This window comes from Vidua macroura, chromosome 11, assembly GCF_024509145.1.
Source record: "Vidua macroura isolate BioBank_ID:100142 chromosome 11, ASM2450914v1, whole genome shotgun sequence".
Taxonomy (NCBI): domain Eukaryota; kingdom Metazoa; phylum Chordata; class Aves; order Passeriformes; family Viduidae; genus Vidua; species Vidua macroura.
Window position 1 is genome coordinate 9,256,113 of NC_071581.1, and position 116,507 is coordinate 9,372,619.

The 116,507-nt window shown below is 40.6% G+C and overlaps 4 protein-coding genes and 1 long non-coding RNA gene across 5 annotated transcripts; 3 read left to right on the forward strand and 2 right to left on the reverse strand.

Moving 5' to 3' along the window:
- Nucleotides 1-24,284: 24,284 nt before the first annotated feature.
- On the reverse strand, nt 24,285-36,662 carry C11H16orf87 (chromosome 11 C16orf87 homolog). Its single transcript, XM_053987687.1, has 4 exons — nt 36,220-36,662; nt 32,589-32,685; nt 30,312-30,494; nt 24,285-24,839 (listed from the first exon to the last, which is right to left on the reverse strand). The coding sequence occupies exons 1-4, from the start codon at nt 36,283-36,285 to the stop codon at nt 24,721-24,723; spliced, it is 465 nt and encodes a 154-aa protein (XP_053843662.1). The 5' UTR covers nt 36,286-36,662; the 3' UTR covers nt 24,285-24,720.
- A 4,927-nt stretch (nt 36,663-41,589) lies between these two features.
- On the forward strand, nt 41,590-65,939 carry GPT2 (glutamic--pyruvic transaminase 2). Its single transcript, XM_053987579.1, has 11 exons — nt 41,590-42,404; nt 52,479-52,568; nt 54,044-54,152; nt 57,711-57,844; nt 59,760-60,003; nt 60,747-60,826; nt 61,374-61,510; nt 62,195-62,369; nt 63,134-63,289; nt 64,307-64,419; nt 65,672-65,939. The coding sequence occupies exons 1-11, from the start codon at nt 42,078-42,080 to the stop codon at nt 65,760-65,762; spliced, it is 1,656 nt and encodes a 551-aa protein (XP_053843554.1). The 5' UTR covers nt 41,590-42,077; the 3' UTR covers nt 65,763-65,939.
- Nucleotides 65,940-70,211: 4,272 nt separating this feature from the next.
- Nucleotides 70,212-76,917, forward strand: LOC128812699 (borealin-2-like). The gene is made up of 10 exons (XM_053987257.1): nt 70,212-70,475; nt 70,709-70,837; nt 71,808-71,848; nt 72,205-72,265; nt 72,915-72,982; nt 73,729-73,796; nt 74,463-74,501; nt 75,573-75,705; nt 75,922-76,008; nt 76,770-76,917. The coding sequence occupies exons 1-10, from the start codon at nt 70,316-70,318 to the stop codon at nt 76,815-76,817; spliced, it is 834 nt and encodes a 277-aa protein (XP_053843232.1). The 5' UTR covers nt 70,212-70,315; the 3' UTR covers nt 76,818-76,917.
- A 742-nt stretch (nt 76,918-77,659) lies between these two features.
- On the reverse strand, nt 77,660-88,882 carry DNAJA2 (DnaJ heat shock protein family (Hsp40) member A2). Its single transcript, XM_053987255.1, has 9 exons — nt 88,712-88,882; nt 85,956-86,015; nt 84,775-84,995; nt 83,399-83,479; nt 82,943-83,076; nt 81,543-81,739; nt 80,013-80,157; nt 79,709-79,836; nt 77,660-79,268 (listed from the first exon to the last, which is right to left on the reverse strand). The coding sequence occupies exons 1-9, from the start codon at nt 88,787-88,789 to the stop codon at nt 79,080-79,082; spliced, it is 1,233 nt and encodes a 410-aa protein (XP_053843230.1). The 5' UTR covers nt 88,790-88,882; the 3' UTR covers nt 77,660-79,079.
- A 158-nt stretch (nt 88,883-89,040) lies between these two features.
- Nucleotides 89,041-98,624, forward strand: LOC128812867 (uncharacterized). The gene is made up of 3 exons (XR_008438857.1): nt 89,041-89,177; nt 94,533-94,642; nt 98,277-98,624. It is a non-coding gene; the product is annotated as an uncharacterized LOC128812867 (long non-coding RNA).
- The last annotated feature ends 17,883 nt before the right edge of the window (nt 98,625-116,507 follow it).

The window sequence follows — 116,507 nt, forward strand, 5'->3', positions numbered from 1 at the left end:
CTATACAAATTACAGTCACTAGAGAACAGAAAAAGTCACTTCACACTGCACAGGCTCCACTGCCACAGCTCTGAACGCTTTAGAAGCATTAATGAATGTACCCTTACAATACCACACAGAAGGGGAGTCAGTTCTCTGCCACAGAGGATGAACTGTGGCATCAGGAGAGAGCAGTTTGTCCCATGCCAGATGTGACACTGTCACACGACTGTGTCTGGTTCTCCTGGGTCCCTTTTGCACTGCTGAGTGTAGAGCAGGGAGGAGAAACAATGGAACCACAGCAAAGCCTTTGGGATACCCAGCACCCCTCGGCCTCCAGGCCCTTTCCTCATCTTATGTAAAGGGCATATGGAAAGAAAACGTCACTCAAAGTGAATTTCCTGTATGACATAGGACATTCTAGACATTAAAACCCTTCCCACAGAGTAGTAGCAGCATTAAAGTTACCCTCTCGAGACAATGTTGAATCCTTGCCACTTCTGTAAGATGAGAAGTTTTATACTTTAAAAAAAGTGTTACATCTACCAAGGCCATCATGTAATTATAGCCAACCTGGTGGTTCTGTGACATTTAGAGGCAAATAACCAGCTTTACCAAACAGAGCCAAAGCTGTGAGACTTGGACTGTTCATCACCTTCACAGAAGAGTTTGAATACCAAGCAATGACTTTAGAAGAAAACCTGGCACTTTGTGCCATGTCACTTCTCCTGACCAAAAAGGTATTTTAAAGTGACTGGTGTTTTCACAGTGGTCTGGGATAGAATGGTGTAAGTTTTGTGATATCCCATACAACACAGTAAAATATACAGCTCTATCTTGCAGGTGTAGGACATGGGCAATAAATGCCTTGCAACTCTGCTACTGCAGCTAAAGAATCAAGAGTTTTTAGCCAAATGCCTCCAAGGAATTAATTCTTCCAATTCTTCCATGCTTGATGACAGAAGATAAAAACAACCAACATAATTCTCTAAATCAAGAGTACCTGCTGAATGCTGTCCTGTTAGGAACAAGAAGAAAGTGGTAGAGTCATTAGTGTTGTATTTAAAGTCAGACAAACTGCAGCAAATACTTCAACAAGGAAGCTTAGCCACAGAAAGTCATCCCCAGCTGCACACGCAGAACTCAAGCTGCCACCAGCAGTGTGCTATTCCAGGCACAGCACAGGGCCAGGAACAATGCAAGAACAACCAGGAGCACAACTGGGTGTGCCTGGGGGCAAACAGGAGTCCTGCAAAACCTTGAACTGCTGTCTTAGTTATTTAACAACTGAGAGCAAAAAGCATGATTGCTGCCCAGTTATTATTATCTAGTGTCATTATTCATGTAACTGCTGATTTAATCCTCCTCACCTACAATGGACTGTGGTAAATGCTGTGTAAAGCAAAAAGTGGGGCTTAAAAAAAAAAAAAAATCCCATCCCTTTCTCCTCTGGATTCAGCCACATGCACTGTGTATTCCAGCCACGTGGAACAGATTTCACCACCCAACTGCTCACACAGTGCACTGAGAGATGTTTGAAATAATGCTCTACGGAGAATTCTTGCTAAAAATACACAGCAAATATTCCTTGCCAGTGTTATCTGAGGAACAGGGAAGGTACAGCCATAACTGCCTCCTACTCTGATACAGCTGTTTGACTTATTATACTACTTACATCAAACTGTGCATCCATAAACAACTGCAAAATTACAGACAGGATGAAGGACAGGGAAGGAAACTTCATTTGCACCAAATTAAAAAGTTTTAAACATCTGTAACAAAGTTAAGGTCAGCTATTCTTTATTCTTTCCATTTTCTCCTCCACTCCCTCCCCTTTGGCACTGCTGACAAACACACAACCAGAAAAAAATGGCTCTGGCAAGTCTAATAGTTTGTCTTGCCTTCAGGATGATAATATGCTCAAATACTGGCAAAACCCCTTTTATTCCTTTTGCTTTGAATTACAAAAGCAGACAATTGTTCAGAACATTGATTCAGTGCCCAGTGTTCACATCTTGCTTGAGCAGCCTGCAGAGAGTATTTATTTCCATTGCTAGTCCCAAGCCTTTCAATAGTTACCAAAAAATAAGGGAAAAATCCTAAAACGCCTGATGTCACAAAAAAGCACAGCTGTTGTGACAAGTGCCACCGCCTATCAAAGTCACTCTTGCTTTGTGAGGAGCTGTTGCTTACAAGGACATTTTGCACTCAGATACCACAACACAGGGTGCTTCATCTTCAGCCCCCAAATTTACAGAGTGCTGTAAGAACAACAAATACCAGGGAATGCTGCAGCACTCCTGCAGAGAGCTCAGTCATGTCCAGTCACCCCTGCTGGCATTGCCAAAACTGGTGACCCACAAGACTCCAACACTGTCTGGATGTAACTTGAACAAACTTTCTGATGACAACTGGTCTCCAATTTCTTCCAGGAAACAAAAAAAATGAGCACTGGGATCTGGAGAGTGCAGGCAACTGCCTTGATTCCATTGTCTGCTGGACTGAAATGAACTTTCTGATCCCTTTAAAACACCTCCAAGGTATCAGGTATCTCAGGAATGCAGAGAAAAGGAACACACATGCTGGAGAAACACAACTACAAGTGACCTTGAACCAGTGATGCCAAAGAGACTTCTGTTCTCAAGGGGGAGAAGAGTTTATTCCTCTTTGGCTCACACCTCTCACACACTACCAGCTGTGTGAGAGAGATGTCAGAAAACAAGAGAAAAATTCAGATTCAACACAGAAAATTATCACATGGCAGTTTAGTTACAATTCCTCCTTGCTAGGTCTGACCCAAAGGAAGGAAAAAATCCTCAAAGATGGAGTGAACAGAAAACAAATTATTAAAATCTACACCATGTGCTGAAGTGACACCAGAGACTTATACTCCAAATGAGAAATGTCACAGAGGTTAAAACCAGCTGCTCAAACAGATCATCTCATTAGATTGTTGCATTGCTTCCAACAACATTGTAAAACTGGAGATGGCTGACAATACATAAGAAAATGAAAAAATAACTTTTTATATGGCCTATAAAAAGCCAAAGCTAAATATAGAACTTAAAGGCTTTGGGAGAAGTTTGCAGTGCAATAGAGTTCCAAGGAGCTGGAGAATGCAATGTGGCAAAACATCAGGAGATTACAAAAGGAAAAACCAAAGCAAATAAGCTCAAAGCAGTCTGGCTACCTCTGATAAACACTGCTCAGGCAAGAAAAAAAGTAAATTTTTTTACAAATATTTTTTTACCTATTTAGAAACCAGATGTCAGCTTTTTCAAGTTAAAATGAAAATCTACTTAATCTACATCTAATTGCTGCAGCTCATTTACATACATTTCTACTTTTCTCTCCAGCAAATTAAAGGGTAACTGAACCTTTTTAGGGTACCTAAGTTTTTGAAATACTAAACCTAGTTTCTCATGAACAGCACAGAAGGTAAATTTATTATATCCACAGGGTAATGCTGCAGCAACAGACCAATTCTAGCAACAGCAAGCACAAAGGAGATATTGGCTCTAATTCAGAGGAATAACTTCCAAAGGCATGATATGCCATAGAGCCTGGATAAATCCATCTAGTCCCATGGCTGGCTTTCCTGCTGGGACCAGATCACCCTGGGGACTGGACCACACCTGCTTTAGAACCCAAGAACCCCACATTTAATGCAGCACTCATGTCCTATTGGTTGAAATCCACCTGCCCAGTAAAAGGGTCTATGGAACACTGTTGGTATCCCCAGGTGACCCTGGCAAGGACACCTCAATATTGCCTCTGTCACAACATGACCCTGGTGCCAGGTACACCCAACAATCACTACAGAAACTTGGGGTTCCCATGTCTTTAATGAGAGAAAACTGCTAACACAGTTAGTTAGGAAATACCCTTGCAAGTCCTGACTTCCTTCCCCACTTCCATTTCATTATTTTCCAGAGAACTGAATCTAAGGATGTCTCCAGGCAGCAGCAGGGCTAAGGGTAGGTTACTGAGCCTGATATCATGTGCACTATTGTAATGCATCTCAGTCAGGCAGCTGACAGCAGAGAGCTGAACAGATCAATTATGACATTTCATTTACATCAAAGTGATGAGATTTCTAGATAACACTGTTTACCATTTGCCCACAATCCTTCCACCAGGTTATTCTGCCTCTCAGGATGCCAACAGGGCACCTGCTGTCTATCTACATTCACTCACTTGACCCCAGAGCTTATTCCTTACCACCAAGTCTGTTACTCATAGAAACTACATTTAAAAGCTTGTTACTTGAAATTTTCATCCTTTCAATGTATTTTCTTTTACAGCAGCTATTAAACTATTTAACTAACCTGGAGCAGGGGAGTGCTAACTGAGAATGTTTCCTCAGTGTGGTGGTAAGGATTCACCCTCCCACTCCTCCACACCCTCCAACAAAGTCCTCTCCACTGGAAACTGAACAAAGAAGTCATGTTGTTCCTGCTTCCCCTGAATTTCAGTGGTTTTATATCTAATGCAGTCAGTTCCTCATAAAGCCTGCTGATTTTAAGGGTCAGCCACAAAAGCTTCTCTCAGATTCAAGAAGCCTCTTACTTTCAAGATGCTCTCTTAGTACAACTGGGAGCTCAGCAGAGAGCCCTGATGCCCATTTGACACCTGCCAAAAGCTCTTGTGTCAATGGCAGTTTGCTCAGGTACAAGTAATTCTGTGTCAGTGGGGATCTGCCACAACAGCAGAGTGGCCCTGGCTGTGCAGTAATGCCAACAGGAATAAAACCAGGAAAAGCAAATTCTCCTCACTGAAGTGATGAGATAGGGCTCTCAGGATACACACACAGGGAACAGACCTGTTGCATAAGGGTTATTTCTAGACAGTCAACTTTTCTGAAAAACAAACTTACATAATCCAGACTTTGCTCCAAAACACATTAAAACCAGCACAATTGCTCTTGCTGACTTGAAATTTGACTGGCTTCAAATCAAATCCCTCAGAAAAGCCTCTACTTTGCCAGCAACATGCTTTTGTTTGAGAAGATGCAAATCCCCTAACTGCACTTTCTGCACTTCTGTTCCCTTCCTATTTTAGAAGATCTTTTTAGCTTCAAGTCTGAAAAGATACAACGAAAATGCACACTCAGAGCTGTAGTAACTTGTTAATTTGTAACCATCATTTCCACCTTCACCTTTCTCACCACCACGACTGACAATTGTTGTAAGAATACATCATGCTACTTTCTTTGCTTCTCCACTTACATTCCCAAGGTTGAAAGGCAAGACCTCTGTCCTCCAGCCCCCCCTTCATGGATACTGACTGAGGTATGAGCACCTCGAGCACAATTTTACATTGCAGTGGTTTAGGTGTTTGACAGGTAAAACACACAAGCACCTCAAATCACGCTGGATTGCACTGGAATGAAGAGACAGAAGTGTTCACAGGCAGCCTTGCAAGAGGCAGCCTCCAGCACCATCCAACTGGACTCCAGCATCCCTTGGCTACTGCCACACACCCTTGGAAACTCCTCCCAGGTGGAGTTTACAGAAGCAGCTCCTGCCATCATGTCAGGCCTTGTGTAAGCTGGGGTCTCAGTCCCTGATTTCTCTCTCTCACCCACGTTCCCACCTGCCAGCTCCCAGCTGTGGTACAACAAACACCAAGCACTGCATTCACTGCTCCTTGTTAATAATGCTCTTTACAGGAATTTAACAGTAGGGGGATTTTTTAAGTAAGAATTTTTTGACATTGCTATTTCTCACTAAAACCCAAAACACGATGTTAACAACATTTTAGATCAAGTAAATACTTATCTGCCCTATAATGAAGTCTGTTATGTGCTATATTCACCTGCTGATTTAAATCTCTGATATTTTGCTTTGACATCATTCACAAATACAGGAATAACCATCAGTTCAGGCTTAATAACCATCAGTCTCGACATAAACTGCTTTGAAAAAGATTCTGAATAAAAGAGTTTGTGTACAAAAAGCAGTGGTTTTGCAAACTCTTCTCAGTAATCAAAGCTCACATAAAAGCCACTTGCTGTCCTTTAGGTGAATGTTTCAATGGCTGGCAAAAAGCAGAGAAATTGCTGCATTCATCTCAGCTGTGAAAAACATCTCCAGCTAAACTTAAAATAGTTTTTATCAGGTTGGAAGAAGTATACAGGAAACAAACAAAAGAATGTGATCCACAGAAGAGCTTCCCTAAAGAAACATTATACCACATGCCAGTGGAATTGCAGAAAGCAACTAACAACAGGAATCAAGTTTTTCAGAGCAAGGAATGAGAAGGCAATTTTTCAAGTTCATCTCTCTAAAAAGTTGGGTGTGAATTAGAAGCCTTGAATTAGGGCTCCAGTGGTATGATTAAGCACAGTGATCCATCTTTCCATCAAGGGTTAGTATCTCAGCACAAATATCTAGTAAGAAGAGAGCACATTTGGTAAAGCCATTTCCACCCCCAAAACAGCAAGTACCCCCCAGTGCTTCTCTGCAGGGCTTCTATCAGGACTCAGGAAGTTTTGCTTCTGAACCACCTTGCCACCCTAAATCAGCAGTCAACAGACTCCAGAGCATTCATTTTCCTCAACCACACAGACATTTCTCTGCACTCATAGAAGGCTCCTGAATTAAAACAAATAAATCATTGATTATGGAATTCTGCTGTTAGATCAGTGACAAATTAATCTCCAGCTGCATTGCAGAGACAGCTGTAGTGTAAACAGACACACTGATTATCAGTGCTGGACTACAAAAACAACCCCAAGGCCTGGCACCACAAAGCCAAAATCACTCAGAGGAAAGCAAGCAAATAACAGTGCTGATAAAAGATCCAGGATATAAATGGTTTGGATTTCATATTAGCTGATACCAGGAGTACTTGTCACTAATGGGTAGTAGGGCAGTGCCAGCCAGAAATCCAGTAACAGTGCATCAAGATCTCCTCAGTGCAAGAAATTAGGAGAGGAGTTAAAACATGGGGCTGGATGCTGGAAATACTGCTGTCATGTTCTGCAGAGAGGTAAGCAAATTACAGCTGGCAAGAGGCCCTACATAACATCCCTGAAAATGGTGAAATACAGGGGTCTCATGCTCTTGTTCCACCACAAAAGGAGAAACAGGAAAATTCTGACAAAATTTCTGTAAACCGAAGAGTGGATTCTGCACTGACCATAAAACAGATAAAAGTGCCCCAAAAGCAGCTCAGTGTCCCACAGCAAGAACTGGCAGCTTTCTACCTGCCTTGCCAAGACAAGCCATCCCTGCTGGCCGTGGTGACAATTGCCTCACACAGAGGGATAACCCACAGCCATTTGGTAGCTTGTGACAATGTTTTCTGGCCCTAAACCTGACAATTCTGCATAAAGCAAACCCAGAAACAAGCAGGTCGGTCAGTCATCAAACCTGTAGCAAACTGTTTTCCTTTTGTAGCAAGACAGGTCAAGGAAGCTGCAAATCAAGCTGTGCTGATTCCTAAAGGGGCACTGAGAATTAACCAGAACCCTGAAGCTTCCCTCACTGGGGACTTCAGCTGGAACCCACCAAGAAAACATCCAGAACAGAGCTATTGATAGGAAAAGGGCATTTCTTTTCAACTCTGCCCAGCCCCACACCGTATGTATCATGCAATGACAGTGCTGGAAGGAATCAGGTCTCTGAAGGGAAGCATTCAGGACCTGGAAACAGAAATATGCCTAAGATAGGTGAGCCAGAAAGCACACGGGCTGCTCAAGCCTAAACAACAAAACAAGGACACAAATGAGAGAGTGAAAGGCGAGCCACAAATATAGAAGACAACAGCAGGAGGACCTGTTAGCTCCTGCTATCACAATTCAGCCATGGAGAAGGTGAAAACAAACCTGGTTTGTAATGTCAGAGACTATATATAGTTTACTACTTTAGTTTCTGGGATATGAACTGTCTGAAAGGATACTCAATAGAGTATATTTAGACTGCAGACCACTATGGTGCAAAATTTAAATTGGAACACATGACATCTTCCTCTTGAGATCCCACAAAGCCTGGGGAGACAGTGTTAACAATTGAGATGGTCAGAAATTCTTCAATCATGTATTTTTTCTAAAAATCCCAATCCTTCAGAATGGTTTACCAATTCCATTCATTCCTTTCAGTCTGTCTGTCTCTGTGAGCTCTCCACAGCAGTGTGCACACAGCCTGCCAAGAATCTGGACCCCAGGAGGGTGGTCTGGGCCCTGCAGTACATGGACTGCCCAGAGCTCTGCTGAGAAGAGTGACTCCCAGGTAAGCAGGAGCCCAGACTGCAGCTGCCAAGGCCTGATCTCCATCAGCAGCCCTGCAGTCCAAGCACCAACTCCACAAAACAGGAGACAACTGTTTAAAGAAATTAAAGGTAGTTGTGCAAGAACACGAAGCTCAAGATGTGAACCAACAGCATCTGAGGACGTCCAAATACCTCTACACAGGACTCAGAAAAATATCTCTGAGCAGCAAAAACAGCAAGATGTTAGCCCCTCCAGAAAAACCTCACAGAATGGGACACATTCCCCCAATCACAAACTTGAATGAGCAGAAAAGCATCAAGATTAACTTATGGGAATGACTAGGTGACTTCAAGTATCTCATTAAGTGGCTGTGTCCTAAAAGAGATAAAAAACAAATCAGGTCCAGCAAATCAGAAGAAAGACAGCAGCACCACTAAAGTTAAAAGGATTGATGTAGGTGAACATCAAAGCTGTTCAGCTCCAGAAAGGAAAAGCCTGAAGGAAGTACAGGTGCCTTGATCTTCAGGCACATGTTAGAATACTCCTGTCACTGCCTCTCCTAAGAGTCCAATTATTTTCAGAGAAAAAAAAAAAGCCTCATCTTATTGCTTGAGCACTAACTCCCCCCCTCACTGTACCTCTGAGCAATAATACATTTCCAATCAATCTGTAAAACATGCAGGGCACTGTTGCAGAGCTGCCTGGGGTTATGAGTCCTTACACAACAGCCCAGTCAGCTGAGCCAGCCCCTCGTTTGAGAGCAGCAGGCAGATCCCCAGGAACTGCACCAGCAGACTCCAGCCCAGAAACACACAGACAGATTCCTCCCTGCAACCACTGACATCAGAACTGTGCACACACCCACCAGACCCTGCTGGGACAGGCTCAAACCTGACCTGTAGGCTGACATTAGGAAAAGAGAGCTCTCCCTAGGGTTAATATTAAACTTATACATTAGAGCAGTTCTCACCAGCTTTAGTAAGAATTGCACATGTGGTCCAAGACTATTCATCCTTATGTGTTCTCTGCCAGTCCCATCCTCCAAAAGCATCCTTCCCTTTGCAGTGCTCCATGAATTTGAGTACTAGCTTTGTGAACAAAACAAAGGATGATTTTCCAAGAGATAAACATAATGAGTTTGGTAAACTGGCCAGAGTGATGTAATCCAATGCGAGACATCCAAAACAAACTTGGTTTTGATTGTTAGGCACTGAGGACAAGGAAAAACAATAAATCAAAATAAATCTAAGATAACTTTTACCTGTAGGCCTTAATGTGTTTCCAGAAGAGAAGCACCATTATCACTAATTTTACAGAAAAGGAAATTGAAGTAATGAATATGAAAGAATTACTCAGGCACCCAACAGATCAATTACAGAGAAACAAGATATTCTGAATCTCATTATAGTCTTCATTGCAAAACACTAACTCTGATCTGCACAGAGCCCAGCCACAGAATGCCATGGAGACAGATAACTGCAGTACTGACTTATTCGCCCCCAAGACATGACTAGTCAAAAAAACCCTGGCTCATTTGTTTTTATGGTTCTAGGGCCACCTTCTGTAGTCCTGAAAATATCTTTCATTTGCACTCCTACAGAAAAAAAGCAAGATAAAATCTCATGTATTTCAAGCTGTTTATTACCTTTAACAAAAAGCTGAACATGAACAATTTAAACACATCATTACCTCTTCAACAAGAACAACAGATGAATAGTATATTCAAATGAATAGACCAAAACATTTTTCTGCTATGTTGCCATAAATAGCCAAAAACATGCAGTCACTGAGATATGAACTGTGTCTGGTCAACTCAGCTTGTTTCTTATGTAATATATGATTTTAAAAAATCATCATACTCTTGGCTATTAAACCCACTACATGTTGTTACGTAAGAGGAATTTAAGGCTTTGAAACAATATCCTACTTTTTGAAATTAGTAAAAATTTTGTCCTTTCTTCAACTGAGGCAGAATTCAGTTTATTGCAGTTGATTTAGTTCATTTCTGCCATTGGGTCTTTAAAAAACAAAGATGATTATGAATACAAGCTCTTTAAGAAAGGCCATTACAGCTATTATTGAACAAAATACATGAGGAAATCCTTTCTTCAAAATTTTGAAAGAAACAGTTTCAAAAATCCCACAACAATCTGATCTATTCTAATTAAAATGCAACTCCTACAATTATTGTTTTTTTAATTTCTTGGACATTATTATATGTCCATGGAATTCTTTTTAAAGTTGCTGAAGTACATTTTCTGCTACTGGTCTTTTCAGCAGCTCAAAAAGTAGGTAAACGCAAACAGGCTGCTGAAAACAAATACTTTTCCTAGACTTTCTACCATGGTAGCAACTGAAACTGGACTTCACAGGCAGCTTGAAAACACAGTGGGTTTTAATGAGTAGCTTACAAAGGCAGAAAAGCAGATTCCCATTCTCCCCTCCACCAGTGGCGTCTGCACGGCTCTCTGCGCTTACAGGGTCTGTGCTCTGTCCATCAGGGCTCCAGCTTTGGGGAGAGCTCTCTTTTGCTTTGCTCCTCAGACCTGTGCACTGTGGGGTTCTGATCTCACAGCTTTCCAGGACTACCCCAGAGCACCCTTTGAGGCACTGAGTGCCACCACTCAAGGTGATTGCACTGCTTTTAGCAGGTCAGATGGGCTCAAGCAGAACTTGGCTGCTCATTAAATCACCTCAGGGTCAGCCTGCCTAACAGAGTCACTGTCCTAAAACTCACAGACATATGGCAAGCAAAGCAAAAAGCACTAACAACCAGCCTCTACATAATCTCAAAGTCAGTCTGCAGTCCTATACAACAAATACTCCAGTTAGAATAAAAGTTTTAATGTGCCAAGGCTCCCATGAAACGTAAATTTATTTACAAAGGCAAAGCTTGCAGTCATCATTTCAGAAACACCTCCTTGACGCTGGCAGGTGTTTTGCAAGCCAACAGGCTGCACAACCTGGCCAAGAATGTCAAACACACACAGCATGTTACAAAAGGCACAGAAACCAATTCTGTGCCATCCAGAGAGTTTTTGGTTTCAAACCAGGCTCCCAATAAAGCACTAAGGGGTCCCTTACCGTAAATCTCTTTATGTAATCTGAAACACAAAATCCTCCCATGCTCAAACGTAGGGATCTGTGCAGGGCAGATTCTTGATATAAAGTCCCCATTCTGTTTGTCTTGTCTGGTGGTCACCCTGGTAGCCTGCAGCCTTTGACTGAATAAAGCTGCACAGCCTCCCTGGATCTTGCTAGAATTCTGCTTGTGTGATAAACCAGGCATTTCATCTTATCTGACACTACACCAGGCATTTCAATCATTTCACTGCCTTATCAGCAGTACTAAGTTCTATCCATATCCCAGCAGTTCACTTCCTGAATCGCTGATAACAGATACTCCAGGGCACAGAAACAGTGCAAGATGACAGCCAGACCTCTGGAGTCACTGAGCAGTCCCTTCTTTGCATTTCTTCGTTCCTTCCCTTATTTTAATCCAGTTTTACTTTGCTTTAGCTGTAACTTAAGGACAGCACGTTGGCTTCAGCCAAGTGGTGACAAGACTGTAATTCATCCAAGTGCTATTCTATTTTTCAGTGACACTGATAACTGCTGCAGGATACTGGCTTCAACACAACATGAATGTAACACATGTGGGAATTTCTTGCATGTCCAATTTCTTAATCACAGGAATAGAGGGAACAATGAATGGACACAAAAATGACCATTCAGGAGGGCTCATCCTCCATCAGAATTCACATACCCATTATGCCTTAAGCACTGTTTCTCCATCTGATGCTATGCACACAGAGCCTCTAGAACACCTTACTTACTTGCACAAGTGTATGTTGTCATGAAGTCCATGCAGGCATATTTGTGAACCCCCTAGATCTAGGATCTTTTTCTACCTACACAGTTAAATATCCAGCCACAATGCACCCAAATGATGTTCCTTGTGCATTTGATTCTCAGCCAATGAATTCCTTTTTATTTTGCCCTGTGTAAGGTATTTTTTTTAAACAGAGTTCTTACCTGTAAGTTTGTGTCCATGGAGGACATCTACACAAACAGAACAGATACCAAGATGCTGGATTACCTAAGAAGGAAATTAGTTCTAGAGAAGTAGAAGCAAATCTGCTTTCAGTTTTAATCTGTGCCTTCTTCTCCCACTCAGCCAACAAGCTGTAATGGAAATATCTCTGATTACAAGTAATCTAGCATTCAGATGAATCCATCAGGCATGAGCATACAAAATGACAGCCTCTCACTACAGCCCTGCCTTTGAGCAGGTGGACAAGCACCTCAGGCAGCAGGAGCAGGGCCTGGCACATCTTCACTGCTGCAATCCCAACAGGAGTCTGTCCACCACAGGATGGGTGCACAGGCATCCCTGAAACAATCAGGCCAGTGATGGAGATAAGATACTGTACCTTTAGCATTATGATCTAAGAGATGTCAGGTCCAGATGTGGGGGTACAGAGATGGCTGCCCCTCTCACAGCAACAACAAGTGGTGTGTTTCCAGCTGGGTGTGTACAGCAAAATAACAAATATGCTGTTAAAAAATGAAATGAAACCAACGTAAGCACAGACAAAACGTGAAACAGGTGAGTGAGGAAGTCTTGCAGGGCAAAAGCCAGGGAAGAGATGTCCATGCTTGCTTTACTGCCTGGCAGGGAATGTTTTTTAGGCTATTTAACAAACAAGTACAGAACAGGGGTGGCCTGGGGTGACTTGAGCACAGCTCTAGAGGTGTTAGTAGTGTAACATCCTGCTAAAGGGATATAGGCAACCTGAGGCTGCCTCAGATGCTGGACTTAAACCTCCAGAGATGAGACCAGTCTCAACTGCCAGACCCCTGTGTAATTCCTAACTCAATCTCTGTGCCTTGGCTTTTCCACCTGTAAAACACAGTTAAACCTCCCCTAGCTTCTAGAATATTTTCACAGCTTTAAGATCTATTATTACCATTCTGTCCTTTTAAAGGGCAGGAGTAAACCATAAATTCTAGGTCAAAACTGACCCAGGATTTTTAAGACACATCAGCTTGGTGCATGCAGTGGCACAGGAATACAGTGGCTCATGGTGCCCTCTGAGCTGAAAGCCCTGCCCCTGCTGAGCCATTCCACATGGACAGGCCAGGGATGCTGCTGGCCTTGTGGCAGCACCTCCAGCAGCATTCCTGGCACTGGGAACAGCACCCAGCCTCTCTCAGTGGAACAGGAGACCAATCCACATGGGCACCGAGCTCTTGAACATTGCCTTCAGCTTTTTTATTACCATGTAACTGATTGTGGGAATTAAAGACCCCCACTCCAGCACCTAAGAAAAGAACAAATATTAGAACTGTTCAAGAGGTGCAGGGCTTAACAATGACCCTAGACCCAAGGGAGGGAAAGAAGTATTTTTATATATTTGTGACTTCTTCCAATAGCACAAATAACCATGCAGTTACTCTAGATTTAGTAAAGAGACACTATTACTTCATGTGGCAGCAGAGGCATGTACAGCATGCAAGCACCGTGCCACAGGGGAAAGCTTACATGACAAAGAGAATCCTTTAGAAACTTTGGCAAGAACTCTGGAATGAGCAATGCTCAGCCTGCAACCTTCCATTAGCAGATCTAAATACAGAACCATAGTGTAAAACAACACCTTCCTGCAGTATTTGCATTAATTAATATTAGGAATATAATTATTATGATGAGTTTCACTGACTGCTTTTTTTTTTCCATTTAGGTTCTGAAAAATAATTAATTTGGAGCCTCTCTCCCCCTCAGTTTAACTTCCAGTCTCACAGTGTCCGTTCTGGACTGTGTGATTCTGTGAGTATTAAAAGGCAACAATTTAGTAGTAACCATAAAGCTTTCAATTCCCAACACGGAAATACTCCACTTTTCACAAAGTTAAATGTATTTCTGTGACAATGGACACAGGACTATGTTATCTTTAGTACCTGGGTAAAGTCTAATGGATTTTACATATAAGGAAATCTAGATCTTGGTGCCTTGCCCTTGAGCTAGAGGCAAGGAAAGTGATCATTTTGAGTATAGGCTTTGTAGGTGTCACAAGATACCATTTACTTATAGAATAATTGTAGAACTTTACCAAAAGTCATGCACATAACATCCAACAAATGAAATCAAGATCAAGGTTCTTCATTAAAGGATCTTCAGCTTTTAGAGGAACTCTTCAAATCTGCTATACTTACACTCCAAAACTCCTCTCTCAAACTAGAGAAGTTAGCAGCAAATCAGTGCATTTGGAGCACAGACTAAGACAAGGAAAGAGGTAAAGAGGTTTATTATAACTGGCTTCTCCAGCCAGCTGACAGATTTGCCAATTCCTACCCTAACTACAGAGTAAAATGAAGGGGCTCAGCATTTTTGAGGTGACCTCTCTCATCTCCCAGCATCAGTTTCTGTCAATTAGGAGGAGGTGCACTGGTCCACCAACATCCCATTTTCAGGGAATTTATAATCTACGCATTACTTAGATCAAACGGTTAATACGAAATATCTTCCTTCCTGAAAATGAGGGGAAGCTTTACTCACTTGGCACATTTCTTTTACACACACTTAAGAGTTATGAAATCACTTAAGTATTTGAAAACCTTGTTGTCATTAATAATCAAGGGCAGGGAGCTTCTAACACTGATGTCACCCAGTCTAAGTCACCATGACTATGCCCTAAACATCAGCCTGAAGGGTCCCAGCTCTCTTCCAAACTCACTGGTAACTTACCCTTCCATTACGCTTCCATCCACACCGCGAGCTAGAGCTGAAAGCCAGCACAGGAGTGTCCCCAGGGAAATGCACACAGGATCAGCAGGCAGGGCACTGACACCAGAAATGTTCAGGTGCCTTTCTGTATCTGATCAGGACAAGTATTCAGGAGCCTGTGAAGACTTTGACTGATGAGGCATTTTCTAAGAGCAGTCAATTCCTGGTTGTCTCTGTGCCAGTATCAGCTCATTGCTAGAGCTGCTCCACTCACAATGGATTAGTATTAAAGGACAGGTCTGCAGCCCTCCCCACCTCATTAATATTCATTTCAGATTTTAAATTCCAGTTACACAAGGACTCATGCCCAAGGCTTGATGCCTCATAAATTATATTCCATTTTTAAACCTGCAGCATTCGGTCTCATTGTTTCAGAAGGAAAACACTAGCAGAGACAGTTTTAGGCAAGCTGCTTTTGTTGAAAAGAATACTGTCTAAAGCCCTGCTTTAACTTCATTAGCCCACAAAGATTTGCACTACAACGAATCCTGCCTGCAAAGCACAAATACAGCTGCCAGCAAATTTTAATTCTGTCAATATTCTGCTTTTGTTCCAGCTGCCAAAGTAAGTGCATATAATGTCTGCAACTGAATAAACTCACAAAAGGCAACTTACCAAGGGAAGACTTGAAAATAGCTACAACTACCATAAAAAAACCAAATTAAGAGACAAAGTGACTCTACGTGTACTTTGTCTCCTGGCAAACACGGGTGGGTGATGTAGGTGATTTTGCATTGAGAGCTACCACAGTACACAGCAAACTTGGCTTTGATGGTCAGAAGAAAGGTCCAAAGGAGAAGAGATTGAAGCCTTCTCTGTAAGGATGGGGGCCAATTTGGGTAGCAGACTCCTCCTCCTGTGAAACCCCAAGCCTTGTTACACAGGTCAACCTGACAGCACCTGTATCCTTCTAGTCTCCACTACTAAAGGAATGAACAGCAAAAGGAAAACCAAACTTTTCTCATTTTACCTCTACAGAAGGTAAAAGTTGCCGCAGCACAGATTTCATGTTCAACAGCCTGTTAGTTTAAAACATGGAGAGGTAACTGGAAACAAAATTATTTTACATCATTCTTCTACTTGCCTTCTAAAAAGCCTTCAGCAGGGAGAGGAGCAGACTCTCCCAGCATGGGATGAGTAGGCTGTCACTTGCATGGGATGAGAGATTTTTATCAAGCTCCTATTCTGCAGATGCACTATCCTGTCACTTTTATAAAGATTTAACACATATTCCCTTGCCCACTCTGAGGCAACCACAGAGGTGGTAACTACAGCCTCTCATTTAATGGTCCATTAACTAGAGCAGACATCATTTAAGTGAGTAAGCCCCATAAAGTACACATGAAGCACATGAATATACATGTTGAAATCAGAATTATAGAATCTTCTAGACTGAATTTGAAATTCAAAGGTAAATATTTTAGCTGGACTTTAACTTTGGCAGCCTGGATCGATGACTTTCTTCCCCTATCTTTTAAATCACTGTCCCCTAATCAGGTTCATTCTAGCCCTCAAAAACGTTCATCACAAGATCCCATTTTGACTCAGCTTTGGAAAAACAAGGATTAACACTCTCTCTCCCAGTGGTGGTGGGATCTTGTTCACCTTCCATATCATGTCTGAATCTGTTTCCCACAGAAAAGCCCACTAAACTCACAAATAAGAATACAGCTGGGGAAGACCAAACACTGGAACAAAAGGACACAGCCTCTGGAGAATTCCTTTTTCCAACCACTTAATTTCTAGGAAGGAAAAGGAACTGCTCAGCTCTGGGAGCAGCTGGAATAGCAGTATCCTTACTTCTCTGCAAATTCAGCACCTCTCCAGTCGCTCTCCTTGCTCTCCAATCTGCCCTGCTCCTCCTCCCAGCTCCCAAAGGCTGAAGCAGTGCACTGCTTCCTTCAGTGATATCCCTGCAGGTTTCCATGTCCCTCTCCCCAACAGCCTGAAAACACTCACTGTTAATTTCCATCTTCAGACCTTTCTCCATTCTCTAGCCAAATCCAGCCTTTTTCCTACCCTCTCCACTCCTGCCTTGCCCTCTCTGGTCCCTGCCTCCCCTCATGTCTGGAGCCAGCTGCAATCACCTTCCTGCCTTTGCTCTATAAGGAAACCCCACTGCAGCTCCAGTGCTGGCTAATAAGGAAAACTGCATGCCTGAAACCCCAGAAACTGAGATTACTGTAATCATAACACAATCCAAGAACAGTCTGACACTGGCCTTTTAAGTCACTGTGCTTTTGGGTATTACTGCAGTCACAGAGTGCAAGCTGTCAAAAACCCATTAAGATTTCACAGCTTGATCAGCTAAAAAAGCACTTGTGAACTGACAAGCAACAATCAACAATCAGTAGTAATTAATTTAATATCATCTCAACCCATCTGTTAGTTTCACAAAACATAATTTTTATTACTTCCTCAGATTCCCAATGTTCAAATAATGAATCGTCTTGTTTCCAAGGAATGCATTTTTAACACAGGCATTCAAAACAGAACATCCTCCTGGCTCTTTACCATTTGATGTATTTTTATTTTTGATCTTTCTGTAGTTGGTAGGAGTAGGTTTCTGTTCATTTTGATTTCAATTTTTTGCAACATGTTAACAGTCGAATAAAGATTTTAAAAGACAAAATATTTTGAGACTAATTTTCCTATGTCCTATTGCCATCAGTCTCAACCACTGAACAGTACAAATTGTTCAAGTATCTGTTTCCCCTTCCAAAGTCCTTTAACCTTTTATTTTTTTCCAGAACTACATTTAGATGCACACGCAGGAGCTGTAAGCAAACGTGAGCTTCCCTGTTGCTAAGAAACTGTGCCAGAGCCTGCCCTGCCACTGTCGTAAGCAACAGCACCACAGCTGCCACGTTTGGAATTCGCTCAGCGTCAAGAAATGTAAGCTAAATATTTTGGATGAGACTCTCAATCTTCTTAAAATGGGTGTGAGCAACAATGAAAGAGAAATAGATCTGGAGATGACCAGACTCATGAGTAATCCTAATGCTGTGGGACACTTCTCCCCATCAGAACACTCAGGCTGCATTTCAGAATGCAGCTATTAGTATTTATCTAAATTAGGCTTCTTGCTCAATTTCCACTCAGCCCATTATACACTGCTTTGAGGTACTATTTTCAAAACCTTCCTCTTTGTAAGTGTTAGAAATAGTAATTGTGATCATTCAGCTAAATAAAAAGTTTGTTTTAAAAGTGTCTTTTTGAAAACCTTTCATTGGATGTCAAGACCTGACACTGTAAAAAAAATCTTAAAAGTAAATTCTAATACTCATCTTCTAACCTTAAGATAGATTTGTCCACACAGTTTAGTAAGGAATTCTAGTTGTGCAATTAAAAAACACATTTTTTTATAGTTTCTAATTTACTTTCCTGTTTGCAACACAATCAGAGGTAAAACTACCTCAGGATCAGGCTCAGAATCAGTACTTGGCAAAGACTCAATATAAGCTCTTAAGCATTTCCTAACTTACTGCACCATTTTTCCTTCTTTGGAATTGCTCTGTCCTAAAGAACAGAGATCTTTGTTAATTTTCTAAGATGACAGGAAACAGTCTTTATCCTCCACCATTTCAGAAAGCTACAATGAAAGGCACTTTTACCTTAAGCCTCAGACCACAGTTCCTCGGTGAACTTAAAACAAATTGAGCCTTATTCTAACTTCATTCACCTGAGTTACACACCAATGTTTCACAGTTTTAATGGTCCCCAGCTGAGAGGCTCATGCAAAATAAACAGCTGTTCCTTTCCAGAGTTTCTTACACTCATGCCTTTCCTCTGTCTCTGTCTGTACAACAAAACCCATACCACCTCCAGGACACTGAGTGTGGTTTCACAGATTTCGTACCTACTGCACTCTCATGCAGGTTATGACAAGTCTTGAGTTAAATATCCCTGAACTCTGCTGTTAATAAACTCTACACCATCCTTAAAAATGTCCTTTATTTGCTGTAGAAGTAAACTCCACCAGCAAACACTACTTTCAAATACACTACACACTGCTGTGCTAGTAAAATCATTTATTCATTTTACTGAAAACCAGAACTCCTGGTCACCTCTTGCTCCAGTGAGTTCCCTGATCCTGAAACACTTCTTTGGTGCTGCAGAGAACCAGGAGCTGGGGCCCAGAGCAACTCCACAGCAGAGACTCCAACCTCCCACCACACCTGCTCACGTGGCCACACACACGTTTTGCTCCACAACTTCTCCAAATAAAGCAACACTGACCTCAGTCTGTAGATTTCTCTTTATTAGCATGGTATTTTCCATTAAATATTCATAAGTTGTTTGTTCCAAGACAACACAAACCACAGAAACTTGGTAAACTGCCAGACTATTAATATTTGTACTCCTGGTATCTGGAACACTCACTGCTCTTAATAGAATTTTATGGTATTCAATGCTGTCCAGGATTAAAAATAGTATTTAATTCTTAACTCTGATTAACAAAATTAGTAAGTTGTAACTGAGAGAAATAACACTTGGTAGAAGACCAAAGGCATTAAACTAAGACAGAGCTCAGGTTTGACGTACAAAGTTAAGAAGCACCAAAAAAAAGCAGCTTCTGAGGGAGACTGAGGGGAAGATGAAGAAGAGGTACCTGACCTTTTCCTGGGGAAGTGCTGCATGATGACACAACATGATTCCTGTGAACCATGTTCTGGGCTTGAAATTTTAAATAACATTGGTGAAAGCAGGTTTAGATTTTCTTCTGCAGAAAAAAAGAAATACAGAGATTTATCCAATTTCATTGCCTCCTGCCTAATCAATTCCTTGCCTCTTACTTAGATGGTACATCCCAACCAACAGCTGGCAGTACCAGAAACCATTTTAAAGTAATTGAAGGGAAAAAAAACCCGAAACACTTTAGTACATTGACTCACAGATATTTTCATTTCATGATGACCTCACAATATCTGTGGAAATCACACAGTGTCTGATCTGCCATAATGCAGAAAAACTGATCTTCATCTCAACCAAAAAACTTGCTTAATCATTTATAACGTTGGGACAACCAGACTTAAAATTCTGTAACCTGTTTTGAAAGTAGTAACCTAAAAAAAGAGGAAATAAAATTATTCTATTATATATTAGAGATGTCCTACCACCACTGCAATCAAAGTGGCAACCTCCTTAAAGCGTAGGCAAATAACTGGGGAAAGCAATGCCTTGGAATGCTGCTGTTAGATTTGCCAGAGGTTATTTGCCAGAACCCCCACAGTGAAATTAATGAGAAGCCTACTACAAAAACACTGGCAGCACTGTCAATACTTTGAAGGACAAATTTCTTTTAGACTCACCTGAAAGCGTTGGTTGTTAACACTGGCTTTATTTCCATAACAAGCAGGAAGCGAGGCACAGGAGATGTGTGGAGTGGAACAGTTGGTACTGAGAGCCCAGCACCTGCTACAAGTAGTCCAGGTCCTGCAGACCAAACACCCACTGAGAGCTGAACAACCTTCCAGGCCAATTCTCCTGCAAGAGTCCTGTCCATCCTGCTTCCCAAGACTAGTCCATGATGCCAATCTAAGCACTGGAGGTGCAGAGTACTGTGAGATTTGCTTGGAACACACACTCCAAACAAACAAACAAAAGCACATGCACAGAACACCCAGAGGTTACAGCACACCTGCAGCTGTTTATGCACACACAGGATCCTTCTCAAACAGGCCCAAACTCAACTGTGGCTTAACACAGCTTTCTGCTCACACTGTTTAATCACAGGTTGTCAATACCTTAAAAAATTATCAGAAGCCAAGCACCATGTCCAGTTAGGCAGTAAGATGCTGAACATCTTTCATAGTACAGTCCAAGATACAAGGAACAGACACAGAGCTGCTAATAGCCTACATGATCACTGTTTCACTCTAAAACACCCCAAAATCTAAAAAAACAACAGAAAAAAAAAAAAAAAATCAAAAAGCACTACATAAAACCAACCTAAAGACCTTCTTTGGGAACTGATATTCAAAGCCAGTATCTAATTTTCAGTCTCTTTCTCAATAAATCCTGCTCAGACACAGGACAATGATAATCTGCAAAGTATTCCCCAATATCTTGTCCCAATTTCAACTTTTTTTAATCAACCATAGCAGTATCACAACAGAAGTAACTGGACTGTTAAAAGATGTTTGTAAAATTTCACCAGAGAAAACTTTCAGGGGACTTCCAGGGGAGGTGAAGGGCTTTTTAAAACCATTTTCTATTTGACTGCCAATTTAAAGTTCAGAATTCTCTGGTCCTGACAAATTATCCAACTCCACCAATCCTCACACCTTCAGAACTGATGTCCCACACAAACTGATGAAGCAATGTTTCAGTGCAGACAGCCTGCAACACCCATTAGCAGGATCTTAATTTCCCCTGTTAGGTAGGAGTGATGTTCTAAAGAAAAATGATCTTTCAGGTTGCATTCACCGAAAACGAAACATTCCCTTTTCCTGGTCTCCATGGTGAGAATGCCTGAACACCAGTGAGCTGTTTAGAATACGGCTGCCATCTAGGAGCAGAGCAGAGGAAATGCAGCAAAATCTCAAGCCAAAATTTGAACTGTGAGACCACTTGATGGTCAGACATGCTATTACACAAAGCTATAAACACTGGAAGCACAGATCTTTGGGGAAAAAATGGCTAAGAAGTGTCAGAAAGCAGAACTTGTTAAAAGGTGGTTTATAAACAGATAATTCCCAATACAATCCCCAACTATTTGGTTCACAACAGTTTATCCACTCAGGCAAGTCAACATGTACAGAGATGCAGTGGTACTGCACTTTATCTTCTTTTTTTCATTAAAAAACTGCAGCCTAATTCCCTTTTTCTGAATGAGTATTTTTCCATGTGAGGTTGCAGGCTACAAAAATGCAGTGAAATAAATGAAGTCAGCCTGAACCACAATGACAGTCGAAGGCAGAGGCTAAAATCTTACACTGAAACTAGTCACAAGAAAACCTTCACATAAGCAACTTCCTGAAGCCTTACCATATTTATTCTTGCTTCTCAGAAACTATGCAGCTTCCAAGCAAGTCAGAGCTGCAGTACACAGAATTTTACTCTTTCATCATTGTGCTGTCACTGGCTTTATTTTACTTTCACAGACTGAGAAGAAATGCAATTTACAATTATAATCTACAGTGCTTTGCCAGTGTTTCATCCATGGATCATCTCTAGCACACAAAAGAAAGAGCTCTTGAGATTCATCATGTTGATGCCTATTTTGTACAAAGCAGACACTTTCCAGTTCAGTTACTGAATATGTTCCAAGAAATGTGTCTTGGCACACCAGTTACCAGGGCTTTTGGAAGACGCCAAAATGTCCTGTCTATACAGGAAAGAATGGCTTGTTTCTGGCTGGTGGGAAGAGAAAGTCAGGTTTTTTGCTTTGCCAGATCCCCTGGCAGAGACCCACTCCCTCCCTAGAGTGTTTTCAAGGCCACCTGCTTCCATCACAGCTTTCTCAAAGAAACGGGAAGCCATCAGGGGAAGAAAAGTAGCCTGAGGGTATGTGGGAAAGAGAAGACAGAAGAGACCTGGGGAATACAAAGAGAAGAAATACAGAAATAGAACTCAACCACTGTTTCAGGAGAACTTCCACCAATGAAGGAGACTAAATGGCCTTGCACATTTGAGAGGTACAAACGTGTTTTTCAGAAGTACTGATTAGAAAAGGCACCAATCTAAATGTAGAAATTAACTTACAGTTTTGTAACATCCAACATTAACTTTGGTCCTGTGATGGTAACCAATTCCATGTGCAGGAGCAGAAAGAGACAGACACCTGTAGGAAAGCAGGTCACAGCACCAAAGACACTACCTTGGCAGCTTCCTCTCTCCCTTCCTAACACAGCACATCGCATTTCAGCAACACCAGACTGACCACACCCTTAAGTCAGAACTTCCCTTTTGTCACTGGGACTTGTAACTTACCATGCAAATGTATTCTCTATCCTTAAGACTGACTCATCTGTCCTTACTACCTGGTATCTGTGACAGGCCACAGTTCTGGGAAGCACAAGTTCAATGATGCAGAGAAGTAAGTCTTGTATTTGCTATTTCTCATTTACTGGAATAAAGACAAATGTGTTTTAGTGCCTTAACCACATTTCCACACCATCTCTCTAGCCAGTGTTAACAAGGATGCAAATTATTCCTTAGGAGTTAAGAAGTGAAAAACCCTTTCCCCATGCTTCCTGCTTCCACTTACACAGTTTGCATTTGATCAGTGTCTTGTGGCTTAACTTGAAGCTATCACGGCTCCTTCTGTTAATTGGTAACTAATAAACAGCCAGTATTTGATAGTCCAGCTTTATTAATAAACATCTTGGCTTCCACCCAGAGATCAGTTCTGTAGCTGAACCTCATTAGGCAATTCTCATTACTCAATGTGATATGGAAAAACACCAGTAATACTGAAGAAAAAGACATTTAGTTGCATTCCCCCTCCTAGAATACAGCAAATGAAAGATGACTAAACCCCAGTGTGTCAGATTCTGTGAATGTAATTATCTCCTATACCTCCTTCCTCAGGATTTTACACAGCTTGAGGCTTTGGGGTTTTTTCTTGGTAAAATAAACTCCCCATATAGTTATTAAAGGAAGGATTTTGGCTGAAATTGCACTATACCACTTTAAGAAAGACTACTTTGTTGAATGTCTTCCCCAGAACTATTTATATCAAAACAGCTCATTTTTGCACACTCAGGTAGACTTTGCTTTGGTATTTACAGTCAGCAATCCAAACACAATACCAGTAAGAATTATAATTTTAAAAGACAGTCAAAAAAAGCTATGGGGAGTAAAAGGAATTACCACATCATGTTTCAGAAATACCAATGGATTATAATGGATATAATGGTTATAATGGATACCAAGGATGCCAACTGCAGATCTGTATTTCTGAAGTCTCCTTCTCTCCCTCTCCAGTAAATAATGGGCCAAGAAAAAGTATGGGACAAGAACTTACCAGCTAGACAAAGCAGATACTCAGCAAATAATTGTTACAAAACAATTAACAGCTTGGCTCTCAAACTTCAGGATTCTAACCCCCAAAGTATATGATTTTTAAAAAACAACCTATGGAGCAAGAAATTATTTTCTAGTGATAATTCTTAAAAAAAATATGAAGTTGTCTAACAAAATAATACTCCCAAATTAAACCACTTTTATTTTCTTCCTACCAGAAGTATATCACACCTATTAAAAAATGTAAAACTGAAGTAATACCTAGCATGAATACCAGACTTGTAAGAGGATTAAAACCAACACAGCCTGTTTATCACAAATGTACTTAATTCTCCATTCAATAAAATACTGGAATATCAATTTATTAAAAAGTTATGTGAACTGTACATATGTAAACTGCAATATAGCTGAAAAATCTGAAATATATAATTTTAAAGGAAAATCATTTATTTCTGAAAATATTTAAAATATTGCATTTCTGGCAGCAAATTCAAAAGAAGTGCTCTGGAATGGGTGCAGTCTCTCTGTGCATTTGTCTAGCATTTGTCTTCAAGGCATGAAACATATCTGCTTTCTGATTTTTCACAGCACAATCTTGTGACCACTTTATGATTTGTAGAGACAGAATTTGATTTCCGAGAACAGGAGTAGAATTTCTAACAGGAAATGCTATGGTCCTTGTTGGTGCAGACAACACACTTTCCGAGAGTCCATGGCACCTTGGAAATCTGCTAGCCATCCTGCATAAACTGCATCAGATTGTGCTCACAAGTTAGAGAATAAGTCTTTGATTGATAATTTTTCTGTTTATTTCCGCCAAGGCCACTGAAAATACGAAGGCCTTTTCATCTGAAAGGTTAGCATACATGTCAACTTCTTTTTCTTGTTTCTCTGTAGAAGAAAAAAAAGTCACTATTAGAAGCTTTTTCCATTATTTGAAGTTAATGCAAGTTACACAGAAATTAATAAATTATGTGAAGTAGTGGAATTGAAGTTAGACAAACTCCTATGCAGAGGGAGTGAAAAAGAGGAGGAAATAACAGACGCACACAAAGGTGCTGGAAGAGCCACAGAATGAGTCAGTCAAAAGCATGACTGGATTTCTCATCTTTAACAAAGAAGGAAGAATGAATCGTTAACATAAAGATAAACAAGTATTAAAGAGCTCCTTCAGGGTTTTTTTGGTTTTAGTGGTTTGGGTTTTTTTCTTTACATGACCACCTCCCATCCAAGAAAACAAAGTTATTTCACAATATCCTCATTAAACACAAGATCTGTCCCCTTATTTTACAGCTACATGAAAGAAACCCGAGAGTTTAATGACAGGGTCAAAGGCCAAAGAGCCTTGATACTTGGATGAAGTCAGGCTCCAAATTTATCATTGTGCACATTTCTGGACTTTCTACACTGCAGACTTTCCATCTTATCCCAGCTGTAGAACAATGCTAACACACCTCATTGTGTAAGGCAAGTAAAAGCCCATGAGTTCCCTGTGCTGATGTTGGCTTGCTTCAATGCCACAGACACACAACAGGAAGCCATCAAAAAGTTTCCATACTGCAGTGCTCAAATGAACTAAATTACACTACAAAAATTCATAAAATTTGAGTAATACCACTTGCATAAATACCACCTCCTCCAGATCCTGACTAGTTCTATCCCAGTTTAGCTAGCCACAGGTAGCTGACACAAATTGTTAAGAAAATAAAGCCAACAAAAAACCAGTTTTGTCAGCAGAAGACCAGGCTTGTAGGCAGAAGGAAGAGAAAAATACATTCGGAGCTTTCAGCTGTGGAACTCCATCTCTAATCCAGGTTCCATGTGGCCTGGACTCATTTCCAATCACAACAAAAGCTCACCTGAAAGACCCCTCTGTCTCACTAACACACAGTCACACATGTCCACACTCTGGCAACTGCTCCACCAAGACACCTAAACTAGCATGGAGAAGCCAAAGAAAAGGCAGCGCTGTAAACTAACAGAAAGCACAACCAGGAACAAAGATCCCAGCAGCTCCTATCTCCACCTACCCACAGTTACCCTTCAATGGGTTCACACTCACAACAATGGCTTTAGATTTGGCTTCACCTTTGTGTTACAGCTATGGAGAGAACTCCAGCAGACTACCTTCCATGTGAAATCAAATTGTTGAACAACTGAGTGGGAGAACCTCCAAAATCCTTTACCACTGTGTTGTGATTTAATACTGACACAGAAACAGCAGAAACCAGCTTTTTGCTGACTTCCTGGCTATGCAAGGCAATATCCTCTAGTGTATTGAGTTTGAAATGAGTTTGCAAGTGAGTTTTGCTACCAGTCCTACCCCACAATTAAAGACAAATCAGCTTCTGTATGTACACTTCCTCCCTCTCACCATTTAAAAATTAACAATGCTGGGAGTAGTTCTGAGTACAGACACTACACACACTGGTTATTCCACACTAACCTTTTCTATTTTCATATCTATGCCCCACCCTTGGTTTCATACTTCCTGATCCAAACGAATCCAGCCACAACTTGAACATATCAGCATCCAGCAAAATTAAAAATACTCTGCCTGCACCACACCCTGGTTGCTGTTAACAGACTGTGGACTTCTTAGTTTCCCTTCCTCCCCATCCTCCCAGATCAGCATCATTCTGAGACTTCAGCTTAGTGAAATCTTGATATCAAAGAGTATGAGGAATTAACACAAGTGTGCAGGCTTCATGCACTCTCAGGACAATTGTAGTTCTCATCAGTAATAACTGAAGAGCTCACACCTGCATGACATTTTATCATACACTACTCCTAGGATACCACAGCTTCCACACACACTCTGAAAACTTTCCACTTCAGTCTTATCTGAAAGTAGTTTTGACTCGTTTCTCTATTATGAGAAGAAAAATAGTATTGTGCTTGTACAAGACAGTAAGACATTAAAAACTGCTAGGGGGTTTGCTGTACAATTAAGAGGCTATTTAGGCAAAAACAGTTTTTCTGGATCATGTCTCTTGTATCCCCAGATCTCCTGCAATCCCCTTATACTGCAGTCCTTAAAACACTGATTATGTAAAACTCACATATGGACCTCCCCCTTCACAAATTTTGTATGGATTAATTTTTCAAGATATCAAGTTACTTCATATATGCACACTGGGCAAGCAAATGTGTGAGTAATGCAGCTGGAAATCATAGGAAAAAGAAAACTTGCATCATGGAAATGTACTCAGCTTAAGTTTTATCAGGATACTGAAATGTATGTATCTATCTTTATGAAGATTTGGCCTGCCAAGTAACAAGTCTGCTTTAGCAAGTCTACTACTCTTACTGAGACTTATTTGCTGGTAACCTTTTTCAGAACAACCAATACCACTTCCTCCAGGATATAAGGGTTTTTGTTTGCTTTAATACAATCAGGGTTTTTACCCAGATAACAAGGCAACCTGGGAACCAGTCTAGCTGTGTGTCACAACCCCACAGAGTAAAAGAAAGAACACGCTCTCACAACAAAATCACAGTCAAATTATTATGGAGTGTTTGTATTTTCAAAATACACTGTACTACATCTGACAAAGAAATTAAATTACAATTTTGACAAGCCAAGGCTGCAGGGAGGAGTTCCTATTTTCCAGGGTCATCACATGGCTCTGAAACATGTGATAGCATAATTTTCTGGGTCCCAGTACTGCTATATCCCCTCAATCTACATCTGCTTCCTCTTTCCTCCCCCTCCATTCCTTCTTGCTAAATCTGCAGGGAAAATAGCTTATTTTAAAAAGCCTTTTTGCTTATTCTATTCTTCTTAATTGCTGCAGCTCTTTGCTCTAATGTGAGCCAGTCACGAAGGACACAAAAGAACCAGTCAAAGGCACAGACATAACTGGGAACAAGCACACTGTGTATTTGCATGACAAGCAAGGAAGCAGAGCTACAGATGTCATCGGGGTCCTTAGGAAGGAAATTTTCACAGCTGGATGGTCTTCAAATGTACAGATAATCTGTTCTTCCATGTTAATACAACTGAGGTGTTTTCTGTCTGCCTGTTTTTCCATCTACAAATGCATCAGGAACCAAATATCTAAACCATGCAAGCAGTGGCTACTTTTCAAGTCTTTGGGGCAAAAGCGCAACCTCTAGTGGCAAGTAACACATGCCCAAAATATCCTCAAGACATAAAACAGGCAAGGAAATAAGATAATGACATCTTGCACTCCAGAGCTGACTTTCAACACACACAGACTGCTACAAGGACTAGCAACCACTCACACAAAAACCACCTTAACTGTAGTACAATTATAGTTGCTTAATATACACAAACAACACTATCAAGCAGCACATGTGGTAAAGGAATAATATTTCTAAAATTCCCACTAATTACTCCACACATAGTAGTTTCAATTTTGTAAGCAACTTGAAAAGGGAGCAGTCAATGTTAACTTGTGCTAGTAATTACTTAGAAAAGGATGAGCTCCCTGCTGAATTTATTTTTATAGCTATGACAGCCTTATATATCATTTTTTTTTAATCTGCCTGATAATCAGCACAGCGGTCTACACACACTACAATCTGACATAACCAGAAGTAAAAAAATATTCTAAGCCTACTTACTCCTGAACAATAAGATGAGCTGCACTGGGGCAAAGACAATGACAAATGGGTGTGAGCCAAATCCCTACACAGAATGCTGAGGAAGAAACAGCCGTCAAAACAAGAAAAAAGATCAAGGAAAAGGGATGGTAAAAACAGCACAAAAAGATGAAGGCAATCTTATCAAGTAAGATTCAATTTTAAGGAAACACCAAGAAAAGGCACACCACACACACTCTTATGCCAAGATCCCCCTATATCTAGATCTCATGTCTTCTACCTCCAAGCACCGCAGTATTGTCACACTTTGGAGGTTAGAAACATTCACCCTAGTTTTGGATAGGAAAACATGTTTTCTTAATATCCCTCCTGCTGTCAAATTCTTGCTTTTTGGAAACTAGAAAACATGTCTTAAGAAAATGGATCTTTTCCTTTGGTTGCTTAGGTTGCTTTCCTCTTTGTCAGGGGACAGAAAAGATTCACTTTTATAAGGCAACCCAACCAGCTCACTGGAATTTTAAAACCAAGGGTTTTTGTGAACTAGACTGGCAGTTAAATGCCTAGAAAGGATCCTAAAGCTACCAGACAATCCAGCTTGGGTCAGTAACAAATAGGGGAGCTACACACATTATCAATAAGTCATATGCAACAGTAAAGAGATTAGATACTACAAAGTGCATTTCTATTTCAGTAAAACAATTGCCATCTGGAAAATATACAGAAATTAAATTCCACCTCCTCTTCCCACATTGAAAGCACTAAAAAACCCAATAAAATCCAAATTTATACTTGGTTTTTACATGAAAGAAACATTAAGAAACAGATTTACATTAAACAGCAGAGATATCAAACTTGGTTTTGAGAAGTCAGAAATTGAAGGAATTTTCAACATGGATTAACACCCTATTTTTTTTTTTTTTTGTAAGGTGGAAAGGAAGAAATAATTGCATTTCTGAGTTATGCCACATGATATACTTCAAGATTTCAGGAGTTTTAGGAACAATATCTGCTGAATATTTGTATGAAGTCTTGTCATTCCCCTTTTATCTGCCTTCCAACCTTCTGAAGCCCATGCTAAGTTTTGGGTCATAACTCAGGTCTAAAATTACTATCTCACAAAACACAGCTAGAAAATGCACTGTCAATAGGCACTTAAAACAAGAGGAACCCTAAGTGACAGATACATTCTTCAGGAGTTCTAGAATTACTCTAGCTATGTAACAGCCTCATTACTGTATAATGGGTATTACTGTATACTGTGTTAACAGGTCACCAAGGAACCTTAACAGACAAGGAGTCATTCTTTCCTCCAGAAACATGGGACAAAAATTCAGGTCATAGTAGTGATTCAAGATGCCTTTTTTACTTTGGCCCTCCAAAAGGTTTCAATAAACTTTTTAAGTAATCCAGTCATCCTAATCCCCTCTCTATGGTTACTCCTTGTGATACAGAGCAGCAGCATCTCAGCCAAAAAAAACCCCAGAAAACCACACCCCGGAAAACCAAAACAACAACAAAAAAACCTACTTTACACTTTAGTCCAATGGCTTTCAACCTACATGTTGAAACTTGATACAGTGGCTAAAAATAGAGATTTAGATCTTTGTAGTTTCATCAGACAGTGAAACATAAACCCAGAGGTCTCTACACATGCAAATCAGTCCCTTCCCCACATTAAGGTATCAGGTACTGGCTGAACTACTCTACTTACATGGTTTGAATGGTATAAAGGTTTGCTAATTTAAAAAGGTACAAATAGAAAATCCAGCAAACAGATTTCTCCAGCTCTCATACCTCTTTCTTCCTCGTGTTTTTTCGCTGAGGCACTCTTAGGTCTTCCTCTTCCTCGTCTGCTATGGTCTGAATGGCTGTTAGACCTGGATCTTTTTCGGTTTTCTAAGTCTTTATTTACTGCAGAATTTATCTTCTCTCGTTTAACTCTCTCTGTCCGTCTCCTTTTGGCCTCACTCTTGTTTTCTGTGCAAATGAACAGAAATGGCATGATCCAGGGTTGTTTTCACCTTTGTTCTTAATTTACTCTTAATGCTTACCCCACCCAATAAACCTTTTCCTTTCAAGTGCTCAGATGCCTATACCTTTACAGAACCATAGCATCTGCACGATATCCATGCAGAAATGAAGATGCCAGATCCAGAAGGGTGCTTCACTTCTTGATTCCAAGGATCAACCTTTTAATTACTTCAAAAGCATTTTGCAGCCTGAGATGTTTACTGGTACACAAGAAGCTGTTTCTCAAATAAGATGGGAACACCAACTGCACACATCACCGTCTTTAAGACACCCCATTCTGTATCTGTTCCACTACAAAAGTTTACCATACAGCAAACACCACAGACACTAACAATGAAATCATTGCTGCTGCTCACACAAATCGAATGCTGAGTCAAGGGTGCTGGCAGTGAACGCCTCAGAACACAGTGTACGTGTCCCACCACATCCAACCTGTGACAAGGCCCCCTCATGCTCACTGCTGAACAGCTATTCCTCTCCTGTGCACCCAAGTCATTACAAGAAAGGAACATTTACGTGAGTTTTATCTGGAAATTAAGCATGAATGAATGAGCTTGAGTACCAAATATAGGACAGTCACCACAGCACACTCATGGATTAGCTACACATTTGTAAGGCTGCAGCACCACTCTACAGTAGCTGTACTGCTGAAAATACTGGAACAGCATTTACTAAAAGAAGTTGTGGTTACCTCAGGAGCACAATATAGACATACACAGTCTCCTACTGTATCTCTCTAGGGAACTGATTTCCTTTGGCTGCAGTTGTCCCATTAATGTTGTACAGACACAGGGTACAAGCTGGACGGCAGGCTCCAGTCACTGAAGCTCATACAGAGCCTGCACTACAGAGTGTCAGAGCCAGGGTGAAGTAGCAGAGGAACCTCTTCAGACCCTGTCATACAGGGCCACCAAGAGCCAGCTGCACCACACCATCTCCAGAAGGCTTTTGAGTCTCCAAGGATGGAGACTCCACAACCTCTTGGACAATCTTTGCCAGTGCTTGGTCACACAGTAAAAAGCACTTTCCAGAGCTGCAGGATGGCCCCCAGCATGTCTCCATTTTGCCTCCCCTGGTGCATTTCCTCTGTGCAAAGCTGAATTATACAATCAGATTATGGCCTTCAGCTTCATTTGGTAATTACTTTATCAAAAAAGCAGGAGGAGGAAAGAAAATTGATCAACATTTCCAATCTACCAGAGACATTTCTTAACCTCCAACACATTCAAAGTTCAGTTGTCAGCATAATGTCACCTAATTCCTACAAGTGGCAATCTACAGCTATCCTTCAAAACATTGATACAAAACATCAAATACCTGACTTCCATTTTATAGGTCTGGTAGATAATTTTAAAAAGTAGCTGTTATAGATCAGATATTTGTTGGGTTTGGGTCAGGTTTTTGGGGTTTTTTTTTTAATATATATCTTCCCTATCAGGCTCTTTTTCTGACTAATTCCTAGCACTGGAGGAAGCAATATAAACAGACACAAGAAGAATGCTATTCATGCCAGAAAGCACATTCAACTGACTCCTTACTGTGTCCATCAACAAAAGACACACAAGTCAGGCACAAAAAAAAGCACTATTTAATTTAATCATGGAGAGAGAATCAAGATCCACCCAGTTTTAGATAAAACATTATGACCAATTTTTTATTTTCAGAAAACCCAGCTTCAATCAGCCCGTGCTCTTAAATCAGATCCTTTTGGGACCTCTACATGTTTAGCTTCAAAACAGGATTAACACAAAGCATTCTGTAAGGGGTTATTTTGCATAGTGATCAATGTGTGCAGCTAGAACATACACAGAATAAATGCCAACATCATGAGTACAAAGGAAGACTGAAAACACCAGCTTTCCTCCTCTCCTCAAAATTCAAGAAAAATTAACATATTCGAAGTCTACCATGCACCGATTGAAGGGAAAGTGAACTGACAACAGTCAATTCACACAGAGAGGTAAAACCCACTATCTTTTGTCTCCAGGAAATAAGGGGAAATAACTGTTGCTCCCTTCTTCTCTCCTCTGCAAGTATTACCTGTGATGGGTGGTGATCTCTCAGCACGTTTAGCGTGCAAGAGTTTTCGACTGATAAATATGTAGCCACAGGGACATGATTTACATGCAACAGGAACCTGGGAAAACAAAAGACAAAATTTTCAGATAATTTCAAATTATGACAAAATTTCTGTCCCATGAAGAAAAAACACACTAACTCACATTTTGTCCTCAGAGACAACTCTTCAAACTCAGTCTGTACTGCAAACTGCAGCCTGTCCTGTTACTGTATTTAAACATAAAGACAGATTCTGCTGTAAATCACTCACCTTTCTTTAAGCCTTTTCTTTATGCAGCTGTTAAAAATCAAGCTTGAAATGTACAGCTGTTGTAATTGCTTTGCACTGCTTTTCCCCAGACTGACAGGAAGGGGGTGGGGGAAAGCAGAGAGCATTAAAGGAAGGCTGAATTAAAACAGAATAACAGTTTCTTTTCAGAGCTCTCAAATATCAGTAGTCAAATCAGTCAGACATTTCCAGTTTCGCTTCCTCTATATACTTGCAAAAAAAAAAAAAAATTATGAGTTAAAACCATCAGTACACTGTGAATGCATTCACTTTCAGCAGCATTTGAAAGCAGCTCCTCTAGAGAGGAGCAGCTTTAGAGGCACAATAGAGCCTGAAGCAAAACAGATGCATTTGTAGCAGCTCTGCTCCAGCGCTGCAGACAAGGCTGGGTGGGTACAGAAGGACCTCTTTAATTGAAAATGCAAATAACCCAGCCCAGGCAGGCAAGAACTGACTGCAGGCCCAGGAGTTTGAGAGAATACAGTGCCTCTGATCAGCTGAACGGACAGCAGCAGTATGCTCCCCCAGAAAATAACAATGTAAAACAAGAAATGCCACATTTAATATGAAAAATAACAAAAATCTACTCAGAGCAATTAAAAAAAAACCTGATAAACTACAAAACTCATTACCGCAGTGCCAAGATCTTTTAGAGTGGAAAGCAATACACCATGTTGCTTTGATTAGGTTTAAGACTGAAAACACAAATCAAAGCAAGTTTAGGCAGAGATCTGGAAGAGATTAAGTAACACACAGTAAAGTAAAATCATGCTGAAGCATGATAGTGGGGGGAAAAAAGCAGGAGGTAATTTCTCAAATGTAATTCTTTAAGACAGGTCACTACAAGTATGCCAATACCCACTGGAACAAACAGGAGCACAGAACCACAACTGCCCCCTCAATTTAACCAGACATGAGGAAGCACCAAGTACCAAAGTTCCACTGACTCAAAAACCCCTGCCAAAGTAGTACGTGAATTTATAAAGGGGAACTTAACTCAGAATAAACAATTATTTTGCTTTCTGTAGGACATCTGAACTCCTGCACTTCACCCTACAAAAAGCTTGCAGACACAGGTTTTGCAGAATTAGAAATTTTAACTCCCTTTATGGAGACACTGACGTAATAAAAATGAGTCCAACAGAGGTTTATTGAACTTTAAAGGCCAGAATTTAGCAGACTTGTGTGCATATTTGTCTCCCTGTTCATATGCCAATGTAAAAGTACTAAAGCCCCACTATCTCACCTACAGTGTGATCTTAATGTGTGTGTGTTATTAATGTGATACAGAATTCCAGCTAAATCCATTTCTGAACACTTGGGTCTCTCCAATAATTACCTTCCCAGGCTTGACCTGAAAAAAAAACCCACAAAACTTTGGCAAAGCCACCCAAGGGGATTGGAACAGAGTCAGTATTTTTCAACGAACTCAAGTGTGTTTAACAGAACAATATTGTTCTCGTGTTACAGGTTTAGCACGTAGGGGTGTGCAGCACTTGAGGGTGGGGGGCCTGGAGGAAGAGGTTTATCACTGAAACCTACCAGTTATCCTTTGAAGATCCACACTGATAACATCCTGCAACATAATTAAGGCAAGAGTCCTAAACACTATTTCACACTGTTTAGCATTTTCCTAATAAAAAGGGAATTTTTCTCATACAAGACACTTTACCTGATGCTAAATTAAGAAGTGATTATTATTTTCTCAGATTGACTGCAAGTACTTCAGGATTCCTAGTTTAATGGAACTGTGCTTTGATGGTGAAAATACTGAAATACATTATCTAAATTACAACAGAAAAATGTTTTGAAGTCTAAGAAGCGTTACTCAATATTTCTCTTCAAAAATTGTGGCTGTCTAAATATTTCCATGCATGTCACTTCTACTGAAAAAATCAGAAACAAATGCTAAGCCCTTGCTCATGGAAGAATTTAAGAAACACCAGCATAGGACACAGTCAGACAAGAATTATATGAGTTTCCTCAAAATCTGCAAAGGGTTGACTTGTACTGTAGGCCTTAGTTCCTTGCTCCCTCTCAAATATTTGGCAGTGGAAAACAAGGTCCTATGAGCAATGTGTGCCAGGGCAGGACATATCAGCACATAAAATCCATGGAAGCCCCAGAAGAGCTGCTAACAGAAAATCTCCATTGACAAAAACTAAAACACATGAGATGCATGTAAGTGCAGAACAAAGTGACCGTTTTCACGTCAGCTTAAAAATCCTACAGTGTTTCCTTACTTATTGTTGATAGTTTGATATTTACTACATTTATCAAAAAAAGAAAACAAAACAAAAACACCACCACCTCGTGATTTCTCCCTCATTTTCGTTTCTCCTTTCACCAACTGAATAACCAGAACTTGGCACACGATTTCTTTCTCAGAAATAGTATTTCAGTGACGTGCTTAACGTACATTTGCAGCGGTTGATCTGCTGGTTAAAACATGAAAGGACGCCCACACACAGCTCAGCACTCCCAACTGTGCCAGGATGAGCAGGAATACTGTAAAAACCATGCAAGTCAGAACAAAAATGCTGGTTTTTTCTAAAGCTGTGCAAGTAGAGAAAAATTACATGAGGCTATTAATTTTTTCCTAGGTATGGCTAAAGCAGTGAACAGGGGTGACTTTCCAGGGTCACGGAACCGCGCCGAGGTCCCCAGGAGTGCATGTGACAGGCGCTGCCCCTCGGCCGAGCCCCACGGCCGCCGCTGCAGCGCCGGGCCATTGTTCGGAGCTCCGCTGGAACGAACCGGCCTGCTTTTAGCACTCACATCGCTCCCAGTAAATGGAGACCAGCTCCTGAGACGGCAGCGGTGCAAAGCAGCTGCCGCTCTGTGTGAGCGCGAGCAGCTCCATTTTGTGCACGCCAGGGACCCGCAGTGGGACACACCAACAGCCCAGGCGGGCACTCGGGAACCGGGCAGCAACTGCACCAAAGGGCTCCATTCCGCTGCTTCCCGACCACCCCGAGAAAACAACACCTCTGAGCCCTCTCCCGCCCAGCCCCGGGCACATCAGTCATCCAAAGGGCAAACTGCATTATATAAATCACCCGGTCCATTGTCTTTTTAACAGATCACAGAGTTACTAAACAACACCAGCACATAAACAAGAGGTTCTGCAGTCGCGCAGATACCCCTCAGCACAATACAACTACTCCACTACCCTGCCAGAGGGACGCGGCGTTCAACCCGCATTCCATGCAGAAGCTGCAAAGGCAACAACCATTTGGTTCACACAAACACCGACCGGAGCCGCACGGAGCCCGTCTGCCCGCTCCGCCCTCCGCAGCCCGGCGTCCGCCGGCAGCCGCTCACCTGCTGGTCGCACTCGGGGCAGGACTTGGTGGCCATCTTCACTTTCTTGGCCCTACTGGAGGACATGCTCGCTGCTGCCGTGGCTGGGCTGACACGGCCGCGGCCGGAGCGCCCGCCCCGGGAGGAGCCGGCGGGAGGAGCGGGAGGAAGGAGGAGGAGTGAGGAGGAGCGGGAGGAGGCGGCCAGAGGAGGAGGTGGCGGGAGGAAGGAGGTGCAGTTGGAGTGAGGAGCCGGCGAGAGAAGAGAGAGGAGGTGGCGGGAGGAAGGAGGTGCAGTTGGAGTGAGGAGCCGGCGAGAGAAGAGACAGGAGGTGGCGGGAGGAAGGAGGTGCAGTTGGAGTGAGGAGCCGGCGAGAGAAGAGACAGGAGGTGGCGGGAGGAAGGAGGTGCAGTTGGAGTGAGGAGCCGGCCAGAGGAGCGGGAGGAGCCCCGCGCGCCCCCGACAGCAGACAAGCCCCGCCCACCTCCGCGCGCGCGAGCCGCCGGCCCCGCCCACGCCGCCGGGTTGGCTGCGCGCGGGCGGCGCTCGGAGCCCCCTGGCGGCCGCGCTGGGAACGGCCGGGGGCTGGGAATGGTGAGGGGAGCGGGAATGGCGGGGGGAGCGGGAATGAGGGAGCCTGACTGAAACGCCCCTGCCGTCAGGAAGCACCAAACACCACTTCTCCGGTCTCCGTCTCAATTCAGAAAAAGACAAGACCGCAGCAGAAGGGGACGTTTATCGCCTGCTGCAGTGGTGGGAGCCCGGTGGTCCAAGAGCGGGGTGTCTGGCCGTGCCTTTTAGGGGGGTTCCCCTCACAAACGGGATGTTTTCTAGTACAATGTCCTCAGACAACAGTGCGCTACTGCCAGACCACTATCAGGAGCAGGACCAGAGCAACTGGAACATCTATTCAGTGAATTTCTGACACATAAATTACATTTATGTCCTAGTGAGTATCCTCCAGATTGTCATGCCAGCCCTCTCTATCCTTACTACCAATACAGTATGATGAATAAAGAATCAAGCATTGTTTGCAATGTCCTTTCCTGTGCCAGGACAACCTGTTGATTTTTTTCTTCCTCTTCCACGAGTCTCTGCCCTGAGCCCGGTTCCCACAGAGGGCATGGGAACGTCCTGTTCTGTCCCTGTGAGCACTGGGGCTCCCCAGTGTCTCTTGGTTTCTGGCTGTGTACTCAGGTTCTAGGCTGCCTCATTTGCCCTTTTCCTTTCCTCCTCAGTATTTAAGTTATGACTCAGAGGGTGGATTTGTTTCCCTGTTCTCCCAGGATATTTTTTCCAGCCTATACCAGTCTATTGGCGCAGGTGTTTCTCCAGAGATACAAAAAGACAAACCAGGTTTATTTTCCATATAAACTGTGACTGCTGCCAAAATGCAAATATGTTCTATGTAGGCACAACATCCAGATTTCATTCCTGAATCCAGAGCAAACCCAAGCAACCAGGACCTTCAGCTTGCATTTGGATTTTTAATTTTTTTTCCTTAATTGATAAGGTCCAGACATAGCAAAACACAGAAAGGTATTTGAGGAGGATTTTTAACAGCAGGGGGCTCTGCTGAGTAGTAACAGTATCTAGTAAATAAATTAATGACTATACAAGAGAGCTCACAGACATCTATGACAATACCCTGATTTTCTTCATAGAGCAAATAGTCAGCTGTTCAACTACTCCATAAAAACAAAAATGTTTTCCTTACTGAATGCAAACAAGATGGTTCCTAGCTAGAAAACCGATTTACCATATGTGTATTTTTTTTAAAAAGAAGTTTTTCTTAAAATATCAATACTTTAAACTATCTAATAGCAGTAGCACCTACTGTTCCCTAAAAAAAGGCTTCCAACATTTTATTCTCACATATTAGGCCTTTTTTTGTGGAAAATTTTTATAAAAATCCATATGGCATTCAGAACAGTTTGGTTTCTACCAATTAATATAGTTTCACCAAAAGCTTACATTATTTTCATAGAGCATCTTTTCAATTAGTTCTTATGAAGAGAATTCAATAGATTAATTTACACATTCCATGTGACTTTTGGGTAGGAGGTTGGGCTTTTTTTTTCCCTCTTTATCATGAGATAATGAGTTGTTAAACATTAAGGTATGAAGTCACTTAACTTTTGCAGTGGACTGCATTGAGCTTTACACCAAATCTTAAAGTTTTATGTTTAGTTCGGAGAACAGTAGAAACAGTCATTTGTCTGAAGATGCTCCTTATATTCTGAACTGCTACCATGAGCAGGAGTCCACAGTAAAAAAAAAAAACCACCCTCCTTACTTGTACAACACAGAATACAGAAAACCTTGCTCTTTTTGTCTGAATAAATCTAGTTTTCATAATGTGGTTTCCATTTACTTAGTGAGCTCAAAGATTCCCAAATATCATTAAAAACACTTTGGCATTTTAAGCTATTGAGAGCAGTTTTCTATTCAGTCTTTATTTCAATGAAACAGCAGCAGCAGAATGAATGCGGAGTTACCACATGTCATTATTGTAATCATGGGGTTTAAACCATGCAACTATTCATGGCAAAGCAGCTTGTTGAAGGTCTGTCAGAATGGAAACATGTGACAGCTGCTGTTAATTCTGTTTATCGCCCTTATTTCTCCAAGTCTCGCCTACCTTTCCATGTATTTATGCATTTGCTGCTGTTCTGTATCTCTAGCTTGGCACCATCAACATGAAATTCATTATTTTAGCTTCTTACAACTGCAAGAAAAATAGCTTGTTTCTTTATGACTAGAGGTGGAACACAACATGGACATCAAAGAACCTTGGTAAGCAGCACCAAGTAAGCAGCAGTCCACTTTCAATATCTGGTTTGTCTGAAGATTTGCACATTCAGTTAGGAATAACTTTTCCTCAACATTGCAAGTTCATCCTACACTATTTACTTTCAGGAAAGCATCTGTATTAAAATAACCTTTGGAGATACATTTACCACGTGTAAAGAGAGAGATACTTTTCTCTAACACCATGCTGCATTTACCACGGAAAGGCTTTGTTTCATCCATTTATTTCCTGTGTGCATTTCTAAGAAATCACCCAGACTACTGAATTCCAGTTTTGCACATATTTATTCCAATGTTCTACTATAACCATTTTGGCTTGTGCCAAGTGCATTTGCAGGTGTTGAGCCTCAATCCAAGGCTGCCCTGTGTTACACACTAACCAGCAGCCTTACTGAATTTGCAAGCAAGGTCTCAGATTTGCTTGGATTGTCACCAGTGCAGAGACAGAGATGTCAGGGGATCTGTGCCTTTACTTGTGGGGGATCAGTGGGAGCCTCGGGGGCAGTGCTGCTGGACACTTTCTGCTATGCCAGCTCTTTCTGGGGGGAGGATTGGGGGTGGAACAGCAGCGTGTGGACCAAGAGCAAAGGTTAACTTGTGCTCTTCTCCCAGCAAAATTAGTGTTTCCAAATTATAATCCAAACTCTGATTTTTAATAGTCTGTGTAGCATTTCAACCTTGAGTTCTAAGGAACCATGAAATACACTTGAATTAAGATACCTGGGAAGTCTACTTGTATCCATTGAATGTAAATATTAGAATTTAAAATAATTGGAACATTTCAGGTCATCTGATAAGAGCTTACTATAAAATCAAATCTGGTTTTGTGATAAATCCAACCTTGGCATGTCTTACCACAGCTTGAAATATTTTCTTCTGAACTAATTTTTATCAAACCTAGAAAAAAGAGACCATGACACTGTTAATTATCGAACTGCCAGACTGAGAGAGCACTCGGCTTTCCAGATACATGACTGATGACAGCCTTAAAAGTAAAGTGTCAAAACGTACAGGCTTCAAAACCTGACATTTTAGAAGTTAAAAAGGCTTAAAATATGGGAAAAAAACAGATGTGATATCCTGGAACAGCTGCGGTGGCTTCAAGTAAACAAAAATGGACTTCTTGGAACTTGAATTTCTAACAGAGCACTCTATTGGGTCATTCTGTGGGCAGAATTTTGGAGGGAGGACAAGCAGGGCCAGAAACACTCAACGTGGCCTTCACAAACTGAACAGTAAACAAGAAAAAGCTCTTAGTAAAATTAATACAATGACTGGAAACAAAAAACAAATGACTTTTCTGCACCACCTCAAGAATGTTCCTTCAGCACAAAAAAAATTCCATCTCTGTTATTTTGTTAACTATGAATTGACTAAAATCCTCAAGCAGAAATTATTTTTAAATTAGCACAAAGCAAGTGCTGAAAAATATTGCACTTAAAATAGAATAAGGACTGGAGCAAATTACTACTGAAACTAAACACGATGGCAAGCAGAAGCTTGTTAGAAAGAAGAAATAGTGAAGATAGAAAAAAGGCTAAAGACATAATTGTATGTCATTAAATAAAATCAGACACACCAAAAGCAGCTTCCTTGCTTTTCATCAGCTGAGGAAAACACCAAAACAGAACAGAACCCGAATCTCAAACCATCTAATTTAGGCACCTAAAATTAGAAAGCTGGTTTGCCATATTCTGAGCGGCAAAAGAGAAAGTAAAAAGAAGGTCCTACAAAAACAACTCACAAATAAGGCTGATTTACAGCCCAGGCTCCTACTCAGAGAGGTAACATTAGGTCATAGGAATATTCCTGAGTGAATGATCCCTTATTCCACTCAATGAGCACAAACAAGGAGGCTCTTCTGGGCACCCAGGATGGGTAAAAAGGGCCTTCTCCTCCCCAGGGGCAGCAAGAAGGAGAGAGTATTTACCCCTCTCTCCCCTGAATTCTGCTGCTGTTGTATTTCATGGCAGACCTCCAGTCATTTGCTATGAAAGCTGAACTGAACCCGGGAGATAAAAACATTTTCATCATCTGGAAACAATGAGGAAACTGTGAAAGAGGACCGGCTTGTTCCTGCGGGAGGCAAGGATCAGGAGCAAATGCTCCCCTGGCAGAGTGACAGGGTGAGGGACGGCGCTCTGGCGCTCGTTCAGCCTCGCTGCCTGCCCGACTCTAGAGCCGCTCTCCAGCAGCCCCGCAACAGGTGACCGAGCCACCGCAGAGCCCACCGCGCATTCCCACCCCGCATTCCCAGCACCACGCCAGGCTGCGAGACCAGCGCAGGCGGCCTTTTCCCCACGGACAGCGGAGAGCCAGCGTGGGCAACGCTGCGCTTCTCACACCCACAGCAGAAAAGCACACCCAGACAAAGGGAGCGCTCTGTGCGCGGCCAGGCGGCGGCACCGCGGGCTCCGAGCGGCAGCGAAGCGCTCCCTAGCACCGAGGACACTTGGCTTTGCCATTCCCTTAGGAAAATCCCCAGGACTTGCCCTGACCCCGGTTCCCCCCGCATCTCCAGCAGCGGGAGCGCGCCCCGCCCTGCAGACAAAGCGGGAGCGGCCCGGGGAGGCCTCTGGGTGCGGTAGTTCTCTGCCCATCACCCGATGCCGTGGGCAGGCGCAGCCGGGACTACAGCCCCCGGCAGGCAGCGCGCCCGCAGCCCGGCTGGTGCAATCACACCTTAGCACGCCCTGGGGCCGGGGCCAGCGCCGGCTGGGAAAAGGATGGGTTTGCCCGGGACTCTTCCAGAGCACTAGCGGGGCCACTTCTGTCGGGGCAGGGGGCTGCAGCGCTATTCGGATGCAATGGTGGTTTCTATTTCTATTTCTGCTCCTGTGGTGGCATCGCAACACTGCAAGATCGGTTGTATCCATTGCAGTTAAGTTTGCGGGATCTGGACATGAGAGGATCGAGCGTGTACGTGTAACTGTGCCAGCTCTTCGGCATTTCTCCTGACCGCACCTCCTGCTTGCGTGCATCTGACTAGCGCCCGGTTCCGACTACAAAATACACCGATCCCCAGCACTTGTATCCTCCATCTGCTTTTGGGAACTACGCGAACGACCATGCATCGGTTTGTCTTGGTTGCCAGGCAAGCTGCGGCACGGCTGTGCGGCCGCGGGCCGGGGGGCTGCCGGGGCGGAAGGACGGACATGGCTCTGCGCTGCGCCGCTTCGCTGGCGGCCGGGCGGCAGCCGCGGGGACCCCGGCGGGAGGGGACGGTGCGCTGGAGCAGCGCTGCCAAGGCCTCCGCCGTGAAGATCAACGAGAAGGCGAGCAGGGAGAAGATCCTGACGCTGGAGTCCATGAACCCGCAAGTGAAGGCGGTGGAATACGCGGTGCGCGGCCCCATCGTTCTGAAAGCCGGGGAGATCGAGAAGGAGCTGCGGAAGGTGAGGCAGGGGCGGCGGGGCGGGGCAGGACGGGGCAGGGCGCGCTCCCCGCAGCCGCACCGGCTCTGCCCCGGGCGCTCCTCCGCCGCCGCTCCCGGGTGGGGATGTCGCGGGGCTCGGCGGGGACGTGACATCCCGCGGGGCTGGGACGTGACCCTGTGGAAGCCTCGGGAAAGCGGGAGGCACCACGAGTGCCGCTGCAGTGCTTTCTACCAAGTTAAAAACTCTCGGAGCACAGCAGCCTTTCCCCATCCCTCTGCTGCCCCGAGCCGTGGCCGGACGCGCTCTGCGCCTCATCCCCTGCCCTGGCCGGCCCCGGCCCCGGCCCCGGCCCCGCTCCGCTGCGGCACCCCCGGCCCCGCGCCCCTTCCCACGGGAGGCGGCAGAGGCACGAAACAAAGGAACCCGCCGGCCGGCTGCTGTTTATCTGGTGTCACTGGCTGCCTAAGGCAGATACGGGACACCCCCATAAAGCAGTGTTTACATTTCTCCCGCCACTTTGACCCTTCGCTGCAATCCCGTGTCCTTTGTGTTATACAAGGGGGTGCGTGACCAGCTTTCATCATACTGATAGAGCGTTTAAGTCGTTCCTGAGGATTTTAGAGAGACTGCCTTGGCCGGGGCAGGGAGGCACCGGGCTCCTGACAGGTGAGCTGGCCCGGCTCTCCCAGGCACTGCTCCGCAGCCTCACCCAACGCTGCTCCGGGTCGTTCAAGGAGATCACCCACAATGTGCTCCTTTTTTTTTGGTTGCAGAAGTTGAAGTGCCTGAGAACAAACCTTCAGAGCACAAATACTCCGTAACGCTGCCCAAAGCTGTAGGTGGTTGGTACTCTATAGTGGATCAGATAATAAAGCAGATCCTAAGGGTCTGGGCCAGTATGCGCTAAATAAAGCATCCAAATCAGTCAGTGCATTTATTTTGTTCTTTCTTATTCCTTGAGTATCGATAAAAAAAGATTTAAAAAGCTCCTTAGCAATACGGACATGGCTTTTTGCCTCTCCCGTTCAAACCACAGCTTCCCCTCTCATCACAAGGACTCACTATTTTTGTTTTGAATAAAGCATCTGGCAGAATAGTTTTTCTATAATTTTAGATATTATTCCCTGCTGTAACTGCTTTAGAGAGTCTTTCTAATACCTTATTGCAGGTACTGCAAGACCATTTTCATTAGTTCATGTAAAGTGCTTTGAACAAAAACGTGCTACAGCAATTCTAACCATGAGATTAATTCTCTGGTCTTAATGTTACTTGGTTCCCCTTGTCTTAGAAGGTGAAGCATGTTTTCAGCTCACTGTAGTATATGCATCAGCTATTTATGTCTAACTCAATAATTATTACAAACAGCTTTTTTTTTTTTTTAAGAATTTCACTTTAAAACTTCAGAGTGGTGATGGAGAATTAATTTTGGAACATCTGTTTTGATTTTTGCCTTAAAACTTGTTTATAAAGGTGTCATTGTGTTTATGCAACTAGGTTCCCTAGTGGATGCATTTTCCAGAGTATAAAATCTTCCAGTGTTCTCATTGAGTATGTTTGTTTTCAAGTTAACATCACAGAGCAGGAGATATTACTTGACAAAACAAATATAAAAGGCCCTTCACAAACTCCTCCCAGCTCCCCTGCTTACTCCAGTTACCAGCTGAATCACTGGCAGAAAGAATAATCTACTGTGCACTTTTGAAAAAATATAACAGCAAATCATTGGCAATCGCTTTATTAAAAGATTTTTATGTCAGTTTTGTGTTGTGCCTACTTATGTGGCATTTTCCATTTAATTTTTTTTTTTTTTTCCTGGAACCAGTCTCACGAAATAATGTTTGCCATTGATAATGGCTACCAGCATTCCTGGAGGTGACTATGCTTTAACACCACTAAGGCAAACAAACCTCCCAGCTGGCAGGGAAAGAGGACAAAATTACTGCAAAATTGAGACAGTGTATCTACAGACAAGACTAATCAACTTCAGTAGAAATCCTTTACTTGCTTCTACACTTCTCAAGTTACTCATTCCTTTGCTTTTCTGAGAAAAGTACTGTTATTCATTCTCTTGTTTAATCAAGCTGTCTGCTAAAGCATACAGTGTTGAGTAATACCTAGGTTCCTTATAAGTATTGTAGATTATCTAATTGTCTATTTTTTGCGTGTGCATGTCTGAAATTTAATTCTGTGTGCTGACACATCAATGGCACTTCTTTGTTTCCTTTTTATTAAGTTGTACAGCTTTTTCCATCCCTCTCAACCTCAGCTCACAGGGTTAGGCCAATCACTGCCAGCAGAATTAACACTGCTGAATAAAGGGAAGAGGCTGAAGTGGCTTGCCACTTCAGGGAAGAGGAAGAAGATGCCCCACAGCATCTCTAGATCCATGGCCACTCTTCACTAACAGCAAGAATTGCCCCATAACAAGTCTTCTACATCTGATGGGGAAGGAGCTTTGCATAGGCAGGAGAGCACAGGCTCCCTGGTATGAGATGGAAGCACTGCAGTGGCTGGGGTAACAAGACTAGGCAGGGGTGAAGCAATGGCAGTAAATCTGCATTTATCCTGTTCTGCTCAGATGCCTTTAGGTAATTTGTTTCTCGACTAAAAGCACCCTAAATGCAGCCATTGTCTAATCAGATGCAATAGAGGCTCTCCCTGTTTAGACTTGGTTCCATTTGGATACTCTTCATACTTTTTAATACTCATACAGCTGTTATGGAGACTATAAAACAGCTACTTGAAGCTCTTTGCACAGTGTAAGCTTTCATCTTCCTTGAGGTTTGTTCTGCTGTCTCAGATCCCAAAGAGCAGCTCCTCTGTATTTTCTCTGGCACTTGCTACTTCTCTATATTAACTGCAAATGATCACAACAGGAGCTGTAACTCCACAGTGCACACAGAAATAAGGACTAAAATGTTACTCAAGAAGTCTCTGACTGGACAAATGAAGGGATATTCCTTAAAAGAACAAATAGAAGTGAGGCATTAGTTTTAGCTCTCGTGCCTGGGACTAAGCCAATGTGTGTGACAAGTAAAATACTCAATTAAAGCAGATTAAGATTGATTGCCCAATACAGGTGGGGCATGCTGTACCTGGATTTCACAAGTTTTGTTGGCTTGTGTCCTGTATTCACCTAGGTGGAAAATCAGGGGTTTGATCTACATTAAGTCTTTCAAGATGGAAATCTTAATGCAAAATCAGTGATTGAATTACTTTCCTGAGCCTTTTTCTCCTAATTTTGAAATTGTGTCATGCTTTGAAAGTGAAAACCATTTTTCTTTTCCTCTTTGCTATTGGTAGCAATCAGCTGATTCTGACTTACTAAGATGACAGACATAACTAATTTTCCTTGGTGTTTCTGGCAACTTTTTAAAGCAAGCTAGAACACAGGCATATTTTAATACATGATTACACTCTAAACAGAACTCAATCAAACAAGACCTTTTTTCTACCACCTTTGTATAGACTTGCTAACAAATGGCCACTGTATCAAGTATTGACTTTAAATACATTTCAAACTAGAAATTTGCTCCTGAATACAAATTCAATGCAAGAATAAAGCAAGCTCTGAGAAGAGCCCCTCTCTTCACCTAATCAGTAATAACAAACTAACTTATCTTTACATAGGTAGGACACATACCTGATTTGTTGCTTTGCATTCATGCTAATTTTAACTGACCTTGTTATGGAAAATCCCTTCCTATCTGTTACTCTGACATTTCACTTATACTCTCCTTCTCTCCCCACTTCCTGATTGGGTTTTACATAATGCAAGTTCTGTGTTAGGTTAAGTTGCCTTACATCTCCTTGCAAAGCGTGTGTGTATTAACCAGCATTTCAGGATCCACAGGTCAGCTCAGGTGACATTGGAAGCAGGGCCTGGCCCAGTGTAAAGCACGCACGGTCCTTCAAATTTTCAAGCTACTGAAAGAGAATTGTAGGGTGGAAAGGGAGAGAGGGATGGTGTGCAGGGATATATTGGTAGCATGTAGGAAGTTCCTGCAGATAGCACAGGTGGGTAACACATCCCAACCCTGGGCCTGGAGCCATGGGCCTTCAATGGCATTATACAGTTTCTATACACTGAAGCCCCTATTTTTCTGTTGCCTTTACAGCTAAAGGGTTGTACATTCATCTCCTGTGCCCACGCTTTTTATTTGCATAACTATTACAAATAGGTTCCTGTTTCACGTTTATTCAAGCCACTTGTTCACTCCCTACATTGTTATTTAGACAATAAAACTATAAAAATCCTTCTACTTAGGTAGCTGAAATCTCAGGCAGCTTCTGCTAAAGTATTTTGATTAAAACACCGTAGAGCTTTTTTTTTTTTTTTTTTTTTTTTTTTTCACTAATTCATCAGACTTTAAAATTGAGTAGGAAAAATCTGACTTAGAATCCAGCCTTAATTGTAAATGCGAGTTGACTGTGTCCCTGGGAGTTTTGGAAAGATAAAGCACAATTTAGACAGTGACATGCAGAAATATAATTTAACATGCCGAGAAAAAGATACAAGATTGACTGGTACACCCAGTAATGAAAGATGTTAAGCTTAAATTACCATCCTATAATTTTGTGCTTTGAATACGTGACTGTGTGCACACGAAGGAAGTATCTTCCAGGCAAGAGCATCTGACCTCATTAAGACAGAGCTGTTGTTCCTCAGTTGTCTGTACGTGTTGCATACATAAGTGAATCTGTAGTAAAACTCATGGTTTTTAAGAGGCCAAAAACTACTGCAGATGAAGGTGAAAGAGAGCTGGTTTCAAGAGCATGATTATCAAAATCATATGTTCAGAAGCTCACAACCCACAGAATCCAGTTTTTGATATTTTCTGGTTGAATACATTAGCAAAATTTATTCTAAAATAGGCCTTTTCCAATAACTCTTCAAGTTAAGAGGGTCTTAATGTCTAATCACTTTCTAATGAGCATTATTTAAATTCTTTCATTTAATTCTGTTATGAAATCTAGTGGTTTATCTATATAGTCAAAAATTCTAAATACAAATCCACTTCGATCAATGTGTCAGGCAAAAGTAACCTGAGGACAAGTCCTGTTCTGTAATCTCTGAATCAGATCTGCCAATTAATGATCAGCCCCACCAATTGTCTCATGTGGTATGAGGGGCCATGCAAGTCATCACTGCCATTTTAAGTCAAAATCCAGAATTTGCCTTCTCCTTCCTCCCCAGAACAGCTCATGTCAGCTTGAATTACACAAGCATAATACAAACTCAAAGCCTTACTCCATGGTAAGCAGGTCAGGTTTATTTTTCTGCTGTGAGCTGTTTTAATAGAAAGATTGGGATGGTAATTCAGGTCTTCAGGTCCCTATTAGTTAAGGGCCTCTGGGCAGTGCTTTCTTGGCCTCTTGAGAGGAGGAGAGAAAAAAGCAAGCAAGTAACTTGGCTACTACAGCGTAGATCTCAGCTATGCTGAAATGTTTGGGTTTGCCAGCTCTGATTGTAGAGCTTGTTTGTGCAAGTCACAGCAAAAGCAGTTTCAAGGAAATAGTACAGTGTTTCATAGTGTGATGTTGTTGCCTGATAACTATCAAGAGGAGGCACAAAGCAGTGGCAATGAAAATGAAACAATTGGGAGCAGCCAGGAGTAGGTAAATTCTGAAGCTCAGAAATAGCTATAATACCACATTTCTCTTCTGGGATTAAAAGCAGCTCACATTTTTGTGGCCTCCTCAAGGGAACTCTTTTCAATTCTTTCCTATATTGCCATTATCAAATCCACACATGCTCTCTCCAGAGTGATGGTTTTCTTTTGAATTTTGCTAAAGATTTAACAAAGACAGTGTCAGGTCAGTCTGTACCCTTCTTTACTCTTTCTGGGCACGGTGGTATTTTGCAGTTTGCCAGCACTCTCAGTTGGTACCTTTGTAAAGGGAACCTCCAGGTACACTAAAACTCCTAAGAGACAAAGCAGCTCCTGGCAGGGCATTGCCCTCATGGTAGTTTTTTGGGGTGGTGTATGTTCTGGCATCACATTGCTTCTTTGATCAAGTAATTCTCCCAACACTTCTTGCATCATGACTCTCTCCTTGAGAAATAGCTCATCATTTCATACTGTTCTCCTTTCCTGAGGCTCTGGGGATGTCTAGGAGAAGAGGAAACTTCCCCAAACCTGGTAACTGCATAAAGATTTCTATTGACTTTGCACCAATGAATTCTAGTTCATTATGAAAATCCCTTCTCACAACTTTGTGTGATATTTAGATACAGTTGTTAGAATAATTGTGTCTGGCTTGCTTCAGGTTTCATCAGGTTTGTTAAAAGATGCATTTCCTCTAAAAAGAGCAGAGAGACAGAAGTAACAGTTGAAGGAAGTAATTTCCAAAGAGCATATTCCAAATCCTGGAAGATTCTTTTATTCTATTAAAATCCCTTAATTATCCAGAAGATGGCTACTAGAAGACAGTATAGGTTTTTATATTTTCTCTTTTCCCTGTGGAGGTGAAGGATGGCTTCTACAGCTTTAAAAAAGGACTACTGTCATAAATCTGTTTGCTAACACTGTCAGAGGAGTGGCAGGAGCCTGGCCTTGTTCCGAGCTGAAGCTGAATCACGTTGTGAGCACAGTGTGAGGTGCCGCCAAAGGCAGGAGGCTGGAGCACAGCTTGTTTTGTAGGGCTGGGCATTTCTTCTCCTCCTTGATGTGGTTTATACCCTCTTCACAAGGCAGGAGAATCAGTCTGGAACTTTCTGCTCACGAGTTTGTTATTAGAGCTCCTGTTATGCAAGCTTCCTTTTTGCAGAGCTTTGCCTGCTTCAGTGCAGCCAGACTGCCTCTGGAGCACACCTTGCAGGCCTGCCTGCACCCAGAGAGAGCGAGGCCCTGAGACACAGGCAGGTGTGTGGGGCATCCCTAGAGGAGAGCAAAACACCTCCAGTGGCCCAGTTCCTGCTCCCCCTGTGTGTTCCTTGGCTTGCAGGGACATAAATTGTCTCAGCTCAGGTGTGTTGCTGACATGGTTAAAGACCGCTTAGCCTTCTGCAGCGAAATAAATCAATGACCTGTTGCAGCCCTTTTCATGCCGCTCTGCAATTCGATATTGAGGTTATCAACATCACATTCACATTTCCTCCTTTCAAACAGATCTTTCCACAGACCTTCCAAAAAGTATTTGGCATAACCCTCCCCTTGGATACCCACCACAGGAGAAACCTTGGCACAAGTAGCCGGTGACTGATTCTGCTCTGTCTGAAGGGTCTGAGCAGAATTCTGCCTTGAACCCATCTCCAGAGTCCCAGGCACTGTCTAGACTCCCCTTGATGCCAGTTTCTGATATCCCTGCTTTGAGACTTTGACCCATTAACATTTGGCACTTGTTCTTGCCTGTTGTTGTTTTCTGTTCCTTCTTTTTGAAACGGTAAGATGGGACTTTTTGTTCTAAAAAACTTTTTTAGATTTTTTTTTAAGAACCTGTTTAGAACTTTTCATTCTAAACTAAATCTGAACAACCTCTGATACTCCTTTATTTTCCATAGAGGGAAATAAAGTAATAGAAAAATACTAAGTGGCAATAGCAATTTTTGTATAGATTTCACTAGGAGAGAATATAGCAAGTCTTGTGAAGACAGTTCTAAAGCTGATATTAACTCGTTGTCAGGGAAAGAAAAGGCTCCAGTTATTTAAAAGCATTTCTCCTTTGAAAGACAAAAAAGACAAAAGCTCTTGTAGCTGAGACCAAGAATTAGAAATTAGTCAAGAGAACCATGGGCCTTTAAGCCCATGTGGGAACTGTGTGTACTACACAGAAAACGTAACATTCATTCTCTAACCAGATTCTTTGGTGAAAGAACTATTGTGTATGCTTTGCTATTCGTTCCAGATCCATCATTTGAGAGGCAAAAGGAGTTTGTGGAGTAGGTGATGGCAAAAACACTGAGTTTGGCCCTAATAAAGATATAAATGGCATCAGTGCTAATAAGCTCCAACATTATTTATGATAAATGTGGCATAGACACCAAAAAGGTCTGTCACCTTTGTTTTAAAGGCTGCACTACTATAAAAACTCCATAAGTACATTATGAAATGCCAGGTACCTTTCAGCATTTCACTAACCAAAGCAGCAGCTTTTTTTTTTTTAACTTGCAGAGCACAATAGTATTTGTGAGCAAAAAATCTAATTAGTCTAATGTAAGGTGTTTCTATTATTAGGGAGTTGGTTTGTTTTGGGTTTAATCTAATAAATTGGAGTATTTCTATTTTATGTTGCTGTGTTCTCAGACTGCCTAACTTTAGGCAAAGAAAGTATCATCCATATTCCTTAACAGATTTGTATTACTTTGCAAATCTAGTGAAACTGATTCAATTTTCTGTGAGGACCAAATGCAACCAAAATAAGTGGGAATTTTTCTTCATTTCAAGCAAATGGAATTTGTCCTTGTTCTACATACACCTTTCTCTTCCTACTTATTTGTAATTAGAATGAAATAGTGTTGTGCGGTCAGTGGACCCCAGATAGCTTGAAAAGAAGACATTTTTAGCTGTTTCATTATTCATATATTACTAAACTTCAGCCTCAGATAAATGTAATATCTATCTGGCATCCTTATTTCTAATTTTTTATTTAGAGCTGAAATGCAGCTCTTAATTTGGGGACTCACTTAGGTCAACAAACATAAAAGCAAATGAATTGATGGACTCAGTGTGTCACTTGCAATTATTTTAAGTGAACATTTTTTTTTTTTCAATTGCTGCTAAATGTAAGGCCATATAAAATTGACCCTTTCAATCAAGATCATGTAAGCCCAATTGTCTGGTCCTAATGCCATTTCTAACTACATATTTAATTTTAAAAGGAAAAAACCTCCAAAGGCTCATCCATATATGATGGACTGGATCCATCCAGTGGCATACTGGGGATTGTGGAGCCTTAAACCTCCAAATCTTGGCATACCTGGGAATCTGTATCCCTGGTGACTACCTGTATTATTGTTATTTCCACATCTGGCTTCTGGTCTGTCATTGAAGTCCAACACTACAGTCCATGGTGGAAAAGCAGAAATTAGTTAAGGCTTGCAGCTACATATTCTATATCCAAATCCAGTAATTGGCTGTAGATACATGGACCAAGAAGAGGCTGAGTCCATACCCTGAGCAAGTTGCTATGGGTAATTTTCTATAGAAAACTAATCAGTCTGATTTTGCAGTTCCTTAGTCCATGTGACAATTCTGTCACTGTTAGGATGCCTCCCTACTATCTCTGAAATATACATTAGAACAACTCTAAATTTATTATTGCTTCTCTCACTTATTCTTCTTGTAATGTTGGCCTTTACTTTCAGTTAATCTTTTTTATTTAAACCACTGGTGTTTTTTCAACCAGTCAGTGCCTTGCCTTTTTTATGCCCTTATTTTATTTTGCTTTTTAAAGAGCTGTGATTGCTAATCAACATTCATTAGCTTCTTTCCCTGTGCTCTCATGATGTATTTAGTTTCTCACAGGAAAAATGGCTGTCTGTTCAGATTTTGGAGACTAGGAAGCTTTTAAATATTCATGGTGATTATTTAGCACTTCTGTTTATCATACAGAGCTTCACTATGATATATTTTGTGAAACATCTCTGAAAAGTGGGGTCATCATACAAGGAGTACTTAATCTAAGTATAAAATAAATAAGCAAGAAGTATCTTTACTGTTTTTACTCTGAAAGAACTAAAGGTCTTGAGGTTTCTTTTGTTGGTGGTTTCTCAAATATCCTCAAGTCTTTTTAGCTTCTTGACTGATCCATCCCTCCCTTAGGTGTCTCAAAGAAGTTGCTCTAATATTGACAATTCAAAATGCCTTTTTTTCATCTTTTCTCCTTCAATATGTAGTTTCCAGCCAAGGCAGTCTCCTACTTGCAGCTAGCACAAAAATAAAAGCCAGCCTATCATTTAAAAATATGTCACAGTCAACAAAATTTCTGTACACCATTTAAGATTTGCTGGCAGTATCGTATAAGAAATGCATTAAGCTTTACATTAAACACTGTAGCAGTTCTGAGATGAGGCACTGTTTAGTTACAGCCACATGACAGATACTCGTCTACTACAGCCCTAACAAAACATTCTGAATGATCCCTTTCTAGGGAATCAAAAAACCTTTTACTGAAGTGATTAAAGCCAACATTGGAGACGCCCATGCAATGGGACAGAGACCAATCACCTTCCTTCGTCAGGTAAGACTAATATAAAATACTATTATTCATTTTTTATTAGAATGCCTTAAAGCTGTCTGATATAGGTATTAGTATAATTTATTCCCTAAATGCAACTAGACTTAAAATAGTTCTTTTATAAAGAATTTTAAATGTTCATTTCTGAGCCAAAGTCCTATTGTTTGCTGGTTGTCCTCTTTTAACACAGTAGCTTTCCTTAGTTTCCATATCATTCCCCACCCATACTTTTTCCTGCCACTTCTGTGTTATCAGTCAGCACATTCATTATCAATAATGCTCTTCAAGAAAGGAAGTGGTTCTCTTTAAAGAAAAAAACAAAAGTCTTTCTTCATCTGAGAGAATACTTTGAAATCTGCACGTAGTTGGGTTCAACTACTTGTACTGTGTCTCATTTTGCACATTTTACCTCTGGGCAAGCTAATTGGTAGGTTCACTTTTAGGAAAGATTACAACAAATTAGTATTTGTATATTATTCCTGAAACACAAATAAGGTTAAAATGAATATTATCTTATTTACTGAGCCTCCCTCACACCCTCATGTAAACTCCTCTGTCTATAATAATGTAAAATCAGAGAGTTCCAGGACAAACTGAAGCCTTATCAAACTGAGGGTCCAGGTGATGAGATTATAAAATCGAGCTATGCAGCAAACTAGGGAGACCTGAGCTTCTTATAAATTATTCAAATGTATTACAGGTTATTCCAATGATATTAAATAAAATGGGAAATCCTTTCTCCCCATGACTGTGTGCACATATGGATTAATTAATTGTCATTGTCCCACAAGATGACAACAGCTTATCCATATTACACCATTTAAGCATAAAAATGAGAGAGACTGAATAAATTAAGCTGAGCTCAAAAGAGACCTTTCAATTATTTGTGTCTTACATTCCTTCATTAACTTAATTCTGCTGGGTTATGTTTCTACTTTTACTATGTTCTATATGACCACTACTGTTTTTAATTAAATATTTCCCATGAATTCAAATCAGTAAGAACTAGAAGTTATTTTGGGGAAGGATTATTGGAACATGCCACTGTGACTACAAAATTTGATTGTATTTCTCAGTTCTGCTCCATATTTAAAGTCTTGATTTCTTGTCAATAAAAGTGGGCTAGTAATACACAAAGAGTGGAGGATAGAGCTGCTTAGAGATAACATAGGAATAATTAACTGTGCTTTACTGTGTTTGCACTATGCTTAGCTCATCTGGAATCTTCACTGTCTGTAATACAAATAGTTAATAATTCTAGAACTGTTTTTGTCAGCTTGACTTGGAACCTGACAAGATTTTTTTTTTCTTCTGTGAGAACAACACTTAAAAAAACCAACTGCAAACTCTTCATCAATAACCTGTCTTTTAAATTAGCCAGTATTTGTGATCTTCATTTCCAAGGAAAGTTAACATAATATCATCAACTTAAAATAACCATTGAAAAGTGGCCAACTGCCATGTTCTTGGCACTGCAGGTAGTGGCCCTGTGTACATACCCAAACCTGTTGGACAGCCCGAGCTTTCCGGAAGACGCCAAAAAGCGCGCCAGGCGGATCTTGCAGGGCTGTGGAGGAAACAGCTTAGGTAAGGCTCTGTTCTGGTGTTGGAAACAACAAAGGTGGTTTCAATATCAGCAGCTGATGGGGGCACGTTTGCAGTGTGACCTGCAGGTGCGAATTTCTGGCGGGAGTTGTCGCAGAGGAGAGGGTGAGGGTTATACATCTATGGAGCCCTTGCCACAATAACATCTAGGCATAACTCTAAATGGAATGCTGAAGGGGTCTCTGCCACCAGGAAAGTGGCAGAGAGTACTAATGAGGCTCTGTTCTGTTGGTATGACATCTCTTAATCCAGGGCTCTGTGTCTCCTACTAAGACTGGGTGGAGAGTCTTACAGTTTTACCTTCTCCAGTTGTTTTTCTGCCAGGGAGTCCACTGTCCCTGTAATGCTGGTGTCAACAAACAGTATATGTCCATCTCAGATGATCCAGTGCACACCTGGATCTTAATTTTGAACCATCAGTTCAAGTATGTTTTTTGGGGGTATCAGAAACTCAGGTACCAAGGTGATAATCCTCTGCAAAAGGAAAGCTACACTGCTGAAGGTCTTTTACCTTGCTGAAATAGTTTTAACTGAAGGTGTCAAAGCTCTATTTCTCCAAGGTAAAATAACTCTTGAAAGAACTACAGAGCTCTGTTCTTCAACCACTGTTCCTACAAGAGTTCACATGTCATATCCACATAAGTACAAACTTTGCATATTCATTAGAAAGGAAATGGAAGAGACAATTTCTTTCTCATCTAGTGACTGTGCTGCCTACCTGTACCTGGCAAATGCCATGAGAATTTCTACTCTGCAGATACTGCTACAGCTGCTGGGTGCAGCAAAGAATCTGGAACACTTACCTTCTTTCAAGTAGGCAAACAATGACATTTCAGAGGACTTATTACAGTAATTGGCATATTTCTTAATCTTTGTGATTGCAGTGCCTATTTGCATTGGTATATTTTGAGAGTAGGTGCTATGAAACTTAATAAAATAAACAAAACATAATTGAATAAAACATAAACAGTGATTGCATTAGCAGCGTTTCAAGCTTGACAACACAGCCTGTTACAGAATGTATCTTATCTTCACCTTCTTTGTATTGGTTTGTCTTCTAATGGAGACCATTAAAAACACATTATTGAAACTGAGAAGTTCCTCGAGCTCAATGGATCCCTTTCCTGTCTTACTTTGGAACAATAAATCCACATAGTACTGTTGACACATAGGAGTTACTGGGGATACATTTGAATTTTGACTCAGTCTTTCTTTGTAGTGATTGTCAAATTTAGGGATGTGGAAGGAGTTCTCAGAATGAGCAGTCTTTACCCCTTGGTGCTCCCTTCCCTTTAAGGGCCTGGCGGCATGGGACACCACAGCTCCATGTTGTAAAGAATTCAGTCTTGCATAAGATTTCAGAAATATGTTCCTTTTTTTCCAGAAGATCACACATTTCACATACTTTCTGTTAGCTCAGTAGATTCTGAGGAAGTAGGCCTGAAACAATTGCAGTATTCAAATAAGATGATAATTCTGAATACACACTGTTAATTTCAGTGGCTAAATTGAGGTTCTGTTAATAACTGGAGTCTAAATGTTTTTTAATTTTGAAATTATTTATGCCAAGAACAACTATACCTCTAAATTCCTGTCAAGTAAAACCACTGTAGACTTTACTGATGTGCTGTACTGGTTTCTGCCCCCTCTCCACCCTCCCTGGCTCCAGTACAGTGTGTCAGCCCCTCCTCTTGGCCTCTGGAGCTCATCAGCCTCTGTTCAGCCTCCCAAAACACGCAGCTGGAGGCACAGGGACGTGCAGCTGAATGGAAGTCACCCTTATCCCTTTGTTGGTAGTCTGACAATTTACTGCTGTTCTCTTCATGGCTGAGAAGGAGAAATTGCCTTTCTCGTGAAAAAGCAAAGATTAAAAACTGGCCCCGCTGTGTTGTGTTCAAAACCTTATTTTTCAACAAATTTATCAATCCAACAAAAAGGTGGAATCACTACATATGGTCAAAGTCATTTGAAGTGTTGCAGCCATATCTATAGCAGCCTATTTAAAGGTATTAATTGTAAAGTTATTATGAATATGAAATTTCCTCTGGAAGTGAACTAGAATACCCTATTTTCCAACAAACATCCATTTGGCAAAACCCTACTCATGGTTTTGAGTCTTGCTACTCCCAGGCCATGTATGAAGGCTTTGATAGATCCTCAACTTCTCTTGTGTCCAGACACTCTGGAATTCTACTGACACCACTTACTTTGCATGTGGGATTACTGGAATATCTTTCCAGGCATTTGAGACATCCTTCTATATATAAAAATATGTAATATATGCAGCTTTTTGGGTTGGGTTTATTTATTTGCATCCCACAGTGCAAACAGAGGTTCTAGTCAAAGCCATCAGCTGAGTACAAGTAAGTGTAGAAGTACAGTGCAATTAAATGTTCTGTATGTCCTCAGAGTGGTAGCACTCAGCACCCAATGGAGCACAAGACAGAAGGACAGCTTAGGTTTGTTCTCCTCCTTTAACAGCATCCTCCTGGCTGTGGTCAAACACCCATGTACAGACCCAATATAACTTCTAGTCCTGTAAAAGTGAATGTTTAGCACATCAGGGAACTTTGTGCCCTGATTCACCATTTTGTCCCCTGCAATTGTGCAGTACTTGCAAAGGTTGTTTGTCTTTTTAAATCATGCTTTCACAGAAGTCCTACCAGGCAGACTACTAGCAGATAACTGAGTGATAAGAGTTAAGTCAGGCATAATTATTCCACTCCACCAAACAAGCAAGAAGATTCTGCAGCTTCCTGACAGTGTTCTAAAATAGATATAGACTTGTCACTTCTTTGTCCATTCAAGCTTCATAGCTTGAATTCATTCCTCACCTTGACCTAGGCTTATTTTTACTCTTTGTTTGTTGCACATTCTCAGCAGTGATGCACACAGGCATCTAACATCTCATTTTATTTATGATTATTAGTTGTGCTCTGTAAACTGCACATGAGGTTGGGGAGATCTAGACATTTCTGCTGAAAAGTGGTTGTGGGAGATGCTGTGGGAGAAGGAGAGAAGCAGTTTAGGATTTTTTTTGTTTCAGACTGTGGGAGAAAATGATATGTTATTTTCATGTTGCAAATAAAACCCTTATATTTATAATGGATTAAAAGAAATTACTTTCTATTGCATATGCTACCTCTGTTCCTTGTTCCCATTACTTAAATAGGAGTTTGTTTACACACAGGAGTGCTTCCAACATAAAGAAAGCAACTGAAAGATAGTAAAAATGGGATTGCTGTCCCAGTTTGCAAAATAGACTTGAAATCATGCTTTTTACCAATCCAGTATGTTATTTTTGTATTTTAGCGATGCTTATTTATTTGTCTACTTCCAAATTAATTCCTTTGCTCTATGAACAAACTATCTCCCTTTCCTACTCCATGGAAAAAAAAGCAAACCCATCCTGGGGATCCAAATAAATATGGCTCATATATAGAAATTAATCCATACAATACTGGCTCAGGAGTTTTGCTAGTAACAGAAAATCTGGTGTACATTGCACTCAATTCTCATCTCATTCTGTATTTTTCACAGGATCCTACACTGCCAGTCAAGGTATAAATTGCATTCGTGAAGATGTGGCTTCATATATTGAAAGAAGAGATGGAGGGGTTCCTGCAGATCCAGATAACATTTACCTCACCACTGGGGCAAGCGATGGCATTTCTGTAAGTGTTAACATGAAACCTGTCCCTTCTTGGTACAAACTTGGTACAAATACAGATCCCTGTTGAACCTCTGGTCTCACAAAGTCCTGTGAGTTTGATCTGGCAGACACTGAAACCACATTCAGTGAATATCCAATCCTGTGAACAAAACAGTGAACCCCCTTTGTGAATTCCCTGACATTCCCTGTGTGAATGTCAGGAGCCAGCTAAGAAGTGTGTGCAAAGTCTCTTAGTATACGTTCCTCGTAGAGGATTCAGTAGAGATTCTGTAGAGATTCAGTGCATTCAGACTAAATAATGGTGGTTCTTAGTAGTTAAGACACATAAAAATTGAAGATTAGAGGGTATCAGTCAGTGGAAGAGGGAAGAGGGAATCAACCTCAGAGGTGAGAACTCTCAGCTCTTCTCAGTAAATTCTGCTAGTGCAGATCAATGCCAGTGAAAATCCCAAAATTTATTTCTCTTTGTGTATTTTAGTTTGTTTGAGAAAAACTTCAGGTTTTGGGTTCAACCAAGGTTCAAAAATGGTCCTCAGGTAAGGCAGGAATACCAGTGTGTATCAGACTGCTCCTTTACACAGACACATTTACTGACAGTGCAGCAGCAGTTTGGCTTTTGGGAAGGCAGCCTTTGAGTGTGTTGGTGAAGGTGGTTTTTTAAAGGACATCTAGTGGCAGAGCTCAGAATGACAGCGATCCGGCAGGAGCAGCTCTCCAGAGGCCTGCAGTCAATTGGCTTTCCAGAGTTTCTGACACTGGCAGCTTGTCAGGAATGGCAGCGCAGCACACCTGATCTGCACCATACCAATTTGATTTCATCACTGCTGTAAAGCCAGCACTACAACGAATCTCATTCTTTGGCCCTTCTAAAGATAAAACAACTATTGTTTCACATCTCAGGGGAGAAAGGGTGTTAAGGAGTTTTTAAATATGCATTTGGTCCTGATTATATGTTTTGGATGCTTGGTATTTTTAAACTAGTGGTGGGTACAAAATTATGTTAATTATAAATCATTAGCTTAGCAGCTGAGTATGTGATGAGTGGCACAGCACAGCAGATTTTGTACTAGAACCACAAAGAAACGAAAGGATACTGCTGCTGAGAGGAAAGATATTTTTGGGTTTAGATGCCAATTACATGCTGATAAGGATGCTTGCTTTGATTGCACCTGTACTTCAGAGTTCTCCCGTGGTTATAAAGGCAAGAAATCTCTCTGCTTCCTGCCCCTTGTGCACTGTTTTATTTAATCCACGTGTAAAAAGCCTCCACATCGCACATACATTGGGCACAAGGAATTGTCTGGACTGACCTTAGCACAAACATTACCTTTCTGCCTGTATCTTCTGGGCATAAGCTACATATGACTTTATTGCCATCCTAAGACATGCAGACTTTGGTCTGTTCCATTACTTGAAAATGAAAATGTAATTGCTCCTGATGTAAAACAGGTTTCTCTGTTCCAAGGGAGAATCTGCACAGGCCCCAGTTCTAATTTCTGGTTTTATTTATTGGTCTCTTGTGGTTAATGCGATAAAATGAATGGAAGGCAATAAGCAAGAACTAGCTAAAGCTTCTTTGCTTACAATAGGGCACAGCAAAAAAATCATGATCTTGATATTCCAGTTTCCAACTTGCCCTCTAGCCTTGTGCTCAGAATGTTTTTCCTAAATTTTGTCGTTGATCAGGCATGATCTTTGGAAGTTACGACATGAGAGGATTCCATTAAGCTTAGACCATCCTCACTCAGCCAGTAACAACTTGAAATACATAAAACTCTTTTTGACTATCTGCTTCTAGGATAGAAATCCACCTTAACTCTACACTTTTTTAGGAAGTTTGATAATTTATTCCAGAGAATATTATTAATTCTGGTGTGTGACCTTTATTATTTTTTTAATTCCCACTTTTTCCCCAGGCAATTTTAAAGATCCTGATCTCAGGAGGTGGCAAATCCCGAACAGGAGTGATGATTCCTATACCCCAGTATCCCTTATACTCAGCAGCCATCTCTGAACTGGATGCTATCCAGGTGAACTACTATTTGGATGAAGAAAATTGCTGGGCTCTAAATGTGAACGAACTTCGCCGTGCCTTGAATGAAGCGAAGGCATATTGCAATCCAAAAGTCCTCTGCATCATCAACCCTGGAAATCCCACAGGTCTGCAGGAATTTTGTTTAATGAAGGGCTTTTAAGACTATTTTCTTTCCTTTTTCATTCATTTGACATTGCAGCCAAATCCTAAGTATGTATCAAATACATCGAGCTGAATTCCAGAGATCAGTGCTTTAAGTAGGACAGTATGTTTTACTTTTAGAAACATATTTTCAGTGTCCTGGAACTCCAGAAAGGACGGAGCAGATTCACTTCACTGGATCCCATTTGAAGACGCTGCTTTCACTGAAGTGTTCCAGACTTGTGGAATGACTTTCAGTCACTTTTGGTCTTTAGGAAGGATCTTGCCTCTGGCATGGCCTGTAGCCTCTTGGCTTCTGAGAGGCACTGACTGTAATAACTCAGAACTCAGTGGCAAGCCTCCCTCAGAATTTAGCTTTTTGAGTAGTTGAGGTTGATTGGTGAGAAGCTAGCTCCCTTTTAACCATCATGCATGGGAGCATTTACAATGATTAGCTATCCACAGAGTGCTCTTAGTAAGTCCTTGATTGAGTACTGTATCTCACACTCCCTTTGCTTGAGATGGACTAAGTTACCTTGTACCATAATGCTTCCCAAAATGCTCCTTAATTTCATACTTAGTCAACTAAATTCTAAAGTTCAATAGCACTTTTCTGAGGAAGAGGGATATCTTCTTGAAAAGTTGGTAATCTAAGTAGGTGTAGGTGAAAAGATTTGTATGTGTACACTCCACTAACTTTCTTCTTGCTTTATAAATCAAACTACAGGACAGGTACAAAACAGAAAGTGCATTGAAGATGTGATACACTTTGCTTGGGAAGAAAAACTTTTTCTTCTGGCTGATGAGGTAATGAAATAATCTGTTCTTTCAAAAGCACAGCTAAGAGTACTCATTTGAGGTATAATTTTGTTCCATGTGTGGTAGTGGTATTTTTAAGTACAGGGAACAGGCTCTCTGTTATCATATTAAGACATGAAGAGACATGCAAGATTCTTAATATCAAAGGATCAATATGGCTTGATGTGGGTTTGAACTAGAGAGAAAGTGTAGGGGACACAAGGAAGAACTTTGCTGGAACAGACCTAAAAGCCTACATGGTGCTCAGACCACTTCAGATGGAAGAAACAGAAGGAAAATCAATTTACACGTCCAAGTAAAAGTTAAATCATCCAAAGAAGCTTGCTGTTCTCCAAAGGCCCAGCCTTTAAGTGGGGTGACATCAGATAAAAAGTATCATTACAGTAACTATTACTTAACAGAACCTTGTGTCTTCTAACAGCTTTGAAGTTTTGAGTGTAAAGACTGTTTTCTTCAGTCCAGATCTGCCTCTAAAAGGCCGTGTTTTATCCTTAGTTGGGGGAACAGAGCACATTAATGTCTTCTGACTGTTCAGGTTTACCAGGACAATGTGTACTCTGAAGGATGCCAGTTTCATTCTTTCAAAAAGATTCTGTATGAGATGGGACCCGAGTACTATAACAATGTTGAGCTGGCCTCTTTTCACTCCACCTCTAAGGGATACATGGGCGAGTAAGTCTGATTTAGTTTTTTTTTATTTCATCTTCCTCATTAATCTGGTGGGACAGCGCTTTCATATTACTGACCTGAAGGTAATCCACCATAATTAATCCTCTATTAATTTTAACTAAAGACTATTAAGAAAAGAAAAACAAGCACAGAGTAATGGATTAACTCAGTGGTTTTTAAAGTACCAAATAATTAGCGTATTCAGACACCTAATGCCTCAGTCCCACAAAGGTGAAATCCTACAGTCCCAATCTGGACTTGTGATAAAGGAAAATTGGCCTCCAACATTCAAGGGAACAGCTCAATAATGACTGGGATATTATAAATGTTTGGGTTTGGGTTTTTTTGGGGAGGAGGACATGGAAGAAAAAGAATCTTTTGATTAAATGTATGCTGCTACAGCCATATGCTCTTGTTCTGAAGATTAAAGATCCGTGTTAATTGTTAACTTGCCTACCAGGGAAGCTGCATGTCCCCCTTTATCTCTGTGTGGGATACTAGGACTTAATGACATGTCATGCAGCTCCGTCTTAAACCTTTATCAGTGTGGCAGCTGTTTTAACAAGCTGTATCTTACCTATTGTGAGATTCTCATCATTTGTCTTTCCACTTTTGCAGTCATTTTTATTGTTTTGTTGTATTTATAGACTTGAAGTTAACCAATCTCTTCTGTTCACTTTGTCACAGATGTGGCTACAGAGGAGGTTACATGGAGGTCATAAACTTGCACCCAGAAATCAAAGGACAGCTCGTTAAGCTGCTTTCGGTTCGCCTTTGTCCTCCAGTCTCAGGACAAGCAGCCATGGATATTGTGGTGAATCCTCCAGTACCTGGAGAAGAATCTTATGCACAGTTCATAAAGGTCAGCAATAACATGCTTGTTCTTTTGTGCATTTCCCAAACCTATCCTAAGTACTGGGAACTCAAATTATGCACAGAGACCAATTTCGTTTCTCCTTGGACAATCTGGTATAAACACCAATTTACAGAACTATGCAGTGTATTAAAAATTAACTCAGTATGACATTTAAAAATACTTGTAAGGCATTATCAAATCAGCTTTCTTGCTGATAAATTCAACATTTTTCCTGTGCTTAATATTACAAAAGGTTTACTAAATAAGATTTGCTGTTACTAAAATCTAAACAGGAATATAAGTTTAAATAAAGTTATAAAATCAATCTTTTTCTTAAATATCCAGTGTCTCTACATACTGAGCAACATGAAAATCAGTATTGAAGTATACATATAATTCCTCACTTGTAAAAATGAAGCTAAGTCTGGTTTAAGAAATTACATTACCAAGTCAAATCAAAGGTTCAGTTAAGATGGTCTCTAAAAAAAGCCAGGAGTGGATGGTGAGGAAGGAGACTGTAAGAAGAGGGCACACAGAGACTTCTGCAGGTTATTGTCTGTCTGCAACACTGTAACTGTACCCTGCTAAAGCCTTTTTTCATTGCTGTTTTTAAGAGCACAACTGGATTTTGGAACACAGTTTGCTCTAACAGCTCAGCAAAGCCCTACCAGTGTTTCATTTGGGGAAGGCCTTTTGAAGCATTATCATTTCTCCTGGTGTTTTTATTGCTACTTCAAATGTGCCCAACTGAACACCTTCCTTTTAAACAGGAGAAGGAATCTGTTTTGAACAATCTTGCCAAAAAAGCCAAACTAACAGAAGACATGTTTAACAAGATCCCAGGAGTTCACTGCAACCCCCTTCAAGGAGCTATGTACGCTTTCCCTCGGATCTTTATTCCTTCCAAAGCCATTGAGGAAGCAAAGGTCAGTCAGTCATTCCTACCCCAATCCATTTTAACCTCCTCTCACCTGTGCCTGCCACTTCTAATGATGAACTTTGACTCCAGAGATGGAGTACAAAAGCAGTATTTCATGTGCTGTGTATGATCTTAAATATAACATGACCTTTATTTGAAGAGAGGAAAACAGAACAGATCATTTCATCCCAGTGCTAAGGCTCCCAGGCTGAGAGTGTCCCCAAGGACGTTGGTGTTCAAGTCACACAAGGAGCTGGCCCTGTGCAGTTCCAAATTGCTGCCCATGCCTGGGTTAAGGAGACCAGCATGTGTGAGTGGCAGTGTGCTACTGACCCTACAAGAGAAGCCCCATTCACCAGCAATGGGAAAGAGGGCTGGAGGTTTCCTTACAAATTTCACCTTTTTGCCTTTGGGACAGTAACCTATGTTAATAAATTATAAATCTTTCTGTTCCTAAGTAGAGCTCTGAAACCTAATTTGTAATATTCATTTTGTAAAGGGAATTTTATTAGCACAGCTGAGAACAAAAATAGGGCTGTTGTTCAGCTGCTTCTTTGATTAGGTATATAACCTGTACATATTTAAGAACCTCTCATAGTTATTAATCAGGGGACTTCCTAGGCAGCAGATTATTCTGGGGGAAAAAATAGTAACTGCCAACAGAACTGGAACACACAGTTCTCAAATTAATTTAATCTTATCAAATGTCAGAGCCTTAGATTTTTCTAAGTACAACTTTCAGACTTCTGACAAAAGTTACAAGCAAGTCAAGGGAAATAACAAAATTACCTAAACCCTTTCTTTTGAAGTGAGTTTTTGTGTAAGTTCTTCAGCCCTGTTCTTCCATGAAGTACTGTTACTTAATGTGAACTGCCCCATTAACATTTGTTCCTTGTCTTCCTTAGTAAATTGAATAATAAACTAATAATGTAACTTTAGGTTTCAGGGGAAAAAAAGCAGTCATTAAATTCTATATATTAGGAATATTTTGACTTCAATAATTCCAAGGCATCCATTCCCTTAGGCTCATAAAATGGCACCTGATATGTTCTATTGCATGAAACTTCTGGAAGAGACTGGAATATGTGTTGTACCTGGAAGTGGATTTGGCCAGAGAGAAGGAACCTACCATTTCAGGTACAGTTTCTGTTTGTTTAAAAGCAAATTAGCAGTAGTAAGCAAAGTTATCATCCCAGTTCTTTTTCTTCGGATTAAATACAAGGATTTTTATTTCAGTTTATGTTGTCTCAGTTTCCACTGGACAATTTCTGTGGACTGACAGCAAGGTCAAAGACCTGGTCTGCTAGATGAGCTATACAAGTTTTTATGGTGTTTTCACAGCTTGCTGGCATAATTTTATTCTATTTTGACATACTGGCATTTGAAATGCCTTCTCCAGGAATACAAACAATAGTAATAGTTTAGACTTTAAAATTAAAGTTGGTTCTAGAATTACACAAATTGCCCTGCATTCTTCTGGGGGGAGGAGGGGGTTAAACTGTATTTCCATATGGAGAAACTACATGAAAAATGCAGTATCTTCCCGATAAATCTGGTCCTTAAACACTCTGTATAACTTTACCAAAACAAGATGTTGAACTAAATATTCTAATACGAAAACTGTTGCTTTTGCTTCCAATAAACAGAACTTTGCTCCAGCCAAGCCACTGATAGCTAGAATTTATCACGGAATTTAGTCTTCCTCACCCTCTGCTGTGCTGTTTCTGTGTGTGAAACAACACAGCAGAAGGTATCTTCAGCCTTGGCAGTTGTGCAGCACAGCCAGCTGGGTCAGTTCCCTGTGTACATACAGCTCCAGGAAAAACCTGGAGTCCATTCCTGCACCAGTGTGGGAAAGCCATTGTGTTCTGTGGGTCCTGCAAACAGCCTGGCATCCACACGTGGGATTTTCAGGGTATGCAGAAGAAGGGAAAAAGGGACTAAAACCTGCAGAATGGGACATTGGATTGTTTTAATGCTTCTGAACTCAGTTTTCAATTAAAGAAAAAATGTACATTTACTCATAACTGACAACTCTTAAAGCTCAAAAAAACTGGGTATAATTAGGCATAAATGCCCAATGGTGGAAACTGAGTTGCTGTTAGTTCTTACTGATAATCTTCTACACCACTCAACAGAAAATAACAGTTCTTGGATTCCTGTATTGTAACCAGTAGAAACAAATTGCTCTCATTTAATAGTATTGTTCAATTAAAGTATAAATGCAAAAAAAGAGAGAATCACATCAAAATAGATGTTAAACTTAACATGTTACTTGCTATACCTTGACATTAATCAAGATCTGTGCAAAGATCACAGTTTAGCTGGTTCTGAAGATAATATGGGTTGGTTTTTTTTTATTTTTATCTCTTTAAATATTCTTTTTCAGAATGACCATTCTTCCTCCAGTAGAGAAGCTGAAGATCCTACTGGAAAAAGTGAAAGACTTCCACATAAAGTTTCTTGAAAAATATGCATGAAACTACTGTGGCTTTTCCCCCCTCATCCCCTCTCCTTCAAGGCAAATGCAGACAATGAACAATGATGTGCTGAGAATGTGCTGTTTATCTAATTTAACTAAATTCAAAATAGATAGAACCAGACTCAGATACTGCTATAACTTATTGGACTATTAAAGTTATGTCTGGTGTAGAAGACATTGTTACACCAAGTTTTTTTTAAGGGGAAGGGGAAGAATGTAAGAAAGCAGTGAGAAGAAAGAGTCAGTAAATGTTTTTGTGCCTTGATTGAAAGTTACATTTGTGAACATTTGACTCAATAGGTTGAGGAAGGGAATTGCTCATTAGAATTACTACTGTCATCTGGGTTTTTTTACAAAACAGAAATGCCAAGTTCAATTGTTTAGATAGGAATTTGTTTCCCATCTTAAAATTCTACTAAACAAAAATCAAAACTCCTACATTATAGGTATTGCTTGGTTTAATTTTTGTTGTTTTTGTTGTTAAGTGTTCTCCAAACCTGATCAAGCATATAGGGACAGCGTGCTTATTTTAAAAAATCTTCAGCAGATGTGTGCAGATACCTTTGAAATTCTGCTGAAAAGAAATCCTGCCTGAAATCCATTTCCTGAAATGGAATATACAGTTTTGATCAGAGGAGTGAACGTGGTGTCTGCTTGAACCATATTTTTATGAAACTGAAACATAATAAGGAATACAATCTTCTTCCTGTGCTATTCAACACATGACCCCAGCATAAGAGCACTTTACAATTCCTGCCATAACAGCTCCAGGAGTCTCCTGTTCACCCACATCTTTTATACACAAAGAACAAAGTTAGTGTCTCAAAGCAGATGTGAGTACAGTCAATCCTTTCAAGTAGGGTAAAACACAGCCCTTTCAGAACCGCTCTGTCTGTGGGGAGCATTTGTTTGGAAACATCACACAGCCCCTCCAGCTGGCCAAAATCCAGCTGGAACTTGCAAAGACTGACACGTTGTTACCAGGAGAAATACTTGGGCTGATTTCTAATGAATAAGAAGGTATTTAAAGGAAAAAGTCTTGTACCAGGCATAAAGATAATGATAGTACAGCTGACACTTAAATCTTCCACAGTCCTGCTGCTGTCTGAACGATCCTGAGTGCTTCTCAAAGCCCAGCTGAACAAGGTGGCTATCTAGGAGTACAGCTGAGTGACTCCACTAATCTCTGCCAGCTTCCCTGCAAAACAAAGGACAGCTTCTGTTTCTGTAGAGCTGGAAGCTGGACACCTTCTGCTAGCTCTGATAAAGAGCTAAAGAAACAGAGCTTTCAGTATTCAGATGTGAAAGCAATAGCATTTGTCAGGCTTAGGCTCAGTTGTTACAGTTTATTCATCAAGAATATCACATTCAATCTAGTCATTTATTTTAAGTTATTATTTAGAAGTAAACTCATTTTAATGTCTTCTGGCACTTTGTGAGGCTGCTGTTGTAGCTGGTCCAACACCCTGTGCTGATCCAGCTTACTAAAGCCAAGGGCTAGAGAAACACCATCCAGATAAACCTGTGCCAATTTCTCACGTGAGGAAGACGAGATGCTGCCAGTAACTGTCCTTGCCACAGCAGCCCCTGTCTATGACCCAGCATTAGCAGTGGGTGAGCTGCTCACAGCTCCTTACTGAGGCCTGGGAGAAGAATTTATTCCTCTCAATCACCTGCCAGGGGTCACAGGTTATGGAAAATGGCATGGCTGCTACTCAAAGCTACAGTGGAGGATTGGAGAAAAAATGCCATTTTTCTCCTCAGAGCAGTGCACTTCTGGGAGGAGAGCACAGTGAGAGCACTTAAGCTGCTACCATCCATTGAAAAACACAACCTGCCAGCACTCACCACTTGGCATCCTTAATATGCACTAACAAATAAAAGAAACCCAGAAAGCAAAACCATGGGAGGAGGTCAGAATAATGATGTGAAGATAAGACAAACAGCACTTTCCTACTCTAGGAATGTGTCCAAATCAGATCTGGCTTTGGACTCAATGCAGTGTAGATTGAAACTAAGATCTAACAATGGGAGTTAGAATATTTTTTATATTTTTGTAACTACAGCTTTTTCATGGGGTAGTATTTGTAATCTAATAAGTCAATAGATTTTATATTTGCCTTGCATTTGCACCTGATACTTCTGGAAAAAAATGTAAAGGTTTACAAGTTTATAATGATAATTTACAGGTGTGAAAGGCTTTTTGTTTTAAGTCGGGACAGTAATTCTTACACTTTTGAATCAAAATATAATGGCATAAACTGAGTTTTTTCTAAACATTCTATTATGGTGCCTTTTCTGTTTCTGACATTATAAGGGATAACAATTTATTCTTGATGCATCTCATATGGAAGGGTGGTGATTTCTATTGTCCATCCACAATATTTGTATGTCTTGTGATAAGGTTAATGTGCATTTTTGTGGAACAATCCTGTAAACCTAAGACAAAAAGGCTTGTTTTCCATGTCTTTGAAATATTCCATTAATAACAGACAATTCTTCCTTTCAAATGCATGCTTCTAGGTTTGATCTTCCTCCAGGTGCTCCTTATAACAGTACTTCAGATGTATGAGACTTCCAAATAATAAAGCACATGTTAAAAAAAATGGTAATACTTCTCTGTTTTCTATGTCACTGGAGCAGCACCAGCTGGATTGCACTATGACACATTTAATCCCATGTTCAAACCAATATTTACTAATATTTAATACCCATGTTCCAGATCATTAATTTCTGCTTCACTCCAGTTTATGGACTTGATATTTGTCCAACTTATTACCACAAAACTATTCCCTACAAGTGCAGAACTGTAAATAGAGATGGTCTTAGGCAAGTTTATGCCCATAATTAATTCTATAATGTAAGGAGTTGTAACCAGGAGTCAAGCAAGCCAGACTTCTTTCTTCACAGAGAGGATCAGCCAGGCAGCTGAGGCTGACCAACTGTGTCCTGAAAGCTTTGGTGAGGTGTTGTCAGTTCCCTTTTTAAAAAACTTCTTACATGGCTTGTAGGAGATTAAATTTACAGAGCAACACTATCTAGTCTTTTTGCAGTGACACCTCAGAATTACTTTAATAGTGTTTGTTTGATAATTTCAAAGAAAACAAAATTTAGGGAAAGGGAAACTAGTCCTGCTTCTGTAAACATATATGCATATGCCAGAACTACCAAAAGCAGTATATTCTTTTCTTTATATCAGGATTTTGAGTGTTTTCTGGAAAAGAAAACACCTTTTTGTCTGGAAGAGTTTTTTTGGGGGGTGTGGGAAGTGGAGTATGTTGTTTGTTTTACAAACAAGAACATGGTCTGATACAAAATGCTTATATTATGAATTGTCAGTCAGATTTTTTACAGCTCTTTTTGAGTGACTTAGTCTGTCCCATCTGGCTCAGGAGATATGCCAGATGCATATGATACAGATCATTGCAGAGAGCTTGCAGCATCCATATAGACAATGTGTTCTGGTGTTTTAAAGCATTATCTAAATGCCTTTTTGCAAGTTCCTTGCTCAAATTTGTACGAAACCCAAGATACTCATAACGCTGGGATTTTTTTTTTTTTTTATTTTAGATACATGCAAGTTAAGTTTCTTCAAGGAATTCTATTTTTCTATTTTAAATGATATGGATTTGAATATTTTTACATATTCAATACTTGGTATAGCCATGCCTTTCTAATTCCCTGTTATGACGTGTTTATTAAATCCTGTCTTCACCTGATCAGAATTTGGACAAGCTGTAACCATTTGCACTGGACAGAGCAGGTTATTCCCTTGGTTAGCTCTGAAACCCTGCATGCTCTGCACACTGAAGAGCAGTAATTCAGCTAAACCCAAAGCTGAGCTCTGAGACGGGGCCCTTCCTATGGAGCACAGAGGCTTCCCAGCAGCGGGGGAGCCCTGGCAGCACAGGCCCCGCCTGGCCCAGCCCTGGGCACCCCGGCTCCGGTGACAGCCCCCGGCGAGGGAAACGCTCACCTGCTCCAGCACAGCTCCTCTGTGCCTGGGGCTGATCCAAACCGGGGACAAAACAGCAATCCGTGTGTGTGTGTGTGTGTGAGCCTGCCCAGCTCCTGCCAGGGCGTAAGGATCATTAAATTGTAGAATCATAGAATGTTGAGGGGTTGGAATGGACCTTAAAGGTCAGCTTGTCCCACCCCCTGCCTGGGCACGGACAGCTCCCACACGGTTGCTCAAGGCTTCATCCAGCCTGGCCTTGAGCACTGCCAGGGTTGTGGCATCCACAACCTCCCTGGGTTCCAGTGTCTACCACCCTCAGAGTAAATAATTCCTCTCTATTATCTAACCTCAGTTTTCCCCCTTTCAATTTGTACCCATTCCTCCTCGTCCTGTCAGCCGCACCTCCGAGACGGGGCACTCCCACCCCCCGCTCCCCTCACGGCGTTCCCTCCCCTCTGACAGAGCCCGGGGACCGCGGGCTCCGCTCGTCCCCCGCCCCGGCGGCTCCCGGCCGCCCCTGCCCGCCCGGGGGTGTGTCTGCTCGGCCCCGCTCCGGTCGCGGCTGCGGGCACGGCTCGGCCCGGCTGTCGGCCATGGCCCCGGGGAAGGCCCCGTGCCGGCGGCGCAGCAGCGACTCGGGCGTGGAGCCGGACCGCGGGGCGCTGCCCCGGGACAGGGAGCAGCGCACCGCGCTCTCCCAGAAGAAGAGGGACCAGCGCATCGCGCTCTTCCTCAGCGACTTCGACCAGCAGGGTAGGGTCGGGGCTGCCCGGGCTGGGGAGGGAACGGCGGCTCCGGGCCGGGAGAGCCCCGGGCCGGGAGAGCCCCGGGCGGGGGTCGCGCCCTCCGTCAGGGCCGCCTGCCCCGCGGCCCAGGTTGGCGGCTGATGGAGGCTCCAGCGCTCCGGCTCCCCGCTCGATTCCTCCAGTGCTTATACTTGGAAACATGTAACACGTATGGCAATAAAAGCGTGTTTTGTTTTAAAGCCAAGGAGCACATCCAGGAGATGAAGAAAGAGCTCGATTCGCTTTTGCAGACAGCGGAGAAGGCGTTTGCGGTGGAGCTGCTGACGATGCCGGCTGCCGTCAGGAAGATGAAAAGGAAAGATGTGCTCGGTGAGAGTGCGTGGCCCTGTGCTCGAGATGCGGGCAGCGGTGTGCCCGGGGCTACGGGAGAAAACCTGGGAACTTGATGGCTTTCATGAAAAGGTTTGCTTTGCCTGCCCTGTATTTTAAGCAGATCAGCAGTGCTGTTACCCAGCAGATGCTCGCTGAGCACTCCTGTTCAAGTAGACTGATCTGTGTAACGTAGGGTATAGAATTAGTTGGTGACTAGTCTGGAGAGTACTGTTACGTGTGCACTTAGGTAATCTTATTTAAAGTCTGACGAGACAAGGAATAATTACCAACCTAGTGTTTTCTGTGTGTAAAACCAACCACTTTTGTTCATCTGAATCTGTTCATCCTTAGGCACTGAGATGATTTTCTCTTTGTCAATTTGACCTCTCCTGAGCCATTCTAATCTAGTCATATACCTGTGATGATAAGTAAACAAGTTTAATTTTAACTCCCATTGATGCAGAGGTTTAAGATGTGTACACTCAGCATCAGATGTATATTCTGGTGAGAATTGATGTTTCTGGAATCTACCTTTCAGCTGGAAGTTGTAGGGGCCACACAGAGATCAAACCTGAACCTCTTGAAGAACTTGAGTGTACTGTAAGCCTGAGTATGTATTTTGGTATCCTTCTGGAGAAACTCCTGCCTAAGAGCATCAGCTGTCTGCAGTGCAATGTGTGCGTGTGGTGGTTCTTTGAATGTGGGGAATACCCTGTGTGACTACACTCAAGATTCTTTCAAGGATTAAACACTGAAATGGCCTCAGATTTTCATTGTTGTTTTGTAGGAGTAACTGTTCTACAAGACTGGAATCTTGTTCAAATGTAACACATATGCTGACCTAAGGTTACCTATTTAACCACTGTAATCCTGAACTACTTGTTTGGCTTCTGAGCCCATAAGAATCTGAAGATAAAAATTATGCCAGTAATAGTATCTAAGTAAGTTATCATTTCTTGAGTTACAGATTTGCAAGGACGGGAGGAAGTGGCTCTTGCTGCTGCAGTGGTAAGTGTGTGTTTTCAAATCTTATCACAGTTTACAGAATAGAATTCTTCTCTCCCTGCTGTAAATACTTCAGACAAATGATTTTGTTTGGTAGTGTGTTTAAATAGAAGATGATATGAAAAGACTAGGCAGCCAGCCATGGTGCAGTTATGAACATTACCTAAAGTTTTAGGGTCATCTGCTGGCAGAAATTCAGATGTTTCCAAAAAAACCCAAAAAAACAACTGATGTTTAGCCAATCTCACTTCCTGTCAGTTGCTTGCGTGCCCTTTTGTTCACTGCCTTTTGTAACAAAATGTGCACCTACTGGGAAAAATCTGACGACCTTCCCTTGTTGGATAAACATTTTTTTTTAGACTGACTGCTCTGTAGAAGACATGCCAAATCCCAAACTGGTGAGGACCAACAGCAAAAAAGGCAGGTCAACTCATTAACATACAGCCTGTGGTTCTTGCATTTTCTTTTTTTTTTCTTTGGTTTTACTGATTTGAACTGAGCATTTGTAAAATGAATGTTAAGTCTGAAGAATACAAGAGTGAAAAGTGCATAACAGACCCCCTAGCATTCAGTGTGGAGGATCATGAGCTATGCTGCTGTAGGGGTACTTTAAAGCACGAGATAAGAGTTTCTGTCCTTTGTATTTATCAGGGGAAATGGTGAGAAGAGGCAGATTTAAGGCTTTACAGTATAGCAGGAGAGCTAGGAAAGTCGCCCCTCTTTTCTTAGGTTTCCCTTAACATTCTGCCCATTGAGCTTTGTAAGAAAAATACCATTTTTCTTCATATCCCCAAATATCAATAAGGAGGATACTACCATTGGGGTGTAATTCTGTTTTGTCTGTGGGCTGAGGGATTATCTGGGGTCTTTTAACTGTCCTGTGTGTCCCAGTGCCTGTGATGAACACACAGAGTTTGCTTTGACCTGTGTCCCAAGTGAATGATGTTGGATGGCAGAAGGGGGCAAAGCTGTCCGTAGTGGGGAAATAGGCTTCAAACACGAGGCTGAAGTGGTGTTTTGTGCTCTTCATGAGATCTTTATTTTCCTTGTCTTGCTAATACATTTATAGTTAAGGTAACTACAATTGTTGAATATGAAGATGCCAAGCACGGTTCTGCAAAGAAAATAACTAAAAAAGTAAGTTTATTCTGTTTTTATTCAAAAAACATAAGGACTTAATCAGTTTTGAGCTGCCACAAGCCCTGCTACATCCATGAGAAGGCAGGCCAGTGCTCTGCTGTCTGTTGGAAAAGTCAGTTATTTTAAATGTAACGTATTTGAAGTTAAGCAAGGCTAACTGTAAATTATTTTCATAATGAAATATGGTGTCTGCACTTCTAATGACTAATTCACACTGGCTGGCAAGTACTGGCATAGTCATTCTCTCTTGACTTGCCAGTAAGTCTTGATGGTTTGAGGAACCATATTTTGTTGAAACTTTATTTTTTAAATCAACCTCATGTTTAATCCATGCTTTTCTATAACTGAGTAGTGCATTCTTGTCTCTAAACCAAATCAAGTGTTTTAGTTTTGCCACCTCAGTCTGTCTGGGCAGTGTAGCTCCTCAGCCAGACACTGATGTAGCAAGATGACAACAAATACAAAAAAGATTTCATGCAGTTACAGACTTTTACTGTAAAAAGGCTTATAAGTTGGAAGGGTGGTTGGTTATACAGAACTTCAGTAGGAATAATATGTTTTGGCATTATGAAACTTCTTTTACAATGTATATTTGGCATTTGATATATATAAAAGGCAGCACTATGGGGGTTAACTACCCTTTTTCAACAAGGAATTTTTACAGTATTGTTTCCTGCAAATACCTATCATTTTGCTTTCAAATGCCACCTCTTTTAACTGCAGTCTTATATATAAATTTTTAGATTTCCAAAACCAGGTCGCTGGTTTCACTGGCCTCTGGTTTAAGTGGCAAATTGAACTCTCTTTCCAGGTAAGACTGGTCTTTGATAGCTTATTTAACTCACCTGATTTTTGGAGTGTTGAACACAATTATTTTCAAATGTAGTAGCTGAGATTTGAGCCCAATGTGAATACATCTGATAAGGATTCTTCCACAACCTGAGATGCACTGTGGTGATGTGAACCTGAACACAGTAGCACCTGTAGCTGATGAAGGCATAATGGTGCACAGTTCTGAACTTAGGGGAGCAGTACAGCTTCCCAAACAATACTAATGGAAGAGAGCATGTAAGGAAAGCATCTTTGTTCTGCTAGTACTACTGAATTGTTCTGTAATTAACACCTAACTTGGGTATTGCAGCCCTCCCTTGCCCAGTAACATAAATTATTATTGTGTTCTTATATGGTTTTAGATCCCACTATGTCATGTTTACCTCAGGAGGGTTTTTTCACATGTGTTTTTCACACTAGATCCCTGTCATGGGGCGCTTCAGCATTCTCCAATCCACTTCTGTCTACCTTCATCCTAGCTAAAACTTTACAGTAGAAGTAGATGAGGAGGAAATAAATAAAAATAGTAAACCAACAAAATAAAACCCCCAACAAAACACAAAGCCAGTAACTACATTTTTTAGTGTTTACCCTACTGCTAGGGTAGATTGCAGAAGGATGCCAAGTCTCTTTGTTTTCATTGCAGTGCCACAAATCTCAAAGCCACTCCAAATGGAGCTAAAAGGTAAGGGGTTTTCAGTTTGCTCTCAATAAATAATTTTGTTCAATACCAAGACACTATGTATTATTATCATCAATGTAGATGTAACAGATCTTCGTGATCTGCCACTAAATGTGACAGTAGGGGTGCCAAACCAGTTACACCTCCTGCTTTGAGTGTAGGTGTTAACTTACATTATTGTGGAGGCACAGGATTTGATGTCCTAAGTTAGTTTAAAAAAAAAAAAAAAAGGTATTTAGAGTATAAATGCTATTCTCACTCACTGTTTACAGACTTACATCTCAAACTTGTTCTTAGAGCCCAGCCTTGATTAAAATGTCACCAATACTGCTTTGTTAAAAGAAAAATAAACCAATCCCCACAAACCCCTCAATGAAATACACTGATAATCAGTTATTGGCATCTTGAATAGTCAAAATTTTTAGTTAGTATCATTCTGCATACACTACAAAGTTTGCTTTTGGCACAAGCTGAAATGAGGGGGTGAACAACTTAAATGGGTCCTGAAACCAATAAGTGGTTCAGTTTCACCTTGGCCTGCTAGAAATATCAGAGGCTTGTTTCCATGCAGAACACACCCAAATCTTACATTTTTAAAGTAAAATAATAACTGTTGTAAAATGAAAACTTAGGAGTTCTGCATGGCATAAGGCACACCCTGTGCCTCTGAGAGGCAGCAGCTTTGGTATTTATTGATATCTCCCTCTGTAGTAGACAGATACAGCACATGTCTTATCTTAAGCCCTGAGGCACGGAGTTTCCTCTTTCCAAAACTGTAAACATTCACTGCTGATATTGGAGAGTGGATATTCTTGTTACTGAGTGGCCAAAATGTCATCTTGTGTCACAGGCTTACAAGGTTACTGCAGTGGCAGGGTCATAAGTTACCCAGCAGTGCCTGTAAGTGCTGCTCGTGCTTGGATTTCTGTAGTCTCCTGGCAGAACTGGAAAAATTTAAACATGACTGCCTCTCTCCTAGGTGTATTTCCTACTACTGGCATTTGCTTCATGCTTGAAAATTTCCAGCAGAGCATAGAAAGTTAACCTCAGAGTAACATTTTCTTTGTATTCTAGTGCTGGATTACAACAGACTGTCTCAAGAACTTTACCTGCAAGTGGAAGAGTTCAAGGCATGTTAAAAAGAAGTAAATCAGTACCCCAACATAAAAGTGTTCCATTTGTCAACATTCCCCTGGCTGATGGACAGGTATCTTTTTTTTTAAAAAAACAAACATTTTCAATGAACATTGATCAATGCAAATAGTCTGATAGTGATAGCTCTTGTTATTCCTAAATGAGATTCTGCTAAACGAAAGGAAAAATGGTTGCCAAAGTTTTGCAATGTACAGGGGAGCACATGAGTTTCAGAGAAGCTGGGCGTGCAAGAAAAATCTTTTAATCTTATAATTGTTTCTCTTCACAGACACTCTGTACAGCTGGTGGAGACCTCCGTAATATTGATGTGCAGCTCCTAAATCAGGATACAGTACAGCACATTCATAACCTGGTGGTAAGCTTGAACTAGGAGACTTACAGATCTGTGTATTCAGACACCTGGTCCCAGGCTTTCACGTCAGATTGTGTCATGAATGCAAATTTAAACCCTTTGGAGTTTAGGCCTAAATTGGTTGGCATCAGTTGGAGGGAGGAGGAGGGAGGGGAGAACTGCTGCACATGGATCATATGTAAAAGTAACTGCACTTCAATAAGCATGTGCAGTGGAGGCCCTGGAAGGCCACAGGAACATAATCTCTTTCTTCTGCAGTACTCTGGTGGCTGTCCTGCCATGTGAGCAAACTGCCATTCTCTTATCTCTCATTCACAAAGGCTGACAAAGCTACAGCTCAGTTTTGAGTCTTCTTACAATCCATTATTCTGTGTCCCTTGCTGAGTAAGAACTATACACCTGTTAAGTCTCTGCTGCAGTTGAACAGCAACTGCCCTAATGGTTGTGAAGCAAAATAAAGTGGAACATAACTTTGTAGCACATACTGCCCAACCCTCCTGAAGATGAGGGTACCTGGGCTATTGTTTGAAGTCATGGAAATCTATCCAGACATGAGAGATATTAACCAGTTTACAGTTGTGCAGGTAAAGAGACCAGTGCAGCTGAGTCAAGCTAAAGGTCTGGGAGCTGTTCTGTGGTTTTTGTTATGGCTCTGCCTCTGTAGGCAAACAGTGAATAAGTGCTCACTGCTTGCTTTAACAGTGGGGAGCTTTCGTCCAAGTTCTTTTGGGCAGCTTGAGCTAAAATGAATTTTCCCCCCTCAGAGTGAGCTGACTGTACTATGTGGAAAGGTAACACCTAAGCCAAGTTAATGGAACTGTCTTGTGACTACAGAACATTGGTGACTGCTCTTGCCTGCTGCCTCCAAACTGTTGAAATAATGTCTATTATGTCTTAATAAAGCTGTATACTGCCCAGTAAATATTTTTATAAGCTTTTATATCATGTGATGTGTCTTATAAGTTCCTATTATGAAGGACACCAAAGCAGAAGAAAATGCTACTTTTTCTTTATAAAAGGCTTAGGTTGGATTTTAACTAAGTTCACAGCAAAATGAACACTAAGAAGCTGTATATAGGAAATAAGTTTCTCTAATATCAACTCACAAATAAACTGAAATACAAGGTACTAAAATTTTGAACAGCCTTAAGACACTTCAATAACTTTAGGTATGTGGTAGCATATATGAATCTAACACAGGAATAAAATTTATTTCCAATCTTGTATGTGACATGACAGTAATGTGCAAGATGACAGGTAAAATTAGAATTTGTTATCAGGTGCTGCTGGCAGGAGCCCAAATTAATGCCAGCTGAGGACTGAAGCAGCACTGCCCTACAGTGATCAGTTCTTCCTCCACCCCTTCACTTCAGCTATCTGAAAAGTTACCATGAATCCCTTCCTCTCTTCCCCTTCAAAAAAACAAGCAATCTGAATGGGGATTAAAGGTTTAGAGCATGTTTTGCAAGGACTTACAAGCAGAAGACAGACGTTGTAATTATTTAAGCATTGCAGGTTACAAGGACTGACTCCTTGGGGACATCAGTCAGGACAAAGGATCAGCATGTAACCATGGCTTCACAAAAAGCAACCCCAAGTTTTAATAAATGAAAATAAAAGACCCACTAGAGAATGCCACATCATAAGTCAGTACTGAAATACAGATCAAACAGTATTTATTTTTGCTTCATTTTTAGAGTCTATAACAAGGATGTTCAGCAACACTCAAATGCCAATGCCTACCCAAGCACACTGAAACCCTTGGAGTTTGTCCCTCCAACCTCATTAATAAGGTGTCAACAACTATCAGAAAAATAACTAAACAAGTCACACTTCAGATTTGTAAAGAAAAGTAGAGCTTCAACTTTCTCACTTAAACAGGAGAGAAACCTTGCTATAGAGGCAGCTTACCAACCCAACACTGTTCATGCACAACAGTTCCTTAGTTAAGGTCACATTTTTGCTTTGTTCTGGCATTTTTGCCAATTAATAGTAATAGAACTGCAGCTGGAGATTTTAGTATCTTCATACTTAAACCAAAGTGCAAACTACTAGGAAAGTAACAAAACCATCTACATTTATTATGTTTCCAGGTTAAACAATTATTTTTTTTAAACTGGAAACATTTTTCTAGGAAGTGAGGCTGAATCAGACCTTGAACAGAATTCAAAGGCTAAGAGAAAGACACCATTATTTCAAAATTTAATCATTCCCCATTTAAGGGGTTGGTTATCTTTAGACTGAATTCAGATATCCTTGTGTTCTCTTCACACAAAGGGGACATGGCTGCAGCCTTCCCTGTGCCCATTTAGTCATCTCTTATTTCAGGAAGAGACTTGAATGTGGCACACAATTGTTATCTAACCATCACCTAGTCTTAAGGCAGCTTCAGCCTCCCTGTGTTTATAAAATATCTATCATCTACATAGTCTCTTCATACACAGACTAGTTAAAGCCACTGGAAAAGTAAGAGTTACAAGGCAAAAGAAATATATTATACACCAACTGCTTTTATTTAATTTCAGAAACCGTTCACAAGATGGTAGAAAAAAACTTACAACCACTTCTAATTTAGTCTTTCATTGTTCCCAGTCAGCTCTAAACCCATTATGTGCAAAGCCCATTTACCATGCATCTAGATGATAGATACAGGCTATGAAATTCTTGATTCTACTTGTAGCAGCTTATGCAGGTGCAGCCAAATACCAAGCCTCAGGACAAATTGTACACAAACTTTACAATGTAGAATTTGAATTTAAAATATGAAACTTAAAATCTACACAAAACTGGTAAAAATCAAGCACAGATACGAGGACAAACTTAAAACCCATGTGAAAAGGAGTCTCGTCTTCCTTTCAAGTGCTTTATTCTGCTACACAGTCAAAATGAAGATGTAAGCTTGTGGTTAGTTTAAATTACACTCTGTAGATACTATAGACCAATTTAAAAGTTACACATACAGCAATAGATGTCCATTGGTTCATCTGGATTACTTATACAATCCAGCTGGATTGTTGAAAACAAGTCAGGCAAAATTTGAAAGAAAATCCTTGTGCAACTTTTTAGACAAATGTTTACTGGTGGGCACACTGTACCCCAGGTCCATGATGGCTGCTTTCTTCATCAGAACTATCATTATAAGCTTCACGTCTCTGGCCACCACCTGAACCACGAGTGGTATCAAATTCTTGAAGATCTACCTCTTCTGCATCACCAATTACATTGGGAAATTCTGGTCTAGCTGGCAGAAGATCTTCAAGTTCCTGCCCCAAAAAAAGAAATGCATTCAGTATTGCATCTAGAAGATCTCAATAAAGTGACTGGTTTCCCATAACTAAGTTTATGCTGATGAAAGCCCTGAACTGCAAAGTCATTTAAAAGTATTTGCATCAACTGAAAGACACCGCTTCAAGAAAACCAACAGTTCAGCATATCATCAACCAAAAGTGCAATCAGTAAATACAGGTGCACTCCATAAACTTATCACACAGCAACAGAAAGATTCTCCTTCTGCCCTCATCCGTATACCATCTGCACAGCTCTTAAATACAGCTTCATATTTCAAGGGGTATTTCCAAGTAACACATGGCCCATAATTTACTTGCATCTGAATTTAAGCACTGAGAGCAAGCCCATGAGGTACAACATAGGCTCTTTTGTACACTCTGTCAAGCAAGACATTTATGCTTGCACAGCTACTTACTGAAAGCTTCTCTGGGCTAATCCAGTTATTTTCAGGAAACTGAACATCAAATTTAATGTAGAGATCCCCCTTCTCAAAAGGATTGCGATACTGTGGCATTCCTTCACCTCTGACTACACGAACACAACCTGGAATTCAAAGAGAAGTACAGTAATCAGGAAAGTGCTCCTGCAGAGCCATGCTCTCTCCATACAGTTCTCTGTTTCCCCAGCCTAGGTTCAGTTAACAGGAGAACAAGGGTGGGATTAAGTGCTGAAGAATCACAGAAGCATAATCAAAGAAATCCTTCTCAGGTCAAGCCTACCCGGTTCAATTACTTTTCCAGGAGGATATTTAACCACAATCTGACGTCCATCAAGGTGCTTAAATGTGAACTGAAATCCACACAGTGCTTCAACAAGTCCAATCTTGTGTGTCATATGCAAGTCATTCACATCCCGCTGGAACACCTGGGAAACAAAGGAGATATCCTTTCTAGTACTAGAATCACAGCTCCACCAGACTCATTATTGAGAGTTCATTATTATTTATCCTTCAAATTCAATGTCAGAGCAACAGCCTTTCTATGAAGTGAACCTGATTAATTCAGATGGCTTAACATGCTTGGGAAGTTTGTACCTCACCAAGTGTCATCTAAAATTAGCCAAACCACACCACACACCAAGGTAACATTCAAATTAAAACAGGCCTGTACAGCAGCCTCAACTTTCACCCCCAACATCTTCCACACAAGCAACCTGTAAACAAAACTGACAACAGTTTGACACTATATCACCTGCACTGGAATATATAAACCACATCTCTGTTTTTCAACTCCTGTCCTCAAGCATATCTGCTTTAGCTCCCTTGACCTACAGCAGGACTTTGATCACTTAGTCCACAGCCGTCAGAAGAAATCTTTAGGCCACATAACTCAGGACTCTTGATCAGAGTAAATCTTAAAATTTGTCCACTGTCAGACCCATGAGTCCCATCTCAAGAGAAATTTTAAGAACAAAGTGTATCTAGTTTTACTCACTAGGACAGACTGGCAGATTCGCAGTCCTTGACACAGCTTTGAAAAGCTTACAAAGTACCTAATTAGCACATAACCAACATTACATCCTTAATATATGACTGTAGTTTAAATCTGTACCCCATGCTACTCTGTCACAACAGAAAACTCCTCCTCGAGTGCAACACACAAACTATTTCTTATTTCATCCTAGCTATTAGAATTAAAAAAGGAGCAGTCACCTCAACTCTGCCCCACATGAGTTTTAACGGAAGATAAATTGCAATATTTAATTCCAATGTGCAGTGTATATAGTCCACAATACAGTGAACATAAATCTTACCAAACCAGTATAAAATAATAATGTTTGTTTTGTTAAGTGAATCAGCAACATCACCATTTTGTGTCATTTCCAGAACCACAGTAGCAGAAAGCACCATCTGGGGGTTTTACCAGGAGTTCCCTGCCATGTCACAAGACATGGAAAAAAGCCACACTTAGAATTTTGTTAGTGTCACGAGCAAAGCAGATTAAAGTTAACATCCTGAATGGCTCTTCACTGCATCTACTGTATCAAAGTCAGTTGGAGCTTTTATGAGAAGCTATCTCTTGCTAGCATTAGGAGGCACCACAAGCTGCCGGTCCCCTGGCTGAGGACTTGCCCGGTTTTTTCTGGCTCACCATGAAAGCTGTGTTACACAATATAAATCTATTAAAAGCTATTCCACATCTCTCTCAGAGCTGCAACTGTATCAATTACTTTAAATGAATGGTCATCTATATAACTTAAATATTAACAACTGAAATAAAAGCCATTTAAAAGAAACTCAAAAGCATTACCTCATTCTCCTTCTCTTGGAGTAAAAGGACAATATCGCCTGGTTCCACACCGGGAGCCTGATCTGCTTCTCCACTGAATGTAATTCTCTGCCCATGTTTCATGCCTTTATCTACATGGACTTCAAGTATTTTTACCTCTTTGATCACCTTCTTCCCTTCACATTTTTTACAACGGTCTTTTTCATTAATTACTTCACCTAAATAAAGACAAATTTTGAGTTCAGAGATTTTGACACATTTGCATCCAATTCCTAGGAAAAACTATTTGAAAGCAAGCTGAAGAATTTCTGCAACACAAGTAGTGATTTCGATGTTGCTTTATGAATTCCTCACAAGAGGAAATCCAGGCTTCATTTACTCTAGCTGAGACAGGGAGAAGGAAGGAAAAAAAAAGTTCCCTGACTGCCTCATCTCCCAGAAGATCCCCACAAGATAGTCCTGAGTAATTGCATCCAGGAGAACTACAGACTCTTGCATACAAAAACAGGGAAAGAGAGCCAGAGCCTGTCACATCAGATTCACCCCTACAAAGGTAATTATTGTTTCCAGCATACTGAAGGGTGACAATCCAAAATGGCTTCAATGCTCTGTTCTACCTCACCTTTATTTTTCCAGTGAGCTCCTGTCTCTATACACAGTAACCAAAGTATTAGGGCACATGGATTGTAAGATTTCAGTACTAAGTGCCACAAGCAGATGCATTTGGCTTAAAATATTAAGCTTCTCACCTTAAACCACCTTTCTGTGAAACAAAGCATAACATTATGATGAAGTTGAAACTACAAAATATGTAGGTTAGGCACATGAAATGTCATCATTTATGAAATGTTTTGACAAGTCACAAAATACAACTCTTTGTAGCTTGAGTGAGTTGTAACGACTAAGATCATCCACAAGGTGATGTTAGTACTCTGCCAACTGCAGAACACATAAAAAGAAATCATATGAAGTGCTGAACTTGCTACCCCTAAACAGAACCAATCCAGGCAACGATATCATCTTAATTTGAAGAAGTTAAAAATTCAACTTTAGGTTCCCATTTTTAACCTACGACTGTCCTTGGATATCAGGAGATGCAAAAAGACAAATAGCTCCTAGAACAGCAACATCTTGGGTTTTTACTTCAACACCAGAGTAACAGCAGTAAGTAATATTCACATCTAAGTATTTTTAAAGATGATCAATCCCTACTGCTTGAGCTTCTAGCCTGCTTTTCAGTACATTAAACACCGTAAATCTTGCTGCTGTTCTGAGTGAAATTATTTCTCCATGCTGCCACCAGAGTGAGATGCAGCTGACTGGGTAAGGGCAGAAGTGTCCTGGATAAGTTCCTCCTGAGATCTGAGCAGGAGGCTGGATGCAAGCAAGCAGATTTAGTAACAGAGCAGAGCCTGGCCTACCTTCTCCATTGCAGTCGGAGCACACGGACTGCATCTGCTGCACCATCCCCGGGGCCAGCTGCCGGATCATGATGCGCACGCCCCGGCCCCGGCAGGCGTTGCACTTCTGAACGGAGCCAGCCTTCCCTCCCTGCCTGCAGCACAAAGCACCAGTTGCATGAAAAGGAAGTTCTTCAGAAAGAAACCAGAAATCCCCTCCAGCAGTAGGTTAGCATACCTACATGCCCAACTGCGCTGCCAATTACAGTTAGGTTCTCTGCTCTCCCACCCTTCCCCCACACAAAGCCCTTGAATAGTTCCAGTTCCATCAACAGCATCATTCAAGTTCAACAATTTGCTGGTCTGAAAGCAGGCTCCAGTAAGTCAAATACTGATAAAGATCTGACACAGGAGATCCTTCATTACACTATCTGCCAACAAAGCAACCAGAGAACTCAAAAATACAAACAAACTTACCCATTACACGCACTACAAAGGACATTCTTGCTAAGTTGTAGTTTAGTTGTCTTTCCATTATACAGATCTTCTAAAGAGACTCTACAAAATAAAGTATTTCTCCTGGGTTATCATTTAACAACTTACTTTCCCCATGTAATTAAAATACTTGCCTAGGACAAATAAAAAAAGAAAAACAACCTAGATATTCCTAACAAGACTAAATCTGCTATCAAAGTAAGATTTTAAGCACCATTTTGGCTTCCCCAAAGAGTTACTAAAAAAAAAAAATCCATACACATCAATATACACTTGTAAATCTGAACATAGTTTTAGAGAAAAGCCATAATTTAGTCAGAATAAACCAGATAGGCTTGGTTATGTTTCTCAATAGGAAACGAGCTTATCTAGAATTTTGTGCTATTATACAGACATAATTAATTATTAATTTTAGTTCTACCAAGCAGGTGAGAAACAAGCCTCTGTAAACACTCCAAACAATAATATTGCCTATTGCATAAATATATAAGAACATATATAGAGTACTTACTACTGTACTGGGTTTTCTACACAAGAGAGTTTAGTGGGGAGGGGTTAGCATGTCCCCAAGGCCACTTAACTTTTTAGTGTTTCTCCTAAAAGGGTTTGTTAGTGGATAGAAATTTCAACTCAATATATTGAGTTGTGTTGAGAACAGGTTGCCTGGCACCAGTATTTACAAATAACAATAAAATCAAAGCTCATTAATAATACACCATGGAGTACTAGCTACTAAACAAGCAAGCATGTGAAGCTAAACAGACTTCACCAAGCAGTTTGCCAACCACAGGAAAGATGTTGCTTAACTGAAGTTCTTAAAAGGGACCTGCTCAGCAGGCAAAAAGCCAGCTATGACTGCAAGAAGAGATCTCCAAAACACAGATGTGATATTCAAGAATGGCTTTGAATAAATAAACAAAACCAAAACCAAAGCCACCACATACACTTTTCCATTAATTATGAGGTTCAACCATAGTTCCAGCTGGCACTGCCCTATGAATTCAAGTCTTTCCAGAGCACCTCCACAGACCAGAATCTGCCTGATGAGTAATACTTGGCTGTTGAAGGCTTTTCCAGATTAGAACTACCAAGCATAAGTAAGGAGCAAAACAAAGAAATTAAACTAACAAAGTACATAATTCAAATAACCTGGCAACGTATGCAGTAGTTTCTAGATTAACCAACCAAGGAAAGTAATTCCAGATGACTGGCCCCTGCTGTACACACAACATGCAGCTCTGAAGAGTAGTGCAGACTTCAGAGGATCTCAACTGAGAAGTGTATCAAGAATAGAAATCAGCAGAGTTTCTATGGTCAGGAAAGCTTCAAAGTACAAGTTGCAGCATCAAGGTACTCACTTGAGTGGATGCACCATATCTTCTCCTCTTCTTCTACCATTGCGACTCCTACTCTGGCCACCCATGAAATTGAACAATCCACCACCAAAAATATGGGAGAAAATATCGTCCATGCCACTGCTTCCACTCCCTTCTCGGAGCCCCTGCTCTCCATATCTATCATACAGCTCACGTTTCTCAGGATTTGACAATACTTCATAGGCAAAGCTTATTTCTTTGAACTAGAAGAGGAAACAGAGTCAAGACAGTGCATGATAATTTAGAACTTCAAGGCAGTATTTTATAAGTTTCCCCCCCTGCATGAACACCTATCAATTAAGAAGGTACGTGAAATACTCTTCCATCCTCCTTTTAACATAACTTATTCTTAGCAAGACTTTAAAGTTAGACTTGGGCTTAGTTTTGTTACATCTTACCATAAAATAAGACATTTTACTGCAAAAGTTGGTTGGCTTTGTTCTTTACTAGCATTAATACAGATTTCTTAAAAAAAAAAATTCAACTGTAAAAAAGCCCCCAAGTACACAATATTGCAGAAGTCAAAAGTCAAGACACCCAACAGTTACATACTAACAGCAAAGACTTCAATATGTTGGGTACTTAAAACACACTAACAATTAAGTAGCTTACTGAAAGGAGTATTAATGAATTTGGCAAATTAGTATCTTTTCACAGTCATCTCTGCTCACCTCTAAGCAGCCATCAGAACTTCAATTTGGTTAAAGATAATCAGCTGAGTCAACTTAATTGACGATTTTTAAATTGCTTTTAGCATAACAAATCTAATTCAATCTTCCCACATATGCAATTTGTTTTATGCTGCAGCAGGTTTAAGAACCTCTACGCATATGTTTTTCCATGTTGGAAAAACTTGAAAAATTAACAATCTTTTTCAAATTCCTACACAGATGCCAATGCAGCTGAAATTATTTCAGCAAATGAGAAGCAGTTTTTTCCTCAGCATTACCTTCTCAACCAATTTGAGCCAACTGCTGCATTTTGTCATGAGGTACACTGGCAGATTTTGAGACTGGGGAGAAGCTGACCAGACAGTACTCCCTCTCACAGTATTGCTTAACAACTTTAACAGCAAGCCCCCAACACCTATATTCAGTTCCTTAGGTGCTACTGTAATAGCAAACTTCAGGTACTAAAAAAAAAAAAAAAAAAGTCTTTCTTACTTTGTCCCCTGCATTTGGATTCTTATCAGGATGGTATTCCTTGGCCAGTTTTCTGTATGCCTAGTTGAAAAGAGGTAGAAAATTATTTTAAATTTCCATTAATCAGTTCTTTTCTGAGAAACTCAAGTAACGTCCCCAGGAAGAAAGAAAATCCTAATAAAGCAAAGTGTAAATATTATAGTGTTTCAAAGTCACTCATACATTGATCGGACCTAAAAAAAATTTTAACATTGCTACATGCATACATTAACCAGACTTGCATTCACGCACAGCTATGGCACACAATAGCTAGAACTAGTTTTCCTGCTTATCCTCATTAACTTAGAGAGAGAATCCCATTTGACTTTCATTAAAATGACTTACTCTTTAGAAACCACTCAAACCCTACACCACAACAGTAAATTTGAACCCATTTGTCTTTGCCCTCAACCACAGCAGTACAGTAACAACAAAATGGCTGCCACGGCTTCCCATTCAACCCTACAACCACTCCTCACAATCATTTCCTTCTTCCCTACCTGTCACTAATGGAAGAGTTCACCTCACTTTGAGCTCAGTATGTGAGTTACATGTGCAGAAATGTACATAGCACTGCTTTTATTTAAGTTCATTGTTGTAAATCAGTAGAGCAAGTACAGCCAAATCCCCAGAAGGGACTTTCCAAACTGCTTTTTTTCTGACCAGCACTCTGACACTCTGGAGCATCACTGGTTCTTCAGCAGCCCTTCATCTGTTCTGCTTACCCTTGAGAGAATCAAAGCAAACAACACAGCAGGCACAGACTTCTCCCACTGGAGCTAATGACAGTAGAAACTTCAATCCTTCCTCTACTCCACCTCAACACCCCTCAGAAGCAATCAGGGGACAGATATTAACAAATTACATTGTTTATTTTTGAAATTACACCTATTAAAAAAGCTACAGTGATGCAACAGCAAAAAATTGAGGCATCAATTCTTGGAGAGGATTTTTCAAACACTTTATTTCTGAGTAACTGAGCACCTGAACTAACTCTCTAGAACTACAATGTTAAGAGCTTTACGCACAAAGCTTTACAGAAATCACAACTTTTCAACTAACAAATTTCCTTTTTTTATATCCATACAGTTATTTCTCATTACTGATTTTATCTTGAAACACTCTGTACTTTTGCATGCAATCAAGACATGATAAAGAACTAGTGAAATAAAACCAATGTTGATGTTACAAGCCTAATATTCTAAAGCTCAGTAAGTGTAAAAACCAAAAGTCATGCATCTTACTGGACAAATTACCCATCAGGAACAAAGCATGATGTCCCACAAACCTATGCATTCTATGTTATAATGGATGTTCCCCATATATTTTAAGTATTACAATCAAGAAAAAAACCAAAACACCACTAAACTGATAACCTAAGTAACATTGTCTAATCAGGAAAAAAGGAGCTTGCATTGGTGATCTTTAAAAAGAGAAAGCCCTCACATCTTTTCTGAGAGCAACTCTTACAACTACCCATGGCCCTAAAGGAAGCCATCACTATTGCATCAGAACCAAATCCAGAATCAAGGTCTACACTGGGAACATATATAACTTCAGTAAAGTTAATTTAGCCACTCTAAAAGCCTGTTCTCTCAGCCCCTTCAGACCAAGATTCATTTTCAATTTTTCTATACTGTTATACAAGTTAAAATAACAGATTTTAAAGCACCCATGAAACCTCTCAATGACAATAAGATATACAGGAACTCCTTGGTGTTGCAGACAGTTGGAAAATTTACATTCCATGATTAGTCTAACATGTGGTAATTAATACTGGGTGGTGCAGGCTATCCTAGCAGAAAACTCTTCTGGTTTTCATTCTCAGAAGACACAGATAGCTTTAAGCGAACTCTGTAATAAAATAAAATATTGTGGTGGACAGCGCTGTATACAAAACACAACCTTCTCACCGCCTGCCCTCCATCTCCAGCACAATTTCAACACTGCAATTGCCTATCCCTGCACAAATTAGGCTGCCGCGTGCATGACGGGTAAGGCGCAGTTGTTGGTGCCAGCACCACCCACCCGCGGAAGCCTCTGCAAGTGAACCGTCTGGTTCATTCTCCTCCCTCACGTGTAAACGGTCATTAAGGCCTCCACACACAAAAAAAAAAAAAAAAAAAAAAAAAAAAGAAAAGAAAAAAAAAAGAAAAGAAAAAAAAAAGTAAAAAAAAAAAAAAAAAGTGCTTTATACACTACAGGATGGAATTGCTATAGTGATGACCTGGCTCCAAGTTTTCACCTCTCCTCTTTGTTTACCTCGCCTTGCCGCTTTCGGCCTGGGAGGAATCGTATCTATAAGCGAAACCGAATCTTCCAGGGTTGCCTGCACGTGGGGCAGACAATGGCACCGGTGAGGATCGAGCCGCAGGGATTCCCACCCCAAAAAGCCCTCGCGGCCGCGCACGGCGCGGTGCCGCGGGGGCGGGACGAGCCGCGTCCCGCCCGCGCCCGGAGCCCACGCGGGACGCGCCGGGACAGGGAGGCAGCGAGCGCGGCCGGGCCCCGCCGCCCCCGCTGGGCCCTCGCCCTGCCCGCGGCCTCTCGTGACCGCTCGGCCCCGGGCGCGGCCTACCGGACACCGCGCCGCGCCCGCGCCGCAGCCTCAGCCCCGCCGCCCGCGGGCTGCCCCCCACGCCCCGTGCGGCCCCGCTCCCCCCGCCGCCCGCCCGCGGGGCCCTGCCCGGCCGGGCCCACCTCCCCCCCGCCGCCCGGCCTCCGCCCCTCCGCCGCACCTTCTTGAGTTCATTGTCGGAGGCGCCGGGCGGCACGCCCAGGATGTCGTAGAGCTTCGTGTCGGCCACGTTGGCCATGGCGGGGCGGCGGCGGGACCGAGCGGGGCCGGGCGGGCCGAGGGCGGCGCGGGCAGGGCCGAGACCGGCGGCAGGACACGGACACGGACCGGCCGCGACGTCACCGCGCACGCGCTGCGTCACCGCGCCGCGACGCGCGGGGCGCGCGGCCCCGCCCCCGCGGCGCCCCTGACCCAGTTCCGGCGCGGCGCGGCAGGGGGCGCTGTGCGCGGGGGCTGTGAGGGCACGGGCGGCGCCGCCGAGCGGGGAGCGCGGCTCGAGCGGCGCCCGGGAACGGCGTCCTCGGCTGTGCCGCCTGGTACTGCACGGGGTCAGCGGGCTTGGAGAAACCTCTGAGGCCGTCCCGTCCCACGTATGGCTGAACCCTTCCATGTCAACCAGACCCGTGGTACTGAGTGGCCTGTCCAGTCTTTCCTTAAACACCCCCAGGGACGGTGACTCCACCACCTCCCTGGGGAGCCCGTTCCAATATCTAACCACTCTTTCTTTCTGTGAAAAAATTCTTACCTTGAGTCCAACCTGACCGTCCCTCAGTGCAGCTTAAGACTATTCTCTCATCCTGTCACTTACTGCCTGGGAGAAGAGCCTGAGCCCCACCTGGCTGCACCCTCCTTTCAGCGAGTTGTAGAGTTCACCCCTGAGCTTCCTTTTCTCCAGGCTGAACCCCCCCCAGCTCCCTCAGCTGCTCCTCATCAGACCTGTACCCCAGATTCTTCCCCAGCTCCATTGTCCCTTCTCTGGACTCACTTCAGCACCTCAATGTCCTTCCAGAATCGAGGGGCCCAGAACTGGACACAACACTTGAGGTGTGGCCTCACCAGTGCCCAGTACGCTGGGACAATCACTGTCTGGTCCTGCTGGCCACACCGTTCCTGATACAGGCCAGGGGCTGTTTGCATTCTTGGCCACCTGGGCACACCTGGCCTATGGTCAGCCTTTGCTGACAAGCACCTCCAGCTCCTTTTGCACCAGACACTTCCCAGCCACTCTGCCCCAGCCTGGAGTGCTGCAGGGTATTACTGTGGTCAAAGGGTGGGACTGGCACTTGGTCTTGTTGAACCTGAAATGCCAACACTTGTTTTTGGCCTGAAATTTTGAACCTGAAATGCCACTGTCTGTGCACCCATGTCCCCCAGGCCCCCAGCTCCTGCCTCCCCAGGCATGTCACTGAGGTGCATGGGGCACCCACACACCAAGCTGCCCTCAGGCACTAGTGGGTGTTCCTTCAGGGACATATTGCTAAGTGGTTAGAAATAGCACTGGTACCCATCTGCTGTGGTTTTGTGCTTTGCTCCACTGCTGGGATTTGAAGCACTAGTTGCTGTGTGAGGCCCTGAGTGACTCACAAAGTGCACCAACCCCAAGGCCCCAGCTGGGCACCACTCTTTGCAGGCAAATAAAAAGCTGGGTTGTGTTTAATTAGATGTTTGTCTCTTAAAGCTGAGCTAGGAGAGCAACGACCGAGCCCTTCCTCGGCTGTAGTCTCTTGGTTGTTACCCCCTTGTTAGGCAGGGGTGCTGGAAGGCTCTAAGAGCTGTGGCAGGTGCGTGGCTAAGGGTGATGGCATGGGGTCTGTATGAGGGCAAACCCCAAAAACTGGCTTCTTGGTTTCTGTCTGGGTAAACCCAGGCTGTGCCTCAGAGAGGATGCTCCCTGAGGAAGAGGTGAGCAAGGCTGAGGCCTGAGGAGAGGCTGCTGGGAACAGATTACTGGCCTGACATATGAGAAAGCACTGAAAAGGCCCTTTCAAAAGATTGTTGTGCTTGTGGCATAGAGATTTGAATAGGTCCCTTGCCTAAGGGGAACAGATCTGAGTGCCTGAAGGCTTCTTCCCTCTTTTTCTGTAGGGGTACCCTTCATCTTGACACAGCCTGTGGTTGCACAATCCTGGGGCTGGATTGGGAAGTACTGTCTGCTGGTGGCTTCTCTGCTGCTTATTGGGCAGGTGGTTTTGGGCCCTAAATTCCATCAGTGTGTTTATTTGGCCTGTAATGATCTGCTTCAGTACATGATGGTTAATACCTGCCTCCGGGGTTGCAGGTGTGGCAGCAGTCAAGAGCTTCAAAAGAAAATGGAGACTAGTTTTTGGAGGGAGAAAAAGAGTGGCAGGGCAGAGAATGGCTGGTGAAAAACAGTCCTATGGACTGTATTATTAGTCTGGTTCAGAGATGCACAGAAAGAAAGAAAAGCCCTTGTAAGGAGAGGTATTTTTCTTTGGTGTTTTTGGAGGCTGCCTGTACAGCCTTTGGGAATTTCATGGATTAACTTATGGAGCCAGTAAAGGCTTCATGATTTGGTTTACCTGTGCATTACTTTGCTTGGTTTCATCTTTTAGTTTGGTAAGGCTAAATTCATCAACTCTAAGAAATGTCTGCTGTGCATACATGGTTTGACTATTTTAGATTGTACTTGCTGACAGATTGATATGTTCCTAGAGAAGATTTTTTTTGTCATACAGGTTTTTCTTTTCAGTGGGCAGTCAAGTAGGAAGAAAAGTTAGGGGTGTGTGGAGGAGTGCTTCTTTGCCCTACAGCTTTGATTTGTTTCTTTAGGTGTTAAGCAGAGCAGGACTGATATAAGCAGTATTTAACATATAAGGAATGTTTAGCATATCATAGCATTTATGGTTTTTTTTTTTTAATTAAAAAAAAATCTAAAGCTCTAAGAGGTGAGTTGCTCAAACCAGTGGGGTACCATTCTTATCTATGCCTGAAAATATGATTCAACCCAGACTTACCTGTCCTGGGAGCTGAGTGGCTTCTGAAGGCACTTGGCATCTTGAGGCCATGTTGGCAGCCAGGCCATGAGCCAGGGCTGCTGGGCTGTGGGGGTGAGAAGCGAGCTCAGGGTACCAGCTGCAGCACAGGCCAAGGTTTAGAGGCAGCGTTTGCTACGTTCTTCTTCCCTGCCAAAACAGCCTTGTTACTACAGGCCTGGTTTATATCTTGCACTATCGAACTAAGCAATAAATAATAAGAAAACTCCTCTGGGATGAAACTTTACATTTTATTTTTAAGTGGAGCTAAAGAATCGTAAGCTGGGATGATTAACTTTTTATTAAATTCAAATGCAGATGAAGAGCAAGGTGGTGTTTCTTCTTTCTGCACACTGCTTTTACCATAGACTTGTGAGCTGTAGTGACAGAACACATTAGACACACAGCTGGCCTTATCTCACATTTAAATTGCTTTCAAAATATCTTCAAATAGAGACTTCCCTTGGAGTCCAAAAATGTGTCCTCCCCTGCATTTGTTGGTATCACTTGCACGTTCTTTGTTTTCTTTGTATGTCTTTTTCAAAAATATATTTATTCTTCTTTCAGATAAGAGCTTTTCATTTAGTTTTAATGTTATTATCACACAGTGTGATAAAAAGCAGTAGCTATATGAATGTTTGTTTCTAAATAGACTGCACATTTCTCAGCTCTTTGAGGTATTGTTTTAGCCTTACATTGGCACCAAAAGGGCCTATTCAAATTCAGTTATTGTTTCAGACCTTTTTTTTTCATTCTTTATATAAAACAAATTTAATTTCTTTTTTAAAATGAACCATTTAATGATGCTTTCTTAGAAATAAAATAATATCAATCATGTTAATCACTGGAAAATTGGAATGACATCAATTTCATGTTACTACAAATGAAATAACCCCTGTTCAGGCTTATTTATGAAGTTATTTTATGTGTTCAATGTGGTCTGAACATGAAAATATGACTTGGCATCACTAACTCCTGCTTTATTACTAAACAATGAGATTTAAATTTAAAAAAGGTGTTCTGTTTAAATACTGTTAATGAATGCAGTTACACTGAAAAAAAAAAAAAAAAAAAAAAAAAAAGCTGAGCCTCTATGGCCATTCTTTGAAATGTTTTTGGTATCAGCTTTCATGAGATAAGGCAGTTAGTGTATCCTGCCCACCATCTGATTTCTGGACCTTTTTAGCAAGCCAGTAAAGAACAAAGAAAGGACATGAAATCTGCAGAGAATTTTAGGACTCTGAAGAGCCTGTTAGGAAGTGGGCAGCTCTAAAGGGCACAACAGCCAGTGGCAGCCAGCTGTTCCCTCACTGATCAGGGAGAGCACCGTGCCTGCCTCTCCCCGAGTTCTCCTGACCAGGGGGGCAGCCTGGAGCTTTTGGTATGGTCAGAACAACAGGTCTGGATTATTGTCCTGCCCGGGCGTGGTGATGAAAGCCAGGGCTGCCTGACAGGACCTCTGGGCAGCGCCAGGAATGAGCTGCACACCCTGTTCCTTTTGCCATTTCCTGGCCCTCTTTTCTGCTGTCATTACACCTCTGTTTTTCCAATGCAGGCTCCTCCCAAATAAACAATCCACCCCTGATGACTTGTTCCACATTGGCCCCAGTTTTGCTACATCTGCACTCAGATTTGTGTTACTTAGATAATCCCAGCCTTATATGGTGTAACTGACATGGTTACCCCGAGGTGGTGACCTTGCATGACTTTAGTCCCTGGAATGTCCCTGGCAGTCCCTTCCAATTTTCTCTGCTGTCTGACAGTTTCTGCTCTAACTCCTCCTTAAGCACCTGTGGCACCCAGCCGCCCTCACAGCACTATCTGTAACTTTGGCACCCCCTCATAGTGTTATTTGTAATTCCTAGTGAATTTTTTTAATGTCATGTCAGTAATTTCACACATTTTGTTCAGTTAACTGAATCTCATGCCAACACCGACTCCCTGGTCTGTCATTTGTCTGCAACCCCAACTGAGCATAACTGAGAGAAAATCAGAAAGTTACTTACTTTTTATCTAAGTGCTGGGCATGCTTTCCTTACAAAATTAAAGCAGACATCAGCAAGGAGGGGAACACTGGCAGGAAGTGCTAAACAAGCTAAAAAGCCTGCACTATGGGGATCTGTAAGGGAGAGCAGGGAGAGGGAGAGCTTAAGGGATTTTCCTTCTGAGCTAGCTAGAAGAATTTAGGAGTTCTGCATTTTTAAATGACAAGCTCTCAAGGCACCTGGGCTTTACTGGATTTTTTCCATCTGAAGGGCATGTGGCAAATCCTTTTTTTCTTGTAAATAGAGTGTTTTGAATTTTGATTTAGGTTTTGGAATTTTTGGATGTAGAGTTAGAGATCACAGAGTGACATGGATTGGGGGGAAAGTGATTTCCTTTCTTCCTCACTGAGAGATTTGTGTGAGATGAACAGTGTTAGGTGTTATGTATAGACGTTTTTCAAGACTGGGAATGATCAGAAAAATATACCAATTACATTTATTAACCTTATATTTTCCTAATAAACTCTTGGTCACAAACCTTCCTCTGTGTGAGAGAGCAAGATAAATTGAAAGTTTCAACACAGCTTGGCAGACGGGGTCTGAGCTGAAGTTATGAAGTACTAAGTTAGATGATCAGGCTGAATTTATAATGGTTTTAGCAAGATGAAAAGCTTTTTTCCCTAAGCTCAGGAAAAAGCTCAAAAGGATTGTTATGTTATCCTGTAATAAGAGCTGGATGAGCAAAGAAAAAAGCATCTATGTATATAAAAAGCTAAAAATGGTGTGCATGAATATACACATTGAAAAGTTGACATTGCAAGGACCTTCCTTCTCCATTTGAATTGCAGCTGGTTGGAACCCCTAGCACTGATTTCCCTGGAAGCTTTATACTGGGCAATATTTGAGAACTGTCTATGCATTTCTGTGTCTATGTCTTAATCCTGGATAAGCATCAACACACTACTATTTTATTCTAATCATAATTTTTGGTATTATTTGACAGGTTCACCTTGTGTAATTGTTTGGCTTGTCTGCTGTTTGTGATGTACTAAATCTGTACTTTGGGGGATTTTTATGGAATGCAGAGCTTATTGCAACAGAAGTGTGATACAGGTATGCTATATAGATATCAATAGTGAAAAAAGGTGTTGTGAAAATTAGTTTCTGTAAGAAATCAGTGTTTTACCTTAAATAAAAAAGAGTGTTTTTTAAAGAAATTTTTCTTAATACCTTTTAAAATCCTAACTTAAGACTTGAGAATGTTTGTGAGAAGTTTATTTCAAACCCAGTTTGTATATAAAACCAGAAAAACCAAAGCATCTTTGCTGAAACATGATTTTGGAGAAAAAGTTTAAAAATCAATGCTGAAAAAAGGTCAGCCAGCCCTGTTGCAGTCTCTCTGTTATCTAAGATCCTGAATGAAGTCCAGCTTCCTTCTTTTCCTAATGTAAAGATCTCAGTGCTACTGTAATCATAGTAGACAAAGATGTTTTTAATAAGGTTTGTATTTGGAAAAAGTGTTTCAATTTATTAGGGTGTAATAGTGCATGTAACAGCTGAGATGTAAGAAGTGGCCTTGCTGTTTGTTTCTTTTAGTTACCATGGTTTGTAGTATAACTGTGTTGTGCCTTCATTCGTTACTTTATATGAGAATTTTCTTTTTTTCCAGTGTGCAGAAAGTCCCTGAGTTGGAAGCCTGCAATCTTTTAATTTTACTGACAATTCAAGTTCACTTACACTCTAGGAACTGTTCACAGGCATTACTCTGAAGCTGGTTGTGTGCACTTAACTCTGTGTGGAGTCAGAACAAAAGACATTGTTAAGATGAAGGCTACCTTTGGTAAAAACACCTGCAAACCCACCATCTCTGCATGCAAACAGATTTAGACAGGTTTTGTATTTTCATGCTTAAAATTTGGATTCAGCTAAAGTTTGCATTTTTTTTTGAGCTATCTGCTTTTAACAGTCTCTCCTCTTAGGGCCTGGTTTCTGTAATGGGTGGAAACATTCTCAGTGAAAAAAAGCATTCTGTCATTTACTACTTTGTATTATATCTGTTCTTTAGGGGAAGGCCTGTTCTCAGTAAAAGGAGAGTAACAAGGACATTTTCCTGACACATAAATGTAAAGATCCTGTTGCTACACCTTTAGATGTATTTAAATTGTCCTGAAGTATGTTGCAGCTGGTACAGGTAAACCAGGCCCTCTAAAAGTAGGAGGAGAGGGGAATGGCTGTGAAGAGTGGTGGTAAGGTAATGCTGGTCAGACTGTACAAAGATTTAAGCCAGGATGAAAGAAACTGTTAGAGAAGGTGACTGGGGACAAACAGCAGTTGTTTAATGTGTCCTTATTTTAAGAATGCTTCAGCAAAACCCCAAAACCAACAGTAACATGGCTTCTGCAGGTAATAAGCTGCCTCTGATGGTCCATCTGCTGTACAACATACCTCTTGAGAAGAAAGGAGCAAGCAAAGGTGCCTGTTATTTTGAGGCTGGGACATATGTCAACTATAATGGAAGTATTCTGTAGAAACAGTTCACTGAATAACTTATTTATTCTATAGAGGAAACCACACCTGCTCATCTCACTACCCATAAGCCATCTTAAACAAAGCCAGCTCAGCTTTTGTCAGTCTTGTCCTTCAACAGGGTAAAGAGATTCCTGAAAGTTGTTACTGAGTTCCAGTTGGTGATGAATTGTGACTCTTTCATCTAAGCATTAAGCTTATATTTGTAATTTTATTATAGCTAGGAGTCAAATTATTAATAGACCAACACTTATAGTCAGTGCTTAGGAAATGCATAAGGAATTTTCCTTATTTCCATTTTCCATTGCACGTGCTCTTCCCAGTTCACATTGTGTCGCAGATAAATTAGTTTACACAAAATACTTCACTACAGTTATTTTTGTGAGTGCAAAGACTACAAAACAAATAACAAAGAATAATATTTCATCTTAAGTGAGGAAGGTATCTGCATTTTCTCTTGTCCTTTATATAGCCAAAATTTTGATGTCTAGAGTTATGTGCTATTTTGGAGGAAGTGCATCTGATAAAAGCTTTATGTACAAGATAGATCTTTGTGCTTAGAAAAAATGCAGAGGATTGTCACATTTGGAGCTTTCTAACATGAAACACTTTTACAAGCTGGAGCAGTATTTCTTGACTAGTTCAAGAATGCTGTTTCAGAGCTGCATACTAAAGGACACATCTGTCCTTATAAAGAGATTTTTATGAGTTTGTTTAACCATGTACCAATACCTATTGCATTATTTTTTGTAGTTCTAAAGGTTACTTCATAACTTTAGTTTCAGACTTGTTCCAGTTGATCTGACTTTTACCATTGATTTCAGCATAAGTGCAAGTCTGGAGCTTTACCCAATGAGAGTCTGATCTTTTCCAATTTGAAACATGTTTGAATAACAAGTTAAAATCAGAATAGTATTTTTATCTGTCACTGAACTAATAATGTGGACAGAGTATCTGAAAGTGATATTTTTGCCTTTCTGCTACCATCAATCCCTTTTGCCTGCAAGAATAATAAAGAACTTAGGGGAGATAAATATTAAAATTGACTTGCAGATCCTTTCTTGTATTAAAAGCAGGAATTGTCTATTCATACATCTGCTGCCTTTGTACTCTGTGAAAATGTGAAAAATAACTTAGTTTGTTATCATCATTGTGCTCTTCTTGAATAATGACTCATTTCTGACTTCTTCTGAGAGGTCTGGGAGGGGGGAAAGGTGAAGAAATAAAATCTCTTCCTGTGTTATTTAATGACTTTTTTTTTTTTTTTTAATTCAAAGTGGGGGAAAAAGGCCTGAATAAAAATAATGTAAGGATTTGTGAGAAACAGTAATACCTAAGATATTCAAAGATGGCTCTCCTGACTTGGTCATAGGATTCACATATAAGACTGGGAGTTTTAAGATCATCTAATCAAACTTCCCCCAAAACAGAGGTCAGACTGCCTTGTTCTCAGCTAAGATTATTTGTGATATGAAGTTGTTATTCTAAAGAATTTGCCCCAGTGATGCATTTTGGTTAATGCTTCTAATAGGGCACAGTAGTTATCCCTTTCATGGTCTAAATGCAGCATCTCCAGCTAAAATCTGATTTGCAAAGTAATCAGGAAAACAGGAAGAGTCCAGACAAAAGGGTACTGTGATGGAATCTGACTTTTTTTGTGTATTCAATTTCCCCACCTTTTATATGTCATTTAAATTGTCTGTATTATGTTGAACATGCAACTTAGCATATCAGACAAGTATTGGAGGTTTCTCTGTAAGGAATGAAGGAATTTAGGAATTTGGCATCTGCTGCCTGTGAAAAAAAAGTCCAAGAGAAACTACACAAATGCTTCGTTGCACTTTGTTTATCTCTGCAAGGGGGTACCCACTGCAGCCCCCTGCAAGTCTGCACCCACCCCCGGCCGGTTTCCTGCACACAGCTGTGGCCAGGGAAGTTCCTGCAGCCACGCTGTGCCTGAGCTCTGTTGAACTGGAGGTGGCAGTCAGTGACAAAATACTTCTTAGCTAGAGGTCTGAGGCTTGAGAAACCCCGGCTTTTCTCAAGGCCACAGCTCTCCATGGAATTTCCACCCCTCTCTGATTAAAGCTGGGAACAGTTCTTTAAGACCGTGTGCCAAACGATGGCTGTCATCAGGGTGTGCGTTGTGCTGTGTTACATGCTAGCAGCTCCCTCTAGGAAAAGTCTGTAGTAAAGGACTTCAAACTCGTTTCTCTTGCAGCTTATTTGCTTTTTTCCTGCATCCCGGACATTTTCCATGTGGCAGCGAAGCAGAGGTGGACTGGATCTGTGATAAGGATTGTGGCTATTCCTGGTGCTGTGCGAATGCACTGTTGAAAGCAGTGTTTTGCTGAAGTCTTCCTGTTCTGCCTTGCTTGCCAGAGAAGCAGGCACCCTAGAAGAACAATTACAGTGGTTCATTCTGAGTATCTTCAGATAAATTTGAACTTTGAAATCTTTCTTCTATCTGGAAAGAAATTAGTCCCCCTCAAGTAAGATGAAATGGGCATACTTAATTTCCGGTTAAAACTGAAGCATGCAATTTACAAAACATTCTTGTTCCTTTCTCTTTTTTTATCAGCAAATCTTGAAGAAGAAAAAAAAAAAAAAGAAAAGAGAGAGAGAGAGAAAAGTCTGGTGTTTAAAATGTGGCAGTTTTCCGAATCTAAGTAATGTCATTGGTGACTTTAAAAATATATATATACTCTGTGTGTCTGTGAGAGTTGAGGATGCAGCTGACCTGAGCTGAATTCAATTACCTTAAGGTTTTGAACTTCCTTATGTCCTGAGCTACTTGTCCCTCTTAATTGTCTCCTTTCATTGAAGGAACGATTCTCGTGGGCAGCCGGGGAGCTGGGCCCGGGTGTCCCCTGCTCGCTCCGGGGCCCCCGCGCCGCCGCTGCCGCCGCTCGAGGGAGCTCTTGCTCGGGAAATGACTCCGGTCCCACCTGAACCTGCCTCTACCGTGCCCACGCCTAAAATCCTGCTTAACCCCCCTTAAACTTCACTTTGTCACACTAAACGTTGTACATTAAAATTACTCATCTTAAATTTTCGGTTAGGATAGAAGTATCAGGAATTGTTTCCATAGTAACTTGAAAGTAGATGCTTAGAGACACAATCTACTAAACTGACAGTAAATTAAATTTGGAATAATTTTGGTAATGAGACTTCTGTATATTTAATAAACTGTCATTTTCAGCAAATCTGGTCCGTATTTCCTGTTCAAATAGCTCTTGCAGTTGGTTGTATTTTGGTATGGGGGAAAGCAATTTGAATACAATCCAGTGTTTCCAGTTTGGACCTGGTAACAGAAATAATAGTGAGAAGAATAAGGTCATGCTTTCAAAAAGAAAGGAAAATAATACATTTTGATAGGTAACAGCAGAAAAGGGGAAAAAAAGATTTGTAAATGGCAAACAAACTGAAAGCAGAGGATGACTTATGTTTGCAATAGATCTTGCAGTAACAGGGCAGTGTAGGCAAGTGCTGTGTCATGGAGAGTGGCAGCCATGGCCACTTTTCTGTTTCATTTCATGGGAAGTGCAACCACCTCTCATGAGTGTCCCAGGATCATAGCTAGGACTTGTAACATCCCGTGTCGTCTTTCAGTAGAGATCATGCTTTGTTTGTTAAGTGAATTCTCTACTTCCTGATCTTTCACTTTTGAGGAAACAAGAGGGAAAATTCACTCCTTTAATAAGTTTAGAGATTATTTCCTAGGTATCTAAGTTATGACAAGCTCTATCTCCTTGATCTTTTTAATGTTACTACAGTGATTTTTCGTGAAATAGTTAATCAGAAAATAATTTTGAACTTAAACAGTCAAAATTAAATTTTCTGTTTTCCTACTGATTGCTAAGAGTTAATGAAGACAACCTTTTCCTTTCTGCAAGTCTTTAAATTGTGAATGAATATTTTTTGGATCCTTCAGCTTGACTCAGAAAATGAAACTAAAGAAATAAATGGTAGACAGGAAGCCTTTGCCTGGTATCCAAGAAACGCACATTGGCAATAATCCTGGAGCTTCTGATTACAAGCTGAAAGGGAAAACTTCATTATTTAAAGTACAGAAGAGACTGTGAGAAGCTTTTTCTGTAGTATTCTTGATTGTAGGAATGTAGTCTGTCATTTAACAGAAATAAAACACTCTGCTGACAGATCACTGGATGGCAGAAACCAAAGAGTGCAAAGTAAAAGTCTAAGGACAAAACAGGATGATGCAAATTGTTAAATTCTAGGGTGTGTTTTGTGTGTGTGTACATTTGAAGAAAGAGACGTAGTAACAATATCAATAATATTTTAAAATACCCTGTAGAAAACATATTGCTTATTTCTGATTAATAATGTCAGCATGTTTAAGATAACCTCCTGAATGAGTTATGCATATATAGTTCACTATATTATATATATATATTTGTAATAGTAATTTGCTGTGAAAATAATTTTTATTTCTAGGCAAGTAGGTTAGCATCACCTCAGGTATAATTTCAAGGGATTTCAGGTTTTAGGGCAGACTTTTAAAAATACATCCTTTTAAGAGGCTCAGCTTTGCTGTTTCATAATTTATAACCTATATAACACTGAAGCTAAGATTTGTGGCTTTTTACTTTGGTATTCCAGCTTAGAACAGGTGTTGTAGTGGTGCAGACTGGTTTCCTAACTAGATTCATTGAACAGGGGAGAAGAGCTTTTTTGAACTGCTTGTGGGAAACCAGTCAGTGTGTTGCCAAGTGGTTGTTGCCTTATTAAGCTTTAAAACAGTTTGGCTTATATAGGGGGGGGGGGAATCTGAAACCTTGGGGTTTTTAATTCATTCAGTTCTATTGGCTAAACCCAGGAACAATCACAATTAATCAAACAAGCTGATCTAGCTCAGGTAATAAAATTACAGTACATGGTTCTGACATACTGACAATTAAGTGAGCAGCTGACTTTGACTGAGTATATATATTGGTAATTTCAGGGCTGAGATGCTCTGGTAGGGTAAGGTCTCACAACAATAAATACTCTGTTTCCAGCTGGAGAAGTGAGTAATGAGCCCAGGTGCCCTGCAGCATTGCTGCAGCTCACAAACACTCTACCTTCAACATTGCCTGTTCCTGTCAAGTGTGGGAACTTGTGGGCAATAACAGCTCAGTGCTCCTGACAGGAAGCATCTTGGCTAATGCCCTGTGAGGGCCAAGCACTGCCATAACAGGGGGAGAAGGAGAGTTCAGTGCTGGTTCTGAGCTGACACAGGGCACAGAGCCTGCCTACAACAAAGCAGCAAGATGAGCTAAATCAAATAATAGTTTCCTCCTACTGTTGCCAGAGCTGTATCAAAAGAAGTGTGGTACAGCTAGAGGAGATCAATAGAGGAGGGAGTCATCCCTTACAAAATGGTTTAGACATCCTTTGGAAAAGGAATATTCTGTATTAATCCTGAGAGACAAGTATTGGGTATAAAATAGAAATAACTGCATAAGTATTGAGGATCTTTTTTCTATCCTATAGTATGTGCATGAAGTCTTCCAAAGTTAGAGAGCATGCTCAGAGAGGGCCTGTATGTGGTTTTTTGGTTTTGTAAATTAGGATTTTAATCCTAGCATCTGCTGTTCTCCTGAATAATTAAAGTAAGCTGCTTAGCTTTATGCACTAAGATTCCAAACACTTCTACATAAGTAGTAAAAAACTTGTTTTTCAGAACAACCAGGTTTACTTTACTCTCCACTCTGACCCAATATCACCATCGATAGTAATAGCAAGATTTGCATAATGTGTATTTGTTCTGTCTTAATATACTCCAGTTTTCCTTCCAGTACAAATAAATCTAATAATTTATACTCTCTAACCTGTATACTGCTAATATAAATTTATACTAACACTGTTCAGGTTAAATTTTTGCTGGAGATAATAATGGGGAAGGGAGGTCTGAGCAATTTATATTTTTATATTAGTTATGAGAAGTATACTGGCCTGGCCACTAATTCCTCCTCCTGCCCTTTGGCCCTTATTGCTATATTGCAGTACTGAATTTTGCCTGCATTGGTGAAAAGCCTTCAGCTGGTTTCGTGTACAGCTGTATTAGCACTCAAAACTCAATGTAATTTAAAGTAGCTCCTTAGCGGATTGATTCTTTGCCTTCATTTCATGTTGTCAGTCTGAACAATGAGAAAATGTCTGAAATCTTGCAATCATTGCATCAGAAGATCATCTGAAGATTGCGTCTGAAGGATCATTGCAATCAGATCCATCTGAAGATCCTCCTGGCTTGGTGCTTCTGGGAGGCTGTATTAGGAGGAAGATTGTTCTAGAATATTTTTTCTTTTTTTTTTTTTTTTTTTTCTTTCTTTATGCTTCCAACAAAGAAAGATGGATGTGATCTGGGATTGTGTTTAGAACTTCTTTGTGTAGAAAATTTGGATTTCATATAAAAATAAGTGTAATAGTGTACCTGTTTTAAGTATTATGCAGATGCCTCTTGAGTGAACTGATAGCTGATAGTTATCCTATTCATTTTCAGCTTAGTGAGGAGGTGAAGACTATAGGGATTATGATGATATTTACTTTTTTCTGAATGTCGTATTTTCTTTTAAATATTATGCTATAACCTTTCTCTCACTGTAGTTTGCTTTGTATGTTAAAGCAAAATTGATTCCTGAGCAGGAATTTGACACAAGATTTGTGTGCTTCTTAAATTTTGTGTAAACTCCAGGTGGTGCATGGTATTTAAACTGGTATTTTGTAGAGTTGAACTTCACCTTTATGACCTGGTTAAGGCATTTTTAACTTGATATCAGCAGGTCACTTGTAAGGAGAGACACCTAATAAGAATTGATCCAAGCTTCACTTTTTCACACTGAGTTTCTAGAGGCTTTGAATAACAGCTGTAAAGAGTAATCCCTATTTCCTCTTTGTCACAAGACTGTTTTCAACATCTGTTACCTCATGCCTGCCTACTGAAAGGTGCTAAGGAGCTGTCACTCTTAGGTCCTAGACTGTCAGTACACCAGATCAGCCCACCATATTATCTGTCCCTGTGGCCAGTTTGTCGTGATGCCAATAAATGAAGAAATTCCTGAAAAATGCCTATCCTTAAAGGCTGACTTAAAATATATAAAATTTCGGTATTTAATTAAAATTTGAATTTGAATTTGTCATATACTTTACAGTCCACTTACATTGATGAGTATTTTAATTTGGACTCTATCAGTGCTGTCAGTCAAACCTCTTTGATTCTATTTGTCTTATATTCCCCAGTCAAACTGTTATATTCCTTATGACTATTGGCCAATTTTTAAACTGTTTAAGGAGCTTCTCAGTTTTCAGGTATGCTTCCACAGTGATGAATCAGGACATGTTTCTCTGCTGTTGCACTTGCTTTTATTTATTAGGTTGGGGATCTTTGGCTTCATTGTTGTTTATTAGTCCTTGTACCTGAGGCCAGAATTTAGGGCAATACTATATTAGTAGTAGTTCCAGTTAAAAATATTCCGTAACAAAGTCATGTTTTAGTTGACTTACAGACTCCAATAATACCTCTTACTTTATTGTACTGTCATTATTCAGTGCAAGGATTAAATTTTTTGTTATCCTTTATCATGTAACAGTGTAGGAATTGTAGCTGACATGGCCAAAACCATACAATTACAAATTTCTTTATTCTGCAGTCACGAACCAGTATAAACACTGGAAGAAAGGAGCATGTTTCTTTAATCCTCCCTGTAAGCCCCAGGGAACACCAAAGAAAGTAAACTGGTAACTAAAATGGATCACAGAGCACTGAGAATTGGAGAAGAGCATCATGGTGGAGTACAGATAGTTTTGCAAGCAAGAAGTTTAATTAGGGCTGGGTTTCAGAAGCTTTGATGTGCACCTGTACAAATGTACACTTACATGTCTCATGTCATTATAATCAAAGCTGCCTTTAACAGACCTTATAAAAGCTAAACCAGCAGTGATTAGTCCTTTGCTAAATTTAGACTAAAGCATGAGGATTTATGAGTATTTACAAAAATAATTATTTGAAAAAATAGGATTTCTGCTTCCAATTGTGCTTTTAAAATTTAAAAAGCATTTCTATAAGACTGTGCTGTCTGATTTAACATTGTCTAAATTACAGTCTTGCAGTCTTCTTGCTCAACACAGTTGCAGGGCAGCCTCATTACTTTTTTCTGACCTTTGACTGTGAGTTGGTTCTGAGATAATGTTCTGGAAGGCTTCAAGGCTAATACATCTTTCTGATTTAACAGGATTTCCTTGGTGTTCCAGACTTTTTGGTTTTCTTTCTCTGAGCTATCCCAGTGAGATGTACTCAACACAGCACTACATTCATTAGTGCTGAAAGTGTCCTGCTGATCTCATAGCTGAACAACTGAAGAAAAAATGATTTAAGAAGGACCAATCATCCTCTCTAACTTTCTATGTAATAAGTAGTGCAGAGGGTGCATTGTGGTTTGTGTCTTTATCCTTTTAAGACTCCATGGCAGCACAAAACAAGTGCTGTTTCTCCAACCAAAATTTATGTTGCTGATTATAGGAATAGCTTCAGACTATAAATTGAGTGCATTCAGAAATCTATTAATGCTTAATAAATTTATATTGTCTTTATATGCCAAAAGGTAATTTTTCTTTGTATAAATATTGGTGTTATATAATTCAAACTTCTTGAAGTGTGTGCTTCAGGGGAACAGCGAGATCAATTGTGTAGAAAAGGGCTTTTATTTTATCAGAGGTTAAAGAAAGCCAATGCACTGAGAGCTACTTATAGGATTGCATCATCCAAGTCTGAGATATCTATAGATAAAAGTTAAATTACCTTCCAGTATATCTATTTTCTAAATAGAAAATAGATTCTCTTCTAAATCTGAGGCCATATTCTATAGGAGGAAAGCAGCTTGACCTAAAAATCTGTGATGTATTATTTTCTATGGTGCTGTCAGACACTGCTACATCAGCTGGGAAAGCTGGGGCAGAAAGGTCTGCAGTGAGCTGCCTTTGCAGCCCTGTCTGTTCTCACTGTACACTTCTGAGGAGCTTTCTCCAGCTGAGCTGCACAGATAATGATTGTTCATATCTTTCTGCCCTTATGTGGACTTTGGCAAGTGCCGCGTTCTTCCTGCTTCTGCTTCAAATCTCTAAAGTGTGTTTACCAGCACCCTATAAATTCTAGATCTCCTTTAGCTTGAAGGAGACAGGCAAGGAGATGATACAGCTCTTGCTGATAAGCTGTTTAGTGTCATGTGCTTTGTTAGTTCAGCTTTCTTTTTATTGACTTTCTATAGTTTGTAGCTTATCTGTAAATAATGCTGAATCAAGAAAAAGAAAACACAGACAAATAGAAAAAGGACTGGTTTTATCCACTCTTGCTTAAAAGCATAAGATCTGTATTTTTGGGTTTCTAGTGCTTAGGTTATATTGTTTCACAGTGCACAACTTGGACAGATGTGATATATGGTGCTTTGCCAAAACAAAGACTGTAACATTCAACTGTCATCTCCAAACCTTATGTTTTAAGGTTGGATAAAGTAGCATTGAGACAGACTCATTTTGTCAGGGCTGTCTGGAAATAAAACCTTCAAAGTAATAGTGATGGGAAATGTTATATTGTAACTGTATTAGAGCAGCATTGGTAAACATTTTTCCCAGGAAAAAGAATGCAAACCTATGACAAAAACATATGAGCAAAGCATCACTGATACACTTCAAAGGACAGAAATCATGTGACCTCTTGTTTGGTGGCACAGATACAAGTTGAATAGAGCACTGTGAGCCCAGAAAGTGACAAGAGAACGAGGCCTTGTTCTGTGCCAATCTTCCTTCTGCTCTCTCTAGAACCTTCTGCTGAATTTCCCAGCAGCAGACAGATGTGGGTGAAAAGTTTGGGGGTTTTTGTTTGAGTTTTTTTGCTTATTTTTATAATACACTTTTGCCTAAAGGAGCCATGTTATTCTATGGTCCTGTGGCAAGAAAGCAAGTGGGTTTTTACGGCTTGTTTTCCTTATGGAGGTAGAGGCATTCTACAGAATCATTGCTCAGTCTCTAACTTTTAATATTGAGACCCTGGAGGAGCAAAGACCCTCTAAGCCATAAACCCCCCCCAAACTCAGCTGTCAGGATCTCTGTAGAGTTGATCACTTGTAGGAATAGCAGGTGGTAGCACTATTGCAGGTTTGCTGCCTCCAAGTTTCCATGTTGGGCAGTCACCTGCTTTGCCTGTGTCTAGAGCTCCTCTTTGGCTAGAACATGAGTTTAATTTATTTAAGGATTTAATTTATCATAAAACCTACTCGTTTCTACACAGTCATTACTTATGTGACTAGATTTATCAGAGATAGTATGTTGATTACACAAATAACTGCTCAGCTGAGTAAGTCATAATGTATTCCTTATCTCTTGTCAAGCAGCCGGTTTCTTCAGTTGAAAGAAACTTAATTGCTATAATTAATTGCAATATTAATTATTACACTGTCTTGTATTTGAATGCTGTCACTAGCAATAAATGTAAAAGGGCTTGAGAATCATTAGGGAATCATTAAGAATCATTAGGAATTGAGAATCATTATTTATACTAGATTTCATATGTTTCTTATGTTGCTCTTAAAAAATACCAATCCTCAAACATTTCCAGTACTAGAGCAGTTTAAAATATATTGTATATTTAGTTTGTTCTCTCGATATATACTTTTAAAAAAAAATCCATTATTGAGGTATGTTTTGAAAGGATAGGGATCATCTCTGGAGTTCAGAATTTCTATTCTAGTCCTCTCTTTCCCTAGGAGAGCAAAAATGTGTGTGTAGCCTTTTGAGCCTGTTGTGGCTCAGGATATGCAGCAGTGGAACTTGAAGCCTTTCATCTTCTTTTTTTTAATCTGCTTTCATAGCCACAGGTATAAATAAAGTATTTGTTTACATTTTCTCTAATTTTCTGTTTAGTTTCTACAAAAGCAGACTTTTCTTTGAGGCTTTAAAGAGTCCATTACTAAGGTGCTTTTTTCTTTCGATGTTATGGGCCTTTTCTCAACAGGGAATGGACTGTTTTGGTCAGTATTGTAATATAAAACGTCCCTTCCTGCTGGAAAGGCTGCTTTTACTTTCTACCTGGAGATGACTGGGAACTAGACATAGAGAAGAGCTGGGCATAAGTTAAAAAACAATAGATTTTTTAAAAATCAATTAATAGATCTAAGCCAGCAAAGGGAGACATTTCAATTTAATATCATGTATAGTCACTAACCTTTGGTGCCATTCTCTGTGACCATTCCAACCTTTAGAGAATTGTGTTGATTGAAATTGAATTAAAATTCAAAGTTACTACAAAGTCAGAATGGTAATGCTGTACAGATGATGCTGTACAGAAAATGAATTTCTTCTGTTTCCCACCCTTTTCAGGTTTTAGCTAGGTTCTGGTATTGTTTTGCTGGCTTTTTTTCTTCTGAAAGACAAAGGGAACACAATTCCCTGGCATTGTTAGTTGCCTCTGGTCCAGAATAGTGTTCAGTCATTCCTGTAATGCTCCTTTCTGTGTTAAAACAATTGAATCAATTTTGTGACTTCTTTCTTTTCACTTCTAGTATCCTCTCTGTTAGAAATTGGAGGAACTGTGCCCAAAACCAGATGACATGAGTGTGCCGTTGGCCAGGAAATGGCAGTTTAAGCAGTAATTTGTTTACAGATGTTTACTCTAGAAGAACATGACCTGAGTAATGAATGTCACCTGTTCTTATGCTGCCAAATGCTACTGTCAGCATAATCCCTATAGCAACAACAATGCCAGTATTCTGGGTGCAGAAAAATTGAAATCTATCACTAATGTACCTGGTGTCTTTGCAATTTTGTGTGGATAGTTACTTCTGTGTTGTTTTTTTTTAATCTAAATATAATTTACTCATTAATAAATGCACTCCAATTGCTCATATTTCAGGACCTGGATAAAAGAAAAAAGTAGAGAGAATTTGGACAAGATGTGATAGCTGTGTAGTCAGGATCCTGCTAATGTGTTCAGATAACATTTTGGCAAAACATTATATTTACCTCCTTGCTGTTCTGGTTGTTCCCTTTGCATGGTTTTGAATATAATTTTAAAGAGATCTTGTGATGGAGACTTGTCAGAAACATCATGCCCTGTATCATGAAAGGGACATTGTGATCAGGTTTTGTTCTGCTATTCGTTGCTTATATGCCATAACACAATTGTATTGTTTTCTTAGCACAAAGGAGAGCAGTGGTTACTCTTTGCCCAGAGACAGCAGGAAGTAATCATATGGAAGGAAGTGGAAGATGGTCAAGCTGTTTGGGAACTGGATAACTTCTGTGTGTTGCTGTTTTCTTTCTTTCCTCTAGCCCGGACAATGTATTTATTTGTATATGTTTTTTTAATACTCCTCTTTCTTCATTGCTGTTTTGGGTTTTTTTCTGTGCTGGAAAAGTAGCTCTGGAAAAATTGCCAGAGCTTGTTTTGGAGGAAAATATAATGACGAGAATGCAGATTCCTGATGGTGATGTGCATGCTGTCTTGTTTCAGGAGCACACAACAGCCTAAAGTGGAAAAGCCTAAGGCGAATATTTCACGTCTGCTGTGACGTTTAAAAGCAAAACTGAATTTTATAGAAAACCGGTATTGTCACACCATTGATAATATTTAGGGCAGACAGTTGCATTTTATTACTGCATCAATTAAATTAATAGACAAATTGGATAATTTGATCTCCAATGCCTCAACGAAGAAAACACAGTTAGCAATGGCAGAAGTGGGAAGGAAAACCACGACTCCTGAGAGGAAAGCTATTGTTCTATCTTTTGGAATTTGTTTCCATCCATATCCCTATGCAAGCAGTATAATTTTATGATATGATTGTAGTACAGCCATGTATTTACAGTTCACAGCTGCAGACAAAACCTTGAAATTCTTGAAATACTTGAATTAGAAAGGCACGAACATAGATTCACCTTTACTCACAACCTTTACTGAATGATTTCTGAGCCTGCAAGTAGAGTGGGCACAGGAATTAGGTATTTGACCCCTGAGATTTTTCTTCCATGGTAATGCTGTGACTTAGTTATTACCAGAATATCTCATCACTGCAAGTAAGTTTTTCCTGTCTGTTCTTTGCTTATTTATTTTGCCCTCAGGGGTGCTTTGGTTGGCCTTAATGGAGGAACAGAAGCCTTTGTTGTATGCTTAACAGGATGTAAAAAGAGTTTTGCTCTTACATTGACCACTGATTGTCGTGACAAATCTAATGAAATAAGTGAGCTGTACAAGTTCTGTAAATGAAATAACAAATATTTATCTTGTCTCCCCACTCAGTCTTGCTAGGAAAATTAGAAGTCTGGATACAGTAAATAACCTTTCCATGGAGATGGGAAAAATAATTAATGTAATTGTAAAGGGGGCATGGCATGCCTTTTTTCTTGAGCCATTTCTGCTTTGGCCCCTTGACTTCAAAGCCTGAAACGTACATTAATGTAGCAATTCAGTGAACTGCTGTCTAGTCAAAGAATTTTCTAAAAGCTTCTGTTTTGGTAAGGGTGTAACTGAGGCATCATTCCTTCTTCCAGAGTAAATCAGAATTTAGAGAAATTCATTTTTTAATGTTCTCTTTCCCTCTGTATGAGCTATGTATCCAGCTAAAAGGATTTATTAAAAACCTTTTCACTTGTTTGTGTTCAGGAGAGGGGGGGAAAAGTTATTTCTTTGATGTTCCCAAGGCTTTCCACGTAACTGGATTAAAATCTGAAACCATGTCAAGCAAAAGCTGTGACAGTAATGTACCCTAATTTGTTTCCCTGAAGATTGATGCGATGGGTTATTCAAGCTTACCTCTCTCTTCAGTTGTTTGAATGTCTAATTTCTAGATAGTCATGCATTATTCATCTTTGTGCTGATAGTGAGCTGCTAATAAAACAGGAAATATCTAACTCCTCTGTTATATTTTCCACAATATCCTTCTTTCTCTCCTTTATACGTATTTTTTTAAATTTAGGTTGTCCAAGAGGAAAATATACATGTTTGAAATCATATGTGTGCATTCTTATAGGTTGCTGGATAACTGTTTAGCAAATTGTCTCCCCTATTTGTGACAGATATTCATGGATCAGTATTTTAAATTATAGCTATGGGAACACAACATTGTACTTTCTTATGTTTGTTTGAGTTGGAATATAAATTATTATCTGCATACAGAAAGCAGAGAGCAGTAGTCTGGGCTTGGTCAGATAGTGTGAAGGACAGGGATAGAAAATAATTTCATAACCAACAGCTTTAATGGATAATAATACTGTAGGAAAAAGCAGAGCTGGCTGGCTTTGGCAGCATATTCAATCTGAGGGTACTTTTGTTATTATTTGAGCTAACACTGACATGAAACTAATGAAGATACATTTATTTAGATGTGCTGTGTGCAGACACTACCAGACACATGGCCCCATCTGATGAGAAAATAGGTTTAGCTATTTTTTGAAATGTTTGCTGCTGGAGAAGGCTAAGAGGACAATATTCTTGAATAATCAGATTTGTCGGTGCTTAAGAGGTTTTCTGCAGTAGAAACGAGGAACTTGATACTTTATCTACTTTATGCCCCATCAGGATCATGAGAGATGCAGCTCTGCAGCTGACTGCTACAGTGGAAAGCATTCAGGGGTGTCAGGAAAATTAGACCCATAGATGGGGGATAAACTTCACTGGTAATAAATGAAACAAATCGTGCACTAGAAGACTGGGTGTTTCAGTGATGCTGTAGTGCTTCTGAGCTCTAGAAAAGTAAACCTATTTTCCATTTGCAGCTTTATATTGGCATTAGAGAGACACATGAGTTATGCCTTGGGTTACATCCACAATTCAATTTTTCAGCCCTTTCTAGGCTGTGGTTGTGTAGTATCGGTTCTGATACTTTTGTAACCTAACCTTTCTTTGTTTATACTTTCCTACCTAATTTTTCCCTTTATATAAGAGGTTGTAACAAAGATTTTCTTCCAAAATCCTTTTAAAAATAGTAAAAATAAGCATTAGATCAGATGTGGCATTTTGCTTATGTAGCTTGGCTGCTAGTAACAGAGAACCCAGTTTCATTTAATTTGCTAAATCGTCCTTCAGTTCTTCAATTCTAGGCATTGCCCATTAATATTCATACAAAGTCTTCCTTAAAAAGAAAAAAATCAATATGCACATCTAACCTTAATAAGAGGGGTTTGCTATTAATCAATAGGATCACTAACATAATGAATTACCCTTCAAAATAGCACTCTAGATGTTTGGCTCTGGCTTGAAATCTTTCAGCTTGAATGTACTTTTGTGTGGGAAAGTATTCCAGTACGTTCAGTGAAGCTAATGTCTATTATTCATAGGGCATCCAGATCCTGCTCCTTAGGAGAGTGTTTGGTTTTTTGGGATGCTTTTACACTGAATCTGGTGGACTTTATATTAGACCCTATAATTTGACTCCTGTCTGAAAGTGAATCAAAGCTGTATTTTTCCCCCCTGGATATATCATATTGGGTATTTCTGTTAAGATTGGCCTGGAGCCCACAGGTAGGATTGTCATTCATTTCAGATATTCTCCCATCAGTCCTGGAAGTGCTGCCATGATGAAAGAGGGGAAGGTAGCCCCATGATTAGGCAAGCAGGAGACAGGTTATTACATCTTCAAATATACAGCAGACAAGTGGTTCTGCTTTGAGACAGGCTTGGCTTTCTGCCACTTCCTTCAGTTGGTGTCAGCTTTCTTTGTAACTTAACAAGGCAACCAAACAAGCTGCAGTTTCTTGCTGTTGTACAGAATAATATTCCATTATACACAGTGTATGAAGTGACTATTTCTTATCTTTTGGGTTTTTTGGCAAGATTAATTTCTGTGCAGTCCTATGGCAAGAATAAGCCATGACCTCCAGTTTTGATTCACACAAAATTAAATTTGATTACATCTGTTTCCCTCAGTAGGTGTGGTCCTTGTATGATCACTCTGCATATTTTTGTTTGTTTTTAAATGATGCACAAGCTATTTAGGAATAGGAAAATTAGTGTAGAAATAACTTTTATTTTTTCTACTTCTTGCTGGTGTTCCCCATAGCCATGAGGACTACTTCTTACCTTGAGCTCCTTGTTTGGTACTGTTGCTAAAGAACAGTTGGTAGCCTTTTCTTGTGTTCCTGATGGGAAGAGAGAGTACTGAAAAAGAAGTGGGTTTATGCTTTTTATCCCTCTTGTTCAGCATTAGTATTTTTCAGCTGCAGTAATGTTACAGGTGATGCTAAAATGTCATTCAATCCTCATGTCACACATCTGGCAACTTGTATTGGAAACTATTCTTTGAACGTATGTAATGCAGCTTTTTATACTTTTATAAATTGTCATTTACACCAGGTATTTCTTAATTTTAAACACAGTCATGCAATATTTAAATCTACCTGTTATAGCTCTTTTGTGGGCAAAATTTTACATTTGATTTAGAGAGCATTTTATCTTATGATGTAAATAATTGAAGGAAAGTTGGAACTACAATTAAAAAACAATCAAGCATACCAAACTGTATGTTCTAACAATTCATAAGTCATGTTTGTATTCTGATAGCTCAAGTAAAGGATTTCTTTTCCTTATGCTAATGTCTGTCCTTGCTTCTACTCTGTGAGGAAAGTGCAGTACAGTGAAGCTTTAACAGTTCTGGATCTTAAAGGCAAAGAACTTAGTTTTCTTTTATTCCTACTTCTCTTGCACAGATTTGAGAGCTTGTGTTCAAATGTATTTAAACAGACAGAATGCAGAAATGTCTGGGAGAATGTGATAACCTTAGGAGTCACAAAGAGCTCTAAAAGTTACCTAATATATGAGATTATTTTAAGTGTCTGTAGCTTTTAGTTTGCTTGCTATACACTTGAATTATACATAGATATTTTGTGCTTTTTTTTAATATTCCAGAATTCCCTTTACCGTTAAAGATAACATTTAATGATGGCAGAAGATTAAATGGCCTGTGCAGAATCTTTTGCCTCTGGTAAGTGAAAAGTAAACATCTTCATGCTACTAGATCTCTTTGTTTTTCATTAATACAGAAAAATTAAAATTATTTGACTTGGCCTCAGGCCTTCAATTGCTCTGTTGGGTTATTAGAAATACAGTGAAGAGCCAGTAATGAGTGGTATTCCTTATGTACCTGGCTGTTTGTTCTTTACAAACAGAAGATTGATTACAATGGTTAAAAGACTTGGGATTTATTGACTTGTCTTCCTAGGCATTTTTTATCTCATAATTGCTTTTAAGAGTATTTTCCTGCTTTTTTCACCTCCAGTAACCACTGAAACATCTTTTCCAATAATAATCACTACTAGCTGAGAAGGCTACCAGTAAACTCAGTCCTAACAGTTGGCTTTTTCCAAATTATTAGGAGTTTTTAAAGGTGCTTACTGAAGTGAGGGAACCTCAAATATTAGGTAGAATGATGGACTTTACTATCTTGAGGGTTATTTAACTGCATTGGGGGGTGAGTTTAACATTGTATCAGGAATGTCCAGTGATTAATATTTGTTTGTTTCTCCTTTTTTATTTTAAACAAAGAATTTTTTAATTGTCAACTCCTCTCTTGTCTCTGCAAATAGCTTTAGCCATAGATTCCTGTGTTTTTCACAAGTGAATGTAGCAGTTATTACAGATGTGTTATGAGCAAACCTGGGGCAAACTAAATCTGCTCACAAAAAAACACAGGCCCATTTAATGCTGATATTACTTCCCCATGAAATACTAAACCTTGAGTATTAGAACACTGATGTACTTTGTTCCAGTTTAGCCATATTCATTTGAGGTTAAGCAGATAATCCTGTGAGCTTTGAGTTTTCTTTGTAGTCTCTCACTTCTCTAGTGGAAAATAAGCTGCAGTACAGTCTCAGAAATTAACGTAATGCTTAAACTCTCAAATGCTGTGCTCCAGTGGTAAATGCTTCGCAGTGTAATCCTTGCTCCTAAATAACATTTGGAAGGAACACAGAAGCAATTTTACGTAGGTGATAATGAACTTTGAGGCTAGTTATAAGTTGTAATATGCATATATTTCTATATATGAGTGAATAAAATATTGAAATAAGTTTTAGCACGTCAAAGATGTCTAGGAGATCTGTGTTTGGGATGAGAAGTAATTATTTGGGGAAAATGATGTGATGTGCATCTTTTAAAAGCACTGACATAATTACATTTTTCAGAAGGAATGATACAGATTCCAAACCGGGAAATTATTTTGAATTTTTTAGTATATAGGTCTTAGGTACCTATTATTTGGTTTATCACAATACTTTGTTCTTGAACAGAATTTGGCATGAAGTGTCTTTTGGGGTTTCTCCAGTATACAAGTTATTACCATTAATTATGAGACGTTAGTGGAAAGATGTACAAAGACATCAAGTTTTTTGTTTCTCCCTGAGCCTGGCTCTGTAAGAACAGACTTATAAAACCTAAGCTGTTTTATCTGGTATATGGTAGATTATCTTCAATAGTGAGATAAGAGGGAACAAGTTGACCATTCAGAAATTACTGTTGTTGACCCATGAAACAGATGGAAAAGAGTTTTTGTTAAGCTGGTTGTGTAAAATGCAGTGCAGCAAAGGAATTTGAATATGAAAATAAACTTGCAGTTCCATGGTGTCACAGAATATTACAGCATACTGACATGTGATTTCAGCATTTACAAGGGGGATTGAATCTGTACAGAGATGTCTATTAGCTATCACAGGAATGATTTTTGCAGTTCCAAAAATAGTAGCTTTTCTATTGTTAGATTGAGATGGGTGCTGTAAATATTAATTTTCAAAGCATGAATCAACTCATTCAGGCCTTTGGTTTTAAAATCTTTTCTCCTATTATAATTAATATTCAGTTTTAGCGGTGTGATCTCAGTGTAAAATCAGCTTAATTTTTTAGGCTGTCATGGATTAGGAATCTTGTTTTGATAAACAGTCTACAGACCTGAGCAATCATAGGGCTTACATGTCAGCTTGGAAATAAGCACATGTAAAAGTAAATGGACTTGACTGAGTTTTGGTGTGAACAGATATACAGAGCCCAAGCATACAGGAAACTCAGACTGTAGCTGTGGCTTGGTACATCCACATGAATTCAGTTGTTTCACTTTAAGCATTAATTTAGTCATCTTCCTCGGTATATGTGCTAAAATTTAAAAAAAAAAACTTTAACCTTTTTTTTTTACTACTTGTGCTGTTGATATCCTTTTAGATAAAGGATAGTACTTAAATAGTTTGGAAAATTAAATGTTGTGATCAATGATAGAAAAACTTACTTAGGGATAAATTTGTTTTACAAATAAGACAAACCTTTTCCCCTCATTCAACAGGTTTGCTGCTAATGCACAAAATTCTTTGTACCAAGTGAAAAACAAAGCAAGGCATATTTTAATGACATAAAGATTCTGTGAAGTGTTCACATGACAAGCACCTTTTCTTGTAAATCAATGACAGTTCTTTTCATAACCCTTCTTAGTACTGGTTTAGTAAAAATAGACAGTCATTATTGCAATATGCCATTGGAATTTGTGGATACTGTGAGGTCATCTTGTCTATAGCAGACAAGAGAATCCCGTGCATTTTAAGTACACATTGGTATTTCTGTGATCACTGAGGAGTCAGGAACAGCCCTAAAGCTGAGTTTCCTGTGCCACTGCCATCATCTCTGTAAATGCAGACATCTCCTCAGAGAACTTGCAGGAGTTGTGAATCACAGCCCCTTTTCATGTTGACTGTAGGTTTACTTGTACAATTTTCATCAGAATTCATTCTTCATGTTAAGAGTTTGTTCACATAGTCTAAGCTACTATGAAAAAAGGTAAAAATGAGTTAGAAATCCCAAAAAGTAGTCAGTGCTGTTGCTCTTTTCCTGGTCAGTGTGTGTCTAGTGAGTTTGTCATTGCTGAGGAGCATTCAGTGCTAGCAGAGGGAATTGCAGATGTGGGTACAAAGGAGTGCAAAATCAGGATGCTCCTAGAAATGCATGAATTTGAGATGGACACAATGGAAATAGCCTAATGGTACTTAGATACTGCACTAGTATGAAATGTGATATTTTTCACTAATGCCCAAAAAAAGTTTAAAGACCAGAACATCAGCTTCAACAGGATTGAGGCTGCCAAACCAATGCCAGATTCTTTTGCTAGATGTGTCAGCTTTCTGTACTGTGATACCCAGCAGTCTACCCAGTTAGCTTTTCTCTGCAGTGAAGGGAAGTTGATTATACTGCAAGTGGAAGTATGGCTTTAATAGTTCTGATTCATTTCTTAAAGCACGGCTCAGTAACTGAACCCCACCCTGCCATGGGCTGTGTAGGCAGATTGGTTTTCAAACACACCACGGGATATTGGAACCAGTTATGCTCAGCAGCCAGGAGTGCTTGTGGGAGCTCTGGTGTGCTCTAGGGTAGCCAAAGGCAGCTGTGCTCTGACCATGTAATCACAAGGCTATGACAGAGACTGAAATATTA

What these genes read in the sequence shown, in the direction of transcription:
- GPT2 (XM_053987579.1), top strand. Translation starts at nt 42,078, where the DNA reads ATGCATCGGTTTGTCTTGGTTGCCAGGCAAGCTGCGGCACGGCTGTGC. An exon ending in GGGCAAGCGATGGCATTTCT is followed by an intron (nt 57,845 to 59,759) that starts GTAAGTGTTAAC and finishes CTTTTTCCCCAG; the next exon opens with GCAATTTTAAAGATCCTGAT. An exon ending in CTTATGCACAGTTCATAAAG is followed by an intron (nt 62,370 to 63,133) that starts GTCAGCAATAAC and finishes CCTTTTAAACAG; the next exon opens with GAGAAGGAATCTGTTTTGAA.
- C11H16orf87 (XM_053987687.1), bottom strand. Translation starts at nt 36,285, where the DNA reads ATGTCCTCCAGTAGGGCCAAGAAAGTGAAGATGGCCACCAAGTCCTGC. An exon ending in GCCCCGAGTGCGACCAGCAG is followed by an intron (nt 32,686 to 36,219) that starts GTGAGCGGCTGC and finishes TTGTTTTCCCAG; the next exon opens with GTTCCTGTTGCATGTAAATC. An exon ending in AAAACACGAGGAAGAAAGAG is followed by an intron (nt 24,840 to 30,311) that starts GTATGAGAGCTG and finishes TTTCTTCTACAG; the next exon opens with AGAAACAAGAAAAAGAAGTT.
- LOC128812699 (XM_053987257.1), top strand. Translation starts at nt 70,316, where the DNA reads ATGGCCCCGGGGAAGGCCCCGTGCCGGCGGCGCAGCAGCGACTCGGGC. An exon ending in GAAAAGGAAAGATGTGCTCG is followed by an intron (nt 70,838 to 71,807) that starts GTGAGAGTGCGT and finishes CTTGAGTTACAG; the next exon opens with ATTTGCAAGGACGGGAGGAA. An exon ending in TTCCCCTGGCTGATGGACAG is followed by an intron (nt 75,706 to 75,921) that starts GTATCTTTTTTT and finishes TTCTCTTCACAG; the next exon opens with ACACTCTGTACAGCTGGTGG.
- DNAJA2 (XM_053987255.1), bottom strand. Translation starts at nt 88,789, where the DNA reads ATGGCCAACGTGGCCGACACGAAGCTCTACGACATCCTGGGCGTGCCG. An exon ending in GATATGGTGCATCCACTCAA is followed by an intron (nt 83,480 to 84,774) that starts GTGAGTACCTTG and finishes TTTATTTTGTAG; the next exon opens with AGTCTCTTTAGAAGATCTGT. An exon ending in CTCCGACTGCAATGGAGAAG is followed by an intron (nt 81,740 to 82,942) that starts GTAGGCCAGGCT and finishes GTCTTTATTTAG; the next exon opens with GTGAAGTAATTAATGAAAAA.